Below are 144,179 nucleotides of genomic sequence, written 5' to 3' on the forward strand. Positions count from 1 at the left end.
CTTTGTTGATTCTGTTGTCTATTTCTATATTTAATTTACCATCTTCAGTAAAAATCATGCCTAAGTAGCTGAAATGTTTTACTTGTTCTACAGGTTCTCCATCCGCGCGGTTAGCCTAATGGCTATGCGCTTCGCAACCATACCTGGGGAAGGAGTGTCCTAGGTTCAATTCCCTTCGACGACGTGAGTAGCTGAAGGATCTTCCTCAGCCATAGCCAAGTTAGTCGGTCTTGGGCGTGGACACCAGAGTTTTCCAGCCCAGTTTATCGGGAGTTTTTCATCCCGCAAGCAGGCAAACCGGCCCCGTGAACACACAGGTTACAGTCATAAATACTTACGGAAAAAAAAAGGCAATGGGAAACCACCTTGCGTCATTATCTCCCTAGTAATCAGCTGCAACCCTCTCTAAGAGAGGAAGCCACAGGATCAGATCAGATAGATTCTCCATTCACCATGCAGCTGAAATTTTCTATGCTCCAGCCTATTTTCATACTTTTCGTCCTTTTATTGCTGATTTTCATACCAAATTTATTACAACAGTTATTCAATTTGGTCAGGAATCCTGCAGGCTTGTGCTGGATTAATACCACTTTCCTTCATAATGTGATCCATATAGATAATGAATAACAAAGGGCATAATGTACAGTGTACATTATGCCCTCTGTTGTATACCCTTGTCTACACCAGAATATCAAACCACCTTGTCGTAACTCCTTCAATTTCAACTGCTGACTTATAACTTATTATAGACTGTAGTGCTCTGTATAATATTTTATTCATCCTAAAACTTTTACCCTGAGCACCTTGACATATGCCTTTTACACATCTACAAAACTTAAATATAAATCCTTCTTATATTCCTGAATTCCCAACTATTTGTCTTAGAGTAAAATCTGAGCCTGACAACCGCTACTTGGCCGGACTCCATCTTGTTCTTCTCCAAGTTTTCCTTCCACAATATTTCTTAGTCTTTTTTTGAAGTACACACGCATAAATCTTACTTGAAATACTCAGTAAGATAAATTCCTTTGTAGTTCTTGAAGAACGCACTAACAAAAAGGGATAGAGGAGTTATTGTTTCTCTATATGAAGCCTTAATAAGGCCACATCTGGACTACTGCGCATAGATTTGGACTCTTGGATTCCGTGGGGGATGAAGAAGTTGTGGAGAGAATCAAAAGGCGAGTAACAAAAGATTGTGGTAGGTCCTATAGGGAGCATCCTATAAAATGCTCCCCTATACAAATAGATTCACGGTCTTAAGCTTCAAAAATTAGCTGATAGGCAAAAAAAGAGGAGACATGATTGAAGCATTTAAGTTATTAAAGGGGTTTTATAGGATTGACACTGTAGACCTTTTTTCAGCACACATGGCAAGAAGGGAGAAAAAACCAGGGGTCACCAGTGGAAGTTGTTTAAGAGTGTGATTAGCAAGGGTGTTAGGACTAGAATTTTTGCTTGGAGGGTGGTGAATGGGTTGTCAGAAGTGATTGTGGGTGCTTCATCAATGAATGAGTTTAAGGAGATGTATCGTAGGGGCGATGGCTAGTGTGTGAATAAATGGATCTCCCAAGATGAGTCTTTTAACTCCATGGAGACACCTGTATAATAATAATAATTCTCGCATTCAGTTTTATTTCCCTTTTTACGGCTAGGTGCTATGACAGATTAACTGCAATCATCTGAAATTCGACATTCTGAATTATGTGTAGCCACAGTAAAACTACTATACCTCAATACTTGAGCATTTTTGGTCGAATATTATCTGTCATTGTTTCTTACCATTATGCTGTCACTGTTTTTCTTTTAGCAATTTTTCGAAGTAATTACTCCATACATCAAGGATATCTTTTTCACCAGTTTTCATGTCACCTTTATCATCTCTACAGCACTCTTTCCTCCATTTCTGACTTTTTTAATAAAAGAAAGCAAAGAAAATGTAATAAAGCGAAGCACAGTACTAAGCTTTCTTACATTTGTCTCTGTATTCTCTAAGAGCAAAAGCTGACTTATTTGCCAGGAAGTTTTTATATGCTTTCTTCTTTTCCTTCACTGCCTCTTTAACTTCCCGAGTCCACCAGGGAGTTCTGATTTTTCTATCCTTATAGACAACCTCACCACGTGCCTCTCCTGGCTAAATAAATCAATCAATCCATGTTTTCTTCAGGATCTGCCTCTAATCTTTATAATTTGATTATTGTTTTCAAACTCTTTCATTTTTTCATAATAATGTTTGTGTACTTGATTCTAACTTCTAAAAGCTGTTCAACTTGGATTCTAAAACTTGCATTTTAAAACTTTCTTACACACTCTTCTTTTCATTATCAAATTGAATTTTATCTTGCTCAAGACTAAATGGTGATCACTTCCAATTTCAAATCCTCCGTATACTCTTGTGTCCTGAACCAGTGGGAAAGCATCGCTAGGAACTGTAACATAGTAAGTTTCTTCATCATGTCTTCATGTGAATTGTGCACATTTTTATGTTGGAACATGGTGGTAGTAATAACTAATCCATAGCCTGAACAGAAATCCAGAAGGTGCTTACCATTATCATTAGCTTTGCTGTTTTCCCAAAATGTTTCTATATGTCTGGGAATAATTTCCTAACTTGATGTTTAGATCTGTGTTAGCTGCCTTCTTTTATCAAGCAAAATTCGTCCACTTCTTCCTCAGAAGAACCTTCTGTGAGCACAAATAAGTTTCATTTTCCATGTCTCCATTTTGAAGCTTACCCACAGAACTTTACCTAGAAGTGCCTACTAACCAAAACGTTTATCTTCATGTTTGGTGTTGATTGCTGTCGCTACTCCTTTCTTTCCGTGATCATCATTGCTTGAATATAACATCCTCTCCTTATTATTTTGCAGGATCTCACCTGCTTTATTTTTGGCCTCAATCTTGCCAATGATGTCCAGGTGGTACTTATGTAGTTCTTCTGCAAGTTCGACTTCTTTTCCGTTGATATTTTTATGTCGATGGCGCATATCTTGATTTCTACTCACGTGAATTTATTCCAATGGTTGACTTTTCGCTGTTCGTCCCGGTTACCTAATGAAAGCAGCGGGAGCCTTGTTTGAATGGGCCACACCCCTGCTGGCATGAAATTTTATTACGTTGTACCAACAACATGTTTGTTTGTTTCTGGCTTAAGCCAATACAGAATGAAATTTTGTGGGCTAAGACCTTATTCGTTCCGTACCAGTGGATACTTACTAACAGGGTGCACCACGCGAAGGTGAGACGTGGCCATTACGTCAGAAACCTTAATCCTCCACATTCCTTAAAGGGTATATGGAGATCTTCTCTAGTTATCTAGCTGTGACCCATACGCGCCTCTCGCCTTGTAAACTCGGGTGTTTTGATTTTATAAAACAGACAAACCGACTCGATGAACAAGCAATTACAGGACATAACCCACGAACTTCATAGGTTCGGTTGCAATTCCGAACAACCACAATTTAATCGTTAAAATCATTCTAAATTACTCTCCGGAAAAATCATTTTCATGCTGATTTTGGAATATTACTGTGAAGTCTAAACACACCATCTAATACCCAACTAGATGGGGAAAAGGTTTGTCTTACAGTGACGATTCTTGCAGAAAGAAGTCCATCAAAAATATGGAAATGAGGTGATGAAAACCAAGAAAGTCAACAAATTTACTTATTGAATATATAATTACGTTTTGAATAACATTTCCCATGTACAGATTTTAATTAACACCTCTGGCGATTCAGGAAACGTTGCTCATGATCGGAATGTATTTGTTTTGTGGTGGTAGATCGACTTGAAAATTGGGATATCTTTGTTCCTTACGCATCAAAAAGATCGAACGTATTTCTCTGAGAAGTGTGCTGTTAATAAAATAGATTCGTTTAAAAAAGTCCCCATATCATGAGACACTTAATCTAAGGTATTTAATCTGTTTATTAGTCCCTAGAAGCACGTTTGAACTTCATTTATCCACAATGAATAATAAATAAGGGCGTTCTGGAAATTTCTCAAGACAGAAAGAAAATGACCGAGAAAAATAGATAAACAGGTAGAAAATATTAGCCACGTAATGAACTCAGAGAAACACAGTTTAAAAGCATTTTACAGGAAGACGGTGCGCTATTTAGACATTCCTTCAAGAAATCCGACTTCCGCTAAAAATTCCAATTACTTTCTTCTGTCGCCGACTCCGCGGCCGTGTTACGTAAAAAAACACTTTCCAGTGCAGTCAAATGGAGGCAGCGACATTCCTCGGTGAGCACTTTCTCGCTTCCCTGTTAAGCTGGCAAGTGTGTAAGACGGTGTATAAATAACCGTGGGTGTTGGAGGTTCGCGAGAGGGAGCGTCCTTCTCCCGTGGGCTGGGCAAGGACAGACCATCGTCGTCATTCTGGAAACACGTGATCAGCTGGTCGCAGAGAAAGCCGAAATGATCAATCCCGTGGTGTGTCATGTGACCAATATATATATACAGCGTCTGACGAGAGAGAGAGTGCGCTGTCCATTGTGTTGTCATTTGGATGTTCAAACGAAGGGCCAAATGGCAAACTGGATGACAGAAGAGCATTGACCACATAATGAATGGGTTTGTATTATGGTACATGGATGGAAGCAGTGGAATTGTTTCTTAGCTCAATTAGCACCTTCTCGTTCCCCTTCAGTGGTTACACTTTGTCCTAGTGAGCCTCGATTGAAAAATAAGATTTCATAATCCACCCTAAGGGTTGTTATTATAAGAAAGCAGAATATCATCTAGACATCTTCAAGCAAAGTAGTTAGGTCAAGTTCCACATTGCTACCCGATGAAGATTCAGATATCACCATGGCATGGATTGTCTGCAAGTCTCTAGATGATGGATGATTTTCACCACCTGATGTGATCCCATCACCTGAAGCCATGTCTGAGCACTGCACCCATCTTTGTGGAATATATTGGATGATCCAAGGAGAGTGCATCATATACCATCCGTTGTATAGGTTTTGAACTCTTGTGGATACAAATCCCATTTAAGAAAAGAAATATAATTGGAGACTGTTTATGGATCAAACCTTCCTTTAGTAATGAGCCTAGCTTTGAGCAGTTTGTGATATTATAGATTTTTTTTTTTCTTATGTTGCGCTCATACACAAGAGGTTGGTTGATCAACCTATGGTACGTTAGTACAGTGTATGAGTGATGGATGCAATTCTCAAATCGTCGGCCACCACTGCACAATGCGTTCCTTATATGAATATCATATTTTATGCGGGAGTACCTCCGAGATCCCTGTGTACTAAAGTTTTAATTTTCAAAAATTATTTGATATATTTATTTCTATTTTTCGTATCTTTAATAAGTATGGTAATGATTGAAGTTGAAGTAAATTGGATTTTTTTTTTTGTATGGACCAGATTTAAAAAAAGTATGTATTATGCAAATTAGCTTTATTTGAAGAAAAAAAATCAACATTTTTAAAAATAAAAGCAAACAAAATTTTTAAAGAGAAGTTCTTATTAAGTATCAGTGAACACTAAAAGTTGCTTGAAGAGTTAAAGACGGAATTAAAAGAAGTGTCAAAGAATTTTTTATTATTTTTTTTATCATACACAACATTAGTATTGAGTGAAATATGTCCAACGTACTAAATGCACTTTTTTAAAATCATATATATTTACAATGAATATGAAAAGGTTAACAGATGCTGTTTCAGGCAAGTGGAGTGTTGTGAATGCATTTAAAATTGCATTACACAGAAACAGCCTCCCTTGAACGTTGTCTGTCTCAAATGAGCACGTTTTTGATCTCAAAAATATTTCATTTTTCAAGTCCTAACCAATCTCCAGTCTCCACTTGAAGACATTGCAAAAAAAAACACTTATACGAGTACTAAAATGAAACGCATGTCGGATGAATTCTTGAGAGAATGAAAAGAAGAAGAAAGAGGTGTAGATGAACTTACCGTTAGTTGGTGAGAGTAGAAGCAAAAGTGTGAGACGAAACCTTCTTTGTCTTGAATATCAAGCCAGATGTAGATTGAATTCTGCAACTGGAGGTGCAGATGATGGCATCATGAGCCATGTTAGAAATTGTCAAGCATGGCATCACTTCCGGAACTCAGTCGCCAAATGCAGCGTATTCTTTTCCTCCCCTTGTTTGGAAAGACCTCGGTTCGAATTCCATTAAGAGGAACTTTTATAAGGGGATTTTCAACTGATTCCGACTTATGTGAATCTCGCAAAAGTGACAGATTTTGGCGTTGCCGTAAAACACACAAACCAGCCTGGGAACACATGCAGTCAATAGACAGCACTTTTCGTGAACTTCGTTATCTCGTCGTAACCCTAAGCAAGTCAATCATCAACGCAGTTTGATTGGACTGCAGAGCAAATTGATATTTGCAAGCAATCTACAGCATGCCGCATTTTTCGCACCTGATAGAGGTCATATTTCAAATCAATAAAGTGATCTATTTCTAGGCCTGCTTACTGATGAAACTGTAATTAATTGAGATCAGTTATATATACTGCATTTTTATAAATGCAATATATATAATTTTGAATGAATTAAAAACGCACAAAAAATTAAATCATTTTAACATCGTTTTAATGGACATATGAAGATAAATTAGAACTTGACTACAATGGATTCAGAAAAATTAGAGGTAATAGAATTAATTATTACTACTAATGATACTGGTGCATGTTTGTATTATGAGTGATATAGTGTGCATCAGTATTTTTGCTTGGTATACTTGTCCAAGTTTTGAGTACGCTTAGCAGCGATTCAGAGTCTTTTGATATCTGCTTCTTTAATTTTGCCTTTGACCTCGCATGAAGATCCTTATAAAGAGTCTTTATAGGGATTTTTCTTTCGTCTGATGATGGCATGATTCCTGAATCACCCCTTCTCGAAAACTTCGGATTTTTCATACTGCAAAACAGTCAAACCAGCCATTAAAATATACCCACTTGATAGAGGTGATCAAATGTGTCGCAGAGCATTAGGTGCATCGATCGTAATTCTGAACAATCACAACCACACGTATCCGACTTGTTTTTATTTATTTTAATTATGCCTGCTACACTTCGGTCCGCAAAAATTGTATCACTGCATACTGCTCTTCTTTAGTGCATGGAATGTTCGCGAAGAGGAATCAGTAAGATAGCTTATTAGTCAAATACCTCGCTTAAATAATATGTTTACAGTTGCGGGGGGGGGGAGGTGAAATCCAGTAGTAAAAATTATGATACTTTCTGATAACTCCTGTACTGTCAGTAGAGAAAAAAAAAAAAAAATGGCACATTTGGTAAACAGATGAACTCACTTGTACTTTAGGTGTACTTTTGAATCAGTGGAGAGTTACGTTTAGAGAAAAAAAAATTAAAATCGTATTTACTTAAGAATAACTCAAGCGCAACTGAAACAATAGATAAAAGAGGATATTATTCAGGAGGAAAAAATGCTGTTCTACTCTGATTCAATGCTTTGGTTTTCACAAAAACTCTATTTTCGGTCAGGTAAGTTCGAAGCGCCCGAATTCGGAGTTCGGGTAAATCATAAGACGCCTTGTCCATCCGGATTACAGGTCAGGAAGTAGAACCTTCTTCGCGCGCACACACATTCTACTTCCATTTCTGATTCTCATATCACATACAACTTCCTCTTTGCATTACAAACTCGCTAATATATCTGCCTAATCACTTATATCCTCTTCAATAACTAATTATCAGATACATTAAATGAATTCGCAATATGACATCATGGCAAATATATCTTACAGGATGATCAAAAAGTAAAGCATTCCTGTTTAAGGCCGTGTGGAGCGCCACCCAGGGATTCAAATGCTGCGAAACTTTACAGTGTGCGTCAATACGAAGCGATATCTAAGAAGGGGAAAAAAAAAAAAAGTGGTTCCAAAATTCACCACCAGGGGACGCAGCATGATATAGATGTAGTAATTTTCCTGTGTATGTTAGTAGGAGAAAAGCAAACACTAGCATAAATAACACATTCACTTCTATTATGCATTCAGGGGCTGCACTGTTCAACGTGCTGCCCTTCCCAGTTTGCCACAAACTGTATTCTTTGTGGTAGTCAGGACTGATGTTGCGCACATGCTGTTATGCTGTCTTTCAGTGCTGCCAAGTTATCAGGATGGTCCCGATAAACCTTGTCTTTGAGAAATCCCCAGAGCCAGAACTCACAAGGGATCAGATCAGGTGAACGAGACGGCCATGCGGTTGGAAACGCACGAATGAATACTCTGGCTTCCGTGAATGTTCTCGACCAACCTCCTGTACGGATCGACCGATGTGTGGAGGGGTCTCATCCTGCATGAAAATCTCCGAATCCATGCACAGACGCTGTTGTAGCTGTGGCACAACAAAATTGTTTATCATACCGCGATACCTCTGAGCAAGTCACAGGATCCGACTGGCGAATGACCTCGAAGAAGAATGGCTCAGTGATAAACGGAGCTGTAAACGCAAACCCACAACTGTGGGTTTTCAGAGATCCATTCAGGTGAAAGTGAGCCTCATCTTCCCATAAACTCATGCACGGCCATGTAGCGTCCAACTCCACTCGAGCAAGGAATTTTAGAACGAATGTCAGTCGACTTTCAAAGGCCTGCTGTGTCAAGGTTATTTTGAATGGGTAGAAATGCAGAATCTTCGTAGAACTTTCCAAACAATTGTGTAAGGCACATCCATGTGTCTTGATACAGCACGTGCAATTCTTTTTCCTTCAAGTTCATACAAATAGATTTTAAGGAAACAGATATCATATTACAAGACCTAAACAAACTTACTTCCATGTTCTTTTTTTTTTTTTTTTCCCTACAACCAAAGTCACAATACCCTTCATACTCACTGGCCACATCAATAGCAATTGTCATACGGAGTAACCAAGTCGTATCTTCCCACAAAATCAGACAGAAAGGCTAGAGAATACACACATGCCTAACAGACATAATACAGCCTTTTATGGGATTAGCCTCGCATAAAATATGAAATAGGATTAAATTGTCTTCCTGATTGGCAGAGATGAATTTTATAATTCCGTGTTAGAACACCATCCCACTAAATGGAGGACTGAAATAGCTTGGAGAAAGAGTACCATGTATCTAGAATAATCCAGAAATCTAGATACCAATCTAGATTTCTGGATTATGTAAACAATAAATAAAATTTGAAAAAAATCCTTAGCCACCAATGTACTATAGGTTGACACCCTTCCGTAGGTGGGAGTCACGTAAAAAAATCACCACTTCATATTGAAGGTGTCAATGGATAACGAAAAGGATCGAGTGTTCCCACAAGTCACCATCAACCTCATTCTCAAACTCCAAAAAACAGATTTCTGTTTTTTTCTCCCTAAGGGTGAGTCATGTCAAACGAAATTAGCTTCTTGTATCGCTTAAAATCTTCACCTGTTTCTTTTCTTCTCTGCTTCCAGACAACAGACTTGTGTTCCTTGAATTTAGCATTTCCTGTCGTTGATGGGCGAAAGACTTTTTTTCTTCTTTTTATATAAACGATTTCAAGGAAGGAGAAATGCCAAAATCTTGTCCCTTCTATCATGGTTCGCGAAATGCATTACTTTGTATATATTTGGAGTGATAAAAAGAGAGATAGCCCTTGACACACATGTCATCTTTTAATGGGTTTTCTTCTTAAAAATGATATTAGGTTGACAAACTAGTACTTAACTCACTTCTGTTTACTTTTTTTTACATCTAGACCACGACCTCCCCTTCCCACCCCCCAAAAAATATGTACGCGAATTATATAAATTACTTTAGGGGATAGTAGCTTTTCAAACAACGTCTGTGGTTTGTTATGACATCTATGAATGAGAACATCTTTACCCTCCAGAGGGATTCTGGTGTGTGTGTGGGGGGGGGGGGGGTTAAAAATTCCAACGAAGGCTTTCTCAAGGAGTCCCTTCAAAAAATTGCGAGATCATCACTGCTGCTGTAATGGAGCTCAGAAAAGAATTATTATCTTACTGTATTGTCTCGTTAAATTTATTTGATGCCAAGGTCAAAAATATGTTGCACCATAAAGAAATCACTTCCTATTATAAAGTATAATAAGCAGCTGTTTCCTCTACGTTCACTCAATGCATGGTGGATAATAAATACAACAATGGTGTTTGTGTTTTACAAATCATAAGACTTCTGGCAGCAAAAGACAAACTTGTCCAATGAAGATAACGTGGTCTTTTAGTAATGTTATTTGAATAATGTATAATTTGAGAGGAAAAGCTGATTTTCATTATTGTAAAATAATCAAAGTAATTTTTATGTACTTCTGTGTTCTCCACGACTTACGTTTTTTTTTTACTTTATCATAATTTTAATATTATAATATTTAAAGGCTGTGCACTGTATATTTAGAAATCCGCAAAAGAAGTTCAACTGTTTAAAATATTAAATGAAAAATTAAATGCAAAATATATAAGTTTCATCATTATTTCTAAGAGACACAAAACTTATTACGATATAAAGTAACAGAAATATATTTTAAAAGAAATAAAAACAAAATAACTGAACTACCTATATAGATCTACTATGAAACTAGAAAAAAAAAGAAAATAAAACAGCCATTTGTTAATAATGCCCACAATGCAGTTTTTAATATGCATTAATAAATAAAATAGATTTAATATTTAAAGGTGTACTTTGTATTTTCAGAGAATGTAAAAGTTTTTAATTTTCTTCCAATTTTGAAACCATAGTTAAAAGTAAAATATAAGTTCCATTATTATTTCTAAGAGATTTTTTTTTTCAATATACAATGTCATTTAAGCATTACATTTCACAGGATTCTGCAATTACAATTAGAAATTCTAAATACTATGCAAAAATAATTGTTAAAATCGTACTTCTTTCACAAAACCTTTTTTTTTTTTTAACTGTCGTAACCAGCAAATATGGTGATTGGTCATAGACAAAAGGAGGAGGAGACAGGAGTTGATTCCCCACTAAATCAAAACCCACAATGATCTTTTCTGCTGCCATGAATCTTTATAATATTTTTTTTTATAAATCTTTTATTCTCTCCGACTTTTTTATATTTAATCGTCCATAGGATAGGATACAGAGGCTGCGCATTGGAGGATATGTCTTATTAAATTAATACGTCGAGAGCTGTTTGAATATTAAATTTCTTTCACAAATATTTCCTTAGCTTCTTTTCTTAAGAATTAAAAAGAACAAATGATCTCTCGTCTCTGGTGGAAATAAAATAATAGATGAAATAATGGCTGCAAACAATGGCATCGGATTATAAGTTAGGAAATTAGGAAAACGATCCTAAATTGAATTATAAAAGTGAGAATACGAACTAGAAAGATGTCTGTGAATGAGTCCGGTGACAGATATTACTTCGTTTTTTTAATACAATTTTTCGATACGAAGTATTTAAATCTTTTTAACAATGTGAATTGTTTATAGATGATTGCAAAGGGTTAGCAAACGTAATATTGTTCTATGGGAATTATAGTTGAGTGGGTGTACCGGGGGCTGTACAAGTGACCAGAATGTTCCCCTTAAACGTGCTTAATCATATGAACACACGACGGTCGCGAATGGTGTCGCAATGACGTCAGTGGTAGGTCGCTAAAAGTTCTCTAAGAAATCCTTTGGTGCGTTAGCGTGGGGTCACCTAAACGATGGCAATCACTATCACCTGCCACGCTTTGCTTTTTCCACCCGCTTTACCCTTATGCGGCTGGTCGGGATTGGAAGAGACAGGCAAAACGTTTTCCGTCAATTAATTTTTGCGGTTCGTCACCCGTCCTTCGTTTTGAAGCGAGTCTTGTGTGCTTTTGCCTCGTCGCAAGTCTCGTGGCTGCCGTTTGACTGCTGTTGGCACTCTCCAATTGCTGATTGGTTGGCGTGTGACCGGGGGTGGGGTTGGGTGGAGGCTGGCATACATGGACGCCCGAAGTATGGCCATTCAAAACCATCTGAAACGTGCTAGCTACAGGCGCGCGCTCTTGTGTTAGGCCTACGTTTTGTTGCATCCGACGAGCAGCAGTTGTACCCAAAACACGGCCAAAGTGTGCCAATGCCTATGGACGGAACAGCCGACCGGCGTTTGGTAGCGTGCCAGGTTCTACCCCCATAACTTCGACTGTGACAGCATCACGGCAGAAAGGGGGTCTTGGCCGCACCCAGACCTGCTAAAGGTGGCTTACTTTCCCAGCGTTCAGGCTTCGAGTGTCGCTGCTTCTGGGAATCTTTCGCCGCAGTTAGGGTTAGCACCATGCATCCGCTGTACGGAGAGCACCACAGTTACTACCGGTACGGAGGCTACTCCGGCATGGGAATGAGTTCGGTAGCAGCTACGAACAGCGTCGTGCCCAGTACTTACGCCCCCCAACAACACTCCGTAAGTCACCGGTACAGCAGCAGGGGCGTGGTGCGACATTCGCCCTACGCACCACCCTACAACCCACCGCCGCCACCCCAACCTCCGCAGGCCGCCAAGGACATGGTGAAACCTCCGTACAGCTACATCGCCCTCATCACCATGGCGATTCAGAACTCCCCCGAGAAGAAGGTGACCTTAAACGGGATCTACCAGTTCATCATGGACCGCTTCCCTTTCTACCGCGAGAACAAGCAGGGGTGGCAGAACAGCATCCGACACAACCTCTCCCTGAACGACTGCTTCGTGAAGATCGCGCGAGACGACAAGAAACCCGGCAAAGGAAGTTATTGGACCCTGGATCCGGAGAGCGAGAACATGTTTGAAAACGGCAGCTACCTGCGAAGGAGGCGGAGGTTCAAGAAAAAGGACGCACTGCGTGATAAGGAAGACGCGCTAAAAAAACAACAGCACACTCCGCAGCGGGAAGACGGAAAGGAAAATACTGCGGGAGGCTGCAAAGAAGGTAGCCAGGCGGAACAGGCTGCACTCGGTAATCTCGCAATCAAAACAAACGCTGCCGCTAACAACAACAACACCAGCGATAGTACCATCGCTGTGCCAACCCGCAGTCCGCATTCGCCGGCGGCGGCTGCTGTGTCGGATGTCGGCATCTCTTGCACCACCGTGACACCCAAAGTAGAACCAGTGGATGACGAACCGACCTTCGAGTCGTGGATGCAGCGAGTCGCCGACTGCAAGTACGACAAAAAGTCGAGTCCGGCGGCAGCTTCCCTAGCACCTAGTCTCGTGACGGCAACGCCCGTGACCTCACCCACGTTATTGAGTCCCACCCTTGGCGAAAGCACTCTGGACACTGCAGCCATGACCAGCTTCTCCGTGGACATTCTCGTCAATCCGCGCCAGTCGCCGAACATGGTCATCATGTCGGAAGTGAACAACCCCTCGAACAGGAATGCGCTCGGGTCGGGCTGTTCAGAGAGTGGTCTCACTTCGGCCGCCGTCACCTATGGTCGCTCAGCTCCAGGGATGTATTCGTGTGGCGGTTTGCCACTGACCAACTGCTCCGGGTCGCCCTCCGCTATGAACTACCACTGCGACACCTCCTCGGGACTTTACTCTTCTGATCGTGGACCGGGCCTGGGTTCGACCTTGGACGAACTGAACGGATCGGCAACCGGACTGGGTGCAGGTCACTCCACCAACTCTTATCTAGGGAGCCACGGATCGTCTGTGCTCAGCTTGACGGGCTCTCCCACCCAGTCGTACATGGTCGGCCGATACACCAGTGCACCTACTGCTGTGACCTCATGGTTCACCCTTCCGGCCACCACGGACCCGACAGTGACCTTCAGCTGTGCCCTGAACTCGGACTCCTTGACCACTTCCAACGGCTACCCTGCGGTCAGGGAGATGTTCGAATCGCAGCGACTGTTGTCCACTTCTCCCGTCGTGTCGGCCACGGGGGCCAACCCGAGTTGCCAGATGAACTTTGCTGTGGGTAGTGAGACGTACCAGCATCGGACATCCTCCACCGTTCCCGTGTACGGCTACGACTGTGCGAGGTTCTGACTGCCTTGGGTAAGAGGACTCTTTCCATCTCTTCGCTGTACCATAGTGTGACTTGTAATGTTAATAATGTGACCTCGGACTGACTGCGTCGATCTGTGTGACTGTCTCCGTTTAGTTTCTATTAAAACTTACAGGAACACAAGAACTGTGCTCCTGGCGCTACAATCCTTGTGTTCGCTAGTGTAGACGCGGCAACCTTCTCTAATTTATTACTCACCCCTTAGCCCCAGTCAGTGTGAACCCGACGGTGTCTGCTGTACCGGCCATGTAGCATAATAACCATAGAAATGTATAAACTACTACTCTGAATACAGTTTGTAAACAAAAACTGAGTTAGCCTTTTTCATCTCACTTCCTTTCTCATTTTTTTAGACTTGCTCTCTCAACCACCCCCATTTACACTTGACTAGAAACAAAAACCCTCAATCGTACACCTTTCGATGCTAGCCAGTATCTCAATAGACACCCTTGAGTTAAACTGCATTCACTCTGAATGTAATCATTCACAATAATTACGGCAATAAAAACATTGAGGATAGTTTTTTTTTTTATTGTGTGTGTGTGGGGGGGGGGGGGAACATCATTAAATCTTACCTATGATATTGGTGGACGAGATACGTTATGAAGTCTGTGTCACCACTCCATCTAAAACGGATTGGACAATCCAATTCGCACATTCTTTCCTTATTTTACCATTCTTTCCCTACTCAAATTTTTAATGACCCTCTAAATTCATATAAATTCTCAGGACCCACTTGTCGTATTATCTTAGGGTGAGCATCTTTATTTTTATCCAGGCAGAATTAAAACGGAAGTTGAAACTAAAGGAAAAAGTTATTTGAAATGTAATAAAGAGACTTACCGGAACAGATCAACGCAGGAGCAAATCTATTCCCAGTAGATACAATGCTGTGGCTTGGTTAAGTTGTCTTTCATCTTGCTCATATTGCGCAGGTTAAGGATGTCTCTCGCAAGATGAGCAAGATGCAAGTTCAGACATCCTTGCTAGGATGCAAGGATGTCTGAACTTATAGGAGGCATCCTAAATTTGCACAATAACCCATTATTATCTTGGTCCAGGATAATTAATATCACTTATCCTGAGCTTGCACATCTAATTTGTTCTCTGAAAAACAGGCAAATCGCTGGTGATTTTAGAATGTTCTCTTTGCAGAATGATAGCTTTTGTATCAGTATTGTCACGCAGGAAAGATAAAATACAGGAAACGGCAATCAAAAACCATCTGTATTTTACCGGTTATTCCCATTTTAAGTTACGAAGGTAATCTCAGGTCACATTACGCTATTAATCCTGTTTATAACAGTTTTATCACACTTAAGTTCTGCAAATATTTTCGATCCAGAAACTATATAAATAAATTTCGTTAATTATTAACGCTAACTCTGAACTAAACTTAGCAAAGGGATCTACATAGATAACATGGGTTTCTCCGAAAGAAAGAAAAAAGGTATCGTCAGTTTTCGGATGTTTTAAATCATTTGACATCCTTGTACTTATGTTGGTAATAGAGTTTGTCTATTGTCACAAAAGTCATCTGCCCTTCTGCTTCAAGAATTACATAAATTATGAGTGACCACTCATTGCTTATTTCTTATAAAGGACATTTGGGTTTTCTGTACTCCGATAGGAACATCCGGGGTTTTTTTATCTTGGGATGCCATCCACAGAGATCTCCTACAATCATTGCGGTATTCCTTGCTAATTTACAGATTACAGCTGGACATCGATTTAAAATCACCTGCAATTATCAAATATGGTTGTTTCAAAGACATTTATCATTCATTAATTTCTTCCAGTAACATCCAGTGTTCCCTTTATCACCGCAGTAACTTAGTTGATAGTTTCTAAACAATATTCTAATTTTGTGCCCAATTTTTCAGACTTGTACTTAATCCTATATGATTTCTATTAATATTATACTAGTACTGGTCTTCGTTTCCATTTTTACTCATCTAGCTAAGTAATTTTAGCTAAGCACAGAAACTAGGAAAAAAAATATAAATTTAGTTCATCTTCCCAAGGGCAGAGAGGGGGGGGACATTTTGAACTTTTAGAAAATGAGACTACAAAACGTGTGTGTGATCCAAGTACTCGAACAAATTCAATTGGAACAATTGAATTCGCAAATATATTTCGAGCAAGAGTTTCTCTTTTTGCAACCCCCTCCCAATACAACCTTCCATACACACACACACAATCCATAGTTCTTTAAAAAAAAAAATAACTGAAACAGCCGAATTTTTCTTCTGTTGCTAGTTTCCCACATTATTACGTTGATGATCTATCATTGGCGAAATAGACTGAGCGAAACTTTCTTAACATTGAAAATTTATTCAAATTCCGCTTTTTAAGCAGTCTTTTATGCCTTCTTATAAATAGTTTATAGTCTCTAAGGTTATGTAGGCTAAACTAAACTTTCGTAAGGGGTGAACGAAATCAGAATTTTCCTCCCCTCCTCTATTCAGAATGATGTTTATCATATACAAATGGCCCATCCCAAATGTGTTTATATTTCTCCCTTGCTGTGTACTGCTTTTCATCCCAATGACCTCTTAAGGCGGATGGAGACAGCGGGTGTGTTGTCTATCTAGAAAACTTTGCGACGACCTTCTCAGATGCAGTTTTTCGGGAAGATTTTCACGTCGCAGTGCTAAGAAACAGCCAATAAAAAAACGATCAACGCTACATTGAACCAGATCCAAACGAGGGAATAAACGATTACCATATGCTCAACTCTAATATGGTTGTGTATTCCTTTCTGGACAAAAAGATGGTTCTTCTTCCCCCCGCCCCCCATTTGAAGCCATTATCTCAACGGGAGAAATCCCGAGGAAGAGTCTGACAGACAGATCACAGCCTACGCTCTATAAGCGGTCGTCTGCAAACATCACCACAGTTACCTCCCCCTTTTTTTTCCGACTTGTGCTACTTTGAAAGGATTAATCTTTTTAAAATGCAAATTAAATGCTGTCTGGAACAGGTTTAGGGTGGCAGTTGAAAAGCGCGCATGGCCTTCAGCGCTCGAACAAAAGAGCCCCCGGATATTATTTGTTCACGTAATGTTGTCTTCTCTAATTGGCATACATGTACAGAACATGACTGAAAACAAAGCTGGGCTATTGACCTACGTAAAGATATTAAGTGATCAATCCCTTACCATTCCATAATCGGTCATTATTTTCGTTGTAATCAACTGTATCCAAAAACCTTCAGTAATAACGATTATTCTATATCCGTACCTGAAACAAAAGTCTTGATAAGAAAGGATTAGTATGTCAGCAGATATTTGGTTAAATTTTTCTTTTAACGATATGGAAATCAAATATTTTTCTATTTCAGTTGTCTGCAGCGATGTTGATCAGTTTACGATAAGAACTCCATTGAACTAATTCGGAATAGTTGCCTGTTTTTCAATTTGAAAGCAAGCAACTATTTCCATGTTTGGTCATAGTTGCTTTAAGAATCCGACTGGGAAAATATGAATCTGAAAAACACAATTTTCAGATTTTTTTTCTTATAAAAAAACTTTCATACTACTATATGAATACTTATATGAATTCCTTTCAGCTGTCGTATTACCATTCGAAGTCCCTTGGGGAAGTTAAATTCTTTTTTTTTAGTCAAGAAAAACAACACTCGAATAAGAAGAGATGGTCAACCTTATGGACGAACAATGTGCATTGTTTTCTTCAGTACAGAAGAGACTAAAGAGAATGATTAAAAGATCTCGTTGCTTAAACGATGCATTAAGACCGAATCTCAGCGACATCTTGGGCCCATAGCAACAGTAGAAAGTCCACTAGAGCATCAATATCATTTTACCACCTCCCAAAGGAAGTAAACAATACAAATATTTTTGTTTCATTTAATAGTTGGGTAACACACGTGGACGAATAGCAAAAGCGTGTCTCCACCACCCTTTGTACGATGCTTTGATAACGCAGTTTGCCTTTCCCCGGTGTGCCTTGATGGCGGACGACCAAACGATTTCAGGCGCCATCCTTCTAACGTTTCAAAAGCAACCGATGCATATCGAATAGCATCTTTCCGGAGAATATCCCGAAATGGCTATGAGATGGCCAACAGGGTGAAGGACACGCAGACCATGGTTGGCACTGACATATACATCCAACGTCTTGTACTGTTTGTGAGTTTTGTTTGCTATACCAAAATAATTTTGATAATCGTCCCATTTGAAAATTAAATGGTCATGACTCACTTCATTGTCATACGTCTTTGTTTAAGTATATTCGACGGGTCCCCTGCCAAAAGATTCTACGTGGATTTTTCCACTATTGCATCCAATACATTGACGCAAGATCGCATTCTAATAGGTTACTGTTATTTATGTGGCCACTTTGTTTACATTTCTGTTTCCTCTATTTTGCAGTCCTAAAAACATTCGTTTTTAATTCCTGCATCGAATTGTTCATCCTTTACATTGCCTTTATTTTAGACTTTTTTTCATCACCAATTGTAAATCCATTGTTGAAGTCTTTTCCCAGATATCTCGATGTTCAATTTATATTCCTATATTGTTTATGACGACTCGTCTATTTTTCTCCGAATCCTTCTGATAACTTTACTCATAAGTTTATCTTCTGTGTTTTCCTAGCTTATACTTTCATAAAACGTAACGCATAAGGTGACGACTATATTGCAGTTCATAGCAATTTAAAAAAAAAAAAAAAAAGTTTCAAAATCATAACGTATCTTATAAATAAAACACAGAATACAATTACTAGAAAGAATTTAAATAAAATTATCTAAGCAACAAGCTTATTGTAATAGATATGTCTATAAATGCATACACACCAGCGTAACTTATTAATAATACGACTATGTAAAGACACGAATCAGAGATAGAAATGTGACGTAATCTCAACGTTTCACTTGATGGATTTATAGTCTTGAATGTATTGTATGTACTCAAAATGTTATTTATTTTCACTTAGATTTTTAATACATTTCATCAAATTTCTGAAGCCTTTTTTTCAAGTTCTTTCTCCAAAAATAGTATAGCAATGTATTTTCTGCATATTACATAAAGAGAGTTTGCTTTGTAATGTTAGGCTTGAGTATAAGATGTTCTTATGTTTACTGATGTGGTCAAAAGTTTGAAAAAATTTTTGATGGATGATTTGCATCTGTTATGTCTGGTCTCATTGACGATTTAAATGCTTCCCTTATATTACAGTATCAACTTCCCGTTAAGTTCAAATAACGCCGACACATACATACTACACTCAAAGAACTTTAAGTAAAGCTCCTGTGTTGGTTTTCCCAAAACTAAAATTGCCGATCGGTAACTACTATGGCTGATATTCTACTTTGATTTAGTCAATAAACTGTACAGGATTACAGACCACAAAGTACCGACATTTTTCTTTATTATACCGCAAGTTTGGAGACGTTATCCACTTCGTCACAGACATCTAATGAGTAAAAAAAAACAAAAAGAGAGACACCAGGTTTAGACATACGATGTTTCAGTAGACAGTACTGTATTTTCACTTAACAAGAGCTTTTTATTAATAGGCTTCAGACGCTTGGCTACATCTCTTAAAATACTTTTTTTCCCCTGCAATACCAGTAATATCTTTAAGGAATATTTTTCAAGACATAAGAACTTTCCAAGAAATTTTACCAAAACGTATTAAATATTTATCTTTGAGGACTGTTAAATAAAATCGAGTGTGATTACAGGTTCTATTTTTATCCTGTTTCTTATTTACACACATCTTCTTCACTCCCCTTGATCTTGACGTGTCTTATGATCAGTGACAGTGTTTTAGAGGTTCTCTTTTATCGACTTTGTCATCGATCTTATTGTCAACGAAGTCTCCTTCCATCTGGGTCCATAAACGATTGACGTAGTCTTTCAGTTTCTCTCTTATATCAGCCCCAAGTCCTCCTAGGTCAGCGAGATCTATGAGCACCCATCTGGCTAATCTAATTTTCTAGATAAGAACTAATGACTTAAACTTGGAGCGGGGAGGGGAAAAGGAGATTGACTCTGGTTTTGATATCTTACCACATTCCCAAATCTGATTATAAGTAAGATATCGTACTGGTTAACTTCTCGGAATATTTTGGTTGTCCGTTGGTTCACAAAAGTTGAGCTATTGTTCTTAAGGAGGACCTTGTGGTCTAATACAGAAAATTCTCTGTTTTAACTGATCTAATCATTGGTGAATTTGAGCGTAGTTTTATTGTAATATAATACTTATTTTGGATTGTTTGATGTAAACTAAGACAAAGTGTTTCTAGGAATAATAAATCTCCATTCTTAAAATCTCACGCTATATTTGAATGACTATTTTTTTAAAAATTTTTTTACAAACCTTTTACTTCTTCGAAGAAAGCGATTATTTTAATGAATATCTTTTTAAGATTCCAAGTAAGGAACTTTTATAGTTTCAAGAAACCCTTCATATAAGTTGTTCTCGTAGTATAAATCCTCTACAATCCTCATGTCTATATTTAGATAGTTAAGTACTTCGGCAGCTTTTGTAACTTGCTCAATATGAATTAACAAAAGGGATTGTATCGCATTTGTTGAGTATTAGACTGGAATTTACATTCATTGGCCTTTGGAGGGGAGGGATGGAGAGATCTGCATCATTTAATATCGGAAATTTACTGTATAACAATTATTAAGACCGAACTGCTTAGCCAAGGTAACTTGGGAAAAAAAAAAAAAAATCATTTCAGGAAATCTGTTGTCAGGTATTATAGAGGGCGTAATTGTTTCCTACATGTGAAAACAACCAGAATTGCGTACTGTTGAAATATAAAATGGGCAAATTTATATCGTTTCCTCTTCCGTTTCCATGGTAACCCATTTCCTTTTCCATTTTTACTCGCATTTTAAACAAGCTGCAGTCTATATTTAACTTACCCCTTTCCATCCCAGTATTTTCGTTAACAGATTATCCGAGTTGAACTTTCATCTCTGTAAGCAAAAAGACGTTTGTCTCATTTTCGCTTGGTTCAAAAAGAACGTGCAAGCCGTGATGCCCCCTCTTTACTCTGCAGTTCTGGTGGCGAAAGACGAGAGGCCTTCTCCGACGATTTCTACACACACGCTCGCGCAAAAAGGCAACTTTCTTGCTTACTTGGCTTGGCATCTTGCGGCAGCAGATGCCGTAGACGGAACCCTATTTATTTTCAGGCCGCTGATGCAGCCGAGGTCAAAGTGCGTCCGCAAAACGGCGTTATTTCCCGAATAGAAAATCTAAACTTAGAGATCCTGTACGCTTGTCCAGCTTTGATGGGTTTTTTTTTTTTCTTTCCTCGGTTTGTTTTACAGTTTGCAGCCAGATGGGGATGAGATGGGAGAAGCGGTGTTAGATGCGGATTATACGGAAGATGACGACACCCCTGCTAATGCACGTACACGATACAGAACTTTGTATAAGCCTCCCTCGCTGTTTCTTATCCCCCCACGCAATCGGTGAGATACTGTCAGTTACCGAAAATGAATTTGTCTCTTTCACAAGTCAATTTTGTTACGCTTCGATTTTTCAGACTGTTTAGTTTCTAATTAGAATAAGTTGAGAGTTGTTTCATAAAGAATTTGTGTTGTTCTGATCGCCAAGAACAAGAACAACTGATGAAGACTTGGAAGAAATATCGCAGCGTCCATCGGCTGCTATATTTTTCAAACAATGATTGCAAATCCAGCGAACTGTATACGAGGTTTTGACACCAGGGGAGCTTTATTTGTTTATTACAATAACCGAGTCGTTACTACACTAAAACAAATATTTTTGTGTTGTACTGAATCAGTCGGTTTTGTGAAAATTTGTCACCGATACACAAATTGTTTCTTTGTTTGTCGAAACGGTGTTGTTATTAAATTATAAAATTTCAAATTGATACGCAAGTATACCTCTACTTCATTTTCCATACTAATATGGTTTAAAGTGTATTGGGGTTCCTACATGGTTTGGGATGAAACTTCAGATAAAATGAATTGAACCTTCAAACATCGTGATGAAAGGAAACACTTCTCCTAAACATCAAACTAAGGGGGGTGAGTGAATTGGGGGAGAAGTATTATTTTAAGAGATTGCGTTTTAACTCAATATACTTCATAGAAAATATTAATTCGAAATTATTAATGATCAGTTATTAGGTTCCCCTATCATTCTCCCATTCGCTTTGTTGACATTCTCACTAGAACATCTAGAAATTCGGACTCTATAGGAAAAATGTGGATTGTATAGGATTCGAATGTTTACAATTGAGACGTATGTTGTAACGAGTATGCGATACCTCTTTTTGAAGCCTTAAGCCCTACGGAGGCTCTTTTTCGAACCCTTTTTCTCTCTCAAAAGGGGTTCGATTTCCATAAAGATGGGTTCTTCCTTCTCCCTTCATAGAAAATAGACAATTTTTTTCCTCGACACACACACTCGACAAACAAAACCCTTGTGGTTCATTACTGCCTTGACATAATATTCAAACATCCACAACCGATTATATCACAAAGACATCCTACAATCTATAACCCCGTTTACAAATCAAACGTCAGATTCTCTTTCTAGATAAAAGAGCAAGTAGAACGCTCTGGGAACTAGGACAGAGTGGGTGGTTTTAAGAATACCTCTTACGTTGATTTAAAACGAAAAGAGCCAAAAAAAGGGACATTTGTAATACGATTTTTTTTGGGGGAGAAGAATATATTCTGTTTTTTTTTAAGTATTTATCTCTATTTAACCTAAAAATATGTTACGATTTGTCTGATTTCTCGTTTTCCTCATTAAGAATTGGGCATAATTTACATTTCTATCGTAGGTCATGAGTGAAAACAAACGAAAGAATTAAAAAGTAATTACATGGCTTATCTAGGCGCCTGAAACAAGACATTGGACTACAATTAAACAGATGCATGTGACAGCAGATATGAGCTTCCAATGAGAGGTGAAACATTATACGAAATAATATCAAATAAAGAGATTTCCGTACAGTTTAGCCTTTAACAGGATGGATGGGGATCGGATTGCTCTAAAGTCATAAAAAAAGGAGGAAATTCCACAGGACGACCCACAAAAAGATGGAAGGGTGGCTTATAAGACCATCATGTCAGACTAATGTACCCAAGCAGAAGCCTAAAATGATTGACAGTTGCTATCTGCTCTGTCACCCTACAGAAGTGATTTACGATTCCGCTGGAGGAATAGTTCTATATAAATATTTCTGCTTCCTGTTCTAATTGATCTAAAAAATCTGTCTGGTCAGGCAACGTTATGTTGAGTGACGGCTGCTACATGCAAATTCAAGTTCCGCTCATTTCTGTGGTTAATTTTTAATATTTTTTTTAAAATATTGCCCCTTTTCTTTTATGTAATCTGAGTCTTATGCATTAGACGGACGGAGACAAGATCGTATAGTTAAATTCCACATATTAGTGTCGATATAAGTTTATCCTTCTGTAAATTGTATTGACTTAATTCACATACTATTTATTACCTTTAAACCTTATCTAAGATTTTTCTTATTACATTTGTGTATTCTAAAAAAAAAAGTTGTTACAAGAAGAGAAATTTTATTTTTAACCTAAATTAGCGTTTCATTAACACCACAGTTCGCGTACACCCAAAAGGAAATTAGATATATCTTAATGAATTTCAATACCAAAGACCATACTGATAGTGATAATAAAGATAGGATTTCGGAATCAGTCGACCGTGAGATGCGGTGATTGATTTATTCAATCCAATACCCTTGGAGGGTAATGGATGGCAATGCTGTAGCCAATGAAGTTGTAACTGAGGCTCGGCTATTGCTGTTACCCTCCTGCCATGATCAGAGCTTTAATAGCTCAATAACACCTTATCCCTACACTGTCCTCTACAGATAACGGGGAAGATGAAAAGCATTCTTGCTTCGCCCCTTTAAGCCAGTCCTGATAAGGATAGTTACAATATTTAATTCTCTTAGGCTTGCCTTCAAATCGGTTTTCAGAATTTCAAGATTTATTTTAATTTCCAACTTGACTTGCATACACGAGCCTAGGATAATCGTTTTTTTTTTTTTTTAAAGTATGGCACAAACACGAACTATGTTCGTGAAGAGAACGAAGGGCAAAATTAATTTATTTGCTCACATTTAAAGTATTCAGAGTTATTGCTATATATCCGTCAGATTAAATACTTCGAAAATAAACCAAAAAAAAAAAGTTATCTTATTTGCAAATGATAAAAAAAAAAAAAAAAGGCCTCAAAGATTCACGATTAAAACCGCAGATTGATATTTCAATAGTTCGGAGACAACTTATGCAATGAATCCATTTTCAAAAGTGCAACATAATATATAATTAGGATGAGAATTTTTATAGATGTTAAAAAGTCAGTATAAAGAGATTAAAATATATAAATTATGAAACTTTTTAAAAAATAAAACGTAAATAAATAAATTTTATTTAATACTGTTTCATTGAAGAGAAATTAATTATTTCTTTATCAATGTAATAATCCTTTATTTTTTGTGTTGACACCCTTAATATAATTATATATATATAAATAAATAGGATGTTGACATGAGCGAGGATTAATACCCTTGCTGTTGCCCCCTGGAACGCAGAGATTCGAGAGTTTGAGTTCGCTCTGTTAAGGTTTTTGCCTTAAGGGAGCGATTTGAGTCTCCGGGGAAAGTGTTCTGCGGCACGGCCCGCTGAGGGGCTTTGTCGGTGAATGCTTCTCTTCGGATTTTGAGCGGTTCGGCTCGGTGGTAAGGAAGGCCATCACTGAGTGGAAACAACGCTGAGATATGAACGGTCTTTCGGCCACTATGGAGTGGTCTAGGGATCGTCCGAAATTTTAGAGACGGCTTTACCTTTACATATAGCCAATGAAGTTCTAACTGAAGCTCGGCTATTGCTGTTACGCTCTTGCCATGATCAGAACTTTAATAGCTCAATAACACCGTATCTCTACACTGTCCTCTACAGTGTAGAGATACGGTGAGATGAAACGGGAAGATGAAAAGCATACTTGCTTCGCCCCTTTAAGCCAGTCCTTATAAGGATATATAAATATAGAGAATGCTCTTCTTTATTTTTGATTCAAGATCACTTGCGTTTTATCAACAATCGCTGGAAAATTAAATGTCGTCCACTTTTTTAGCTTTATTTAGTTAATAGAATTTCTATTCTACAGAGTGTGAGTTTGGGGTATTAGAATTTAGGTATTTTTCAACTAAAATGCAAAACGGTGCCATTTTAGTTGAAAAATACCTAAATTCTAATACTGGCTTGAATGCAAATAATGCGAGTTTATCACCAGTTGAACCATTCTGAATAACACCATTAACAAACAATACTCTGGCCTCATATCCAAGCCCCTTAATCGCTTTGGCAGCAATTCAAAATACAATATTTTCTCCAAGTTGCTGTTGTGTAAGTTTCTACAGTGTTTTCCGACATGTGAAAACCAATTGGGAGTCAGTATTCTTTGATATTTTGGATTTGATTAAAGAAAGTTTGATTGTAACTCTGGCTTCATGATCTTAAATCTTTCAGTCTCGTTAAAGATAAGACAAAGAAGTTAAAAACATGATTCGTTTGTTTCCTCCAGATATCGTAGAATTTGATTTCATCTTTTACTTAATCTCACAGCAAAGGTTAAATAATTAAAACTCAAGAAAAGAAAACGTGTGATGTATCCAACCTGCTTTCTAATTTCATACCTCTTGTGCCAATTTCTTTTGTGACTCGAACCAAAAATGTGTTTGTTGTTCAAATATACGTTCTTCGTTTTGTAAGTTGTATTAAGAATATAGACGGGAATTTTATTGCAACTTTGAGAGTAGTAGTTTAGAACAGTTCTTTAGTTCCTGAAATAGAGAGCCAAAAGTGAAAACACTTCGGCGATGCAAAATTATTCAAATATAAGTGGATATTGAATCCAACATTATTTCAAAGCCGAATACAGAAACTACAAGAGTTTCATGCCGAATATAGATAGAAACTATAAAAGTTTCGGATGATCCAAGCGTAAGCAAACCTTTCATGACAGGGTCAACTCGTAGTAAAGGTGGATTAAGTTCTGATCACTATATTTAGTATTTTCCCATGATGTAAAACACATCTCCTAGGAGATGTACGATGTTATACATTATGAGGGGGGCGTCACTACCCAGACCGGTTTCGACCTTTGTTGAGGTCTCATCAGTGAATAGGCAGACCCAAATTGTAAGTGTAAATACTCGGTTGTAGTGATGCAGAGGTTATACTTTACCATACGAATTGCCAAGAGGTGTCACATTACAAAATGTACCAAGAATTACTGAAATAGAGAGCCAAAAGCTTCACTTCGGCGATGCAAAATTATTCAAATATAAGTGGATATTCTTGGTACATTTTGTAATGTGACACCTCTTGGCAATTCGTATGGTAAAGTATAACCTCTGCATCACTACAACCGAGTATTTACACTTACAATTTGGGTCTGCCTATTCACTGATGAGACCTCAACAAAGGTCGAAACCGGTCTGGGTAGTGACGCCCCCCTCATAATGTATAACATCGTACATCTCCTAGGAGATGTGTTTTACATCATGGGAAAATACTAAAGATAGTGATCAGAGCTTAATCCACCTTTACTACGAGTTGCCCCTGTCATGAAAGGTTTGCTTACGCTTGGATCATCCGAAACTTTTATAGTTTCTATCTATATTCGGCATGAAACTCTTGTTTGTAGTTTCTGTATTCGGCTTTGAAATAATGTTGGATTCAATATCCACTTATATTTGAATAAGTTCTTTAGTTCATTTCTCAGACACTTCACCTTATATAACAACTTTTGCATAAATCTAAGCCTCTTGGCTATATCGCACGGTACTCAAAAGAATTAGAATAGGGCGTGGCCTATTCGAGAAAAATATCATCATTTTAATTTAATTGGATGATAATAAATAGTGGATCGTAGAGGGGGGGGGGGATGTCATACTTATAGCTAGTTATTGAGAGGCAGCGACTTAGATGGACGATTTGGTTCTTTACAAAACAATTTGTAAAGGACAGTTTATAATTCATTTAGTTCAGATATATGTGAACAATTTTGTTTATCATGTAGGGCTGCGTTAGGTTTAAGAGTTGTATTAATTGCGATTAGGTTGTCTCTATCGGCAGCAGTTACCGCGCTTTTGGTTCGGTTTTACTTAAAAATCCTTATAAAAGTTCTTATCATAATGAGAATAGGATAATCGAGCCCTTTTCAACCAAAGGGCATCCGATTGCGTCATAACTGGGAAATAGTGGACATTAGCTGCCAGAACAGTTCATTTATTTGGTTCACTTGTTTATTATTTACTTCTGGGAAAAAAACTATGAACTGTAAATGACTGATTGGTAGCTCTGTTGGCTATATGGTAACAGCCTTTATACAACTGTAGATAGTATAATTCGTTCTATTTTCTTTAAACATTAAAATAGCAAGTAATGAACAGGTTCTAGATTGGAGACTATTCGTTTCCAGATCGCATTATCAGTTGCACTGAAACTTATCTTTCTGTCCAAGTCGGCCATGTTGTTTACATGAGTGTGTGGAGAAACACAAATAGCTAAATACAATGAGATTTAGTCACAACTATTCCGAGATTCGTCTACTAATCTATTGGATATAAAGTGTTATGAGATAGTACAAGGACAGTCCGAGGTTAAAAACGAATCTTCCCTTGCGATATTTTAATTAATAGACAGTTGTTTTCTTGACATATACTAACCCACAAGTTACGACTTTGCATCCGCACCTTGTAGTCGACTGAAAGTTAACTGTAGACATATAGAACTCTATTCTTATTTTTAAGTATCTTTTAGTCAGCCAACTTTAGAGGTGTAAAAAATGAACGTGGATTTCACATTTTTGCGTTGGAAAACTTATGAGAGTTAATCGATGTATCACAAATTTTCAACTGAATGTTAATTAGTATGAAAGTAGGTGATTTATTGAGAACAAATGAAAATCGGTGGCTAAAAAAAAAAAAATCTTAAAAATTGAAAGTGAAATGGATTAAAATATTTGTTGGGGTTGTCTTAGTATACATCGTGCGAAATGTTCATATAATTCAATTATAAATTGTTGACTTTAATATTTTGTAGGTGTAACCTTTTTTTTTTTTTTTTTTACTGAATTGTATACTTTGTTTTCAACCGAAAAAGTACATCAAACTATGCATTTAATGTATCACGTTGACACACTGCAAGGTTTATGTATTTTCATTTTCTTAGACCCTATGTTTAGTTGCCAACGTCCACGAGTTTAAACTACGCTGTAGCATGAATCGTTTATGAAAGTCTTTGAATAATAGATGGTTATTACCGCCAGACGTTAGAACACCATGCACCTTATTGGAGATTTCAACTGTTACAGGAGATCATACTTATTTTGAATATATGTATTCTTCTTCTTATTATTATTATTATTACTTTCGCCCTTCTACCAGGATACTTGTGTGATCATCTGGAGTGATGACTACATGAAGTCTACCAATTATTAGTATTCATATTTATTCCTGAATACAAATATAACTTTTGGATTGACCAACATTTGATTCTGGTGGACGGGAGGGAACACGAAGGGTGGGTGAACTATATAATGAAAAGTTGGTTCCGATCATACTTCTGTATGATCGGAATTAACTTAGAAACCTCAATTAAGTATTCTCTCCTTCTGTAGTAAATAAATTCTATGTCTGTGTACAAATTCATCGGCAATCACATCTCGTGACTGTCATGACACAATCAATTTCTGTCAATTTCTGAACTGCCTCGATTTTCTTGACATCTGTTGAAAGTCTGGGGGAGGTAAAGATGTGATCCATAATCTAATATTGGCCTGACTGAAGACTGGTAAAACGGTATCATCATCTTTTATCTAAAACCGATTTTTTTAACTTTCTCCCATCTAATATTACCTTATTACCGAATCTGATATACTTACATTCGTTCACATCATATTTTAAAAGTCGTTTTCCCGTCCGTGATCAGAATAATTCACTTCTCACCTTTACATCATTAGCAAACGGAGAAATTGGTTCCCCATCTTTGAAGGTTTTGCCTCTAAGCACCACTTTTGTCATCTACCTGTTACCAGTTTCTTACCTCATCTCTCGCTACGTAATTATCAATAACTATTTGTAGATTTTGAGCAATAGGCTCTTGTGTGGAACACTATCAAAAATTTTGCGTAAGTCCAAATAAATTGTCATAGCCGTTACATTGTTCTCTATTTTCCTGGCTACCTTTTCATAAAAGCTAAGCAGATTTGTTATAACCGATGTCCTATTAACGAAATCCCCTTGTCTTACGCAACAAGTGATTCTTGTCAGTATCCCGAATGCGATTCCTAATTAATTTAATTATTTTAGCTAGATCATTCAGAATTGTTCTGTATAAACTGCTTACGCTGAATTCGATTTTACGAAGGTAGGCTGAAAAGTTGGGATTATCACCATGAAGGAATTGACATCTCACATGTCTTCTTCTATATCCTAAAAGAAAAAGAACAAATTATTACAATGTAATGAAACATGGAGTTAGCACGTTTTGAGACATGTTCTTTCTTGAGGTTATATCAGTTGCTTTAATATCATTTTGGTTCTAAGTGTTTATCAGAACTTTTCACTCCTCTCCCTCGTAATATCTTTTAATGTATACGACTGTTAAGTTGTTTTCCAATTAGTCAGAATGCACGTGCAGCTGCTATCGAAGTTGTTGAGATATTAATCAGTAATCTTGATGATTTAACTGATCATATGACTGCAGCGATGACAGACACCAAAGAAGAACCTTCGAGCAGACTCAAGGCATATTGCGATGGTGTTTATTTGAATGAATTGTCATGCTGAAAAGCGATCGAACAAGAAGACAGATCAGACAGCGTATCCACTTTTAAGAGTAAACGGAATATTGAAAAAAAAAACTTAGATAATTCTTGATAACAGAAGGGTTGACTGTCGATGAAATGGCAGACGGATTTGACGGTTATTCACAACTCTGCCTTCATATGTTTAAAAACAAACGACAGTTTAAATCAAAACATGGCAAACGCCTTCTGACTTAACCCTCGTAGGTCATCTTTTTAAGGTAGATTGCTATTAACAGTTGATTGGAAAATTAAATGCCTTCAAAATCACTGAAATATCAAAATACTTTTCATACCGTGTATCTTTACACGGATAATACATGAAATAAGCCCAGTTAGCATTGGTTGTTTTAGAAATATCACCAATGAAGTTACGTTTTGTGTTCAAAAGTTGGATTTTTGTTTTGCAATTAACTCTTTGCCTTCGTTATCTTGAGGAAAAAAATCCATTCAAAAAAACAATACCGATCTTCTGTTTTATAAAGAAAAATTAGTGTATATAATACGGCTCACTGACTTGATACGAATCCTACCCAAGTAAAGCTATAAACTTATCACACTTTTTTTTTAGTACTATAGAGATCTAGGAAGAGAATGCATCCAGTTCTTATTCTTTGAGCTCAATTAGAATTTTTGGCTGCTTAAATTTAAGTAGTTTGGTTGGTTAAAATTATGACCGAAGCGTGTAAGGTCATAAGGACATAACATCTCATCTAACTGTATTTCTCTCGGCTCTTTTCGATGAGGAGAACCCTTTCCTCCGTATAGGACCGGCTAACTCACTTTCACTTAAAAGGCCCTCTAGGATTCTTCTCAACCTAGACAGGATTCGTTAAGTCTGGCTTGGATTGTATTAGAGGCCTTATAGAGGCTTTGAGACCTCACCTCTAAATCTAAGGCTATGACGCCAGAATGTCATGCGTGTTAACGGCGTGTGTTTTAGAGCCGGTTTGCTTGTTTTTTGTACGATGAAAATCGACAAATTTTACAAGGGGAAAAGCTCTACCATTTTCTCATGAGACAGACACGGCTATCGCATCTTCAGTTGAAAAGCCCTTATAAAGATTCTTCGTGTTTCAAACGGATTTGAACCCGAGTCTTTCGTTCGAATTGCAAATATCGCGCAAGAATAGTTTAAGGCAATAATTACTTGACATAGTCGAAGTGTGACTATGGCGGGTAAAATACAAGTTTCCGGTAAGCATAGTAATTGTAGCAGTTGATCGACTGGGTTGGAAAATATATTCTATTGGACAGGAAATTTACATTTTAGTTTCCATCCATATTTTGCTTAGCCCAATGAGAGTTAAGCATGAAGTATCATCTCTGTGAAGAGATGCGTACACCAGGGTTCGCATACTGTATATAACTTTTAAAAACCTCTTATAATCAATTGTAATTCCACTCAACCCAACACTCATTTGATGTTAGTCGGCATCGACGTACTGCTCCCAAATATCCCTCTAGTTGATACTGTCTGAAAGAAAGACATTTAAAACCAAATGCATTGCATAGAAAATGATCAAGCGTTGTATGTATATACGTTTAAATAAGATGCATTTTAAGGACTATACCTGTCTTAATTATTCTGATTTAAATATAGAACTATTGTCTGATTCTATCTTAGTTAGTTTTACATTTTCTCAGGATACGCGAAGAAAAGAAAAAAAAAAAACATGAAATGAGTAACAGCTGCAAACTCTATAGTTTAAGTGTATGTACAGTGTCAAACCCTTAGAGCAACTGTGCAGTTTTTAAAATACTTTGGTGTTATCTTGGTAGTCATTATAGCCAAATCTTATGACATCGATTCTATCTTAAGTCAGTAAAAAACTATTTGTTTAAGGGTAGGAGATACAGCATATCTCCTTTACATGTATTTGCATCACATGAAGTGTGTAGATCGGGTCTAAGAGCTCCAGAAAACGTCAATTCCTGAGACTCTTCGTCGAAACCATATTTGGATTCGTTTGGTTTTGAAGCTGTGCGTCACGGTCGGGATTTCGATCATTAATTTTTCGTCAGATATCATCATTCTTTTCATCAACATCAGTTTTGTCTTGTCAATCATGGCAAGAGTGACACTAAAATTTTCACCTTTCTCATTTTTAAAATTCATAACTTTCAATAGTCGAGTACATTTTGACAATTTGTTATCCCTCTTTATACCAGCAGGTCATTTTGTAAAAACAGCAGGCATGTTCACTTCTATTGGTCTTGAAATTCCAAATCTTTGAAACAAAATTGGAGGGAAAAAATGTGAACTTTAAAAAAAATAATAATAAGGAAGATTGAAATTAAAATCTTTAACTACATCTTTTTTTTTTTTTTTGTGCTAGTCATGAAATAAGTAACTTTGACAAAGTAATTGGATTGGAAAGATCTTAATCCCGCTGTAGTGAGAAAGGAGTCGTAAACCTTTCTTTTATCGAATTTATTAATGATTCTTTCAAATTAATGGTGAGTTAACCAGTCTTACAGTGGGAAAGGGTTTCATCCCTCAAAAAATAAGTTCTGTAGACGCAATTTAGTTGTTTGATTGTAATCTAAACCAAGAACACGGCCGTAATTATTAAAACGATCATTTGCCTATTGTCATTTCAATGGAAAACTCGTAGAAATAAAAGTGGGGTGGCACAAAGAGGCATAGCGGAAAAATCGGGTTTGTATGTTGGGCTCTCCTTGTGAAAGACGTTTGAGAAAGATAGATAGTTTTTCATATTGACTAATTCGTTCAGAGAATTTTTTTTTCTTTATCTATATCGTCGCCGTCCGGCAACATCCTCTAGCAAGAGGGTTGCAACAGATGAGCAGCCCTTCTCCATCTCTCTCTCTGTCTGTCTCTTCCGTCATCCTTAAACCAGTCCATTCCACGATGTCATTGAGCCACTCTCTACTTGGTCTTCCACGTCTTCTCTTCCCCTCAACTTTCCCTTGTAATATAGTTCTTGTCAGGTGTCCCGAAGAACCTCTCAGAAGATGTCCTGCAAATCTGGTCTTTTTTATTTTGTATAATATTCTTGAGCAGTGTTCTTTCCATCCCAACTCGTCTTAAAACCTCTTGATTTGATATTCTTTCTGTATAGCTAATCTTTTCCATCTTTCTATAACACCACATTTCCAATGCATTAATTCTTTCCATATCTCTCTTTCTGAGTGTCCATGACTCACTTCCATAACTTGCAATACTCCAAACTATTGCTTTAACTATTCCAATTCTAACATGTATTTTAGTATTCTTGTTTATTAAAATTCTCTTCATTTCCATAAATGCCGATTTAGCTTTGCTTTTTCTATTTGTAATGTCCAACTCTGAAGTTCCTTTCTCTGAGATCCAGCTACCTAAATATTGAAATCTTTCCACTTCTTCTAAAATCTTTCCTCCACATCTTATGTTTACATTATCTCCTATTTTTCTACCCATTATCATTATCTTGGTCTTTTTTGTGTTAATTCTTAGTCCCTACTCTTTACAAGAGTTTTCAATTCTTTGAACAATTTGTTGTAATCCATTTTCACTTTCTGTCATCACCACTACATCATCCGCATATCTTAAGTTATTAATGATTCTTCCGTTTATTTTTATTCCTTCTTCTACATCTTCAAGTGCCTCTCTAAACATTTGTTCACTATAAAGGTTAAACAATAATGATGATAACTTGCATCCTTGTCTAACTTCTCTCTCCACCGGGAATTCTCCTGTTCCTCTCCATTTACACATACTGACGCTGTTTGTGACCAATATAATCTCTTTATCTCTCTCTCTCTCTCTCTCTCTCTATATATATATATACAGGGTGTTCGGGATAAATTTGACATATTTATAATTAATTATATTTTTCCGTAAGTTACATGTATTAACACACACTTCTCTTCATTTAAAAGTTTGGACCCTTCTTCATTCATATACAAGATGTCAGAAAGGATGGATAGCTGGAACCCACCTGAATCATGGAAGAGAATAACTTGTATCATGATGATTCGTGCCCGCCATCAAAATAAGGATATTACGACTGCTGCCCAATGCTCCCTGAATACAGTAAAAACAATCAGGCATGAACTAGAGACTTGCAATGGTGACTACGAGGATGTAGCAAGAAGAAAGATCCCTAGCAGACGATCTGATTGCGTTCGTACAGCAGAATTCCTCGCAAATCTGCAGGAACAGGTGTTGAAGAACCCTGGCATTGGAATTCGGGCTTTGTTCGTGGAGTTGCTAACTGTAGTCAAGCCCTGGATAACAAGGGTAGCCAATGGTAGGCCGTATGTATGGCAGCAGGATTCGGCCCCTTGCCACACCTCTGGGACAAGTCAAAAATGGTTGTCTGAAAATTTCTACGACTTCACCAGTCCAAATGTTTGGCCTCCAAACTCCCCAGACCTTAACCCCATGGATTATTTTGTATGGGGCGCAGTTGAAAAAGACACCAATCGCACTTCCAGTAATACAAAAGCCCAGTTAATGGATAAAATTAAAACAGTTTTTGCGGCCCTTCCCAGGGAGACTGTAGCATCAGCTTGTTCGAGGTTCCGAAGCAGAATTGAAGCTGTGATCGATGCTAATGGTGGTTATTTTGAGTAAATCTTGTTGATAGTATTGTAATTAACTCTGCCTGTAATGTTTTTTTGTCAATTCATTAAATTTAATAGATACAAAGAAGATTTTCTTTTTCCTTACGAAACTGTCAAATTTATCCCGAACACCCTGTATATATAAATAGAAAACTGATATTTCTCATTAATTAGGACAAATCCTTAAAAGGACTGGCTTAAAGGGGCGAAGCAAGAATGCTTTTCATATTCCCCGTTATCTGTAGAGGACAGTGTAGGGATAAGGTGTTATTGAGCTATAAGCTCTGATCATGGCAGGAAGATAACAGCAATAGCCGAGCCTCAATTAGACCTTCATTACAGCATTGCCATCCATTACCCTCCAAGGGTATTAATCATTGCATCTCACTATTAATTAGGACAAGTTCTTAAAAGAACTGGGCGATGGACTGAGTTGACTCTTTATCCCGTCATCTGAATGAAGATGATCTGTGTGGATGGGGTGTTATTGAGCTAAAAGCTCTAGTCATGGCTGGGTAACGGCAATAGCCGAGCCTTAGTTAAAACTTCATTGGCTTCAGCATTACCATTTGTTACCCTGGAAGTCCTAAAAAGGACTTTTTTCCAATCTCACTCTAATTAGGACAAGGACAAGTAAATTCGAAATATTTATATTTGAATTGTATGTAAAGAGAAAAAAGGTTTTTAAATAAACAATAGTATTTCAAAATGAAATATTAAACTACTAATCTTAATTTTAAATTTGGAAAGAATATATTTTATCGTTATAAAAATTTTATAGTTTTAGTTATGAAAATTAAGTTAGAAAGAATAATAAAGACTGAAGGTAAGTTAGCTGTTCTTGTGCGCAGGTGGAGGAGTATTCCTCCCTCAGAAACAGGCAAACGCAGAAGAACATGCGACATACACCGGCCTTGTGGTCTTGGAGAAATCTCAATTACTAACACGTCCCTGGTGTAATGAGCCTTACCGTTATGCCACCGGTGGTATGACAGTTTGTCAAACAGTATATTCAATTCAACTTAAAAGGTCTCGCATCGGGAGAGAAATACTTAATGAATATGTAAATCTTGAAGATTGTTATACCAAGTCTCTTAACCCTCAAATAATAATTTAAAAATGCCAATTACGGTTCTCATTTTTCCATAATACCGATTCAGAAATTTATTTCTTTAACCGATCACCACTTCGGATAAATTAACAAATGAACTAACAATATTCTACAACGCCTTATCCTTATATATATATAAGGATTGGCTTAAAGGGGCGAAGCAAGAATGCTTTTCATCTTCCCCGTTATCTGTAGAGGAAAGTGTAGGGATAAGGTGTTATTGAGCAATTAAAGCTCTGATAATGGCAGGAGAGTAACAGCAATAGCCGAGCCTCAGTTAGAACTTCATTGGCTACAGCATTGCCATCCATTACCCTCCAAGTGTATTGGATTGAATGAATCAATCACCGACTGTTTAAGTAAAGGTGATATCTCAAAAATTCGGACGATCTCTAGGCCACTCCATAGTGGGCGAAAGACCGTCCATATCTCAGCGTTGGTTCCACTTAGTGACGGGCTCCCCGACCACCGAGCAGAACCGCTCAAATTCCGAAGAAAATAATTCACCGACAAAGCCCCTCAGCGGGCCGTGCCGGAGAACACTTTCCCCGGAGACTCAAATTGCTCCTTTAAGGCAAAAACCTCAAGAGAGCAAACTCTCGAAACTCATTATCCAAGGGGGTAACAGCAACAGCCGAACCTCAGTTAAACTTCATTGGTTCAGCATTGCCATCCATTACCCTACAAGGGTATTGGATTGAATGAATCAATCACCGACTATGTAAGTAAAGGTGACATCTCAAAAAATCGGACGATCTCTAGGCCACTCCATAGTGGGCGAAAGACCGTCCTAATCTCAGCGTTGGTTCCACTCAGTGACGGGCTCCCCGACCACCGAGCGGGACCGCTCAAATTCCGAAGAAAATAATTCACTGACAAACACCCTCAGCGGGCCGTGCCGGAGAACACTTTCCCCGGAGACTCAAAGTGCTCCCTTAAGGCAAAAACCTTAAGAGAGCGAACTCAAAAACTCGTCGCCCAAGGGGGTAACAGCAACAGCCGAACCTCAGTTAAACTTCATTGGTACAGCATTGCATTGCCATCCATTACCTCCAAGGGCATTAATGAATCAATCACCGCATCTCACGGCCAATTGATTCTTTTTCAAAAACCTCTAAAACGCACTGACATGCTAAATATTTTAATTAGCGGCTATTGAATAAAAAGAAAGGTTTCGTTTCCTCTGTTGCATGTTTTGGGTATCATTATGAGATTTTTCTAGTTATTTTAATCAAACATAGATCTTTATTTATCCTTCCAATGACTTATATAGTGAAGAACTATTTTTGGAAGAAACTTTTACCTCACCTCATTCTTCTGCTTCTATCGTTGATTCTTGACTATTATTTTTGATAATAGTATCAAAAATAATAGTATGGAGTGTCATGAATATCTCCTGTATGGAGATATTCATGACAAAAGGGTAAAATCATGGGAATCGAAAGCAGGGATAGAACTTTCACTTAATACGAAGACTGTATGTGTTTCTTTGTAATACAAATGACCTAAAAAGCTGTATTTCATTTGAATACATCCTTTACCATGCTAAAGCAGGAAGAATATTTTTCCACTTCAAACCACTGGTTTCGAATCCGGTGTAGAACATGAAAAGAAACATAAGGCTATATTAACCATTAAAATAACAGAAACATGAGGCTTTTTTAAGTGACGATAAGTTAGTCGGTCTTATAAGGAGGTGGTAGAATTCTTCATTCCCAAAAAGTCGGGTTTTTCAGTGCAAATCAAAAAAAAAAAAGTTTGTTATTTCTGAGGTTTGGGGGAGAGAAGAGATCAAGACTGCCGGTCTCATACACAAATAGTGAGATTTTCCTACTCTACCAAGTGATACAAATCAGCCTTCGAACACATGCAGTTAACAAACACAATCTTTAAAGCTGTCTTAGTATTAAAAGAGCGAACTCTAAACTGATCATAATAGTTTAATTAGATTGCGTTTAATTATAATTCATATTACTGTATTGATTTATCGTTTCGTGTAACAATAACCTTCCATTATGCGAGTGGAACCTTTCCAGTGTTCATTCATTCATATATCAAGAGTAATCCAGATATTTACGCACAAGTAGTTTGCCATTGGTTAAACAGTTTTATATATATATATATATATATATATATATATATCGTAGGAGATTGGAAGTTTGGATGCTTAAAAATTACAATGACCGATTTTAAGTCTGATCCTTTTGCCGCTGACAAAGCTCATAAAGTGAACTCTGAAGAGTTTAATTTTCTATTTAATTTTCACTGTTAAATTCAAAATAACATTGTACACTTTTTTATATGATCACGTATTATCTAGAATCATATCCACAGTTAGCTGGAAGCGCAGGTGTTTCTGTGCAACAGTAGTCGATTAGGTAGAGATCCGCAACAGTCGACCTTCTGCAATAGAGATGACCCTTGATCGGACAAGATGTAGTAGGTGGGTAGGGATTTAAAAGATTGGGGATCCATTGTATGACTGTGCGAGTAGGAAAGGGTTCCGCTATAAACGTCGGTGTTAAAATCTACGATTCTATGGTCAGAATATTTTGTGTACGTTAAATCAGCCCGTTATGTTTGCCTGAAGCTAAAACGAGTTAACTCATTTGAGTCATGATTAAGGAAAATAACAAAAATGTTAGTGAGAATGAATGATTTTAAAGTAGGGATTATTAACAAGGAACTGCAAGATCAACAGTTTGAAGCTTTAATTTTAATATAATGCCCAGATTTGATACGGAGAAATCCTCAATCAAGAGCAATTTGAATTCTATGCGCTGCAGGTGGTCGTGTGTTTATTGACGTATGGAATTGGCTTGTAATGATCGGAAAAAGTTTGGTGGCATTTGCACTAGAACTAAGCGCATTTGCTCTCTCAATACTGTGAATCCATGGAATGAGTAAAGCTATAAAACTCGTTAAAAATATCAGGAGCGTAGAAACGATACCAAAATACATTTATGGCAATTGACTGCATTAGGAGTTAAAATTATTGATAGGAGAAATTCAGCCTCATATTGAATGAGGATTTCTATCTCAGACCGAATAGGGGAAGGGGAGGAGGGAGTTATCGCTTATCAGGGAAGGTTAGACCACTAGATCGATAATAACAGTGAGTTCGTGTATGAGACAGTGTGGTGCATAATAAGCATAGGGGGTGTGTACAGTCGAGGATGGGAGGACGTCGCCATAGTGGAAAAGTTGTTATAATATTATGGTGTAGTTAGAAATAAGGGGTTTTAATATGAGGAATATTAGTGGGAGAATGGAAGAGCTGATAATGCAAGAGATAGTAAATGTTTGCAGAAACTTCGGGATAGTTATCAAAGAGAACCTACAGAGGGGAATGGGATTTTGGATTTGATAATAACATCAAAGGAATTAGTGATGGACCATATTAATTACTTAAAGCTCCTGTGTAATGGCGATAATAACACACAAAAAAACTCACTTTCAGTATAATAAGAGAATTAAGAGTATTAACTCGTTCATGGAATTTCATGAAAGTTTTGCATAAATCAATGGCTGAGTTTATCCCTCGAAGTAAACCTGGAGTCAGCGATGAAAAATCAAGCTGTCAAAGAAATACAACCAATCTTGCCTTAAATGGATTTAGTGTTGATCTGGTTGTTGTCGCATGAGGTTTTCCTCAAGGACCGGTTGAGATTGTGCCTTCCAATGAGGGACTTCTAAGTATGTATTTTTGAGTGTAGATCCGTGTGTGTTCACGGGACCGATTTCCCTGTTCTGAGGGACGAAAAACTCGTGTTTCGGGGAGGAAAAAACCCTTCTATCTCCGTATGAGACCGGCTAACTCACCTTTAGTCAAAAGAGACCAGATAAAGGTTCCTCATGTCACTGACGGGAATCGAACCCAGGTCTTCCAGACCAAAGGGCTTCGTCTATACCAACTGAGCTACGGAGGCCTTGTTGATCTGATAAATCAGCCTATTACGTAACTGTAGAGAAATTTTGAATTACAAAATCCGAGATAAACAGAAATGAATTCACGTAATCATCTCCTCTGGAACAGTTCTGAATGATTCAGCTGTGGTTGCAAATGACTATGTGAATGAAAACTAGTTATTATTATCTGAAACCTCCAGGGAGTCAAGGACTCATCGAGGGAGGTTGTAAATTACCCAATCCAGCTATTATATCATACCTTCCCTTAAATTCATTTACACTAGATGCATTCACTACCCCCAAGGGCAAATTATTCCACTCACTCTCTGGGAGAAAAACCCAACTCTTACCCCTTTCTTGGCTGAGAACAACCTACCTTTCATGGATGTCCTCGTGTTATCTCCCCACCTTCCACATAACGAAAAATTTCATCATTTGAAATGCTATAACACCCAGTCAAAAGTTTATAAACTTCTATCATATCACCCCTCTTTCTCCTGTTTCCCCAGAGTCTGTAATCCACATACTCGCAATCTGTCCTCATAATCTAAATCCCATAACCCGGATATAATCTTTGCAACTCTTCTTTGCACCCTTTCCACAGCTTCTTTATCCCCTTGGAACCCGGGAGACCAAATCTGCGCACAGTAATCCAAGTGTGGTCTTATCAAAGTCTTATAAAGAGGCAAAATGACTTCCTTATCCTTACATGTCAAGGTTCGCTTCAACATTGCCATTATCCTCTGAGTTGTAATTGCAACTTTTGCTATGTGAACTTTAAATTCTTATCCACGAATACACCAAGATCCCTTGCCTATTCTTAGCATAACCCCGCTAATATAATATGCTGCTGGAACTCTAATCACGCTAAAGTGCATAACTTTACACTTACTAACATTAAACTGAAAGCCATTTTCGTTTGCCCAGATTTCCAGTCTATTCAAATCATTTTGTAATTGCTGAATATCAGTAGCATCCCTGATTGCCCTGTCTATCTTCGCATCATCAGCAAACAATTGCAAATATGATGATAGACCTGCTTGATGTCATGGAATGGAATATGTATGGAATAATGTTAACAAATTAATTAGAAACAGTACTAGAATATCCATAACAGGAACCGCTTGTAGTTGGCATGCTCTATAACTGATACCAAAACTGATTGGTTTCATTAAGGGGAGATCGCAACCAATCTTCCTTAACAATCTTATGTTTTATAAATGAAGTTACTGTATTGTTTTATGGGGAGTTCCCCCCCCCCAAAAAAAGCCTTTGATAGCATTCTACGAAATAGCCTACTCGAACTAAAATGCGTCAGTGGGCGTTGATTGATTCCTTATTGAGATGACTAAGAAAATTTGTTGAAAATTCCTCCTTTGCTAATGATGTGAGTTGGACGTGTGGGTATCCAATTTAATGTGAACAAATGCAAGTACAATTAAAGTAGTATTAGATGAATATAAATTAAATACAAAGATTTGGTTGATAGAGAATTTATGTTCACGAATCATACCTGTAAAACAACTCGCAAAGCTTAACCGATCGTGGGATCAGTTAAAAGAAACGTGTAGGAGGAAGGAAATTGGGATATCGCTATACAAGACTGTGATCAGGCCAGTATCGGATTGAGTCACGGGCTTACTCAATCGGGTTTTTAATGTCGCCAAAATCCATGCATTCAGAGAAGAATTACTAACCGCGTGGAAAGACTGCATCAGGATAGTTATGAGAATCGGTTACTTAGTTGTAAAAGGATGAAATATAAGCTAGTTGTACGTGTATATATAAAATAAGTAACGTGGTTGTATTGGTTAAACCGGGCTATACTAGAGGACACAATGAAGAAAAGAGAGAGAGAGTTAGAACAAATATAGCGAGTTGATTACCCAACCATTCTCGAAATTCTCGTGTATTTCCAAAGTTGTGTAGCATTCATATATTTTATTCCACACTATTAATGTGAAGTATATTTCTTAATGCATTCTTTCGCTGTAGTTACCTTTGTCATCATCTGTTTGACATTCTATTTCGTAGACGTTTTTTTTCAGTATGAAATAACTTATAAAATAAAAATAATGAATTAAATTATTTATTTAATCATTTATTTCATCCGAAAGTGAGTTAGTGTTCTCATATATAGCGGTGTCAGGATTTTACATCCCGTAAAGCAGACATAATACACTAGCCGGATTCGCTTACGACCGTATTTCTATATAGCAACTCAATAGAACAGCGCCTTTGAACTATATGAAGAGCGTATTATTTTTTCTTCTACGTGTTCATTTAAAATATTGTTTTATTTATTTATTTGCTACAGCAAAAATCTAGTAGATGACCGTGAAAAGATCACCTAAGATTTTATTCCTAACTTAAATGCATGCTGAAGGAAAGATCAGTTCGTGTGGGTCCACATGTGAAATTTCTTCAAGATTCTGCAACATTGTTAGTCTTTTTTACTTAAAAAATCCTCGAGGATACAAACAATGCATATAGAAGTGTACACTGCGAATGTTCAGCCACGCTTACATAACGGCTGTCTTTTTTAAGAGCCGCATACAACGTTTTATAAAAACCTGCCATATTACTGTCCATCCTTAAGGTTTACAAGTTTCTATAGTAACTCGGCAAATCCTTTTTACATTCACTAGTGCGTTGATGGCATTTGAGGTTTCAGGACCTTATCGCGCTATAAGGTTAGTAAATTTAGTCAAATATCAGAAGATAAGAATTATTTATTCTTATAAAATTATGTGTGTTCCTTAAGAAAGATATAAGATAATTCAAATATTTAAATAAAAGAAAATCATGCTTATTTTTCTTCAAAAACCAATTACCTTTTTTCATCTCATTAGTTCACATCTTACTGGACAATGTTTAAAAGCAATGAGGAATTAAAATACTGGAAGGTTGGAGATCCAGAGGGTAACATAACATATGGCGATGCTGTGTAGCCGATGAAGTTTTAGAGGCTCGGCTATTGCCGTTACCTCGCAATGATCAGAGCTTACAGCTCTATAACACCCTATCCACACATTTTCTTCTACAGATAACGGGGAATGTAAAAAGCAGTCTTGCTTCACCCATCTAGCCGAAATATAAAAACAATGAATTCGTTAAAAACTATTTCATTGTTTAAACGAAAATAATTTTATTGTCACATCACTCAGAAGGTAAAAATTTATAGAAGAGTGATGTTATTTACACAAACTATGAAATTATATCTTGAGAAAAATCTCAATGGTCAGCAGATGGCTGGAGGGGGGCGAACTAGCGATTAAAAACGAAATTTACGCCATATGTAGTAGATACGTTGTTTCCATTTCCCTATCAGGAACATCTTTGATCAACTATAAGGAAATATGCCGATCAAAACCAATATCTTCCTTGGCGTTGTCCCTCTCTCTCTTCCAGGTTTTCCCTTCTTCGTTGTGTTAAATATTTTCCCTGTTTTCTATTCATTCCAGCTGACAAGAAAAGCTGTCTTTTTTATCTATTTATTTAATTTTTTTGCTATTGGATATATCCGCTGTAGTTCAGCTGTGTGTAATATCCGCTTTTGAATAAAAATTGCATTCATCTGATAGCTGTTTCGAACTGTGCGTGTTCTTGTCAGAGAGAGAGAGAAGGCTGGAATGTAGTTTGAATTACAGCCAAATAAACTAAAGCAAGTGGAATTCCACTGTGTTTTGCAGGAGGAATACTCCACCTCCTGATGAGACTGGTTAATTCACAGCAATGAAAATCCCTTATAAAGGTTATTCGCGTGGTGGACGAATTTTGAACCCACGCGTTTCCAACCAAAGAGCACCGTCGATTCTGACTGAGCTACGGAGACTCCGAAAAAGAGAAGGCAGAAACCCCGGGAATACTCTGCAACCTCAGAGAAACATGAGATTTCTTATTCTTTTCTTTTAAAAGTTTATTACAAGACGAATCCCTTTATTTTAGGTCTTTTATTCACGAACTGCGGAATGTGGTGTTCTTTTTATTTTAATTTTCACTTCGTAAAAATTCTTCAATCTTCATTTTTTCCATCAAATATTTTCTAAATCAACACAGTCGAATAATGGAAAGTCAACTGTAACATGCAAAACATTTAATATTCGCAATTTAGTATTGAATGACTTTTTTGTATTTTGAAGTGCGACCAACTCCATGGTGGATACAGACATGCGCAGTTTAGTACATAACTTTCAAGCAGTTTTTTGATGGGAAAAACTCATTTTTCTGATTCAAAATTCCCCAGACACATATCTGTGACCCCTATGTATTAAGGGTTCTTTTCTTCCACACTGGGCATTTCTCTCTTGTTGCGAAAATTCCATTTTCAAGTCCAATTTTTTCGTAAATATCCAAATTGCCTCTGTAGTTTAGAACCGTATAAAACCGAGTTCGACTCCCTTTCGTAGTATAAAAGGAACGTTTATAAGGAGCATTTCAACAGAAACTAAGTTATTTGGTCTTGTACAGTGGAAGGGTTTTTTTTAATCACAGTGCACAATCGGCCAAGAACATATACGACACTCGCCTCATAGCATTATTATTTTATTTCATTTATTTTGCCTTTATCGAAGTATTCAATCAGCTTCTTTAGTCATTGTTCAGATGTATCTATTATTGTTTCGTTTTTAATTTTATCGAGCCTTGCTATTTCCCAATAGGCTATTTAAAAATATATTTCGTTGTGGCTGTTTCATAATTGCTTATCCAACGTTCCATAATTAATGTATTTATGTTTTCGAATCCAGTTTGAAATTCAGTGGGAACTATTCGAATTTACGAATGTAATATTTCCGCTATTGTACAGCCCTCCGAAAGACACATTTAAAGTAGATAATTGTGTCTCAGAAAAGGAAAATACACTTGATTCTTCGATAAAGAAAGGTTGTAGAAAGCCTCGAATATTTTATTATGGAACCTGCATTTAACTTTAGAAAAATACGGATACTCGATGATCTTGTAGATCTTACACAGTGTATTAGCGTATTACATGAAGAGTATGGGAGGAAAGGCTTCGTCCGTCCGTGGAATTTCTAATTAGAGGCGGAACCATTTATGACAAATAGGTTAGTAAAGTTACTTAAATATAAAGAGCCAATAGGCTTCATTTTTCGGCGATATAAACATTATTTAAATTAACGGGATATTAAATCCCACATTTGTTTTAAAACCGAATAAGAAACTCAAAAATTGGAATCAGAGAGTTGCATGCCGAATATAGTATAATAAACTACAAAAGTAGCTACTCACTGATGAAGCCTCAATAAAGGCCGAAACCGGTCTGGGTAGTGACCTCCCATCATAATGTAATAACAACAGCATACATTTCCCGGGAAATGTGTTTTTACATTATCGAAAATACCAGGAACAGCGATCAGAACTTTACCACCTTTGTTGCGAGTTGTCCGAGATTGTACTACGTACTTGGACCACTTTCATTAGCTCACGCTAGTAGTCGCCGATACTTTTATAGTTTATTGTACTATATTCGGCATGAAACTCTCTAATTCCAATCTTAGAGTTTCTTATTCGGTTTTAAAATAATGTGGGATTTAATATCCCCTTAATTTAAATAAGGTTAGTAAAGATTTTCTAAGCGGTTCCTCGAAATTATATGAATGCCACAATAAGATCAGTGGACATCCACGTTTTTCGTGAATTAAATCTGTAAATAGATGGGCTGTGGTAGTTATTACCGAAGGTTTCAATCTGTATTTAGTCTGTATCGCTTGGCAGTTTTACTGCCAAGCGATAACAGAATCTTGTGTAACCCCGAAGCATATTAATTCACAGCGGTCATCACTGGACTTTCAATACATCATGCACTGTCTTCTGCAGTTCTGAAAGGTTTTGAATAGAACATTGTAAGTTCCTGCAATTCTTAACCATGTGTAGCTCACGATTACAACGTGTAAAGTTGAAGAATGATTTTTGGAAAGGATGGCAGTAAGCTCCAACATCTGCTGCAGCCAAGAGGTCAACATTGGCTTTCTGTTGGAAGGATCAGGGTTCGAATTGATGAGAGAAATCATTATGAAAGTTGGTCACCTAAAGTCTAGTTATCCACTCTCATAATGGAGGTGGGAAGTTTATTTCAACCATCTCGCAAAACCGGCTAAATGTACACGCAATCAAGAGATAGAATACATGGGCATTGTAATAGCACAGAGTTGGTCGGAATGAGGCCGTGCAACTAAATTAGAATCGTAACGACAAAATTTACTATTTGTCGACCCGTTTGCTTACAAAATTGTTTGTACAAGGATTACATAAATAAACCTGCTCTAGGAACTTCAAGCTATTTCAGTGAGAAGCTTGAAAATAAATATAAATATAAATAAATATGGCATCCAACTATTCAACAAATGTCAGATAAATTACAAATGTCCACTAAGTTCTGAATATTAAATTCTTACGATAAATAACTTAAAAATTAGGTATAAATGTAATCAGTATCCCAACGTATAATACATTTTGTGTGTTGTATATCGCACACCTCAAAACAATCCAATAGAAAAAATATACCGTCAGATCTGGTTACGAAAGTCTGGATGTTGGGTTTACGCTTAAGCTTAAAACATGAAGAAATGAAATATCTATTCCAGCAACCTTCATATTATACATCATTAGCGTTAATTCTGATAGAGGGCGCTAACTGACAAAATGTAATATCTGTTACTGAAGTATTGATTCACAACAAAGATTGAATTGCGATATTTTATTTTATTTTATTTTTTTTTTTTAAGCGAAAAATTGGTTTTTGTGTTTCTACTATTAGCGGATGTCACGGATTCTGATGACAAATTTTTGAAGCCATGAATGATTGGTGGCATTCACCCCATCAGCAGTTTATTGGATCTTTTTTCGTTTAACGATAAATATGGAAATGAAGCCTTTGAGATACTAGTTTTTTTTCTTAATTACAAATCATTTAACGTAACTAAAAATAATATAAAAAAATTAAAAGTAAAAAGCATAGCTAAATCTTATTGTTGTATTCGGGCAGAGGCTGGAAACATCATATTGTGGAAGATATAATATAATATAATTTAAAATGAAGTGCTTATGTATAAAGGCGGGAATAAGACGGATATTCCGAAAAAAGTCCGTTTTAGGACTTCCAGGGTAACGAATAGCAATGCTATAGCCAATGAAGTTTTAACTGAGGCTCGGCTATTGCCGTTACCCAGCCATGACTAGAGCTTTTTAGCTCAATAGCTCAATAACACTCCATCCACACAGATTTTCTTCATTCAGATGACGGGATAAAGAGTCAAGGACTCAGTCCATCACCCAGTTCTTTTAAGAACTTGTCCTAATTAATGGTGAGATGCAATGATTAATACCCTTGGAGGGTAATGGATGGCAATGCTGTAGCTAATGAAGCTCTAACTGAGGCTCGGCTATTGCTGTTACCCTCCTGCCATGATCAGAGCTTTAATAGCTCAATAACACCTTATTCCTACACTGTCGTCTACAGATAACGGGGAAGATGAAAAGCATTATTGCTTCGCCCCTTTAAGTCAGTCCTTATAAGGACTATACTGTATAAGATATAAAGGCTAAGCATTTCCGATCGATGGCCATTGATTACTTTCTAACCATGTTCGCCATGTTTTATTCTACAGAGATTTTATTCTACAAAGAAAATCAATAGAATACAATTTACAGTTTGAAAAAAAAAAAAAAATACGGAGAACGCTCCGAGAAATAAAGTAAAAATGCTAAAATAAGTTTTGTTTTTTTATCTTCGGAGTTTGCAGAATTTTTTACAGTAATCCGAAAAAACAGGACTAAAATGAGAAAAAAAAATTAAACCAGCTACTTCTAAACAATAACCGGTGCTTGCATTTTATAATGTTAAATTATTATCTTAACGATCATTGAATATTTCTGAAATTTATCTATAAAAAGAACGCCAAAATAGTGCTTAAAGACTTGAAAAACAGCCCATAATTGAAATTTTAATTTTTAAAATAAATATACATATATTAATAGAATACGTATTTTAAACTGTCTTATCTATTGATTTAATATATATATAATTAGCTTATTATATTAAGGAGAACATAATAATCCCTCATTCATAAATAAATTACTTTCACATTCTCTCCCAATAGTATCGCAATAAATGAGTGAGTTAAATCCATATTGGATTAATTTTTTACTCCAAAATTCCCGAAAACAATTACCACAAAAAAGGGGGCCCATAATTCCTATTTTATGCTTTAACAGTCGCATTAAATGAAGACGAAACATCCTCCCATATTACCAGTGTGTGTGCGCGCGCCTGTATGAGAGTGCTGAAAGCAGTGGGGAAATATGCCAATGTTCGAAGCCTCCTCATCCAGCCGATTCTGTTTATTGTAATAACAACAGTTATTTATTTTGCCGCTTGAGCTAGTTGAGTCTCGCTGGCAATAGGTCGCCACCCCTCTCTAACTATTCCCCCTTTTCTCCTCTCGTCATCAGTCTGAAACGTGTTTGCCTGGGTCAGAACGTATGTAGGGTGCCGGTTTTCCTCTGGTGCTTGCTCCATATCTCCGACGATCGCCGCAGGTGGGTCAACTTAGACCAATAGGCGTTGACTGCGTTCAGTCAATCACAACTGATTGGTAGGGTGTCCGATCTGCCCACAGGACCTGCACAATGTACGGGGCTTTCTAATTTGACAAAAGACGAACAACTTAAACTGCGTAACAGAAAGAATATTTTTCCTGTTTCGTGCCAGCCGAAGTTGTGGCGGCGAGGTCATAGGCTTTCGGAAAGCAGCCTTTTGGCGACAGATGCATTTGCCATTTTTGGTAATGATTTGTGTGCCTCGGCTAGTGTTCGAAATGCAAATATGGCAGTCATAGTTAGGGAAGCTCTTCAAGGTTTCGACGCTGTAACTTGTTTGGTTGCTTGCGAATGCTAATACTTTGCGAACAGGATGACGACAGCCTTCCATTGTTGTTGTGACGCAATAATGAGATAGAACTGAGTGATCTGTTTTAATTATTATAATTGGACTCTTTCAGAGATTCCATACTTTTAACGCCTTCCGAATCCCTTTATTTTTAAGCAGCTGATATAATAAAGAATGAATGAAAAAAAATGACCACTTGCATAAGGCTACTTGTCTACTATATTATTATTCAATTAGACCTTGTGATTTCATAATTCAAATGTAACAGTTACCAGGAAAGCATGTGAAACACGTGGTCCGCCACTTAAAATTATGATGCGCGGTGAGATTTTAATGTTCGGTATAAAACGCAATTACCTCCTCAAGGGTAGAAAAAAAAAAAAACCAGCGGGCTGCGTCATTCTTCTAAGTTAATGGCGTGTCTCGCATGGTATCATGGCGTTACTTTCGTCTTAATCAACAAGAACACAAATATACTACTTTGATATTTATATACACAGTGAAACACAGCATATAAAGCCCTCCCCCTTAAAAATTAATTTCTTGGTATAAACAGGGCACAATTATATAGTACTAACATATTTACATTATTATTCAACTACCTATCAACAATTTTCTTCCAAGTAATCTGTTATTTGTCACACAACCAGTCCTCTTAGATCTTCCTCTGCATTTCTTGTGCCATCTTAGTCTCAGGCATCTGTTTTGTTAACCTTTCGTCTCCCATCCGGTTTTGACCGTACTGCTTCAGATTAGTTCTGCTAACACGTTCCTGAATGTTAACAATGTCAAGGCCTTTCTTAATATCCGTTTTTGATACGATGCTTCCATTGTGCCATCTGATGAGTCCTCTAATCTTTCTCAGAACTTTCATATCTTTGGTGTTGATCAAGTGTTTTATTTCTAATCCAACTCTCAGATCCATAATTTTTCTCTTATTCCATATGAATTTATTCAGTTGTCTTCCTACCATACCAGCTTTGTCGATTCTGTTGTCTATTTCCATATTTAATTTACCATCTTCACTAAAAATCGTGCCTAAGTAGCTGAAATATTTTACTTGTTCACCTTTCAGGATACAGTTAATATTTTCACTGTTTCTGCCTATGTTCATTGTCTTTTTATTGCTAATTTTCATACCTAATTTATTACAACAGTTATTCAATTTAGTCAGGGGACCTTGCAGACTTGTAGCGGATTTATTTAGAAGTATAACATCATCTGCATAAAGTAAAGAGCTGAGATTAACATCGCCAATTTTGATATCAGGTTTAATACCACTTTCCTTTATAATGTGATTCATATAGTTAATGAATAACAGTGGTGATAATGTGCGTATTTGTCGCACACCTGATTTAACATAAAACCATCTTCCTGTACCTCCTTTAGTTCTAAATACTGTCTTACATCTCAAATATGGACTACGTATTGCTCAGTAAGATGTCCGTTTATATGTAGCGTGTAATAGTTCATAACGCTATCATACAGCTGCGGCATATTGAACCGCTTTTCTCTAGAGAACATGTCATAAGCCATTTCCAGATCTACAAAACTTAGAGATCCTTTTGACATTCCATTATTTTTGGAACACTTTTTTAAAGTGAAAATCTGATCCCGACAAATCATCCGTCTTGTTTTTCTTCTGAAGTATTCCTACCCAAGAAAGCTTAGTAAAAAAAACTCCCACAATTCTCACTTTGTGTTTATTTCCCTTTGAAAAGTCTACTCTCCAAATCATCTCGAATTCGACCTTCTGACCAGGCCTAATGAATTATGCAGTGTGACCCCCGCAAAACTTGACTACCTCCACATCTGGTCGAATATCATCTACTCCAGCAGCATTTCCACGTTTCAAGTTTTGGATGCCTTTTCCTACCTCAAATACTGAAATGTGTACTCATTGATTTGCATTGTCCTCAACAATTTCAGACTATCGTTCTATCGCTGGGTATCTCATTTAACACTGTTTCAAAGTGATTACTCCAAACATCTAGAATATCTTTATCTGCCGTTTATATGTTACTTTTATAGCACTCTTTCTTCCATTTCTGAGCTTTTTCAATAGACTTCAGAATATTTTGTTGCCTTTCTGATATTTATTTTCTATGTTCTTACCAATGTGATATTCATTTTAATCTTAGTTAAAACTAAGTAATGGTCACTTCCACTTTCAAATCCTCTGTACACTCTTGATATCCGCTCTCCAGGCAAGAGGCGAAGGGTTCGAATCTAAGAGCATGGATGTTTGTGATCGTCCTGCTTTCCGATGACTTAGTTTTAATTGCAAATGTACTGCTGTAAACCTGTGTCTTGGCGCAGTATGACCTTTGATGTCTTTTCAAATCTTGTGCATATTGAAACATGGTGTTAGTAATAACGACTTCAGGTTCTGAACAGAAATCACTTACCATTATTATTACCTTGCTGTTTTCTCAAAACACAAATAAGTGTGACTGTCCACTTCCCGATTTTGATGTTTGTGCACATCACTCTGCTGGATATTGTTTGCCATTCACAATTATTCTCATGTTTAGTGTTGAATACTCGAGCTGCTTCTTTCTTTTTCTGGTCATCGTTGCTTGAAATAACGTAGTTTTTATTTAGGAGAATCTCGCCTGTTTTCGTCTTAGTAACACCCATGGACTTGGTATATGTGTAAATGGTACTCAAATGATTTTGATTTAAAATTTTTTCAGAAGTGCGTGGATATTTTGCGTTTTATGACCTGATTGCAATTTATTATTATTTATGTATAAAATCTTTTAATTCAGAAAGGCTGTAAAAAATTAGTGGCATAAAGTCGTAAAACTGGAAACTTCTCTCAATGCTGCCATTTTTGGAAGCAAATTTATACGAATGATTTTTAACTTAGAACCCGAGGGGGGGGGGGCATACAGAATTGCTTTTTGGTGTGTGTGTGAAAGAGAGATCATTGTTCTGTGTGTGTGTGCGTGTTTAACTATCATTAAAAAATTCAAATGTTTGTTAATTTGTTACTTACTCTTTATCGACTCTGCCTGAAATGTCCTCCAGTTTTGATTGGTGGAACGTCCTACCATTTAGTTCAACGAAGAAATATTCGTTGAGTGACTTGCGCAACATTTTTCTTTTTCTAACTTTAAACAAATACAGAAAGATGTAGAAGGGTTTTAGGATATCTTTGTTTGAAGTTCTGTAAGTGTTTTATCCGAATAATGTGTAGGGAGAAAAACAAAGCGCTGGATTTGATACTTTTAGCAGCTTTCTATTTTCTGTTTGTAGATTATTGAGTCGATAATCTACAAATAGAAAACTATAATAACGTGCATTTTAATCTTTAAAATTCACAGGGATGGGTTGTTGAATTGCAATCGAACGTATGCTCTCTCTCTCTCGTTTTTCTTTTGCAGGATGAACAGCGAAATCACCTTTACAAATGCTCTTCGCATCCTTGATTCGAACCCAGGTTGGAAAGTGCAAATATTGCTTCCGTAACTTAAATACGAAAGATACAATGAACAGCACTGAAGTTCTCTTTATAAATGCAGCAAACATGATCTTGATTGTTATTTTAATGTGAGATAAACTTATGTTGGTCCGCGCGGTTAGCCTAGTGGCTAACTCCTTCATGGGGAAGGAGTGTCCTAGGTTCGATTCCCGTCGACGAGGTGAGGAGCCTAAGGATCTTCCTCGGCCATAGCCAAGTTAGCAGGTCTTGGGCGTGGACAGCAGGGTTCCCCTCCTCCAGTTTATTTGGGGGTTTTCATCCCGCAAGCAGGCAAACTGGCCCCGTGAACACACACGGATACAATCAGGAATACCGTCCTTAGGGGATGCAGCAGAGGAGTGGCGAACCGGCTGCACTAATACGCCAGTAACCCCTCATTAGAAGGGGACTCAACCCGTCCTAGACGTATAAGAAATTTATGTTATAATTGTCTGATCCTGTTTTTGCATTTTCCCAAATGAATAAAATAAATGGATTTTTACAAAATGCATTTATTTTATTCGTTTGGCTTTTATAAATGGATTAAATGGATTTTGTAAAAATCCATTTATTTTTATTCGTTTGGAATACATCTATAGTTTTGCCACATTAGTAGAATATGAATTAATACAGATGTGCTGTGATCCCTGTTTTTTTTTTTTTTTAAACACTCATAGAAGCAGAAACTGCCTGCAAGGAGTTCCGAAAAAAATTATGCAATCACAGCACAGCTATATCAATTCATATTCTTCATGGCAATATTTAATGACTTTATTTTTGTAATGAGTTGAACTCGGTTTTCCACTTACAATTCTGGTCATTTTTTCAGTAACTAATCATTGTGATAGGTGGCGCTTCCAGCATCACTTGCATTTGATAGTTCTTGACGAGAGCTGTATAAAACATTATTGCAACTACAGTCATGTGCTCAAAACTCCACACTCTTATAACATCTATATTAAGTATGGCGATATTTCCTATATATTTTACTTTAGTAGGGTTCGTGAGATTCACAATAATCTAAAAAGAATTAAATCACTATAAAACAGCCTGTAGTGATAGTCGTAAAACATATCGTACAACAGAACCATATGCTCAATGAGAGATTTTCTAACAACGTAAAAGTAGGGATTAGGCTTAACAATCAAGCTTTTTTTTTTTTTTTAATCCTTGAAGTAAGAATGTTGGATGTGTATATATCTATATATACGTTGTCCAAAATATCTTGAGAACGCTCATATCCCCTGCAAGGACCACCATGGGTCTGTAATATTTCTGTCATTCCTTTAGTGCTAATAACAACGTAGCTGATAATTCCTACCATCCTCTTTCTGTCCTGTAGAATATTAGGCCATACTAGGTGCCACCGCTCATCACCTTCTACGACAAGCGGGGATCCCTCCCCCCCTTTTTTTTATACCGTCTAAATCTGTTCTGATGCATCAGAGCTGTTCATTAGCATCCAAGGCTGGCAGAAAGTTTGTCCGCATGTCCAGGGCACTTTGCTGATAATCCTGAAAGAAGGAAAGAAAAAAAAAATTGAAAGTAACGGTAGAGGGCTTTGCTTTACTGTTGCTCTCCAGAGTTCCATTCGGTGGTTGAATTAAGCAACACTTTGGCCATTTGCCAAAGTGTTGGAATTGGCAGAAAAACAGCTACTGGAGTCTCCGACCTTTTTGGTGTAACTCAACAATACGAAGCGGCTTATGGGGGGAAAAAAGGGGTCCCGCTGTGTTAAAAGGCACCCTTAAAACCTTTCTTGAAAGATTTTTAATGACTATCTTCAACTTCTCGTGAATATTTCGAGATCTTAGATCTTCTTCCCCCCGCCCTCTTTGGAATTCAAGCTGTTTATTTCAACTATTTATAACACTTGGATGGATGATGATGATCATATAAACGCATTGATTTATTGTGAGATATTTTGAGAAACAAGGAGATAGATCTTCTTTGTCTCAGAAATGAGATGTAAAAGAATACAGGACAGAATTAGCAGTTGAAAACCTCAGCGCTGCTTCGTAAAACATTTGAATAAAACACTTAAAAAACAATGAAGATAAACTCGATAAATATAATACAAAAATCCAGAAATACCAATTTAACTATTTTTTACGTGACTTCCACCAAGAAAGTTGCAAACATGTAGTAAATTAGTATCATTGGTGGACTAAGAAGCCTCGGTAGCTCCTTATAATATAAATAATATAAAACATAAACAATATAATATAAAAAATACATGCTACTAACATGTATTTTTTCGATAAACATTGATTGATTGAAATATATCGGGCTTGATTAGAATATAATTTGTTATGAATTTTTAAGTTTATATTTTTCAAGTTCTTATGCAGTGGATTACATTTACAAATTCCATAAACAGTCTTAGATTACGTAGTAAGTACTCTGACACCAATCAAAAATTAAGATACAAGCTGGTGAAAGAAATTTCGTTATACAATTTTTTGTGGCCAGTTTAATTATATGTGACAGAACAAAAGTACAAACATTTAGATCACGATGAGTTGGAATTTATCATCATCAAGGCTTCCCTTAAGTAACAAACCTGATTCTACTTTTCCTTCTATTTAAGATTCAGCCGTGATTTATTTATCACTCAATTTAGAACCACAATTCTATTCACTTTTTATTTAAACCTCATAGTTTGACGTCATTCGCAAGCGTTAAGTTACCGCAACATAGTGCCAAGCTGTGCATGCCAACCGTCGGCTAACGTCAATTACGGGCCACACATTCCACTGTCACTACCCTAATTACGCACACCCCGTCTATCCTCTCCAGTTTAGCTTACAAAAAATTCTTAAAGTGAATTTAACATTTGGCCATCGCGAACACAATTTTCATTGTTAAGAATATCAAACTATCGTTTGGTCCGGTTAGTTCTTTCAATAATCGTCAATGGGGAGGGGGAAGAGTTCACGAAGGGGGGGGAGGGTAAGCAAGGCCTAACAAATCGTTTCTTGTTTACGAAAATCCGCTGTCCATCTGGACTTCGTAAGAGGATAAGGTCAAGGTAGAGACGGCAACTTCAACGGTATTCATTTCCTTTTTGCAAGTCGTATATTCCAGTCTCATCATTACTTCACAGAGACACTCTTAAAACCGAGTCGGGGTGTATCACTCCTGTGCGTATTTTTATCAGCGACCAATCAAACGCCGATGAAAGAATGGCTTTGAACATTGCACCTTCTTTAACAGGGCTTCTCTAATGAGAGCGGCTGACCTCCGCAGATCTCGACGCCAAAAGAATTCTCATTACGATACTTAGTTTTAAAGTGTGTTTTATTCCTTAGATGGGGGAGGGTATCTGGAAACCCCTTACGGCGAAAAGAGACCCTTCTACAGCTTCTTTAAAAGCTATCCAAATCTCACGTTACAAGGCCGTATATTTAAGAAGTTATCTTACTAAAAGGGGAAATAGGCGGCGGGGGGGGGGAGATTTCGTCCCACACGTTCGACTGGTAGCCGTTAAAGGCTTTGTAATTCGTGTTATCATCTCACAGCCAGCTTTCCAAATCCACGATTTCACCTTTCGCTCAATCTAACGTCGAACGCGTATGGGTAGGAAGATATGGATACGGTGTTCAGTGTTAAAAGGTTTCTGAGCTAAATCTCCTGGCAGGATTTGTAGACAATGGAAAGTGATTGAAACGAGTCAAGCATCCGCAGAGAATTAACACCCAAGGATTTTTCGTATGTGCGTGTGTGCGCGCGCGCGCTTCCTAAGTCTTCCAAACGTGATCTATTTCACAATAACACATCAGCATCATTTTCTCCAAGAAAAATTGTTATTGTGTGGCATCCCCTGAATGTTCCTTGAAATAATTCTTTCATATTTGAAAAGTAATGTTAATTGATTCACCTTGTTTAACTCTTATCGGTCTTTTTTTTTTTTTTTCTGAGTAAATTCTATTGTTAGAATGTAACAATGATTGAACTCCACAACTTAAATATTTAAGTAGTTGCTCGTACAATAGATTGAAGTCTGTTTGTACAACGAGGCTAATCTTAGCAATGATTTATTGTTAAGAAATTATAACAGTCAATTAAAATATTGAACTTATACAGCTTATTTTCCCTCCTCCCCTCATTTTTTTTTGTTTGTTTGCATACTGAATAGAAAACTACGACTCTACCAATGAGATAATTGAAAGAGGATTGCAGCCAAATCTGAGCAATAGGGTCGTAATGACAATGCCTTCAAAACACAAAAGAATTACGAATGTTTTTATTTTTTTTAAAAAAAGTATTAGGAATTGTTTGTTAAATACTCAAAAATTAAACATCGAGACACAAACCATTAGCCCATTGTTGGAATGTCCGATCCGTGTTTATATTGTTGATGCTAACAATTAATCTTTATCGAAAGATTCAAAACATGAAATAATTTAATAATAGTTGTAATAATCATTTTAATTATCAATAGTAGTTTAATAGTTATAATAAAATCTTAATGGTTTTAATAAGTTGTCTTTGACTAACACTATATGTATTAGAACAAGTAACTAAAGTGAATAAAAATTTACATGTTATACAGCGGGACATTTATTTATTTATTCAATAAATTATAGTTTTCTGACCATTAGCTTACATAGTACTTATCTTACGTTGAAGACATTGTGTAGTTAATTTCACTGTAATTAGCGCAATGCACACTGGGAGGGCCAAGGAAAGCTGAACTCTGCCCCATTCATATCTTATCTGTATCACACTACTAATCCCCCAGTGGCCACTTATTAATATTGTTAATCAAACAAGCCCATCCTCCCAGTACTTCTGCAAATATTTGCCCACTAACTGAGTTGGGAGAAGTCCACCTTGTGGCTTTTCTAATGGCAACCGGCTTACTAGATCTTTATATTATCATATTGGTTTCTCTTGATTACAGAGAGAGAGAGAGACAGATTTTGTTCCTCTTACTATCTTTTCTCTGTTTACCAGAACGATTTGATTCAGTAAAAATCCAAGAAAAATCTGTGATTTTTTACATGTACACTCTTGTTTCGAAGAACCGGAATATACATAAGTATATTGATTAGCTCCGAAATGGTCTTATCTGTCAACTAAATGTTTGTTAACATGCTAAGTAGAATGCACTGATAATACGAAACAGGCATTGGCTATAAATAGGTAGTACATTATCTTCGAAAGACAATGTTGGCGTTCACTTGTTCGTGATAATGGGAAAAAAAGGTCGTGACTTCGGTGATTACAAAGGGTGACACTCGGAACCAAATAAGTTGGTAACGATATGTTGGAAACTGTTGTCCTACTAAGATGGCCACGTACAACGTCTGTTTATTACGTTGTTCTCGGCTTAATAAACAGAAAACGTCTGTCATCAGCAGAGAAATAGCTGGTTGAAAGAGTAATGAGATTGTAAAGTTCTATGGGTGTGCCACAACCGGTCAAGCAATTTGCTGTGTAACTAAGGGCAGAGAGGCAAGGGGAAATACATTTCAATAAAGTGTTATTGGAGGTATTATTAAAGTGGATGAAGAAACATCAGTATTTCGGACGCATACGGACCTGGAGAAAGGGCTCCTAAAATGATGAATTTCAATGGTTTATTTCGTGCAGATGGAAGAACAACCGATGGCGAATGCCATGGAACCATTATTCGTGGTTACAAAAATGCAAGCAGCGTGATGGCATAATAGACTTTGATAGTTTTCTAGCACTCCTTAGGCTGCTGGGACTCATCATTCAGCAACTGATGGCTCTAACCAAGACCACCTACTGGTGACGATAAGCGACTTTTTTTCTTAAAGAATCAGTTTATTCGGCACCCCGATCTAATCCCATCCACTAGCACACTTGAAGGGAACTGCAGGCATTCATGTCCGCTTGGGATATAAATCATGTTCACACGAACTGTCCATGTTTAGTAGGCATCTTAAAGATTCTCCCTTCACTCGCTGATGCGGTTATTCTTATTGGTGGGACAGAAACAAACTTCGTCCGAATAGATCATTCATTGATTATTCCAAGTGTAGTCTGAAGAGTGATAAATATGAACAGATCAAACACAATCGTAAATAGGAAATTTTAACAACGTAGGACCACTTTTCAAAAATAATATAGCTCTTCACTAAAACAAAATAATGAATCCATTATATCCTCCATTTTTTTTTTAAACTCAACTATGTCATATTCCAAAATGTGGCTCTATGTTTGAGTAATCTGATTATACACCTATCGATATTTCATTTACGATTACTTTAACTATCTCACATAGGCCTGTACAAGTATTAAGGATGATCAATCGACCGTGAGATGCGGTGATTGATTCATTCAATCCAATACCCTTGGAGAGTAATGGATGGCAATGCTGTAGCCAATGAAGTTCTAACTGAGGCTCGACTATTACTGTTACCCTCCTGCCATGATCAGAGCTTTAATAGCTCAATCAATAACACCTTATCCCTACACTGTCCTCTACAGATAACGGGGAATAAGAAAAGCATTCTTGCTTCGCCCCTTGAAGCAAGTAAGTCCTTATAAGGACTATAAGGTACAAGTATTAAGGGAATATGATGGAAGCATAATCGACCGTGAGATGCGGTGATTAATACCCTTGGAGGGTAATGGATGGCAATGCTGTAGCCAATGAAGTTCTTACTGAGGCTCGGCTATTGCTGTTACCCTCCTACCATGATCAGAGCTTTAATTGCTCAATAACACCTTATCCCTACACTGTCCTCTACAGATAACGGGGAAGATGAAAAGCATTCTTGCTTCGCTCCTTTAAGCCAGTCCTTATAAGGACTACAAGTATTAAGTTTTGGGGTAGGAAAATCGACAGTGAGATGCGGTGATTAATACCCTTCAGTTCGCTCTCTTAAGAGAGCAATTTGAGTCTCCGGGGAAAGTGTTCTGCGGCACGGCCCGCTGAGGGGCTTTGTCGGTGAATGCTTCTCTTCGGATTTTGAGCAGTTCGGCTCGGTGGTAGGGAAGGCCGTCACTGAATGGAAACAACGCTGAGATATGGACGGTCTTTAGGCCACTATGGAGTGGCCTAGGGATCGTCCGAATTTTTAGAGTTCACTTTTACTTAAACATCGGTGATTAATACCCTTGGCGGGTAATGGATGGCAATGCTGTACCAATGAAGTTTAACTGAGGTTCGGATGTTGCTATACCCCCCCCCCCCTGGAGCGCTGAGATTCTAGAGTTTGAGTTCGCTCTCTTAAGGTTTTTGCCTTAAGGGAGCAATTTGAGTCTCCGAGGAAAGTGTTCTCCGGCACGGCCCGCTGAGGGGCTTTGTCGGTGAATGCATTTCTTTGGAATATGAGCGGTTCTGCTCGGTGGAAGGCCATCATTGAGTGGAGCCACCGCTGAGATGGACGGTCTTTCGCCCACGATTGAGTGGCCTAGGGATCGTCCGAATTTTTAGAGACGGCTTTACCTTTATGGCAATGCTGTAGCCAATGAAGTTTTAACTGAGGCTCGGCTATTGCTATTACCCTCTTGCCATGATCAGAGCATTAATAGCTCATATAACACCTTATCCCTACACTGTCCTCTACAGATAACGGGGAAGATGAAAAGCATTCTTGCTGTGCCTCGTTAAGCCAGTCCTTATAAGGACTACAAGCATTAAGCTCAGATACCTGGTGTACTGCTAGACAAAAGACTAACCTTCAACTACCACATCAAGGACTCGTGTGCAAAGGCATCAAAAGCCATCGCCCAGCTCTATCCCTTAATAAAAAGTAAATTACACACCAGGATCAAAGTGCTCCTCTACAAACTGATGATTCGTCCTATAATCACAGATGCTTCGCCAGCATGGAGCCATACCTCTGATACTAATATCCTTAAACTGCAGCGAGTACAAAACAAGTGCCTTCAGATGATTCTGAACGCTCCATGGTTTGCCAGAGATGTTCGACTTAATCGGAACACCGACATCCCTTATATCTACTCTTTCCTAAAAGTATTTCCTAAAAACGTCTACACATCCCAGTCCACTGGTGCAACAAGCTGCTGACTATGATGAAACGAATCTCTACAAACACAAAAGACCTAAAGCCATCCTGATTTCAAGAAATGATCTATAATCCCCTTGCCCTCTCAGGGCGAGCATATTGCTCATAAACTTTTTCTTGCACTGTATCTATTCAGACAGCGGGGAATATGAAAAGCGTCTTGCTTCACCATTGGAGTCAGTAAAATTGAAGGTTTCTGTTTAGTATTTGTTTTTAGCATTAGTAAAAGGCAAACATACCGGATTCTGGGGCACAGCTTGTGTCTTTTAAGTAGTACAAACGAGGCACCAAATTTTCGAGTTTCTTTCTATATTTGGCTATAAAATATGATTGGGTCCATAGTTATCCTCCATTTTAATAGGTTTTTATCTCTAGAAAAGAGAAACACCAGTCTGAGAACAGGAGTACTTAGCAGATAACACACACTCGCATTGTAGGCTTTGCTTTCACCTTGATTTTTCCAAACCAGTCAAGGGTTACTCATGATTGCGATTACCAAGTTCTGACATACACAGTGTTGCTCTTTCCTCTCCGAATGAAAAACCAGAGAGATAATTAATTACGAAATCATAAGGCAAAGCTCAAGAAATCAAAATAGGATACTTATAATAATCCTGATGCTATTTATGCCTACAGTCATTTCCACTGTCATTTATATTTTCTCCCACACGAACCTGGGAGATGTGAACACAGAAAAAGAAAGTCACACATGACGGAATCATAACTCGTTATAGAAAATTATTTCTTATACTTCTTTGTCAAAAAAAAATGTCTGTTTGCCAAAATTAGATATTTTTCTATACATAATCAGAAAATATGAACAACAAAAAAATTCTATTATCAAGTTATCCGCTAGAGGTCGCCATATGTGGCCTGCATGTTGTTGGTCAGCAAGCCCACATTTTACATTACCAAGTCTGTCAGCAACAGGCATGTTTAGGCGAAGGTCCCATGTACACCAGCATGAGATGGGACAAATGCCAGATGTCAACCTACTACAGGAACAACTGTATTCAATTATTTATTCGCCTCTTACATTAATTGTTTCGGGATGTGCCTTCTATCTATTGCATTGTTATAATTCCAATAGACTGATGGTATCTTTCTCTTGGATGATTTTAACAGAGAAAAATCACCCATTTCCCCCTAGCCTTTATTTCGGAAGTCATTGAATAGACGAGCCATGATGAGAGATGTAATGTCTGGCTATTTCCCTTGTGTGCGCCGTTGACAGTTTTACAGAGAGGGAGTAAACTGATCACAACTGTCATGTCTCTTGTTCGCAGATCCTTTCAATTCATTTGCTCCTGTGATAATCTGGAAGTTTATAAAAATTATCACCAGGTCGGATATTATTTTGTAGCAAACCATCTATATTGTTGGAAGCTCAACAGATGAAATTGACAGTATTATTGGAATAGCATTGTCTTCCAATAATACTTTGGAAAACGTGCAAGTCACATGACAACCAACTGTTGAAATCAACTACTATTTCATAAACCTAACACATTTTTTAAGTATTAAATGTCTTCTTTTTAAGCTGCTTGACATACTTAAAATACTCATAACTTAGCAAGTTTATTTAAACTGAACCAGTGAGTTGCTCATGCCGTCATTTAAAGAAACATTCCTTACACGTTTGTGCTAAAGAAAATAATGGTCATTAATCACATCCGTTGAAGCTCAAAGCCACCGGCAAGCCACACCTCCTGGTGGCAAGAAGGTTTGGTCCGGAAATAAATCATTTTACGTCCGGTTAGCATACAGACACCGAAAAAAAAAAAAAAAAAAAAAAAAAAGGGGGAAAAAAAAGTGGTTGAGTTACGATAGAACTGAAATATTAATATCAACTACAATACTAACGGTTAGAGAATTTAAAATGTCCCTTTCAAAAGAGAAGAAAAAGCCCAATATCCCAGAAATATCGTCTTTTGGAAGGGCACATTTAATAGTGCTTCCAACCTGCCCGAACTAAACCAATGTTTGTTATTATTCCCGACAACTTCACACCACATTCCCGCCTCACACTCGGTGTGGTCTTCAACTTCATTGATCGGCACACGGAGAAACGTAACAATAAAAGAAAAAAACCCTCGGAATAATAATAATAAAAAAAAAAAAGCAAGCAAAGGTTTTTGAAAAGCCACAACTATGTCACAACCATAGTACATAAGTAAGCGAAACGGTGGCTGTCCATTCTGTTATCCCTGGCCATCCCCTCCCCGCCCGGATGACCGAGCCAGCTGCTTTTAACAGGACCACTACGAGCCCGCAGATTACCGGAACCGCTGCCTCTCTCGTCGTCGGTCAAGTGGGGGGATTGGTCGACGCTCGAGCCGTCGTGTTGTTTGCATTTTCCTTACAGTCGCTCATAATCGACACAGAAAGATCCATTCTGTGTCCAACAAAACCGTCTCTAACCCCTCCTAAAAAAGAAGAGGGGGGGATAGCGAAAGAGGGTTAGAAAGGTACTCCACGAAAAATAAAACGTTATATTCTCCGTGAGTTGCCCTTTACCGCCAGTAGCGCTTGGTATGCCGCGTTAGCGGCACACAAAAGAGCAAAAGGCGCAGAAAATTGAGCTACTCATTGTAGAGCACGTGTGTGTGCCGATCGAGGGGAATGGAGAAGCCGCACTAGACTGCTTGGCGCTCCCACGGATTATATACTTCGACGGCCCCTACCCAGGCCGGTGGGTTTTAAGTATTTTGAATTGTATTTTCTTTTCAGATCACCAGAGATAACAAACCTAAAACACCCCCCCCCCTTCTTTCGTCTTCGATCAGGTGCTCTAAATGTTCGGGGTTGGGAGCGCTTCGCCTGTCGTTCGATTCTACCGCATTTGGTATAGACACTATTTTATTGCTTTTCAGTTCTTTACTGTGTAATGAAAGACAAATAATCTGAAAAAGAGAACTCACTCCACTGGTTGAATCTACAGCATTCGATTTGCCTTAACGAGGTGTGAAATAGTCCGAAAGATTTTTTTTTTTTTAGTTATCCCCCCCCCCTTAGTTGCGTGCTAACTGTTAGCTGTATTCACGGTTGATTTATCATACAATGCGGATAATGTACAGTATAATATCCAAACTTAGTTTGTTTTAAATAATGGCTGGGCATGCTTTTAAACTACACAATCTAACTATATTGGTATGATTGCGTTTTCAACCCAATTAACGTTAATTTTGAAACATTTGTGGAATATTTTTAAGAGAAAATGACAGAAAAGAAACAATAATAAATGGTGAAAACGACTTCTGATCATCAACAGACAGTATTCTTTACGACAACAATGAAAGTCGGTTTCCCATCTGAATCCATTGTTGCTTTTCAACAATTCAATTGTACCAAACGCTATACAAAATAAAAATCACTCTCCCGTATTAATAATAGACCATTTTACATTCTTCATCTCTTGGTCTGTTTATATTACAGCAACAGAGAGGCTGTGCTAATAATGTTTATTGTTTCAGGCACTGTATAATATTGCAAATCGGAACTCACAGTACCGAGTCCATCCGCTCAAGATGGTTCTTTGGTGGGCTGCGCAGAATAATGCGAGTCTCACTTCGCGTGGACATGGAATTTGATGTGTCTATGTGTAGTAAATGAGAATGAGAGTAAAGAACGTAGTAATCAGGTTTAAAAGGAAATGGGATATGATAATCTAAATGTAAAAATCAACTGATATAAAATAGTATTCAAAAATTGTAGTTGTAGATTAGTAAAAAAAAAATATTAACAAAAAATTGGCAGAGGGGGGTGGTCTTGGGCGAGGAGGGTTTTGCATATTTTCTCGAACCCTGCTTATAACTTTTCGTGGGTAAATTCTTCACTACAATATGGTATCGCACGTCGGTGTGGGGATTACCACAACAATTGACTTCCTTCGATAAAAATACAAAAAGAGCTATAATCATATGGTTTCTTCACGATTTCAACTAGTGATCTCTTTGCATTTATAGAAACTCTAGACTACACCTCCGAATCAAAAAATTAGAATAATCAAAGAAAATGTGTTGAATGATTTTTGCAATTCTAATTTATTGCATAGATGATAATGATTGCCAAATATGAATTAGCATCATCTAGATCTCCGTACTTTGTAGATTATATAACCATGTGAACACATAAAAAGATAATATAAATTAAAAGAAAACTGTTATTTGAAAACACTCACAAAATTAGAATAATTTTAATGTGGTTCGAAATATTAGAATAATGCGAAAATAAATGCACAAAAATTACAGTCAAAGGGAAACAACATGATAATTAGTACTTTGTTGTATCCCCCCTTAGCTTTTATGACCGTTCGTAAACGGTTGGGCATATTATTTACTGGCGGTTCACAGTCTCTCTTCTTTCTTTCTTTTTTTTTTTTTAAATCAAAACATGTCGATATGGTCTGCAGATTAGAAACAAGTTCATTTTTGCCTCTGGGGTTTCCATAATTTTCCACAAATTCTCAATGGGATTTAAATCGGGTGGGTGTGCCACCTAAGGAATTACATTGATCTGTCTTTCTTTGAGCCATCTAGTAGTGGTCTTGGAAGTGTGACAGGAAGCTGAATCTTGATGAAAAGGAAATCACCATCACATAAATCTTTTGATGCCAGTAACATAAATGCTCAAGAATTTCTTGGTACACTTGGCAATCGACTCTTTCTTACACAATACACAGCCTATCTGGACCCTCTGCAGTCATACAAGCCCATACGATGACAGAGGTTGCAAATTTCACTGAATGTTTCATGCATTATTTATCAAATGCTTCTTGCTTAAGACGTCAAACACTTTCATTGCTGAAAAGTACCTCTTTCCAGTCCTTTTGATTCCACAACAGTCTTTGCTTACACCAGAGCTATCCAACATTAGGTAATCCGAGGGCCGCATTAGAAAAAAAAAATTATCCGAGGGCCGCATCACAATGCGTAGCTGGTAATTTGGTGAGCAGCAGCGACACAACCTCGAAAGATGAACAAACGAACAACACTAATTGTGCACTAATCGCGCGCTCACGTTCCTCGTGAGCGCCCGGAGCATGCGCGTTAGAACAAAAAAACAGTGTAAGAACGCTTCTTTACGCATCTAATATTTGAAAAACACGTCGGTATATAGTGATGTAAAAACACCAAATAAAATTATCAACATCGAGATTATCGATAGCATTAAAATATCTAATACGCATTCGATTCAAATTGTTATTTTATTTTTTCGCTCGTGAAAATCAAAACCCACAGGCGGGCCGCACAAAATCGCACCGCGGGTCGCATGCGGCCCACAGGCAGTGCTTTGGACAGCCCTGGCTTACACCATCGCACTGTAGCTGCCTTTTGCTTGGATGTCATAAAGCGGCTTCATCTTAGGCACACGTGACTTAAAACCAAGTTTATGAAGTCGTCTCAACGTCGTAGATGTTGAGACACATTCACACCTGGTTCTTTCCATCTCCTCTCATCTCTTGATGTAGTTATTACCTTTCGATGCAGCGATTATTTTGAAAACTCTGGTTATTAGAAGACTGTATCAATACTCTACTCCCGTTTTCTTGAATACATTTCAATTCCTTAGCTATGAACTGTCGAGTTTGGCCTTCTTTGTGTAGACTTCATACGAAACTTCCCTGCTTCCAATATGTCACTCGTTCGACCGATGTTTAGTAAATGATTAACTGAAATCCACGCCGTACAAACGATTCCTCACACACGAGTCAGTCCCGCAGCTACTGAAATTTGTGCTATTTGTATGCTCTCCTTAAAACCAACCGGAAAAATTTGGAATATTCTGATATTTCGAACCATGTTAAAAATTATTCTAATTTTGTGAATGTTTTCAAATAACAGTGTTCTTATAATTTATATTACATTTTTATGTGTTTACATGGTTATAGAATCTACAGAGTACGTAGATTTAGATGCTAATTTATAATCGGTAATAATTTTCTACGCAATAAATTGGAATTGCAAATCATTCAACTCATTTTCTTTGATTATTGTAATTTTTGGATTCGGAGATTGTGGTTTGCGCCATGGCCGAAACGTGCTAGCAATTCCCAAGGCAAACGTGGAATTTTTTTTAAATAAATTTTTTGAACACCTAGCAAGCAGCTACAATAATTTGTCAAACAAATAAAGTCAATTATCTCAGCGTGTACTTTTAGCAAAAGACCCAGAGATTACCCTCATGAGACTGAATATTTATTTTTATTTCAAACGTATAACTGTTATATATTACGTCTCAAATACATGCTGTATGTTACGTGTGCCTTCAGAGATACGCTCATTTGATTTTGTAGTGATTGCATCGTCTACATTTATATTTTCCTAGCAACCAGTATATTGGAATCGCCCTTGATTCACACACACTGCACAGTTTCTCCCATTCTTTCTTTTAATCCATCAGTTTCTATATCAGCAGTAATTGTAGGTAGAATTAATTTTTACTGACTTCTGTTATTATTATGGTGTTATATTATCATTTATATTACTTTCGTCTTAATTGCAAATATTAAGATAACTGTGTTGGGAGGAGGTGGCCGATATTTGCTACCAGTGACACGAATCATTTGGGATAATTTTCTTTTCCCTTAGTCCCTGATGAAGTTTAATACAAACTATACTAATGCTGAGACTTTTCTCTAATAACAGTTTCTCTAAAATACACTATCCTACCAAATATTATAGAACGACCCTATGACTGCAGAGAAATTGATAAGGCTACCAATATGCAAATTTTGGAACCTATAGAGAAAATTGGAGAAAAATGAGAGTCACGTATTATTAGGGGGGGGGGTATGTTCGTTTTACTAACAATTAAGCATTCCAAACTGTATATATATTTAACAACGTGTGCTAAAGAAATAGAAGTTCACGTGACAATGAATCAAAGACACAACTAGGTAGAAATAAATTATTGTGACAGGAGGACAGACGATGCTTCAGAAGGCTGGTAACCTCATCGCTCTGTCATACCATAAAAGGATCCGAGTTTGAAAATCCCGTGAATGTCCATGACACCTAGAAGTTGCTTCTGACAGCAAATACACGCTGCTAATTGAAAAATAGGCTGAGGAATCCCGAATTTGAACCATACAGTAATGGGCATTGGTCCTGTGGAGCGAAGAGTCACGATGCACCTTCTTTCAGGAGGATCGGAGAACTCTTTTTAACTCTTTGCTGTCTCAATGATTAAATATGGGAGTGGTAGCGGAAATGTTTCTTGGAACACGAACTTGAGAAGTTCGTATTCCTCCATCAATCACCTTAATAAAGGCCAAATTATTTAACCCTTAATACACATCGGAATGATGTACGATAACTTTGCCTCTTTTTTTTTTTTTTTTTTGGTGGGATTAAAAATTTCTACATTCCAACTCTTTATTAATTTATATTAATAAAGCAGTCCATGCATGAAAGATTGTAAATCCATAGTACATTAATAATGTAGATAAACTGAGTTAAGTAATCCAAAAACTCTAAACGAGAGATCAAACGTGGAACTTTTTGAAGCCACTTCAATCCTTTACTAAGCAGGGCGGTTGTCACACCGAGCGATGAAACTCATCTTCCATCTAAAGACACAAACGTCCATATCCACGGCTTGTTCGAAACCTCTTGGTTAGAGAGCAGGTTAACACCAACTCGACAACATAAAAGTGGATATAATAGAAACTATATGTAAAAATTCTTTAATATTCCTACCTTTTGAGATTCGGAAGGAGCGTTCATAATTTTCTTTTCTTTTTTTTTTCTTTCATATAATAGTTTTAAACAAATTTTTTCGAATTCTGTGAAAGAAAACACACAGCTCTGCACTCCACTGCACATGCCAAAGCTTACGAATTTCCACTAACTAATTATCAGTCAATTGACATTTATGTCTTTAGAGGTGAAGCAAGATGCTTTTCATAATCCCTGCTATCTGTTGCGGTTACAATGAGGGTAGAATTTATGAGCAGTTTGCTCGCCCTGGATGGTTATGGAGATTATGCGTCGCCGCAGGAAGTTAGAATGGCTTTTAGTCTTTTATATTTGAACTTATCCGTAGCCTTGTATGCTACAGCTTGCTGAACCAAATCGTTGGGGTGTATGGACGTCTTTAGGAAGAACTCAGTTACTAAAGATTGTAGGAAGGAGAAAATATAAGGAATATTTGTATCTCTATGAATTTGATTGTTTCTAAGATACCACGGGCCGTTCAGAATCATTCTCAAGCACTTGTTCTGCACTCGCTGTATTTTGATAATGTTAGCATTAGAGGTGTGGCTCCAGGCCGGAGAGGCGTAGGTGATTATAGGACGAACTGTCATCTGGTATAGCTGCAATTTGATTCTGTTACTTAGCTTGCTATTTTTATTAATTAGCGGATAGATCTGAGCGATAGCTTTAGATGCCTTTGCGCACATAGACTTGATGTGTTGGTTGAAAGTTAGCTTTTTGTCGAGCATCACACCCAGATATTTTGTTTCTGTCTGCTAGGGAATTTTAGTATTGAATAGTAACACATCTCCTGCAGGAGACATTGGCCTTTTCGAGAAAAGAATGGCTGAGCTTTTTTTGGGAGTTGACTTCCAGTCTCCATTTGGAGAACCAACCCTACAACATTAGAAGGTTTTCGTGAAGCTTTCTGGTAATGAAATGGGGTCGGAGAGATCTGGTTAGTATTGCGGTATCGTTCGCATACAGGGCCAGAATGGAAGACATCGGATTGTGCGGGATGTCCGACATGTATATAGAAAACAACAATGGAGCAGGGCTGTGGATTCCCTGCGGCACTCCAGCCCAAGATATGGCGCCGGAATGAGGTAGACACAATGATTTTGACTTGTATTGATCTATTCTGAAGATATGATCGGCTTAGATGAACCATTTTTAGTGAGTAACGGCTGAGATAAGTTTGTGTAGCAGTCCGAAATGCCATATTTTGTCAAATGCTTTGGATAGGTCTAGAAAAACAGCTCCTGGTACTAGCGCCAGTTATAGCTAGTGGTGATGTATTCCACAATTCTGTGGATTTGCTGGGTAGTACTATGGTGCTCTTTAGGAATGATGTCTGATTCGTTTACAGAGGCTTGAAGTCGAGAGGAGAAGACCTTCTCCGCAACCTTACACAGATTGGAGATGAGACCGATTAGACGATAATTGTGGGGGAGGTGTGGGTCCTTACCTGGTTTATGAATTGGGATTACATCGGCCTGTTTACAGATGGAAGTAAAATAGTGAAACCTTAAGATGGCATTAATGATTATATTCAACTGCTACAGCTTTACGGGGCAGTAGTTTGATCACCCTATTTGAGATACCGTCTGGTCCAGGAGCTTTATTGCTCTTTAATTTTTTTTAATAATGTCATATATTTCAACAGGTGATGTTGGTGCAATATGGTCAGCACTGGTATCTGAGAGTTTTAATACGTGTCTGACCTGTCTGTGGATTTTATATAAGTGATTGAAATCTAAGTTGTCATATGAAGGTTTGCACTGCTCCTCTAGATTCTTTATTATGGCTTCTGCCTTGTCTACATCTGTGTGAACTAGGCCCTGGTTAGAGATTATGAGGTGAGGAATCTGTTTTTATTTTTGATGTTTCTCAGTAATCCCCAGATAGAGTGATCAATAGGTGAGATAGAGGCTAACTTTTCATCCCAAACTTGGTTTCTATGAGTTTTAAGTGCATCTCTCACTGCCCCGTTCAATCTGTTAAGAACTGTTTTGTCCTGAGGTGCGCGAGTGTTACGAAATCTCTTCCTAGCTCTGTTCTTCTCTCTGATCAGGTCCATAATATCCTCGGGCAAACGACCAGGCTTGGGGACAGATTTCTAGAAGGTGGCAATCGTTATAGCAGAGTTAATTTGTTGGGTGAGACTAGTCACTGCAGATTCCACATCTTCTTCTGTGCATATGTGAGGGACAGGTCCAATTTGATTCCTAAGTGCTTTAGACAAATCTGTCTCACGATATGCATGAGTGAGAGGGAGGAAACAGGTATTCTTGTTCTCCCAGTTATGGTAGAATTGGGTTGTGATCCGATGACAGCTCGTTTAGTGATTTAAGGCTGTACTGAAGTTTAATGTCTTGCAGGACAGCTATATCCAGGATGTCAGCAGTGCCAAACGTACTGAGATGAGTTGGTTCGGTAGGTCTAGCCACAACGGCATAGTTTGATCCTATGTAGTTGGAAAGGATACAACCATTCTTGTTGGTTCTACAATTCCAAGCAGGGTGTTTGGAGTTTAAATCCCCAGCAATAACGATGGGTACTCTAAAACGGCATTTAGATCAGTGTGCAGTAGAGTTTTTAAGAGTGGATTGTAAGCTGAATAGATTTTCAATCTGCCGGCAGAGCTGGTGAAAACTTCCACACCTGTAATTTCAAGGTTAGTGGTTAATATAATTTTTAATGAAGATGGCAGTGGCACCGCCTCTGTAGTTGGATCTGTCATTTCTGTACATGAGATAACCCCGTATTTTGGGGCTGTCTGAGGGGCTAAGATGAGTTTCACTGATTAGTATAATATCTGGTTGGTATCTGTAAGTGAAATCTTATAGCTCCAGAATTTTGTTCCTTAATCCGTTTGCATTCCATGCAACGATCTGAAGGGAGGCTGAAATTAGTTTGTTTTTATTCATTTATGATTGCTGTGAGGATGGCCTGAGTTTCCCATGGGAATCTTTTAGTGGAGGTTGCTGAAGGGTTAGACACGCTAAAATCTTGTAGCATGTTAGCTAGAGAGACCGTAATAACTGCTGTCAGATCAGTAGGTGCTGTTGGCTGATTTTGTTCTGATGTTGGTTTGTTTGTGCAGGCCACATCAGCATACCTTCTTGTTTGACTTTGGCTTCCACTGTCAATGAAGGTCACCGACTGTTGCTGCCGAGTCTCAGGCTGTGGAGCAGGGGCCTCAGGTGTTCTTTTACTAGAGGAAGAGGGCGGTTTAGCCGTCTCCATCCGTCTGTTCTTTGGGTGCTGAGTACATCCCTTGTAGTTCGCTGAATGAGGGCCACCACAGTTGACACATTTAGCCGAGGTAGTTTTTGGCTTTGTGCAGGTGTTCGTGGGGTGGTTCTTAGCACATTTCAGGCATTTGTACTCTGCCTTGCAGAGCCTTTGAGCATGGCCAAATTTTTGGCATCTGTGGCATTGACCAGTAGATGCCCTTTTACGGAGTGGTTCTGGGGTGATCCGGAGTCCATAGACTGATGTTAAATCATAGATATTCTTATAGGCTTTGTGGATTTCAACTAAGATAAGAGGCATAGGGGTTTTGTCCGCTGTAGTCATTCTGCTGATCTTAGCAGGTGGTAGGTTCTGGTGGCGGAGGTCCGCCTCAATTTCATCTGTAGTTATGTCCTCCGTGACACCCCGCAGTGCCACCTTCAGGTTTTTCTCCGAACCAAGAGAATAGGTGTGGTATTGAATATTGCTAGAGTCTAACACGTTGGTTGGTTTCCTGTAGTCTGTCAAAGTAGCCGGCTGAATTTTTATACCATCATCCGTATTCTTGGCTGAGAGATACTGTATCTGTGAGTTTATTATGGTGGACCTTAAGTGTGGGAGTAATGAGCTCCTCACTTGTATCGTCCGAGTTATCTTCTGTGACTGCAGAGGGTGGGAATGAGTCAAAAAGTTTAACTTTTCCCGGCCAGCCATCACTCAGCAGTTTTCCCAATCTGAGGAATTCATTATAAATCTCCTCGAAAATGGTCTCGTTTAGAGGTTTTGCCATGGTAATGAAGCCTTCGAGCAAATTACAATAATCCTGTGGAATGGATCCACTAGCAAGTACGGTATACAATTTAGTATGCCCTGTGATTAGGCTTGGAAGATGGCTTCCGGTGGAACTAAAGATTTGGAAATTAAAGTATTTACTCACCTGCAACTACAAAAACCTTTCGTGATCAAAATGCTTGATCAACACATGTGAACATAATACTCGTCACTAAAGCATAAATCGCTAAAAACATTATCAGTCATCAGTCAGATTCGCAATTCACCATCAATAATACATGAAACTAACACGCGATCTTCACAATTCAATTCGGTAACAAATCGAATTATCAGTCATCATCTGATTACAGCATCTGTTACTTATACAAGCCAACAATTTATATAATACTTACGCCTATAAGAAAAAGGTGTATAAAGAACTTTATATTTCTTTAAGCTATAGTAAAGTGATTTAACCCCTTGTTAACAGAATTTTTTTATGTAAACAAGAGAAGCAACATTCTTAAAATAAAACCTTTTGGAGATTTGTATAAGAGAAGGGTGGACTGACATCGCGTGCCATCATAAGGCGGTTTCATTAATTGTAGTCTAAGCAGGCCCGTTTGTCGTACACGTACATTGAGTAAGTCTTCACAAACGCTGTCATGAAACTTACCGCGTTATTGTCCCTACGGATAGCAAGACTCCTCCTACTTGCAGGCAATGCGACATCCATCCTAACAACTCCTCTTCCTGCCGCACTTAAATAGAATGCCCTTGTTGTAACGCCCTAAGTTGCTCAGGTGTGACCGCTTGCAGAGTTAATTACCTCGTTTCCAGGAAACTACTACGCCTTGATGTCAACTACTGCTTTGTCACGTGGTCGCCCGCTACTTGTAGTCTAGCCAAAAAATATCTTTTTTTTTTTTTTTTTTTGAAAAAAAAAGAGAAAAATCACATTTTTAGCGCCTAATAGTAGTCGCCCATAGAGGGCGCTCGTTTGTATCTGATACTTGGCTTGAATGGATGACAATTGCATAGATGGTACGATGATTGGAAGTTGGAGGTTATGCACACGTATTTGTAATAGGGAAGGATTTAATTTTCCCTTTTGAAGTTATAAATTATTCAATTGCGACAGCAAACCGTTCAAAGCAATTCCGATTTTATTTTATGCATAACGCACAAAGAACTATAACCACATAATACATTGAATTACTGGTTTTCGATTGCGAGTATGATTGGCTTTTCATTCACCCATTTGGTTATATTTCTATGGTTCTACTTCTACACATCCAACGATGGACACGATATGTTTCGTTGAAATTTTATCAGAGAAAGATTCCCTTTTATGATGGTCTCTTGCCATTCTTGACACATTTCTATGTAAGGAGATCTTTTCATACATAGAAATAAATGAAATGGGCATAACAAAAAAATTACAGCATTACATATGTCGAATATCAACCTTCAGTTTCGTCATAACGAAGTCTGTGTTTGATGAAGTGGAAGAGTTGCTTATCAAAAGACCAAATTGTCATGATGATGAATTAAAGCATTGAGAAACACGGCTAATGTTGCATCATCTGCTGTCAGTATAAGAAGTGCTGGATAATCTTTGATTAAAATGACGTCCTGTCCTAGTGACAAGAGATTAAAAATGTCATTCTAGGTCCCACCCATTCCAATATTTGTCTTTTAGGGTTCGTTTCGCTTCTAGGAGAGTGACGAGTTAGCTTGTTTGGGGGAGAACTACCAATCAGAAAACAGATCGAATCCGTTTAAATACACGCATGGTGGTAGCCTTAGTAGCCTCGTTTTCAATAATCATTTATAAAAAGGAGAATTGTGTTGCAATAATTTTTGATCTTATATGTATGGTTTATTTAGGGAAGAGCCTCCATAGCTCAGTCAGTATAGACGAAGCCCTTTGGTCGGAAAGGGCTCGATTGGACGGGAATCGAACCCAGGTTCGATTCCCGTCCAAGACGTGAGAAACCTTTATCTGGTCTCTTTCGACTAAAGGTGAATTTACGGAACTTATACGGTTTTTTTTTGTCCCCTCGAGTCCGAATAAAATAGGGGAGAGGAAGCAATGGTGAACTACCCTGTAAAAATCTCGCCAGGAATACTTTCTGGGTAAAAGCCTACAAAGTCACCTACGATCGGAAACAACTGAAAGGGAAAATCAGTATTTAGGGATACAGTACTGTATTTAAAGATACATTGCAATTATATCATTGTGCTTTTACATAATTCCCCGCTTTGCACCATTTCTTTAACGCAACATTTATCGCGTTAAGCGAGGAGTTACTCTTTCCACTTTTTTTTTAAAAATTCGTTTTCTTATCTTCTTGTGGCAATGGTTTCCACTTCAACCGTAACAAATCACACTCAAAAAAAGAGTAATTGGGATTATTTATCAGGAGGGTCAGCGGTATTTTTAGAATAGTAACGAGCATCGCTATAATTCCTCTTTACGCAGAACTGGGACTTTACATAAATAACACGAAATTCATGGCCTTGTAAAATCCCTTTGGAAAGGGGGAGGGATGATCAAAAGTGTGATATATTCTTTAAAAAGAAAAGAAAAAAAAAACTGACTTTTAAGATGCAGTAAAGTCTTAGCGATATTTCCATACGTGTAACTGCTAGAGTGACACTGGCAATTAAAAGCTGAAATTATTTAAAAGGATTAACTGGATAATTAATTAAAATGTAAGCTTGGTTTTCTCTGCATCTACCGCATCCACGAATTGTTTTGTTTTAAATGCAACTTTATATTAAAAACTAACCGTAAAGAGATTTCTTCTTCTCTTAGAGATGCGGGGTAATGTAGTTAGTTAAACAGAACCATTCCGTAGCCATCAGTCCTAAGATGATTTTCTAGGCTTAGTTTAATCTTCTGTTTTCTAAGGGAGGAAATAAAAGTCTTGGGAATGTCCGTAAGATTATCACTGATATCAAAGATCCACATACTCGATTGTGACAGAGAATTTCTGAGCGGGAGAGATTCAACCTTTCTCTCAGTGCTTTAAGTGATGAGCTTTAAGTTATCGTGCGGGGTTTTCGGTCAATTCTAAATGGAAATTGTTTCCCATCGGTACTGTCTCAGAACAATGCTAGACTCATAGCTTCTCTCAAAGAATGTTGACAGTAAAGCTGCTGACATATCTTAAGGGAATGACTTATTTTCCATTAAGAATGTAGTAAAACTAGAAGGCAAAAATGTAAAAAAAAAAAAAATAATAATAATAATAAAAAAATCTAAACGAAATCCCCATTCTGCCGACTTTAATGACTAATCAGAAAAAGTTATCTGTTTACATTATATAATGTCATAATGACAATTAATTTCAGTATCCTTTAAAAGAAATGCTTTTCACTTGGCGGTCTTAGTTACGTTTAGTTTATAAGGATAACATTTCGTAAAATCTCGGTTTCTGTTCATCGCTTAAACCAAATTTGCTATTGCGAAGAGCAAAATAACATCCTTTGAACCAACTTAGTTTCCAGGTATTACGTTTTCTCCACAAGCAAACGAGGAGACAAGTGTGTAATGTTTTAATAGGAGATTAATAATCTCTACCATCCTCTTTTGCAGTATTTGAAGTTGTACTTCTCTGACCTTAAAATATTCCCATCTTTGCTAACTAAACAGTTTTTTCTTTCGTGTCTGTGTAGCTGTGGAAACAAGTCCCGACACCATCAAGGATGCAAGAAAAATAACTCGGCATAACACTAATATATATTACTGAGCCTTTGAAAGAAATACTTGTGCCGTCCTAAAGCCGATCCCAACTTTGTGGTCTGAAAGAATTGAATGATATACTTCTGTTCTAAATCTGAAAATAGCCTCTTAGATATCCAGTTCAAATGTATCTGAATCACCTATTTATTATACAGTGAAAAAATAGTTCGTGCGCTTTTTTTTTTTAAGTGGCGATGTTACAGTTCTGTATAAAACGTGTGAATGGATGAAAAAAGGAGGCTTTATTACAGATTTTTTTTTCTATAAGTCAGGGGCCACACAAGGGAAAACTCGGTTGTACTGCAACGCAATAGCTCATAATATGAGATACTTGTATATGGTGCTTAATCACAATTTTGTATTTAGTTTTGAGTAGTTTTCAAACTTCTCGTATTTAAGTGCCTAAAATGAACACTATACAACACACTTTACACCTAATAGCAAATCATTTCTAAACTCTGGCTAGAATGCAAACGTGTCGAAAGTACATAGTGCAAGAATATTCAGGGCTGGCGTGGAGGGGGGGGGGGGCGACGTCACAATATAAGAATGCGCTTGAAAAATATATATATAATTTCATGATTGTCTACGATTTTTCATGGTTTTCCTTGCTTGTAAAGTAATGTAACTGAGCCACGTATTTTAGTTAGTGGTGACTTTTTTTGGATGCAATATCTTAAGACGTCTTTGATTCGTCTTATGATATCCTGTACACCCGTTGATGATTCACATGATAGTACTACATAAAAGGTTACATCATTGCTAAACCTATTATCAACAATTTCCCTCCAAATTAATTTATCTGTCAAGACTCCAATATTATCAGATCTTATATAGATCTGATAATATTGGAGTCTGATAATCTGATAATATTCGTAAATGATGTCTTCTAAGACATCATTTACGAATGCATCAACCAACCTACATTTTTCTTCTTATCGGTCTTTTCTCTGCCATAACCTTCATAACAGCAAACAAAATACCTGTTTTGTTAACCTTTCGTCTCCCATTCTGTTTCACCGTACTGCTTCCCATTAGCTCTGTTAACACATTCCTGATGCCAACAATGTCAAGTTCTTTCCTAATATCCTCATTTTAAATATGATCTTGCCATTGATGCCATCTGTTCACACCCCTAGTCTTTTTCAGAACTCTCTATCTGTGGTCTCTGGTCAAGTGTTTTTTTTTCTAACTCAACTCTCAGATCCATCACTTAAAACACTGTCTTGTATACTGCTAGTTTAGTAATTTGACTGATTTTTCTTTTATTTCAGATAAATTTATTCAACTGGCAGTCCATACACCAGCTTTGCTTATTCTGTTGTCTATTTCCACATTTAATTTACCATCTTCACTAAAAATCGTGCGTAAGTAGATGAAATGTTTCACTTGTTCTACAGTTTCTCCAATGCAGTTGATGTTTTCAATGCTTCTGCTTATTTTCATCGTCTTTGTCTTGGTATTGCTGACCTTCATACCAAATCTATTACAACAGTTATTCAATTGAGTCAGGGAATCTTGCAGACTTGTAGCGGATTTATTTAGAAGTATAACATCATCAGCATAAAGTAAAGAGTTGACATTCACATCTCCAATTTTGATATCAAGTTTAATACCACTTTCCTTCAAAATGTGACCCATATAAATGATGAATAACAGTGGAGATAATGGGCACCCTTGTCGCACATCTGATTTTACATCAAACCATCTTTCCGAACCTCCATTAATTGTAAATGGTGACTGACAACTTAAATATAGACTACGTGTTGCTCTGTTGAATGTCCCGTTCACACCATATGATTATCGTGTTTTGAACAGCTTTTCTCTTGGCTTCTTGCCATTTGGTTTTTTTGCAGATCTGGAAAACTTGAACAGAGATTGGTCTGAAATAACGGGAATAAAATATAGATCCTTGTTAAAGTGAAAATCTGATCCTGACAACCCCCTATTTGTCCTGAGAACCAATTATTGTTCTATAATTTTTCTTAGTCTCTTTTCAAAAAGACATTTTGAAAGACTATTAAATAAACCATTTCTGCAAAAGATGGTACAACAGGGACCTATGGTCAGCATGCTCAAATAATCTGTATTTCCTTCCTAACCTATCAAAACATGAAATATTTTTATGAAAAACCACTTCCAATTGCAGCTGAAATTGCAGTGATTTATTTATTTTTAATATTTATCCCGAAATTTCATATTTCTCTTGTTCGAACAATACAATGCTATATCACATTAGTCATCGCGTATATTAAAATTATTATATAACTAAAGAATAGAAGATGTACGGGAACCTTTTAGTAACGGATGAAAAGAGTACTGTTTAAGATGCAGTTTGCTATCAGCCCAAGTATCGAGCTTTTGTATTCATGCGCATATCCATTAGAAGCGGACGTTTCTTAACGGTTATAATATATTGGCTTTATAGTCTGAGTGAATTGGGCTTTAATTACATGTCTGTTTTGAGAGATAACTACTCCATTGGCACTTCTATAAGACCGGCAAACTTGTCCAATTTCAAAAGTCCTTTTATCGAGTGCGTTCTAGGCAAGATTCGAACGTATCATCTTAGCACACTCCGTGAACTGTTGAACGGATATAACCACTGACTGTTGGCGCAAAATCCTACAATTTTGAAATGGGCGATAGCTTAGAGCTAAAGGAATGCTATGACAAGTTCTTACGGGGTCCAATTAAAAACTGTGGAAGAGAAAAATAAAATCATAGTTACGCCACTATATCGAGTCTCAAGTAATTCGTGTTCTATTTTCAGTCGTATAGTTTTAGCTGCGTAAGTCATGTTCCACAGGAACTATAAACTAGAACTTGCAATTTCTACTGGATTCAACTCACCGCTGACTGGCATCTACTCAGAACAGTTCTAGCAAATGGCAAAGTTTGGTGAAGGAAAGCCTCAGTTTAAAAGTGAACACAAAGAACAGCGGAGGTCTTTCCTGAAGAAATTCAAGTAACTGATTCGAGTAAAGGTTGACATTTGAAGATTAAAAAGAAAAATTAATTTGGAATATACGAATTCTTCTGAAAAAATGACTAATAATTAAATAATAATAATATAAACTTTGTTATCCTTGCTTGTAGAAGAAAATGTGTCTTGCACAAAAAGTCCATGCTCTAATATTTAAAGTCATACAGCCCCGTTTAATAAAACAGCAATACAAAACATTACCTTTTAAGTTCTTACACCTCTGAAAGGAAAAGAAAAAAAAAACGAACTAATAAGAGTAATACGTCCAGTTTTAAAAATAACAAAGATGCATCTATTCAATGACAATGTTCATATACACCACTTACTTTTACAGGCGTCCATAAACAGTGATATGACAGTACCTGTTAGCACTATAAAAATAATAAACTACTGAAAGAATAAATCTAGTTCATACTTTAAAGCTTTTTATCAACTTAAGAAGCTATACAAGCAGCTTGTTCCCCCCCCCCTATGATATGAGATTTTCTAGACCCAAGGACCTGCCGGCAATCTAATTGAAAACATCCGTGGCAAGCAATGAACTATCTCCGAATAGAGATTGTTTTTTGAAGAATCCAACACATCGACATAACCGGTGCAGAAGTGTCCTATGGCTGGTTTGTAAGGAGAAACTGGATTTCTCTGAGAAAAGCATCACGTTCACGGCCCGAGACCAACACTAACCCTACACAGAGTGAAGAAAGCAGAATAAAATACTTGAATGCCTTTCAAAGGGAATCTAATGCTTTCACTCTGTCGACCACGCACACACACACGAGCATTCTCTAGTAGTAGCAAGATAAGTTATGCTTTGTTGCAGCAATAATATTGTGATTATAGGGACGGTAGTTAAGAATTCGTTTCCGTTTTTGGATCGTCATTTTTGGATTTTCCGTTTCTTCCATTTTCCGTCAAACTTTTCAGAATTTTTGCCGAGATTTCCCTTAACATCCTTACTTTTCTACTAAATATATGAGACGTCGTACATAAGCGGAGTGAGAGAAGGGCTAAGACAAATTGGCTATTTTAAGATTTTCTATTTCTAAACGGGTCACTGCTTCGTCCCAGGGACTGTCTCATCTCTGCTTTAGCTAAAACACACTCCTTTCTAAGAAGAAACGCATTTCGTCATGCAAAATCTCGTTAGGAAGATTGGTTTCTTTTCATTTAAGAAGCGAAACAAGTATATTCATACAGAAATAAGTATATTTCTGCATGACGATGAGGTTTTATTATCGGACATACGCAGTTGTTTTTCAATTTCATTATAATATAATCACGTGTCGGTATTTTAATTGAACGATTTGTGATGCATCGTTACACACACACACTTCGTGTTCTTTGTTGCAGTGTTCTATTTTGTCGCTTCTGCTAGTAAGGAAGTAAAAAGTACCAATTTTCGAACTACTCGGGTCCTCCGAATTACTGTTTCTGGTTATTTATACTCCTGAATCATTTGCATGACGCAAATCTTCGTATTCTAGAAATATATGTTATTCCATGTAAGTCATAACATACTCCAACTGTTTCAGGAAGCAAAACAGTTGCATTTTCACTTTTTCGATCAGCTACACTGTGCTCCTTTCCTTTTTTTAATGTAATTTATGATTTGTTTATATCAAGGATATATTATATTATATACATACATACACAAGTTACTATTTTCTAAAATGTTACATATTATATACATACATACACAAGTTACTATTTTCTAAAATGTTACATAGCCCTAGCAAATTTCAATAGTGACAGCTTAAACTTACACGCAACTCCTTTTTTCTATAAACAGAAGGATATGTTTAGGTATGCCAGATACAAAATGGTGTATTATCATATTGTTATTAAAATCTAAAATTAATGTAGGCCATAGAATATATTTTACGTATAATGTTGTTAAGAATGTTGTACATTTTATTCCATACAATTTTTTTAAAAATTCAGAACTATCTTCATAAGTAAGGATTTTATTGGCAAGGGTGAGTCCAAACACATAAGGAGTCAATACACTATCAGTTACATATGAAGATATTAAACATCCCTTATCATTTTAAATCGAAAAGAATGAAACAAGTTTCGAATTTTGATAGAGTGTTTCTCATTTACCTTCAGCAAACTTGGCTTCCTATCCCATCCTATCCTTCTAGGACGGGTTGAGTCCCCTCATAATGAGGGGTTACTGGCGTATTAATGCAGCCGGTTCGCCACTCCTTTGCTGCATCCCCTAATTCATGATTGTATCCGTGTGTTCACAGGGCCCGGTTTGCCTGCTTGCGGGATGAAAAACCCCAGATAAACTATGGGAAAAACCCTGCTGCCGATGCCCAAGACCGGCTAACTTGGCTATGGCTGAGAAAGATCCTTAAGCTCCTCGCGTCGTCGACGGGAATCGAACCTAGGACATTCCTTCTTCAGGCACATGGTGCGAAGCGCATAGCCACTCGGCTAACCCTACCATAAATGACACGCAGTATGTTTAATATCCTTATTATACGTATTGAGTAATTTTCTAAAAGTAAAGATGAAATAAACGTTGAAATAAAAAAGTCATCTTGACCTTGTTAAGCTATAAAAAAAGAAAGTATAATTTATTATAAAACTTCATCTTAATTTTAATTTCAAGTTCTATTATCTTTTGTACAACGTTTATAATTTAGACACCAATCAAGATTCCACTTATATGTTAAATATATAATAAAGAGCCAAAAGGCTTTTTTTTTCGGCCACGTAAATTATTTAATTAAGGGGATAATAAATCCCTCATTATTTCAAAGCCGAATAAGAAACTCTAAGATCGAAGAAACTCTAGGCTTTGAAATAATGAGGGATTTATTATCCCCTTAATTAAATGTTAAATATATTTTACATTTAATCATAGTAATTATTATGAGAATATCCCGTGTGGTGGCCGGGATAAGAATAGCGCCGCTGTAGCCCATGCATGTCGTAAGAGGCGACTTAAATGGGACGCAGAATTTCGCTCTCTTAGGTTTCTTCCGGAATTTTGCTCCCGGTGAGGGGGGGGGGGAGGGCTTGCCCTGAGAGAGCATTTTGAGTCTCTGGGGAGGGTGTTCTCCAGCGTGGCCAATGAGGGGCCTTGTCGTTGGATGCCTTTCACTGGAATTTGAGAGGTTCTCTTCAGTGGGGGGGGGGGGGGAACGTCACTGAGTGGACCAACGCTGAGTTGGACGATCTTTCGGCCACTCGTAGGGAGTGGTTCCGGGGGATCATCTTGATTTTTAGAGAGGGCTTTACTTAAAAATCGCCCCACTGTAGCCCATGCATGCCATACGAGGCGATTAAAATGGGTACTCAGGGAGGGTAATGGATGACACTGCTGTAGCCAATGAAGTTCTAACTGAGTCTCGGTTAGATCTTCATAGTCATGATCAGAGTTTATAGCTCTATATTACCCTATCCATACATTTTCTTCTACAGATAACGGGGAATATGAAAAGCATTCTTGCTTCACCCATCTAGCCACAAAAAAAAAAGTCATTATTATGATGTCGCACTTGCTAATTCAAAAATTAACTTAAAATTTAGTCTAAATTGTTTAATTCTATGGTTCACCTGAATAAGGCCAACCTTCGAAGGACGGGTTTTATTCAGGTTTATTCAGCCTCGCCCCTTTTTTGGGATAGATAGCCCCAATTGGTTCGATTGTTTTTATCCCTTTTTAGTGTATTCTTTTTTTCTTTAATGAGTGAAAATCCAAACGATCGATTTGGAATTACGCGATGGGTTAACAGTTAAAACTGTTCAATCGAGGCAACTTTCTCTCCTCTTTTACTATCTCACTGTTTTTCTCTTCCCCTTCTCTCTCTTGCTGAATCTCAGCCATACTTTTATACTCAAAAGGCCAACTATGAGAGACTTGAATTTACACAATATACACCTTTCAAAGAAAATGCATTGAATGAGTTGCAATTCTAATTTGTTGCATAGAAAATAATTATTACCAAATATGAATTAGCATCATCTAGATCTCCGTACTTTGTAGATTATATAACCACGTAAACACATAAAAAGATAATATAAATGATAAGAAAACTGTTATTTGAAAACATTAAAAATAACTCACAAAATTAGAATTATTTTTAATGTGGTTCAAAATATTTCAATAATGCGAAAATAAATGCACAAAAATTACAGTCAAAGGGAAACAACATGATAATTAGTATTTTGTAGCATCCCCTTTAGTTTTTACGACCTTACGTAAACGGTTGGGCATATTATTTACTAGCGGTGCACACTTTTTTTTTTTTTTTATCAAAAGATGCCCATGTGGTCTGCAGAATAGAAACAAGTTCATTTTTGCCACTTGGGGAAACCTCTTGAAGATGTTTCTTCATAATTCTTCACAAATTCTCAATGGAATTTAAATACTGATGAGTTTGCCGGCCAAGGAATTACAGTGATTTGACTTTCTTTGAGCCATCTAGTAGTGGTCTTGGAAGTGTGACAAGAAGCTAATCTTGCTGAAAAAAGAAATCACCATCACATAAATCTTCCGATGCCAGTAACATAAAGTGCTCAAAAATTTCTTGGTACTTTGGAATTGACTCTTTCTTACACAATACACAACCTACCTGGACCCTCTGGGGTCAAAGAAGCTCATACCATGACGGAGGTTACAAATTTCAGCGAACGTTTCATGCATTCTTTATCAAATGCTTCTTGCTTAAGACGCCAAACACGTATCTTTTGATGACCATGGGACACACAAAACATACATTCATCACTAAAAAGTACCTTTATTCGGCCCTCTTGATTACACAATAGTTTCTGCTTAAACCATCGCACTGTGATTGCCTTTTGCTTGGAAGTCATAAGCGGCTTCGTCTTTGGCACACGTGATTTAAAACCCAATTTGTGAACATATTTGCTCAACTTCGTAGCAAATAATATCTCCCTCTCGATGTAGTTATTACCTTTCGATGCAGCGCTTATTTTGAAAAATTCGTTCTTGCTTGAAAACATTTCAATTCCTTAGCTATAAACTGTTGAATTTGGCCTTCTTTGTGTAGACTTCATACAAAACTTCTTAGTTCCGATGTGTCTCTCATTCGACCCATGTTTAGCAAATGGTGAACTGAAAATCCACGCGCAAACGATTTCTCACACACGAGTCAGTCCCGTAGCTACTGAAAAATATGCTATTTCTATGCTCTCCTCAAAACCAACCAGTGTTCAAATAACAGTGTTCTTATAATTTATATTACATTTTTATATCTTTACATGGTTATATAATCTAAAAAGTATGTAGATTTAGATGATGCTAATTCTTATTCGGTAATAATTATTTTCTATGCAATAAATTAGAATTGCAAATCGTTCAACATATTTTCTAATTTTTTGATTCGGAGGTGTAGTACTTCAGCTAACTCCCAAAGAACTGTGTTGGAATCTTTTTTGATTTCTTCGGTTTAGAAAAGCGTCATCTGGACACAAATGAAGGGGTGCTCTTTATAAATATCAAAAACTGGGGCAGCATTTTCATTGGGATGTGGCTTGGAGGATCGCATAATCCGACTTCCGGTGAAATCAGCGAAATCATAATATATCCTCCACGACTTTGTTTCTTTGTTTATATTCCTTTTTTTTTTTTTTTTTTTTTTGATGTATGCCAGAGAATTGAAACTATAGCGCACCAGTGTGGTGATATCAGTGTTCACAAATACAGCGGGGGGGTGAAGGTATTCAGAATTCTAGTGCCAACTTTTTCTTAATGATCCGACTACATTCCCCCACTCTCCACCCCGGTGAGGGAAAAACTCAAAGTATCCGATTTTTCTTATAAATGTCTTAAAATATCACATCGGGAGACTGCGTAAAAACATTTCCTCACTTAGGATAACAATTTATGATCGAATTAAGAACTTCTTCGTCCATTTCTCTCTAGATTCCTGGAAGAAAAAACGGTTCCTAAGGAGCTGGTGTAGGCTACCAGCAATTGGTCACATGACACAGGGAAAATTAAAGTTTGCATCGATCTCTAACACCATTGGTTTTATGACTTTTTAAAATTCAGATTTTATTATCATTATTACTTTTGAATTTAGCCTAACTTGATTTTATTCCAAGATAAGGGTAGAAGGCTGTCCTGAACAATCTCGTGTTGTGTGACGACCACGAGATGGCCCTCAGCTGTTTTTAGGGCGGGACCTAGCCTTTCTGGCTAAGTCTCCTCCAATTTGTTTCTTCGTGTTATTATTTTTATCTGTTCTTTAATTTTCATTTACTCCTGTTAAGTTTTTCCAGTGCATTCATTTTCTTTTAAGCAGCTTTTACAATCAAAAGGGCTAATTTATGAGAAACTTGAACTTACAATATATAATGTGATACAAAAGTATATTTAATAGGACATAACCTTTGTTAAAACGTCAACTTAAAAATCGTCCTGGCAGAACTAGAAAAGTAATAATGGACATATTGGGGTGTCACTGAGATCCTGATAAATAATAACAAACATAAGGAAAAGTTGGGTCTATGTTCTCGTGAAAAACAGAAAACAAATATCACGAAGTGGCAAAATGTTTTGAGAGGCTTGAAAAAAGCTTAGAAACGGAAGAAAGAATACCGTAAAAGGAATCATAGATGATTAAGTTGACCCGAAAACTTTAATAGATGTCCGCAGTAATGAATGTGAAATGTTTGTCACATGACACAGGAGGAGAGGAGTTCGTGAATACTTGAGATAGAAAAAAAAAAAGCTACAACAAGGCAGATGGAGCCGATAATATTCGACCAGAAATGCTCAAATATGGAGGTATTTTTACACGGCATAATTCAGAAGATAGGTCGAATTCCTGATGCTCAGAGTAGAGCTATCGTATCATTCACTTAATTATAGAAGAGAAATTCTTCTGCACGTCATCTCCAGTCTTATTCCTCATCTATACGGATCGCATTAGGAAAGAAAGTGGAATTAGGCCTGGTATTAGAATTGGAGGAGTCAAACTTAGCTCATTGCTTTATGCAGATGAGGCTGCACTCCTAAACAAATCCAGTACAAATTTCAGATTATTAATAGGTAGGACATGAAGTTTTTCATTTTCAGTTCTCAACGGAGAACCTAGAGAATAAGTAGAATATTTCAGTTGTACAATTGAAGTGAAAATGGCAAAGTAAGTATGAAAACAGACGCCAGAATAAGTGAAGTTGGTGTAGTGGGGAGTTGGTTGAATAAATTTATATGGAATAAGAAGGAAAAAAAAAACACGGAACCAGCAGCATGCAAGAGATGTTCAAACCAGTTTTTAAGTTATAGATCTGAGAGTTAGAATTAAAACACTTGAGACGGTGAGAATTCTGAGAAAGATTAGGGGATAAACAAATGGTAGAATCATATTAAAAATAAAGATATTACAAAGGAACTCGACATTATTAGCATTTCGGAATGTATGAACAGAGCTAAGCTGAGCTGAGGCAGTGTGTGTGTGTGTGTGTGTGTGGTCACTTCAATGGGAGAGGAAAGATTGACAAAACAGGCATTTGACGCCAAGATGGCAGGAAGGCGACCAAGATGTAGACAACCTAATTTGGAAGAAAACTATGGCATTAGTAATAACGTAGACTTTATCGTATAATATCCTTGTGGATACATATCAAGAAATGGATGAATTTTTTAAATTAATATATCGAATTTCTTTTGCATATGTAAGTATGAATGGTTCAAGTGGAACCATTTTTATACCGTCTCCGATGAAGAAACTAAAAATCCAGTTTATCTTTTTCCGTACAGCAAGAAAACCATATTTGATTCACACATAAGGGTTAAATTAGTGCCCTTTAATCCTTGATAAATCTGCAGAAGTATTTCTTGTGTTTCAAGATATATATATATAAACGAAGTATCGTTGGAATACGACATATTTTGGCAGAAAATTTCACGAGACATTTTATTGCTTTAATCTATTTTCTGTTTTAGCTATTTATTTACGACGTAGCTCAGACGCCAGCATTATCATGTTTTCTGATTTCGCCCATAGCAAAGTACTATCGCTAGTGATCTGAATCATGTGTTTTTAACTACAACTATCCTTGTATTTTCTGTAAAATCTACCTTCTGAAGAAAATAAATACAACTTACTTCGACCTTACCCGTAAACATCGAAGAAAGAGCATTGTCTTCAAGCTACAAACCATTAGAAGAATTCCTTAATGGGGTTCGTGTTACCAATTAGCATAATGCATTATGCAGATAAACAATAATGATCTTACAGGTATACAAAACGAATTAACGATTAGCTCTACGTCAAAAGGTTCTTTTGAAATATGTTTAAGGCGGACAAAACTTTTTCTCTTGAGGTATGCTAACATGGATGAGACTAGTTACGCATCGCTTTAATCCCTAGAATAAATTACAAAGCTGGCAGTCAAAACAAGAAATAAATTAGTAGTTTGAACATCCTAATATGGAAATTAAGATAAAATGGTATTTCTGGTATTCAGAAAAAAGTCACGACCTCTTTATTTTAGGACACTGAAAGAAAAATAATGATTGATTAGTCAAAATAGGGTCAACGAATAACAGGTAGTCAGTATTACAAACTCCATAAAAAGACAAGTTTCGTAATTACATTTCTCCATTGTGACGTCACAATCGAATCTAAAGTTGTTTTTCACTAATATTACTGATAAATAAAACAATACGAAATTATTTATAGCTACAAATAATTTGATTTAAACCAAAATCCAGATCGCTTGATTTTATATGCGTACAGAAGGACAAAATTAATCTAATATATGTTGTTTTTACACGCTCCGCTAAGTACTTAAGAAGGAAGGTTTAGATTATGGTGTTTCAAAACGAGGATTACACGATCTCACTAATAAAATAGCATAGCTTGTTTGGGCATTTTTTTTTTTTATTAAATGGGAATTTATCACTGAACAGCAAACATGTTTCCATAAAAATTTCTCTTTCAGTTATTACACACGTTTTTATTGGGCTTTAGCTGAAAATATTGCTAATGTATTGCATGTATGTAAATAATGAAACCTCAACAGTGTGCTATAAATTCAACAGAGCTTAAGCACGAAATCAGATAAGCCGTTCAGCTATCAGTGACGTCATCATCGTATTCGTTTGCGACTTTTTAAGAATGCTAACTCAGGAAATTTTTTTTTTTGGGGGGGGGGAGGAATGACTGAGTCCTTGACTCTTTATCCCTTCATCTGATTGAAGAAAATCCGTATGGATGGGGTGTTATTGAGCTAAAAGCTCTAGTCATGGCTGGGTAGCCTCAGTTAAAACTTCATTGGCTACAGCATTGCATTCTCTTACCCTAGTTAGCATCACCTCAGGAAATTTATTATAATTGATTATGGAATAAATAACATAGATGTACGCGATTGTTTTGTTTTTATTTATACTTCATCTTTCACGAAATTTATTATAACAATGTTTTTCAGAAAAAACCAAATCTAATAATATATCCAATACGTTTATATAACAAATAGCATAGCAAGTTATATATATAGTCCTTATAAGGACTGGCTTAAAGTGGCGAAGCAAGAATGATTTTCATCTTCCCCGTTATCTGTAAAGGACAGTGTAGGGATAAGGTGTTATTGGGCTATTAAAGCTCTGATCATGGCAAGAGGGTATAGCTTGCTTTGATCAATGATAGTTAGCAGGCATATTTTATTAGATTATTAGATTTCGTGTTTTCTGAAAAATACTGTTATAATAAATTTCATGAAAAATGAAGTCGTAAATGAAGTATAAATAAAAACAAAACAATTACGTACATCTATGTTATATATTCTATAATCAATTATAATAAATTTAATGCATTTTATAGCGTCATGAGAGAAGTACAGTATAACGTATTTATATTTCTATTTTAACAAAGAAATAAAACTTGTGCTAACAAATGAACGATTTAAAACTTTTTATTCAAGTAATTTAGTACTTTATTGTTACTAGCGAAAGATTTTTCCAACTTGAAGCAGTATCGGCTTGGGGTTTGTGGACAATTCAGCCAAACCTGCAGCGATAATGAAGCTAGTTTGTATTATACGCATGCGCATATTTGCTGTAACGCAAAGAATAAAATAAAATAAATAAATAATAAATAATAAATATATATATATATATATAATACAATTGTTTCCCTTCTGGTTTTCTAGCTTTGGTCCCTTATTGAACATGACAAGTGTATATTATAATGGAGAATATTATGGATCCAATCATATTTTATAGACAAATATAGAAATTTAACTACTGTTATTAAGTTAATGGTAGCTGTATTATTAATAATAATAATATTTTTAGGTAAACTATTTATCTGATTTCTATCGGTATTGTTCTATATTCTGATAGAATATTACGTTTTTCACTGTTTATTAATGTAATACTTTTGTATGTGTGTTATAGTTACAAGTTGCCTTCAACAGGACTTGATCCTGTCCAATACGAAATCTCCTGTTTAAACGCAATGAGCAGCTCTTATAAACCCGAAAGAAAATAAGCACTTCAATAGTAAAAGCCTTTTCTGTGTTAATGGCTTCTTCATTAATGTGAAAATAAGTGTTTGAGTAAGTTTATATAAAATAATTAACTATTATTGCGTAGGAATTAGTTAAGCAGGAGAACGAGTTCTTTAGCAGTGTTGATGGCCGAAGAATTAGTGATAAAAATGGCATAAAATCCGCAGAATGATAAATAAAAAAGACGAAAAACTGGTGGAACCACAAGAGAGAAGGGGAATGACAAAGAACTTTAATTGTTTTCCGTAAGGTCATAAATTCCCGTCACCTCCGGGAGATGTGTGTGTGATTTAACTCAGAAAAGCCCTCAACGAAGTTAGAAACACAAAGACGGCCTTTATAATTACCAAGCAACGCATCACGTGCTTTTTTCTCCCTTTTATTTTTGTTTCTCGCTCTTGAGTCTCATCCGGAATTAGGCTGCCATTTATTACATCTTCCGGTTGACACTTATGGACATTCAGGTGAAAATTTAGGAGCGCCATAAATCCAAGCCAGCCATAATTTATAGCCGCCTTTCCCACACGAGAGTGGCGGAGACCTCAATATTATCGTCAGGAAAAACCCCAAAATAGCCCTTCCGCTGTGTTCCTTGCAACGCTTCCTGATGTTCCAATCGTTAAGTCTTGGATGCAGAACGGTCTCCATCTGTGACGAACTCTCTTCGGAAAAAGTTGCATAAACTGTAAGAAACAAGGGACCGAAGCCATTCTTGGCTGCCCTTGTCAACGAGGCTACATCGCCAATAAACACGTGATTGATTTTAAAAAAATAGCATTTCCTGCTCCTGTGGCCTCAGCGACAAATCTATCCTTCGTTTCTCCCCAACCAAGCTGTCGTGGGTACCACTCGGAACACATACGACCCGTGCGAAATGAACGAGGCAGTAGAAAGATAGATTTCAGAGCTGCCTCGGGACTCTCCCTCTCCTTCCAGACACCATTTTTCATAGCTCCAGACTTCTGTTGCTTCGATAGGTTACAGAACATTTAAGATTATAATTTTTTGTAGGCCAACTTTTTTTGCAACTTACAGTACAGCCGAGAGTCTGGCAATATACCAACCGCACCACACACACGCCATTGTTGAAGTCTTTACAGTGAAACAGATAAAGGGGTGTTTGATCATTTTAATTACCCTAGAAAACATAATACGCAGTTCAGTAAACGAAAGAACGCTGATTTTTTTTCAACTAGCGCCCTCTAACAAATTTGTTTATCTTTTCCAATTAAACAAAGACATTGTAAACTTACTGCAATTCTACAAAACTAGTCTATAAAAGTTACAGTTTTCATGAAATCAAATCCGTTAATCAACTGCCAGTTTATTCCTACTTGAACATATTAAGAAAAGTTTGCGATTCAAACCCACACATTCTTTAAAAGTAATGAAATTCCGCTAAATATTCTGCTTCTAATACTATCTATAAAAGCATCCTCCCCGTAAGCTGAGACAGAATTGTGTAGACACAGCCCAACTAACATCGTCGGCCAACAGTGTTTATTTAAAAGAAGATCGACATGGTATCCCCTAGAGACTAACAATAAACACTCGCAAGCTGAGCTCTATTTCTTTGGCTGTGCGCGGTTAACAGCTATCGCCAGCTTAGCAAACAAAATTTTCCAATGGCATTTTTATGTAATGAGTTAGGAAAAGGAAATATTTCGTGGCATTCGCATTTGATTTGCTCGAGATAACGGGAGCATGCGATCTACCGCTGCACAAGGAAGAAATCAAATCGAAAGAGGGAAAAAATTCTTGGTTTTTGACTGCTTTTATATTTTTTCTCTGATCCATTCTTTTGTCGTTTGCGATCTGCTGAATTATTTTTTTGCAGTTTAAAGAGAGAGAGAGAGAGAATTTCTATTTATGCAGTTTGGGATTGTTATGGAGATATTTGGTATTGTCAATAGAGAATAAAATTTGCTTGATTCAGAGGCAGACGGATACATAACAATACTATAGAAACGAAAGTAGAAGATAAATAATGTGTTTTTTTTTTCTTTACTGTAGTTTCAATCAGTTATATTAAAATTAGTATAACTAACCAATTCTATCAAATAAAATGCAAACTTTAATTTACAAAAACGCTACGGTGCTGTATAATACTTAAATTATTATAATTTAATATTTTTCATTCATTACAAAATACGATATGAATAATTTGATTCTACATTAAGTACTATATATATATTTGGCTAGATGGGTGAAGCAAGAACGCTTTTCATATTCCCCATTATCTGTAGAAGAAAATGTATGGATAGGGTGTTATTGAGATATAAGCTTTGGCCATGGCGGGGTGACGGCAATGGCCGAGCCTCAGTTAAAACTTCATTGGCGTTCTCCATTCCCAATGCAGTTGATATTTTCAATGTTTCTTCTTATTTTCATTGTCTCTGTCTTGTTATTGCTGACCTTCATACCATATCTATTACAACAGCTATTCAATTTAGTCAGAGAATCTTGCAGACTTGTAGCGGATTTATTTAGAAGTATAACATCATCCGCATAAAGCAAAGAGCTATGACTAACATCTCCAATTTTGATATCATGTTTAATACCACTTTCCTTCATAATGATTGGAGGTGTTAATCTCAGCTCTTTGCGGATGATGTTATACTTCTAAATAAATCCGGTACAATTCTGCAAGATTCCCTGACTAAATTGAATACCTGTTGTAATGGATATGATATGAAAGTCAACATTAAAAAGACAAAGACAATGCAAATAGGCAGAAACATTGAAAATATTAACTACATTGTGAATGGAGAACCAGTGGAACAAGTAAAACATTGCAGCTACTTAGGCACAAAGCACTATAGTCCTTATAAGGACTGGCTTAAAGGGGCGAAGCAAGAATGCTTCTCATCTTCCCCGTTATCTGTAGAGGACAGTGTATGGATAAGGTGTTATTGAGCAATTAAAGCTCTGATCATGGCAGGAAGGTAACAGCAATAACCGAGCTTCAGTTAGAACTTCTTTAGCTACAGCATTGCCATCCATTACCCTCCAAGGGTATTGGATTGAATGAATCAATCACGACATCTCACGGTTGATTGATTCATCCATACAAAGCACTATAATTGCATTTGGCTCTATTTTATTCTATAATAATATAAAAATAAAATGGTTTGTTTGTGTTGTAAAGTAACACCTATTGGTAAGAAAATTCTCGATATTAGAGGATAAATGTTTAAATATATATTTAATATCCAATCTAATTTTAAATAAATATTCAAATAGCAATATTTGTCGTCAAAATAATTACAAAAATATAAGTTTTCATATTAAGTCTCGGCAAGTAAAAAGGGCAACTTCTGTGTAAATATCCAGTGCATAGCGGTGAAGAATTGTGTCGTATGTCTACTCAGGGAAAGGGAGGGGGGGTGTAACAGTCTTATTTGAGTGTTATTTCATGTTTTTATTTCTTTCCAAGTATAATTTTCTGTGGACCATCTCTTCACCATAACGTTAGGTATCGAACACATCATATATACGATAATCTGTGCTAATAATTCAAATGTGAAACTACAGCAGTATCAATACACTGCGGTAGCCTTCGTAGTGGAAGGAGAAACGTGTTTCCTGACAAAATTGAACGTTTAAAATTTAACTTTTTTTTTTTAAAACTTCTCCACAGGCGTTGTAATGAGCCATTTTTTTTTTTTTTTTGGTCTTTATGTGAGCGTGTTGTGATTGGATGCCCGACCGCAGACACTCCGCCATAAGTCTTGAAATATGGCGTCTCTCGTAGCAACAGACAATAATTAATTTCTGCCTTGTCCAGATTGGGTTTCAAAGCGCTTCCATTTCTCAACTTTGTAAGGGATACTCTTTCATTATGTCGCCTGAATGATCATGGGAAGCTATACGACCCTTCTATGTTTCCTTAAAAAAAGTGAAGGGAAAGAAAAAATGGTGTCTTATCAGTTATGTCTGTTTTTTTATAGCCACAGGTAATCATTGATTTCTTAAATAAAAATTTTAAAAAATAAAAAAGAATGCATTCATATTTTATAGAAAACTTCAATGTATCTAGGATTTCTTATAAAAATTTCGTACATTTATTGCACTGTGACGTCATCATTGCCTGGTTTTGTCATTATAAAGGGTCTGAATGCAACAAAAACAGAGAATATAGTTTTAAAAAATGTTCTAGATTCCAAATACCGAATCGGAAAAGAAATTTCAGTCACTGTTGAAGAATATATTGAAATAAACAAAATAAAAAATCCATTACTCCTAAGCAAGGAGCGTAAACATATCCCCCACCCCACCCATACAAAGAAATCCCGTGGAGTATGATAGGAAGGCCAAACCCCTCTGTTATGATGTTTGATTGTTAACACTTTTAAAGTAGTACAGTAATACCCCGAAGTTACGCGGTAAGTGGGACCAACAAAAAGCGCGTAAGTCGAATTCGCGTAACTCGGGGTATAATTTTGCATGTAATTTATATATACAAACATACAAAATATTAGTTAATTGGGACCAAAGGTTTACAAAAACACATATTTTTTAAGAAATATAATCGTAATTGTAGTTTTTCTTATATAAAAAAAAGAAAGTTATTTTGATGTCGATCGTTTCATAAAATCTAATAGATTCGTCTGATGGCATAATGTCTTTTTCTTGTCACGCAAAATTTCTTCAGAGCAAGCTAATGATTTTTTTTTATTCCTTGCCTTGTGGCTACAATTCGTTCCTCGTTAGAGTCTATGTACTCCAAAATCTATAAACCTTTCTTAATTGAGCTGAGACCTTCTGTTAATTTTGCAATTGTCATGTGCTTTTCTGGTAAAACTGGATCTGAGATTTCGGTCTCTTCAGTAGCGCTTTGCTCACTCATCTCTACGAGCTCGTCGATTGTAAGTTCCTTCTTATGTGTGTCTAACAGCTCTCTGACATCTTCACTGTCGACTTCTAAATCTAATTGCCTTGCAAGGTTGACAACTTCTTCTATTGCCTCAGCAACTTGATCAGTTTCTGGCAACATTTCCGTTTCGCATTTAAAAAAGGATGGACAAAGTTTTTTCCAGATGCCATTCAAGGCTTTTTGGAAAATTTCACCCCAAGAATCTCCGATAATCCTTACAGCATCTAAAACATTAAACTGTTTCAAAACTCTTTAACAGACAGTTGCTCATTTTGCCTCATAGCTTCATTCAGACTTTGCAAACGAACACCGTGTGTAGTACCCTTTGAATGTTTTGATAACTGGTTGGTCCATCGGTATAAGTAAGCTGGTTGTATTTGGTTGTAATCACTAAAGTTGCAGGAGGGTGACCAGATGCATTATCAATAATGAGCATAACTTTAAACGGATTTTTTTTTAAACTGGCAATAACGTTCAACTTCAGGTATGAAGTGGTGACCCAACCAGTCTTCAAAAATAGAAGCTGTCACCCAAGCTTTAGAATTAGCTTTAGATTTATTTTTTTAGAGCTCTTGGATTACTGGCGAATGCGGCCGGCGCCGGAAAGATACGACTAGTGATGAGCCTTGAAGCGGGACGGGAATACATATAAGAAACCGCGTAACTCCGGATTCACGTAAGTCGGGGTATGACTGTATTTGTAATTAGTGTTGCTCTTTCGCCCATCAACGAGTAAACAGATGTTGGCCAGCATTGTTCAAGTTTCAAGATAACTGCGATTCTAAAGATTTTATTTATATAAAAATTTGTTCCCACAACATGAGTTTTCACACAATGTAAGATGTATAAAATCTATTGTCCTGAAATAAATATTTAGTCTGAGTATTTTGACACCTCAAATCATCATAGAATATTATCTTAAGAGTCTATTGAAGAAGGGAGATTGATTTCCGAATGTCGATAACAACAACGTTCATTCCTTAAATGATCTACAGTCAAAGTACTGAAGGAGTATATTCAATAAAGATGGAATTACAGTTTTTGTTTAACACATGCGTTTAGTCTTACACAAAGTAACAGTCATAGCTCTGCTGAAAACACATCATTATCATAACATAGCAAATACAGAAGAAAGTGACGTGAGGGACCAAATGAAGCCCTATACACAAAAGTTGAATTCTTGTAAATTCTTGTGTTGTCCAAAATGCCAATTTATTATGGAACAATAGTAAAATGTAAACATATAGTGAAGCGTGATTTGTCACTCCGGAGAATGCGTTACCATTGCTCCAGAGTCCAATGGTGGCGAGCATTACACCACTTTACCCGACGTTTGGCGATGCCCTTGTGAATTTAATTATTTGCGGCTGCGCGGTCATGGAAACCCATAATTATTCTGTCTCTGATGAACCGTTCCAGTGCTGGCGTTGCTTGCAAAGGCATTTCGGAACTCGGTAGAGATTGTTTCAAGCAACGACAGGCGTTTTTTTTTCTTTTTTTTTTTTTTCCACCACGAACTCGACGTCCCTGTGATTGTGATGTTGCTCCTAGGCGTTTCCAATTAACGATAACATCATTTAAAGTTGATCAAGGGAGAAATTTCCAGATCTGAGTTGTTGCAAAGGTGGCAACCTATGATAGTGCCACGTCCCAAGTCACCCAGCTCTTTGGTGCCCATTTTATTTGCTCAGTATCTGTGAAGACTACGCTTTCTTTTACACTTCTTTGAACCATGATTGTAATGTATGTAGCCATAGTCACTATTACGAAGGGAACGTCTGGATATTTTGACTACACTAGCTTGATATATTCACTTATAAGGCAAGAAAAGTTCATCGGGAAGCATTTTACTCTTAATTACGATAAATAATTCTTTAAAAAAAAAAACTACGCCTTTATGCAACCTTGCAAACCTTCCTAAGGAAAACAAACATCTAAATGTAGCGACAATGAGAACTCAATTCGGATTCATTTTCTACGCTTTGTAACGGGGTGGATACGAAAGATGACCGCTAACTCTTACAGGCCAGTGATAAGATCAGTGGTAAGCCCCCCCCCCACACACACACACACTTATCTGCAATACATGCTGCAAAGAAAGATTATTCTACACCACACAGACCACGACATAATACCAAATTGCATATGCTAAGAAAGATTTTATCGATAATGATGTCTTGAGAGAATAGCTGCGGCTTTCTCTTCCCTTTAATATGTTAATTAAAATCTCATTAGCAGCCGGTCTGGACAGATGCCATGACCTCTGTTGACTCCACTGCGCATCTCCTCCCTCTGGAAGGAAAACGAATTAGGCCTAACACGGCATTTCCATTTCATGTTATTTGGGAGAATAAAATGAAAGAAAAATATTTTCCAATCTAATCTTCCCATTTTAGTACGGAAATAGCATCTTTGGTGAAGAATCTTTGGGTGTGTATTATCCACCCTTGAACTTCATCCTTCGTACGTCATAAACATGCCACTTTCCCAAAAATAACTTTCTCTGTGTTCCACGTGTTACCTTGATAGCCAAAGGAAGGTAGTTTACAGCGATGGTGGTTGTGGATTTATTCCAGCTGGTCTGCTCTTATGAATGAAGACTGTGAGCATAGGGATGTGAACAAGAAGACAATCAGACTATTGCGATTGTTCTCTGATCGTTTTTGTATTCTAAACACAGCCAAAGAGACACACATTGTGCAATTTTTGGTGACTGAATCTTTCTCCAGGTGCGCTGTTATCTGTCATTATAGCTAAGCTTTTTTTTTTTCTTCAGACGATTACCAAAGGCCACGCTTACCCTGGATTTTATGCATCTAAATACAACGAGATTATGAAACTTGAATTACCTTATGTGTCCCAAATTGTATTAACACAGATCGATTAAACCGGCTCAACAATGTCCTAACGTGAATAATGAAGAAATTCAATGCACTATTATCCAGAAACTCGGCCTAAACTTACAATAAAATCTAACAGGTGGCAGCAGTACTTAGTCCATTTGATGGACTAAGTACTGCTGCTTTTTTTCTATCTATAGCGAATGCTAGCAGCACGAAGAACGTCTGTGTGAACAAAAATGGAACACCGATCATTAATAAACTGTTCTGTGTTATTGTCGGAATCTCTTAGGGGGAACTACCTCAAATGTGAGAACAGTATTCAAAAGTTCGATACTCTCTACAAATGTTCAGAAGTGAAGTAACGTCTTGAATGCGAAAAACAAAACCTAATGTCTTGGATTCTTAAGATGGAGGGATGGAAATGTGCCAAGGTACTGGCACCTTGCCATCCTGTGTACATGTCCAAACCACCTAAGCTAATAGTTTTAAGTGCTTTAACTCCTAAACTTTTTCCTGCTGATCTGATCATCAATCTTCCTGGGAAATCTCATTTCGTTGGCTTGTAAGTGGATGAATTGTTTGGTCCTGAAATGTCATAACTATGACTAGTACCCGATATACGTGACAGTTGAGATAGTACGAAAACTGATTTAGTGTTCTTTCTATAGCCAACGTCCTTATGAGATTTTTTCCCCCGTTTCATGTCAGTTGTTCTGCCTAAGCTACGATCATGGCGTTCATTTATCATAAACTCTTATACAGAGGATAACGATCTTTAAGTCGTTTCTTCTGGTTCATTTGAGTATTTCTTATCTCTTATGGTCTTGATCCTTTCCTGGAATATTTCTTAGTTCGTCTATTCTGGTCAATGCCCAGCATACTCATTACACAGTCTATTGTCTTTTTATTTATTTGTATATAAATCTGTTTGAGGTAATCGTCTGAAAGCTTTTTCCATACATCCCTCATCCCCCCCCTTGCATCATCATTATCATCAAAAAGCGTTCTATATTTCTTGAAAGAATTTTTAGAATAAAATCCTTATTACTTCTGCTTTCATATGTTTAAACATTCAGTGAGCACTTAATCACAATATTCCCAATTTACTCATTTTTGTTATTGATACGATGCTAAACAACAACATGAATACGTCATTTCCAAACAGCTCAACAACATGTTTTGTCTATTAGTCAATTGCCGATACAATTGATAATAATCCAAAACAACCCAACACTCAGTTGTTGTGTAATAGATGATGCAAAATCAAAAGGTACTGTTATGAAATACACCAGTTTTTATTATATTAGGTTAGCACCTCAGTTGAGGGATAGCAACGGATTTGGTAACACAATACACAAATATGTTGGGTTCTAGAATACAAATAAGCTGTATTAAAGTTGAAAAATATCCAAATATCACCTCTTCTATATTGTAACGATGTTTTTGAGTGTATTTTAGAAACCTTTGAACTTAAATCATGTTTTTTTTTTCTTTCTTTCTTTTACAGTTGATTTCATCTGCCCAACCCGAATCGGGAAATCCAGTCTGCGTGCTGACAGATTCAATTGAGGACAATCCCAGCTTTGTTGTCCAAAGTGCGGGAGTGTGTTTGGGGTGGAGAATAGTGTACATTATGAAGAGAACGGTGAGTTGACAGATGGACCACGTGCAGGCTACGGTACAAGAAGGAGATCAACGCGAAAAAGTGCAAGCAAGTCCTGACATATCCGATATAGGAAGTGTCATCCCAGTCTGAGCTGTCCCGTCGTGAAGACGAAAAAAAAAAAAAAAAACGCAAGGGGACGGGAGGGAGGGGGGGTGGGAAGCCGTGAAAGATTGTCACTAGAAGCGTCTAGGGATAAATTAGCCCACAGAGAGCAAGTGTGTGGAATGGGCCTCGTTCTAAATCACACAGCACATGTTCAAGATTACCTGCACCACTTCTTCGAGGCGGGGTTGTCGGCGTGATGAAGTGCCGCGAGAGATAGTCCGGCCGTGTGTGATGTTCAGAAGGCTATTTTAGCTCGGGGACATAATCTCTTGCTGCTCAAAAATAAGTTATGGCGAGTGCCAGAGCGGTCCTTTTGCTCCCATAATGCATGGAGGAATTAATGGCGACAATAGCTAACAGAGGGGATCCACGTTAGTTACTAGCCTCGTCCTCAAGATATTTCAAAAAAAAAAGTGCTAAAATACGGACAGCCTGCAATGAGTGGGTGGTCCTTTAGGTTGGTACCATCACAATTAGTAAGGGAAAAACGAAGTTTAGGGGAATGGAGAGAGAGGATGGTAGTGTCAATTTTTTTCCACTTTAAATTTAGACTTACAACGCCCTCTATTTATTACACTTCATCGAATTGTAGAATACGAAGTCGTCAGGGTTCGTTTTACTAATTTTAACTTCTCTACCCCTACCCCTCACACACACAGTGTGGGTCATTTCCGCATGTATTTATTTGAGGGATTCAAGAAAACTGTTGTGGAGTCACCTCACTTGTTTAGAATTTTTAGTGCAGCCAATGTGGGTTGCTATATCCAAGAGCTCTCTCACATAGACAACTACAGCATTTAACGTAATAAATAAAGGTAGCAAAGAAAAAAAATGGTTGCCTAATTTGTAAAACTGTGATCTTTTATGTGCGTGTCAATGTGATGGTGCAGTCAGCAAAATAAAAGAAATAAACTTGTTAGCACAAACGTTCGTGTTTTAATTTTAATAATGGTACACCCCAACTTTGAATAGCACCACATTAAACAACAGATAAACATTCAAATCATCCAACAATGTATGATAATTGTTGCTTTCAACAATGCAAATCGTTCCCATTTTTTTGCTAATTGATGTGGAGACTGGAATATTTCTAGTAAGTAGCTTCCGCCATTTTTTTAAACTGCCATAAATATCTCATTAAATCCTACAGAGGATTACCGAGCCGAAATTCGAAACCAGAGCGTCAAATGAAGCACAGTATCATCATAGACGTCTAGCCAAGAAACTTTTTTTTCTCCCCTCCTCCTTTTCAAGAAAGATCCATCATAGGATCCGACATTACGGGTGTCGTCTTACACTGAACTTCTAATGATCCTCGACTTTTTCTTAGCACCATTGCACCTTGTAGTGCATTCGGAAATTGCGCTGTTGAAGACAGCAGCGAGTGTAGGATGCGAGCCACACTCAAAATAACCCTCATTTCTCATCTTTCTCTCCCCATCCACCGTTACATTTCATTCTGAATAGTTTCCTACTCATCCCTTCCCATTAAATACTGCTAAGAGAACGCTTAATTGAAAGTGCTCGACATTTTTAGAAGGCCTTAATCTGCAAAGAAGCACGCTTGTATTACAATCGGGATGACACATACCACTCAAGAACATTTTCGTTTCATTAGAGGTTAAAATTATTCTTCAGGATGTCCTAATTATGGTAAGAGAACTACTTGATTCAAATCAGGAGTTAAAAGTGACTAAATACCGAGTTAAGACTATAAAGGGAAAACGCCACCTGGTGAGAAAGTTTGCAATGTTTGCTTTCAATTAAACTGCTTAGATGCATGTGCATTTTTTTAATTATTAAAGAAGTCCTCTTTTTTCTCATTATTTTAAGAAATTCGATGTAGAAAAAAAGGCCAAGACATAGCATCGAAATACTTTATGATAGTTCGTCCCTGAGGATGTTATACCTATCAAGAGGTGATCCGGAGGCCTGGACCTGGATCACAATCAAATCCAAAAGAAATCACGCTTTGCTTCAGAAGACAGAGATAGTGCTTATACAAGCCTCACGGACTAGGAATCATTAAACTAGTTGATCACTACAATTGGAGAACTCTTAATCATCCCTTTGTCTACACCTAAACACTGTATTTTCTCGTATAGTGAGAAAACGCGCCATCTATTGTCGATATCACGTACCATTTAGCAGAAACCCAATTGCTATATATAAAATAGACACTGTGGAAACCACCAAATTAAGTTTTATAGGCTGTTACGACTACGAGTGACCTCACGCCATCGCACCCCTGACTGAAAAGAGGAAAAAAAAAAACTAAAGGGGTATCTTCATTAATATGGAGACTTTCTGGGAAATGGGGGCCTTCTACAAACTCATTAAAACAGTGTTCGCGAAGATTCATCTATTCGCACGTGTGTTGCCTCTAAATCGTACCCGTTCTCTTCCGAATCTCTTATTTCACTGCAGTGACAAGATCATTTCCTTCCTCCCACGCGACCGCGAGGTGTCCCTATCAGTCATCGGAAGACGTTCAACGGCATTCACCTTCTCCACTGCATCGCATACTTCATTAGGCACGAACTGCTGAATGGACTTCTTGTTTGCGATCGGTTCTAATCTTGTACGCTAGCACGAACATCGACGACCTTTGACCTAACAGAGAAAGACATAACGAAGTTTGTCTCTTCTCGTGTTAGTTAGAAAAAATGGAGGGGGGGGGGGGAATGGGAGAAAGAGTGAAGAAGCTACGAGAAAGATAGTCGAAGTTGAAACAGAATGACTGCTGACGCTCGACATATTTCAACAACCCTAAGGGTGAGTGCCCTTTGGTGTTTATAGGGTTTTTTCCAGTGGGTTTATTCCTTCATAATTCCACACAATAATTCTCTTATGAAAGGGAATTATTAAACCATAATATGAACACTAGTACCACCTGGTGGAGTTTTTAGGAATTATTTTCAAAATTCAAAATTTTTTTTTTTTATCTTTCCTTTAACTCACTTTTCGGCGTTCAAACCTAGTCCCATTACAGCAGCACTTTCTCTTAATTTGGAAATTTAATTCTGCGCACGATCTCTGTTTAACACCCATCTTGTAGCAGCCCACCCTTAATATGTTACCGAGAGGTCCTCCCTCTAGTTCGTCGCTCCCGTCATCTCTTGACCTCAGTTTTGAGGGACTTCGACCTGTTTCCATTCATTAAACTACAACCTTTTTCCAAGAAGATGTCCATATTTAATGAACGCACACACTCTCGTGACCCGAACCTGTCAACAAACAAGGCTTAGTGGAAGGTCACATGCACCGAATGAAGAAGGTAAATAACCCTGACTCGTATCATAAATCGATCAGTTCATCGCAGAACGTTGCAATCAACTCACCACCATCCGTAGGTCATAATACATGTCACTGTGCTCATAACACACGTCTTGTATGATTACACTGGCGTCCCAAAAATTAGGGAAACTACTTAATAATGTGGTAGTCCAAATCAAGGTAGACTGAGACAAGACGTGTGAAAGTTAGTCTATAAAAACGAATGCGGGGAAATGATCCGAGGATCGGAGAGATGACTGAGATCCTTATCGTATTCTCTGAAAGGTTATTTGTTCCTCCTGACAGAATCCTCGATCCAACAATGTATTAACCGACACATTCAACTACTAATACGCCATCTTTTGTACTGTTGCACATGCGCAACCTTATTGTTGACGGTTATTTTTTTTTCTCTCTACTTAATTGACTACAAAGCAATAATTGGTTAATTCATGAGCAATGCTAGAACGAACTATTGAAGCTATAATACTGGTTTTTAAAACCAGTAGCGAAGGAGATGGGGAGGGAACGGATGTAGGGACGAGTGATTTAATTTATCGAGTTGTTTGAAGAGCGTGAAGACATGTACTATAAACACGTGATAAGCGAACGGTGTTTATCTTAGAAAGATGGTCACGGTTCGATCGTTAAAGGATCGTATAACACCCAATAGACGGAGTAGTATTCACATTGGACACGAGTGCGGATTTTTGAGGATGAATGAACATTTTCAATTCTGTATGACATTGAATTCACCTAAAGAATGAAACAACCTCAGTAACAATTAAAAAAAGAAAAGCGAAGAACTACAAAGGTGCCCGTCAAACTACGCATTTATAATCCCTTAGCGAAGGGGCTAAATAAAGCCCTTTTCGCTTTATTCCCGAACCAGCGGAACTTTTCTCCATTACAGGTGCCGTTACACAGATGCGAACGTCGGTGTCGACTTTGCCCGCTCGGCTTCCAAAGCAAGAAAGCCGGAAGGCATCGGTCAGCGGCCGAGCTTTTAAGATAAATCTTGTTTATTATAACCATTTCTCGCGCGCCAACACATGCCTTGACGATGCAGCCAACTCATTAACGCTACCCAAGGCAGGCAAAAGGGTTGCCCCTAAGGAAGGATGAGATATAAATATTTAGTCCCATCTGTTTATATCGGTAGCTTGCACTTCCTGTCCATCGCGGTGGCCAGCTGGGCCAGCATCTTCCTGTTCTGCTCATTTGCATCAGCGCCTCTTAATCAGATCACGCTTACCCGCTGAGGGCACGCTCAAGAGATGACAGAAACGGGAAGAGCAGAAGAGCAAATATCAGGCCGAGTGGGCGGATGAGAGAATTGCTTGTTCTGTCAATCATCTTGCCCATCGTATCTCTCTTTCTCCCCTCCTGTCCCCCCCCCCCACTCCTGTATCCTCACGTGCCTGAAGCAGATAGAAAACCGCTATGGAAGCAGGAATTCTATAAACAGGAGAGATGAGTTTGGACGCTTAGTTAATGGAGATGACAGACCTGCAAATACCCCACAGTGATGGATAGAGAGAGAAAGTTTCAGACTTTAAATCCTTTTGTCACTAATGAGAAAGCATCGGCAATAGATCTAAGGATGATTAAAAATCGGATCTCATATGACGGAAGTATATCATCCTCAATTCGTATTTCAATCCAACTCTACCGATCTATCAGCAATTTTAAAGACTACATAAGATAAACACACAAAAAATTTCAGACATAAAGGAATTGAAATTATGTAAAGAATTATTGATGCTAGCAAAACATAATTTCAATTGCTTGTCAAACTTTCCTCCCCCCCCCCCTTGTTACGATGTTTTCGTAACCTAAAATTGCATAACATATTGTAATTGGATAACAGTCTGCGCGGTTAGCGTGTATGGTTGCGAAGCGTAAAGAGTGTCCTGGGTTCGATTCTCGTCGACGACGTGAGGAGCTTAAGGATCTTCTTCAGCCATAGCCAAGTTAGCCGGGCGTGGACAGCAGGGTTTTTCCACCAGTTTATTCCGGGGTTTTTCATCCCGTAAGCAGGCAAACCGGATCAGTGAACACACACACGGACCTACAGTCATAAATACCTCATAGGGGGAGGGCTCAACTCGCCCCAATAGGGGTGGGGAAGAAAAGGGAAGAAACTCCATATAAATAAATAAATTGGATAACACATTCTCTTTTCTCATCTAAAAATACTGAAACAGCTTTTTTTTTTTTTTAGCATATTCAGACACTTTATTGTTTTTTTCTTTTTATCTGTTCTCTTTTAATTATTATTTCTAGGAAATAACTGTATATTCATTACCAAAACAATAAATAAATATTGTAGCATTTGAACAATTGTGGATTGATATAGAAATGCGGAAGTTTTTTCTTTCATTGCTGTACACTATCTGTATAGGCAGTTCCGAGGCAAGACACGCTCGATTTATGACGCCAGGTGACGTCGAGTTCGATGCATCCAGTCAATTTATTTGCGACTTAGGTGATAATTGAAGCACTACAGCGTAAAGTCTTACGAAAATGCAAATCACATTTGTCCTCTCTCTATCCGCAGCACAAATTCAGTGCATTTTTACGCCTTAGGACACTTGTTTTTTTCCCTGCAATCCAAGTAGAATGCATTTTGAAAACAACTAAAGAATAAAAGTATAAACAAAACCGCTTTCGCGAAAGTATTGCCACCTGACGGATGAAAGATGAAACTGATAAGGAAATTCACATAGGTACACATATCTTCTTAACATTCAAGACGCCATAAAAATAAATGGATTAGTTGAAAAACAAAACATAATTAAAATGAGGAAGAAAACAAGCTACCACGTGAACACTGAAGATCTCTGAGTTCGACTCGACGCAAGTTTCCTATCCGAATGAGTAACAAGAGGAGAATCCTGGTCTAAATTTGTGCCAATGCCCGGCTAACTTGTGTCGCTGTTGCTAAGGCCTCAGTGATGCTTGGGTCTCTATTTCGGGGTTCAGAGACGCCTCCATCTTCCCCTCGACGATCCACTTTGTTTGGGCGTCTCTGCATGTAGTAATTAGGAAGAAATAAAGCCCACAAGACGAACTCATGCGTCACGTTTAGAATGATGGGAGGGGGAAGAGGATGGGGGGGGGGATAAGGGCGACACAGTTCGCGCAGCTCAGATGTTAGACCTTAGTAGGGTTGCTCGGTAAAGCGCAATTAATGGCGACCACGTTTAATAACCTCGGAGAGTCGGAAGATACGGAAATAAACGTGCAAGGATTTATGAAGTAATGGACCCCTAAAAAGTTCTCCTTCTTAAAGGGCTGCTTACTGAGACTATCGGGAGTAGAGTAGTGTTCTTTTAAGACGTGCCAGGAGACGTCTTGGACTACATTTTCAGGTGAGTGACAGCTGGTGTCAGAGGAAGATGGCAGCTCCAAGTTGGCAACTGCACAATCAGCCGGTAACAAGCAGACATTCCCATAAATTGTACATTTTGAGGGACTTTTCTTGATTTGTTGGCCCTCTTAAATTTCGCCCGTCTGCGCTACATTTGCCTTACTGGGATTTGCCATTTGGCAAAGTCCACCATCTTCATTCACGTATGTAGCTGATTTAGAGGAGTCGTAAATTCAAGTACCATCAAGCCTTTCGGGATAATGAGCACTGGGTGTCCGTGAAAGATGTGGTGCAATTTTGAATAATATAAAAAAAAATTTAAAAAAGTAGCGAAAAGATTTTTAGACACGTGATCAGATGACGTTAATTCCTTGACTTACATTTCTGGGAAATCCAAAAAAACGCATTTCACACCTCTCTTCAAAATTCTAATACGAATCCACCTTTCGTCGCAAAGAGCTTTCGCCAAGAAAAGTAGGCCCCTAATACCCCCCCCCCTCCTCAACATGCACATACACTTTCTTTTCGTACATAGCGGGAGTTTATTTCCGATTCGCGCCAGACTGAACGATGTCGTACCCAACCAGGAATCGGAGAGTGATGATTAGACCGGGTGAAAAATGAGCTGATTCTGTCAGACTAGCTGTAGAACAAGGCGGCAGACTGCATAGCGGTAATTTGTCAGTGGAACTCAACACCCCGAGAATCCCTGCTGCCAAGCTCCGTTCGTGTAGGAGAAGGGACTCGGCAGGGCTCTTCTGAATGGCTGTGCCTGCACTCCCTCAGTTCCTTTTCCTTGTCTGGTGTAAAATCCACTGATTTGTCCATTGTTAGTAATTTGTGAACATTTTAAGGCAAAACAGACAAATCGGTGATGCGCTGGTGACGTGGAAAATTGCATTTGAGGCAAAAAACAGAACAAAAAACTTCATTTGTACATTTTTCATTCATCAAAACTAGTCAGCTGCTAACTAACTTTTAAATCTCGTTTTCCATTTAATGTGGAGTTGGAAATCCCCTTCATCCGGAAGTGGCACTCAACGCCTGTCTTGATTTCTCTGCTAATTAGCAAGGGCTCACAGTAATGTCGACACGAAGGGGGTGAGGTAACAGCAAACCGGATGGAAGAGGTGGGGGGAAAAAAAATCACCGACAGCATAAGCCAGTTACAATTTATCCAGTATGTGGTGTTTGCCCTTCAACACATGACCAAATCCCTTTCTTGACACTTGAGAGTGTAGAATGTGACATCCATAAAATGCTTCTTTCACGCCAAGGAAATCTTAAAGCAACATTCGCCAGTTAGATTAAAGATTTCTTTTTTTTAAAGATGTGTTTATCGATCTTAAAAATACTCAAGGTCTGTACACTACGCCGAACAGAAGATAGAAGGGATGAGATTAGATCTCCATCCTTCTTATTATCAGATAGACTCGCTTTAAAGGATGCATGCTAAAACTTACCAATCAACACGATATGAAAGACAAACATACAGCTACAAATGGAGAAGATCGTAGTAACCAGCAATCTCGTTGGTGATGTTTGTGTAATGTCCGGATATACAAGGTGTTGGCACTATGTTTTGAACTTTCTGTCATGTCAAAGTACATGCCAAGAGAAACACACACTGTTGGAGAAAATTGTAGAAAGAGACAACCCATCATCGCCCTTACAGAAACAACACCGGCCATTCACCATCAGTAACCTATGTTAACAATTAGTGTTATGCGAAAAATAAAAAGGTGTTCGCTATAAAGAGAGTTATTCTTTAAAATTCTTTCAATATAGGATTTCTAATTAAGTGTTTTGCATGTAATTTTTAATATAACATCATATTTTATACTAATCTATAATGAAGATCCATTGACAATAAAAAATATATACTGTATATACTTTCACATAAAAACTCTTCCCATTAAAATTCATCTGTACAAATGGCACTCATCTATGTACCGAAAACTGGGACATCATTTATTTTTCAGTTGGCAGAATTCACTAAAAACACTTATACGAAAATGAACCACGAACATGGATAGTTTTTCTCTGGCCTGTTATCAATCTTGTGTTCCTACGAGTGTGAACGTGCTGGTTACAGTGGCTTTATTTACACCGCTATTAACCAAATAGCATGTGCGATTCCGAGTGGTGTTCTTTGGCTCAGACGGACACTAAACTCACGGAGGACGACATTCTAGCCGTAAGGGTCGTGTTACCAGCTAGTTTAACGTAAGTGACAAGATCGGAACTAACGAGCCACCTGTACACTCCACCCGGCCCCTTTTTCTCAGACTGACGGTGACAAATGACAGTCCCACAAAGCAGGCAAAAAGGGTGATTCACTAGCTGAAATGGATAAATGCGAAATAATAAAATCTTTATTTAGCAATTTCAGATCAACTTCATCCGGTAGATGGCGTTACTACACCCTCTGAAGTGACAACAATTACGTGTTGTATTGCGAAGTGCGCAATATTAGTTGTATTAACTGCAAACCGCAGATCTGTGGGAAAAAAAAAAGAAAAAAGGTTTTTAAAAAGCCCAACCGCAATCATGACACCTCCCTGAAGAAGTACACATTCCTCCTGTCGGCGCACACAAACCCTACTCATGTCGGATTCACCAGCTGCATCACAGAGTCAGGTGTCTGCGTCACCATCATGCCGTGACTGTGGGGTCTATTAGCGCGTGTTGGACGTGTCCAAACAAAACACATCAGAGCTAGTAAAAAGGAGCAGGAATTGAAGGAGGGACGTCCAGAGAAATAACGCGATAAATCTTTTTATATTTACATTTGGGAATTCCCAGTAAGTCAACGCTTAAGATGTCTGAAAGACGAAGATTTTGTTTTCTTTGACATATGTGACAAGTTTTCTTCACTTTACTGGCGACTGCTGCTATTTTCGCCTCATTAGCAACCTACGGAGTTGACGTGCAAGTTCATGCTTTTCTCAAATGCAAGCGCTTATGTCAACTCGATAGGCCCGACACAGTAGGTAGTATATCTGTTGTGAATACGACTCTACAGGTAAAAGACCCCTACAAGGGGGGGGGTGCAAAGATCGATTTTGGTGTCATCTTTCGACGTGATTGGTGGCAAAGGGGAAGGGGGGGGGGCCGAACAGTTACGTCTTGTTTTCTTTTCGTCAAGTATTTATGAAGATCTATTAGATCTGTCGTTGTTCTCGAAGTCTTCTGCCAACTGACTTCATTACTGCGTGACACCGCAGTTAAACACTATCCTCGGATGATAAAAGTTGCTGTAAACACGTTTGAAAGGTGGTGACGTGGATAAATTAAATATTGATAGCATAAAATCCACGTGTGTCACTTTTTATTATTACGGTATTCACTATGCGGGTTTAAGATTGCGAAAGAGGATTGATGGTAGGTGTCATTCCACTTAATATATGGGAACAGATCAAAAATATAGATTCTTTGCATCCTAGATGGGACTAGAGCCCAGATTTTTCTTAACCAAAGGGTGTCGTCAATACATATTGAACTACAGCGGCTCCCGTCTAACGACAAAAGTGATAGCTAACTCAATTGTAAGTGAACTGATCTATACGGAGCATGTTTTTCTCTCCATTATGAAACAGAACTTGTTTAGAAAATAGGATCCGCGAGCATCAGAAATTTCTCCTCCAAAGCTAAATCATAAATTTACAACGCCTCGGAGATTATTTGTCTACAAAAAAAAAAAAGTTTCCTGCATAGTTTTCCAACACGCCTTATTCACCAGTTTGGGTCTGATGCGATGCTTTCTTCAGGCTGACAAACGTTCTGAAGGATATAGGACTTCTACCCTTAAAGAGATGCATTGAACAACTGGAGGATCACTGTATACCATTAGGAAAATTGTGTCGAGTTCTCTTTCAAAGTAGCTTCAATGTGTTAGAATTTCTTTTGTACAGAAATTAAATTTCAAATGTTTCTGATAAGAATTCCCAAAACTTGTGTTCCCAATACTTTTGGTAAACACACAGTTCAAAGAACGTGTTTTCGATGTTCAAAGGGTTGTCCGTGAAACACTTTAGCGCATTTTTTCCCGTCTTCTTGAGGCGCCATCTGACTGGAATGTTCATTTTACATCCCAATAAGTATTTTCAGGATTAACCACAAAACTCCAACTAAGTTCCATTGTTTAAATAAATAACATTTTAGAAAACCAATAAAACGTGTGCTTAAAAAATAATTCAAATGATTATTCACAAATATGGTACTAAAAAAAAAAAAATTATGGATGAAGATGCGATAGAAACACAGAAAAATGAATACAATAACGGGAAGATACGAAATATAACAAGTAGACAAATGTCCAGCAATGCATTGTCTTTTCAAACGGACAAACTCGCTGTGGGTGGTAGCTACAAGGATTGGAGAGTGTTCAAATACTTCAGGAATGCGAGCCGTCACTTGCTTGTCGCTTACAGTTTCACGACTGCCAAAAATGCAGCCCACTCTGACAGAACACATTTTTCCCCGCATGAACTAAGGAGGCGTAAGGCAGGTGAGTCGTTTTCTTTTCGTGTTGAACTGTAAAGGACAAATTGCCCCTCACATTTCATGCTGTACTGGAAGAATTCAAGATGAATATCAAGTTAGCATCAATTACAGTAACAACAACAAACAGATAAAAAAAAAAAGAGAGAGAGATGATTTCAGTAGACAATTGCATGCTGATAGACACTGACCCATATTTTCACAGGTTAATATGAATGTAACTTTTGGTAAACACACAGTTCAAAGAACGTGTTTTCGATGTTCAAAGGGTTGTCCGTGAAACACTTTAGCGCATTTTTCCCGTCTTCTTGAGGCGCCATCTGACTGGAAACGGAAACAATTTGTTAAGAGAACTAAAAATACTAATTGGGCTAAATTCAGCTTCACGCTGGTCGATGGAGGAAAAGAAGCATTGTCTTAAATCATAAGAAGCAAACATCTGTTACGAATATATTTAAACCAGTATGAAATTCGATATCTTTTGATGGACGACACGTGCCCCAAATGTACTTTGTTCGAAATACAACATAAGGAAACAAATAAGGAGCTCCTACAATGCTGGATTTAGCATCGTACTTCCTGTTGCCACTCCCCCCCTCGATGCAAGCACGTATTACTTCATCTCTCTGTCTCTCTCTTTATTTATTTCTACTATGAAAGGAAAAATCCCATCTAACGCCACTAAGTATAAACGTTTCGTTGCACTTTAAGGTAACCTTCATCAAGGAAACGAGACGCAATTCTTAATTGATGTAGACAACACTTTGAAGAATATGTAGAAATTCTTCAAACATAGATGACTTTCCTGGACTGTATTGTAACCCCAAACCTGCATAATATACAGATGCATCTGGAAAAAAAAATCATCTACAAGTCTACATCGCAAACGACACAACACAGAAGTCGCATATGAAAACTAACATTGATATTCCATCTTTGGGGGAAGGGGCGCACCTGCCATATGTGCAATGTGTGCGACGCACACAGGCGCCAGGATAGTAAAGGCGCCAAAGAGGAAGAAATACTTTTAAAAAAATTGTTTTTTAAAGTGATTTTTTTATTGGAGGGGGAAGATAGGGGTGCCAACTAAAGTTTTGCACACAGGCGCCGGACAATACTGGCGCGCCCCTTGGGGGGGGAGGGGAGCGCAAAAGATCTTCGATGTAAGTTGTCTCAATACTGCATCACTACTTTATTACTATCCCTTAAGGCAGTGTTTCTCAAAGTGTGGTACGCGGACCCCAGGAGATCCGCGGCAATTTTCGGCTATGCATCATTAACGAATGGAATAAAATTTAAGTTTGAGATCGTAAAACGTTCCTATTGTATCACTGAATAAGTTACGGAGACATCTGCAGGCTGTGTAATATGTTTCTCAACAAATAGTGCAATTAGAGATAGAGACAACTGGGTAAAAACTAACTAATGAATCGCATGACACCTCCCACATAAAATGCTGTATAGTAGACAATCAAAACCATATGGGGCACCGGCAACATATGGCTTTGTTTAAGTGAACGTGTTAAAACTAAGAAATATATAGTGAATGTGTTTCAGATATTATATAAGGAATTCGGTTGAAGAGAATTAGCATTTCAACTGAACTGTGGGCTTGCCTTTGTCAATTAGTAGCGCGATCTTTTGTTAATATCGCACCAATCATATGAACGTCTTCATAGCTGCTTTATCTCTACTGGCCTACCCTTGCTGTCTGTTTCGAGTTCTGCTTTCACTAGCCATTTGTTGAAGGACTGTTCGTTAAATACGGTAATTTTTTTTTAGCTTTAAAATTAAAATGCGCAAAAGAGAGGAACATAGTAGATACAAGTAGCTGTCAGCAACAAGAAAATGTTGATATTGCATCTGGATCAAGTGAAATTGATAAGTGTGTGTCGTCTGACATCTCTAAAGAACCAACTAGGAAGAATATGAGAAAACTTCGTAAGTACGATATAAATTACTTGAAATGTGGATTTTCATGGACGGGAAATGAAGAGGAGCCTATTCCATTATGTGTAGTTTGCGGTGAAACTTTAAAAAATGAAAGCATGAAACCATGTAATTTAAATCGCCATTTTGAATCGAAACATAATGAATGCAAGGACAAACCTGTCGAATTTTTTCAAAATAAACTAAAAAATTTAAAAGAATATCAAAAAGTGATGTCGATCGTGTCAGGAGGTGAGAGACAACATGAAGGCTTTAGAAGCTTCATATCGCGTGTCGCTATTAATAGCAAAAAGTGGTGGAGCGGAAACAATTGGTGAAACTTTGGTCAAGCCTGCAGCAAAAATAACAGCGGAAATTATGATCGGAGATAATGCAAGAAGATCTTTTGATCGGATTTGCCTTTCAGAATCACTGAAATGGCTGAAAATATAAAACAAACATTGTTATCCGATATACGTAAGAGTCGTAATTATGCGTTGCAGGTAGATCAATCCACAGACATTACAAATTTTGCAAATCTTCTAGTGTTCGTTAGGAACGAAAAAAATCAAAAAATTCATGACGACCTTTGATATTGCCAACCCTTGCCAGAACATACAACAGGAGAAGAAATATTCAACAGCATAAATACCTTTATGCATCAAAACAAGCTTGATTGGAAAAGTTGTGTTGGAATAAGCACAGACGGAGCGAAATCCATGGTCGGATCTAAAAAAGGGCTTGTTTCAAGGATTCAAGTTGTTGCACCAAATGCAAAGTCGACACACTGCTGCATACACAGGGAGGCTTTGGCTACACGTATGATGTCTACAGACCTAAGAAAAGTTCTTGATGAAGCTGTGAAAATCATAAATTATATTAAAGGCCGTCCTCTAAACGCCAGACTTTTCTCTCAACTTTGCAAAGAAATGGGAAGCAACTATACACAACTTCTTTTCCCTACCGATGTTCGTTGGCTTTCTCGTGGAAAAGTTCTTACTCGTTTATTTGAACTTCGGAATGAACTACAAGTTTTTCTTGATGAAAAGTTTGAATTGAAAAAGCATTTACATAATTGGAAATTGCTCAGTCAATTAAGTATACCTCGCAGATATATTTATTGTATTAAATAGTCTTAATTTATCTTTACAAGGCAAGGAAATTTCTATATTTCATGTTCAAGGTAAAGTGAACGCCACGTTGGCAAAAATGAAGTTATGGCAAAAGCGGGTTAGTAATGGAGAATTTGGCGCGTTTCTATCGCTTCATGAATTGCTCGCAAGTTCAAATGAACACATTGATGATGATGTGAAAATTACTATCATGCAGCATTTAAAAAGCTTACAAATGAATCTAGAAAAGTATTTCCCTGAATTGGACATTAATATTAAGTGGATAAGATATCCTTTCAATAAAAACAAATTTATGCCAAAGGGTCTATCGTCAATAGAAGAACAACAACTTTTAGAACTAGCTTCTGACGGTTTCCTAAAAAATAAATACAGCGAGAATACGTTATCATCATTTTGGCTACAAATACAGAATGAATTTCCTGAATTAACAGATAAAGCTCTAAGGTTCATTTTTCTATTTCCAAGTTCATATCTGTGCGAAGTTAGATTTTCGGCCCTTGTAGATATTAAGACGAAGAAGAGGAATCGCATTATAGATGTTGAACCGCATCTGAGATTGAAATGAACAACTATAGAGTCAAATTTTGCTGAAATTTTATCTCATCATAAGCAATTTCACTCCTCTCATTGATGATAAATTATTTCAAGTAAGTAAAACTTTATAGTATCTTTATAAAGTTTGTTCTATTAAAAATAAATCATATTTTTTGTTTACATGAACATATAAATTCAAATAAAATAGATATTTAATTTTTTGATATTTTAAATTAATTTATTAATTTTAATCAATTTATTCGTTTTAATTAATTTATTTTTAATTTATTAGGGGTACTTGGAAATAATGAAAATTTAAGAAGGGGTCCGCGGATATCTGAAGTTTGAGAAACACTGCCTTGAGGGATTGTATTTTCGTCTTTTAATTATAATTCATTGACCTGACAGAATCTTTTGAATATGTATGAAATTCGATATCTTTTGATGGACGACACGTGCCCCAAATGTACTTTGTTCGAAATACAACATAAGGAAACAAATAAGGAGCTCCTACAATGCTGGATTTAGCATCCTACTTCCTGTTGCCACTTCCCCTCGATGTAAGCACGTATCACAAAAGATCTTCGATGTAAGTTGTCTCGATACTGCGTCACTACTTTATTACTTTATTAGAATATCGGCAGTACTTCAAGTTCGTGGAGATTCAATTAGTGTTGTTAGACCAGCTAAAATATGGTTCTGTTAAAAATAGTGCTTTGCACCTAAACAAAACACTCGAATATAAAGTTATTTTCATGAGTTATGAGAAGTTTTTAACACCATTTCTTTCTAAAGTTATAAAAATTAAATAGTTATATTCCGGTGGAAAACAGGAATATATAACTTTACACATCGATCATTATACTTCTCTCCTTCGCTTTAATTTTAAACAAATATGCCACATCTGAAATATTATTTATTTCAAAATAAGAATCTCTGCATAACGCAAAAACTATGAAGCGCTCTCTATTGGTGAAGACTCGAACCAGCAAACATTATTTTTTATATCGGCAGAAAAAGAATACTCATCAAGGCTATTTGTAAGTAGAAATAATAGCATAATAAAAATAATAAAATAGCATAAAAAATGACTAAAGTTGGGAAATAACCTAAAAATTCTAATAATCATAATAGTCTTTGTTCATTTTTAAACAATGGAAAAATAAAGAAAGATTGTAAACTATGGCAATTCAGAGGGCTTGAGAATAAGATTATTTGGAAACATTAATCTAGAGATCAAATCTGTCAGCAACTTTATTAAAAATTATCTCAGTCCTCTAATAATGAAGATAGTGCTCTCACACCAGTTAATGAAAGTCATCTCTGTTAGTTAAATAACTTATCAGTAAGATATGACGAAGTAGGATCTTGGAGATGCGGTGATTGATTCATTTAATCCAATACCCTTGGAGGGTAACGGATGGCAATGCTGTAGCCAATGAAGTTCTAACTGAGGCTCGGCTATTGCTGTTACCCTCCTGCCATGATCAGAGCTTTAATTGCTCAATAACACCTTATCCCTACACTGTCCTCTACAGATAACGGGGAAGATGAAAAGCATTCTTGCTTCGCCCCTTTAAGCCAGTCCTTATAAGGACTATTATGACGAAATAGTTAGATAGAAATGTAATGTAATCTGGACATTTCATTTGATTTCACAAAAGAACCATTCTGAAACAAAATTTGTGGTCTTGAATGTATTTATGTGATAATAGTTGTCGTTAGGTTGGGAATTATGTACATAAAAGATATTAAACTATCATAATTACGCATCTCAATTTACTAACGGTAAAATTCTCTATAAACAGTTTCTTTACCATAATATTGTATCCCTTAATTATAGAGTACAGTAAGGACTGCTTGCTTACGAGCAGCCCAAATGATTATAAATCTCTGAATTTGGCTATAACAGACTTTGCGAGGATAGCTGCATGTGATAAAAACGATTTAGTAGGGCAAAATGAAAATTCTAATATCACCTAATCAACAATTGTGCATGACGTCATAGTTGACCAGGTATCACAAGGTTCGCATATCTATTCAGAGCGATTTGTATATGTGGAGCGTCAAGCTATGTTAAAGAAAGTGTGTAATACAAAGCCTTGCCTTATATTCTTAACGATCTTCATGCACTACAAAAGCATGAAAGATATATTTAGGCATTCCAAGCTCCATTTTCTTGTGGTCTTCTAAATCCTTCGGTAATGCCACTCAAGTTGACGAGGCACAGAGACCTCTTGAACATCAAGAATTTTTTGAAAGAAGCGCTCAGCGCAGTTCCTATTTCCTTCACCCCCCCCTTAACACTCTGGTGAATCAAAAAAAAAAAAAAAAAAAACAATAAAAAGAACCAAGCCGTAGCAAGCGTCTTTTGTCCGCTTTAAGCCTAAACTGCCGAAACCTTAGAGGGGAGACCATGATTGACGAGACCAAGGCGACTGTTTTTACCATCAGCTCGTGGCTACTGACGACACACTAAATGTCTCTAGGAAAGCACGTCTTGAAGTCGCAGCTGGGAACAGAGAGAGAGAGTTAGGAACACTTCGGGTGGCCAGGGCGGGATTCAACACCTGCAGATATTCGATCCGCCGAGGTTCTGCACTGAAACTGTCATCGGGGTGGGTTTTGCAAGCGCGATTTGCACACTTTAGTATACTGCCGTTCGTTGAGGACTTTTGTATATAAAATTATTTATAAACATTGAATTAACAGTTTTTTATTGCACAGAATCTAAACATTGCCAAATTCACAACTTCTAATTAAAATATCAAGAACCAATTAGCATACATAAAATATACAAAAATCAAGAACTTAACATTTCTTAAAAGAACTGGGAGATGGACTGAGTCCGTGACTCTTTATTCCGTCATCTGAATGAAGAAAATCTGTGTGGATGGGGTGTTATTGAGCTAAAAGCTCTCGTCATGGCTGGGCCTGGAAGTTCTAAAAAGGACTCTCTAGCTCTTTCCTCTAAAATTAAGAACTTAACATCAGTTTGTTATGATTTAATTATGATATGAAACAATTAAAGGTGTGTATACATAGAATATTTTAAAATGATTTTTCTATTTTAATTTATTTAAAAAAAAAATTAAAACTGGAGGCAAAATATGAGTTACATTATTATTTCTTAGAGAAATAAATTATTAAATCATCTATAAATTCGCGTCATTTTCTTCGATGTTTTTATAAAATCGTTTACTTTTTCCGAAAAGTAATTAAACAGATCAAAATTTGGGTTCTACGTATAAAATCATATTATTGAACGAAATATACACAGAATTACTCAGGAAGTGAACATGGAAAGAATGTTCGGTTTTACACACACACGTTAATACAATGAATCATGTTCTCACTAGGGGGGGGGGAGAAAAAAAGTGATTCTATGAATCACAGATGTAGCAGCCTTGGACCTATTTATAGACAACCGTCCAGAGATGGGTGAATGAGAGTTAATCCTTCATTTTCTCTAGGGGGAAAGAAGAGATTGCGTTTACAGCTAACTCATTTACGGCTAAGAAGACAACCATCGTTCTTAGTACTAAAAACAGAATCTTTCTCCCCCTTACAGGTCTCCCAACCAAAGTTGTTTCTTGGCAGTTCTTCCTGTGGACTTTTTTTTCCCAACTTCCGACAACTCACTTCAGTTAAGCCGATGCAAATTATTCTGAAATCGAAATTGAGTCAAGATAAACCGTAACTTCTAAAGTCCTTAATGATAATTGCTTGTCGGATTTTTTTTTTTATATTTTTTATATTTTTTTTTTTTTACGGTTGCATTTGTGCTTTTCAATCTCTTTTTCTTTCCGAGGAGATGTCCTTGCTTGTTATGGAGTAATGTACGACTCGCAAATGGCTACCTCAGTAACGTTCCCTGTTCCGGTAGCTGGAATTTTACAGTGGAAGACTGGTAGATAACGAAGATAATAGATCTCAAGTGAAGACAACTCTAAAGATAGCAGTTCGGCTTAGATGCAAGTGTGCAGACCTCTGGAGTGGAGAAGAGGCGAAAAAAAAGAGAAAAAAAAACGGAAGAAATCTTATTACTCCACCAGATGGCGTTATCACTTGAGCATGTTTATAATTAATTACTACCCTATGGTTAAAAAAATTAAATTTTAAATTATATAGTTTCGCTGCTAACAAGCGTAGTGACATCATCAAATTTTTTTTTTTAGTGAAATTATTAAAACACTCGACAGATGGCTGCACCTGTCATTTATTGCAATATGTATAGGGGCAGATCATAGTGTAATTATTTTCTCTCATTATTACCAAAATATTATGCAATTTATCGCTTCGGAAAACAGAACACGTGCGACCTAGCCACCTCTATCAGAACCTTTCACGGATATGCCAGGGACATATGTTTCTGATTAACGGAAGCTAGCCTGTCAGCTGCGCGCTGATATTGTGCACTTAGCTACGACCAGTATTCGAACTTTTATGATCGAAAGTCATCTACTGCAACGAAATAGCTTCGAATTGCACATGCGCTAGTAATATTTAAATACCGAAACCCTGATTTAAAAAAAAAAAAAAAAAACATGTTACAAACAAACCAAAAGGTTATAGAATTCCAGTTACCAAGATCTTTAAACAGAACTCTGTTATAATACCGAACCTTTCAAGGAAGCAAAGTTTGTGCATTCATTTTCTTTTAACAAGAATGTGCTGATTACAGTGAAGAGAACTTCAAGCAATAGTTTAATACCAGTTGTAATCCAATCACTACCCATTGTGGTGACGTCAGCCAAATTCCACACTGTTGCCAAGCAACTATAAACAATGCCTCGTCCTGAGCAAGGTGAAATTAGCAGAAGCCTCGGGTGTGCAGCCTTAATTGACATTATCTAAACAAGTATCCAGAGCTTAATTATGTGCGAAGTGATGTTAGCAGTATAACCACAGAATCACTCTGCCATCAACGGTATCCTAGCAGGGAAGTGTGTGTCAACAACTAAAGGCCACCAGGAGATACTTTGGCAACTTTGAAATCAGCTCATACAAAGAGGGGAAGACAGAGGGAGAAAAAAAATAACGAAGTTGTAAAATACTAATTATTGAAGAAGATAATATAATATATATTCGTGAAAACAACAGAAAAAACAAAAACTACATTTATATCCAACTTGGTATGATTTAACATCAATATTAATAATTAACCATGCCAGTCTATGCATAATCCATACTTTAAAACCCTACAATTAACTTTTTAATGGCTAATAATTATTAGTTATCAATCTACTCGATAGATGGCTGCACATATCATCTTCTGATTTTTTTTAATTAATTTTCGGTATATTGTAACTTTCTGGAACTAAAAATATTCTCACAAGATTAAGTTTTTTAATTGTCGACTAGAGCGCCATCAATAGACAATTTTTTTTCTTCCAACCTTGGAAAGGTTTAATTATAAGGTTAAAAACTTATAAGTAGTAAAAAAAATATTTAAACGAAATTTAGAACAAGCGTAATCTCTTCATACACCACTCGGATACTGGCCTACCAATGAGTAAGTGATTGCTATGATGTATCATCTTACTAGTAAAGATATCGCACAGCGAAGGGAATGTAAACAAAGGCGTATACCTTATCCAACAAAAGAAGGCTATCTTCTTACTGTTAATCCACTAGGTGTCCCTGTCGGGTTGTATGATAATATTGACACTGGATTCTTTTGTTTTTAAATCAACTCGGAGTACAAGCCATACTGTGTGGGGGTCAAGAGGAGAATGCACTTTAGAACAGCAAAGATAATCACAAATAAACAGAAACATGTGATCAGTGGGCTGTGCGTCATTGATGGCAGCAGGTGTAATGAGAGCAATAATATTGAGTGTTTACATGGAAGAAATAGGGGTTAAGTGTGTGGCATACCCAGCATCAGATAACTACCCTGGTAACAAGCTTAATGCTAATGGACTCGAAATTCTTGATCGTTTAACGTCTATTTATGGATGAGTTCTAGAGTATTATGTCCTTCATTCATTGCAGCTTTTATTCCGTGTAAGAGTTAGGTTAGATTTGATGTAACTTGATTGGGTGCAAATGCTACATCAGAACCAACTTTAAAGGATATTCTTCTAAGTACATGTCAATAAATTTTCATGTTACAGAATTAGTAGTATTAAAAAAGTATTCATAATCAAGTATACGATCTAAAAACGGGTATTATTTATAACAATCAGGGTGACTACCAAACAAAAATATTTAGTAACAACTTATGCAGGAAAACGGTACTAAATCTGAAAAAAAAAAAAAGAGTACTAAATTTTTATTTGCTTTCGTTTCACTCTATGTAGGGCATTTTATGATATTACTACCTTATTATCATAGATGAACTCAATGTAAAACCGCTAAATTAACACATGTACGACAAATATGAAAAGGAAAAAAAATCAAAACTGACCTCACTGTAGTCATCTATGAGTCCAAGAACTGCAGTTGTCATTCATCATAATAGAAGTCCCAGTTGTAACTCTAGCACTTCACATGCGTATTAATTTACCATGTAATTTTTAGTCTCGTTTTAATGTTTAAAATAATGTAATTAAATTTTCAGCTATTTAATATGCTATTTACATATATACAGGGGTTCCCACCCACAATAAAAACACTGGAAGTATATATTCATTATTTTTAGCAGATTTTGCTAAATGAATTAACTCTTCAGAAACAGTAAAATCTGCAGCTGATGAATGTTTCCATTTTTCTTTTGTCAAAAGGAGTCCATTCATCAGGGAAGTTTGACGAATGAGGGAGGCACAGTACAGCTTTAACTAATGTTGTTAAATTAGGAAACATTTGTTCTCCTACAGCATTTTTCATTTCAAAAACTTTATTCCAAAAAACCACGAATTCTTGACCTTTTTTCAATGCTTTTACAGTCTTTAATAGTTGCCTTTCTCTATCAAGCTCTTCATACCGCCCCTAGATATACATTTTCTATGTCTAAAAACTGACCATTGTCGGCTGGATTTATCTTTTCAATGGGATCCAAATTACGCTGCGCATCAATAAAAGGTGGATCAATAAACGACAACGCTGTGCATCAATAAACAAGATCATTACAATAATGAAAACACTTATTTTCATTATTGTAATGATCTTATAACGTGCGAGAAGTGTTTGAATAGCGAAGAATATATTTTCATTGGCTAATACCAGTCGGATTGCGTGAGTATGGGATCAGGGGAGGGGAAGAGAAGGTTAGCGAACAGGGAGAAGGGAAGGAAAAAAAAGAGGAATCATGCTTGGGTCAGTGAATGTGACATATGGGGAGGTGGGAGAAGAGAAAAATGTTAAACTCATATGTCTAACTTCCATATTGTTATTTTAATTATTATTCGGAAGAAAGAAAGTATACATCTGTTGGTGAACGTACTAGAATACTAAAAATTTATAGAAAGTACTAGTGGTGGCACTCTGATGACAATCAGTTACATTGAACAACCATTTACTGACTTGACTTTAAAAAAAAAAATTGGCTAGATGGGTAAAGCAAAAACGCTTTTCATATTCCCCGTTATCTGTAAAGAAAATGTATGGATAGGGTAATATAGGGCTATAATAATAATAATCGTATGATGATACACGGCCGTGAGTCCCCTTTACGGGGAGGTACGGCACCATCTCGGTCCCCCCCCAAATGTTATCCGGGCTCCGGAACAGGCTCACGAATCAGACCTATGGCTGGATCAGTATTCCTGACTGTAATCCGTGTGTGTTCACTGGACCGGTTTGCCTGCTTGCAGGATGAAAAACCCCAGATAAACTGGTGGAAAAACCCTGCTGTCCACGCCCAAAACCGGCTAACTTAGCTATGGAAGATCCTTAAGCTCCTTATCCTAATCCTCGCGTCGTCGACGGGAATCGAACCTAGGACACTCCTTCCCCAGGCATATGGTTGCGAAGCGCAAAACCACTAGGCTGACCGCGCGGATACGGCTATAAGCTCTGATCATGGCAGGAGGGTAACAGCAATAGCTGAGCCTCAGTTAAAACTTCATTGGCTACAGCATTGCCATCCATTACCCTCCCTGGGTACCCACTTTAGTCGCCTCATACGACATGCATGGGCTGATATGTAAGTAAAGCCCTCTCTAAAAATTAAGACGAGCCCCGGACCACTCCCTACGAGTGGCCGAAAGATCGTCCAACTCGGCGTTGGTTCTGCTCAGTGAAGGACCCCCCCTACCACTGAGCAGAACCGCTCATATTCCAGTGAAAAGCATCCACTGACAAGACCCCTCACGGGCCACGGAGAACACCCTCCCCAGAGACTCAAAATGCTCTCCCAGGGCAAATCCCTCGAAATCTAAGCCCCCTCCCTCTTCACCGAGAGCAAAATTCCGGAAGAAACCTAAGAGAGCGAAACTCTCAAAGCTCTGCGTCCTGTTTTAGTCGCCTCTTACGACATGCATGGGCCACAGTGGCGCTATTCTTATCCCGGCCACCACACGGGGTGACTTGACTCTAAAATGTAATAATTATAATATTATGATGTGAAAAGTTTAAGCGTGTACTATAATTTTAGAAAATTTGAAATAATATTAATTATTTTTAAAATAGAATAAAATGTTGTTTAAATAATTAGTTTCATTATTATTTTTAAGAAAAAAAAGTCATACATCAAATTCTCTTCGATATATGTATCGTCTTCTTGTATATCATCTTCAGTAAGCCGAACTATAGCTTCTTTCCAACATTTACAACTCTTAACTTGTTTTCTTTTCCCCCCCAATAATTTGTGTGTTAAATATCGAATATTTCTTCTTCTATAAAGAATGAATATGTCACTAAATGCATGCTGATTTATTTGTATAGTTCAGTATTCCAACTCGTAGGCCAGATGTTTCAAACTCTGTGTAATGACGTAATAATGTCATCATTTCTCCAGTTGTTTATGAATTCAAATGCATTATGTTGTAGAACATCCAAATAAACGGTTTCCTATTTCAAACCATTCACTCAACGCTGTGTTTGAATTTTGCTCTTCTATCACTTTTCTCGGAATTCGTTTCAATCACATGACTGGCCAGTAGGTTCGTTGTGGACACGATAGAGGGCAGCAGCTGTCAGTCGCTGATTTCACTGTCCAAGGTCAGCATTTCGATAAATGACAAAATTCTATTTGCTTGTGAAAAGCAACCATCATTTTTCGGAATTATTATTTTTTTTTTACCATTTATAAAATCCATAATTATTATAATATAATAAAGTATATGAATAGGACATAAGGAAGCGAAGATAACTCCATAAATAAGTATATAAATTTTCACAATTGTTACCCTATTTTCACTCGGGAAAGGATAAAAAAATAAGCGAAAAAAAGTATATTATGAAGAGAGAAGGAAAGATAGAGAGAATGCCGAAGCATCCAAGCAAGACGTAACGGTTTGAGAGGGGGATGGAAGTCACATTAATCTTTCATTGTTCTTTTGGCATATCGCCAGACATTCCGGAATGCAGTGACACCACATAAGCCTAAAAAAAAAAAAAGGGGGGGGGGTTGTTGGGAGGGACGGGGGGGTAGGAAAGATCACATAAATTGAACACATAAGAAAGTATCGCGTTAATGACCGGAATGAATGAAATGTTTCTCGACAAGGCCATAAATCATGGCGGTATTAAAGCTAACTTCGTTGTTCTCACTCCCTCTTGAAGTCCCCGTCCACGGACACGAAGTTGCCCGTAGATGTTAAACGGCTAATTACCAAACCTTCTGCATGTAGCTTTTTTTTTTTATCCCTAATAGTCTGGAGCGTTTAAAAAAGACCGCGTACTTACAAGGGTGATGCATCTTGAAAGCAAACTCCTCAGGTATATAGTACATACGCAAGTGTGTTGACTCCCCTGTCTCTTGCACTCTTCACTTGTCCGGACATCAGGCCGTAATTTTTCACTATCTATAATGAGGGGAAATTAGTCTTAAAATAAATGACAATGAAAGACCTATGAAAGCCAAAAAAAAAAAAAAAGTCAGTTTAATGAACTGAGTTCACGTATCCAATGTTGGGAATGTACAGCACATTAGGCTTACGTTGGTAGCAGTTTTGCGTACGGTCCTAACTCCGAATTTCATTGGAATTCAAGTGGGAAAGAAATGAAAAAAATACTCCCGTTACGTTGTTTGAAAAGTAGCGGTGAGATGACGTCAGAGCGCGTATTAGAGTAGCAATGCATGCTTGGTCACAAATAGGACACCGTTCCTCGAAAAACTCGGCATGAAGTTCTTCGCGTTCTTCAGTCAGCCTGCAGTATTTAAACACGGGAGTCGGCAGGTTACAATGTAAGATGAGTTGTTCTGACGATCCACCGAAAAAAAAAATAGAAAGTAAAGCCTTTTACCGCCAAAGGGAGAGAGAGAGCGCGCGCAGTCTATTACGTCGATTGCTTGTTCAAATAAGATGCATAACTAGCATACGATAAGGTAAGAACTCTCCTCGCATACGTACGCATAATTAACTTCTTGATAGACAGTATATACTCAAAGGATGTAATATAACTTCTGATCGCCAATTTTCTTCGAAATTAGTCTGTTAATTATCAGGATTCCAATATTGTTAGATCTTACATATTTTAGGTCTTGAAACTGCATCGATATACCTTGGTCTTCTTCAGTTTTGCTGACTTGTTCTTTCCCATTCTGTTTAAATGACCATACCACATGACATTAGCTCTGTTTATGCCATCCGGATATCACTGTTAAAATGATGTTGCGATTAATGCAATCTGCCCATACCACTAATTTTTCTCAGAACTCTTACGTCTGTGGTCTCTTTTGATTGCATATCCAAATTTCTCTGTTATTGTAGATAAATTTATGCTGTTGATTCCCCTCTACACACACACCAGCTTTGCTTATCCGAGCCAAGAATGGAAATGCTAATTTGGATATCAGGTTTAATTTCACATTTCTTCATAATGTGATATATACAGATGATTAATAACAGTGGAAAATGTGCGCACCCTAATCACTTTGCATCAACCCAGGCAAGTAATCTTTACTTGCTTTCTTCAAATGTAACTCACAACGCAAACGACTACGTATGGGAGCACATAATTTTAAGGTTTTGAACACACATTCAAACTTTCCTCCTGGAGCTTTGTCATATGCCTTTTCCTAATAAAATTAAAGGGAAATCCAAGAATATATTTTTTTATATTTATTTTTATGTTTGAAACATGGTGTTGGTGTTGACTAGTCAATGTGCTGAACAGAAATCCAGCAAGTACTCCATTATTAATTGGCTTTGCCCTTCTCCAAAACATTTCTATATGCCTCAGATTAATTTTCTATTCTGCTGTTTAGATCTTCAAAACAGAACTTTTTTTTTTTTTGTCAATTATTTTCTGTAATATCTGTAAAAATTCCCCATCTTCTTCCTTAGTAGGTCTGTAGGTAAAAACAAGTCTCGTTGTCCAATATTTCTATTTTGAAATGCGTCCCTCACCAGTTTTTCTTTCATGTCGACGTGGCACTTCTCTACTTTAGCCAATTTCACTTCTCCATTGATCGTCAGTTGGAGTTTTGCCCTAGTTCCATGACAAAAACAACGGGGGTCTTGTTTACCAGGCGAGGCCCCCAACCCATAATAAAGCAACTGATATAACCACATACTAGTAGCAGAGTTATGAAGGTAACTTATGTTCTTATATCCTCGTATGTTCTTTCTTGTGGTTATATCAGTTGCTTTAATATTATTTCTGTTCTAGGTGTTTACCAGAACTTCCCACGCACACACCCCTCGTGTATACAGGGTGTTTTAAATTAAAGTTATCCCTCTTCAGGACAGTATGTAGAACCAGTACATAAAATACCCTCAAACTTGGCAGGTACCTTAACCTGCCATGGTGTAGAGATTTTGATAATAAAGAAAAAAAAAATTAGTTCATAAATGACCGACAGGGGAATGAATGACCCGGATTGTGAAATGATTCAGTCAATGAAAAAAGAATTATTCGAGGTCATTTATTCCGCTCATTTCATAAAATATAAAAAACATGAACTTGACATCCTTTGTGGGAGGTGCTCCATTGGGCATCAACAGGGTTGTGTTCAGTCATCCTCTTTGTTGCAAACTGCTCGATATGTCCCGATAACGCGCAGTCGTGACCGTGGGGATCACAGGTCCGGTTTATACTGCCTTACGGCTCACGTGGTATGGAAAATTCAATATCTTTTCTCGCTCACAACGCCACATTTCCCCTGTCGGTCATTCGAAAATGACTGCCAGGAGAAATGTAGTCGGTGTTTCGAATAAATTTCAAAATAATATATACAAACAAAATCATGGACTGGCTATCGGTAATCCTTTATCCCCTGTACTCGCAAATATTTACTTAGAGGATTTTAAACCAAGGCTATCTCTTCTTTTATTTTAACACCTAAAGTTTGGAAACGTTATGTGGATGATGTCTTCATTGTTTGGAGCCATGGACATGAATCCCTTATGGTTTTCCTCGAACATCTCAATAGCCGACATCAAAGTATTAAGTTTACTGCCGAGCTTGAAACGGATAATTCCTTGCCTTTTCTTGATGTCAAACTGACTCGCTCTTCTGCTGGTAAACTAAAAATATCGATATATAGAAAGCCCACACATACCAACAGATATCTGCACAGTCAGTCCCATTATTTATTCCTCATAAGCTTGGAATAATTTCCACCTTGGGACATACAGCCCGTTCTCTTCTTGATGACCCAAATGAACTTCTTACATAAATAAACCATCTGAAAACTTCTTTCGAAGTTAATGGATATGCCAAGAAAATCATTGACAAATTCCTTCTTAATCCTCCTAGACATCACTCAGAAGAAACAAATATATTCAAAAGCAATATATCTATTCCTTACATAAGTACTGTTTCACACAAATTAGCAAAAGTTCTAAGAAAATACAATACCAGAACCTTGTTCACTCCACTTCCAAAGATCCGTTTCTTAATAAGCCACCCAAAACCTTGTCATCATCAACTCAAATACCCTGGTGTATATAAAATATTATGTGACTGCGATATTCCTTATTTCGGGCAGACAGACAAATCCGTCGAAATGCGTATGGAAGAACACATGAGCGACATTACTTACAAGAGACAGCGAGCGAGTGCATTATCAAGTCATATCCTTTTCTCGGCTAATCCTAATGATGATAACCAAAGTCACAAAGTCTGCTGGGAAAAATCTACTAACATCTTCCGTTGCAGTGACGAAATAGAGAGAAAAATCGTGGAATCTAGAGAAATCATCTTCAATCCTATTCATCTAAATAACAACTTAAGCTACAACCTCCCAGATAGTCATTCAGCTGTAATCATGTACTGGCGTTCACGTGATGCAGCAAACACGCACTCTCCCAACAATGCAACAAACGAAAGAACATCTTCAAATACAACTACAACGTTTTCATGCTAATTAAGTATAACGACTGTCTGTGTTGTTCATAGTCTTTTAACCCTCAACGTTTAGTGTTTTTTCTTTTATAATGTCACCCGAAGAAGGCTGTTCCAGGCCGAAACTAGTAGTGTGTTTATATTAAAAACCTTTTTACTTAAATCTCGGTTCTAGTCATTCAATTTTTTCATAAAATTATGTATGTTAACCGAGTCAATGATCATTCTGTCATATATATATATATATGAGGGTGGTCTGAAAGGTTCTCGGCCTATCAATGAAAAAACGAATTTATAATTTCTAAATTATTTTTATTTTTCAACATAATCTCCCTTAAGACTAATACATTTATACCAGCGATGCTCCAGCACTATTATCCCGTCCCTGTAGTGGTTCTCAGTAAGATCTGCAAAATACCCCTCTACAGCTGCAATCACCTCTTGATTCGAAGAAAAGCGCTGACCAGCGAGGAAGAGTTTTAGTTTTGGGAAGAGATAGAAGTCAGAGTGAGCCAAATCTGGGGAATGTGGATGTTCAACAATGCATAATGCAAATCCCTTAATTTTCCCATTGCCAAAACACTTTTGTGGGCAGGTGCATTGTCCTGATGAAAGATGAGTCTGCAAACCGGGTCTTTTCTCACGAATTGTTCCGTCTAGTCTGGTTAACCGATCGGAATAATATTCCCTGGTTATTGTTTTACCCTTTTCAAGATAATTAATAAACAAAATGCCTTTAACATACCAAAACACCGATGTCATAAGCTTTCCTGATGATGGAACCGCCTTTGTCTTCTTTGGCGCTGAACAACCGGCTTCTGTTTTGATTCTGGTGTGTAATGATGAATCCAAGTCTCATCCATAGTAATACGATGCACAAAATCAGAAAAAAATCAGAGTGCTTTTTGATCTGCTGTGAGCAAGCGCGGCACTCATCTTGCGCAAAGTTTTTTCATTTGCAATTCTTCATGCAAAATGTATCCTACACGTTCCTTTTAGATGCCTATGGTCTCAGCACTTTCACGCACTTAGACTCGCCGGCCATCCAATACCATATCGTGCACTTGATCAATGATTTCTGATATTGTTATACTTTTTTGAACGTCCTTCAAGTGGATCATCTTCAAGGTTGGTACGGTCACGTTTAAACTCGGCAGCCTACTTCTTAATTGTCGAAAACGAAGAAGAACAGTGTCCATAAACTTTTATGAACTCGAATGAATTTCTTTTGGCGTTAAACCTTCTTTTATAAGGAATTTTATAACCCACGATACTCAATTTTATCCATTTCAAGGGATGCAGACAACACGTTTGCTTCAGACAGCTGTATAAAACAAACTACTTGATAGGATGAGATGTACCAATTTAGAAAAAAAAAAAACATCTTGCCGATAGTGTTGCCATCTACGGTCGAGGCGAGAACTTTTCAGACCACTCTAGTGTGTGTGTGTGTGTGTGTGTGTGTGTGTGTGTATACACACACACACACACATACAGTATATATACAGGGCCCCATAAGTTCCTAGATATTTCAATAAATCATAAAAATTAGAAAAAAATGGTATATTAGAGTGAAGTTTGCACGAAAGTGAATCGCAAGTTTTTTTTTTTTGGCGGGGAGAAAAAATTTACTTGAATTTTTCACCGATAGAGGGCGCTGTACCCTATGCATCTTTTACGAATACGTGCAAATGAGAGTTCTATAAAACGCAGGGTGTACTGCTGACAGCTTGTAATGAATGCGTGCAAATTCCCAGGGCGAGCAGAATTGTTTTTGTGAAAAGAAAATTTGTCGCTGTGATGCTTACCGTGGTGGTGTGATGATTACGCACCATGAAGGATGCGGAATAGTGACATTTTCGCCATGCCTGTGATTTTTCCAGCTTCCCATGCACTGCCTACAACACCTGTTGATTGTGCCGCCAGGGCATTCATTTGCGATACCACAACGTTGGTACTTTGGATAACACTAATCTGCCTGTTCGAGGCGATCTGACAAACTTCCAGTTTTCTCAAAACGTCGTATTAGAGACTGTAATCTGGCAGCAGTGATAGGACCACTACCTTTCTTCATTCTTTTCTGCTTTCGAAACTTCTGCTACCGATTCTTCCCCTTACGTAAGACAACTTCACTAACAATATCTTATCCATCAAAATCATCATCAGAGCAACAAATTTTTCTTTTCACAAAAACAGTTCTGTGGAATTCGCACACATTCATCACGGGAATTCGGCAGTACACTCTGCGTTTTATAGAACTCCCATTTTCAAATGATGTATGTGATACAGCGTCCTCTATCGGTAAAACTTCGAAGTAATTTTTCTCTCCAAAAAAAAAATAATTTTTCTAATTATTTATGAATTATTGAAATATCTAGGAACTTATGGGACACCCTTCACACACACACACACACACACATATATATGTGTATATATGTGTGTGTGTGTGTATATATATATATATATATATATATATAAGCAAGCAGCGTTTTAATGAAAGATGACTTCCGTGCCTTCTTTTCAAACTTTATTTTTTGTTAAGCAGGAGATACGCAACGAGGTACGGATGATTACTCTGTAAAGCACGTGATATTGTTTAGCATTTCGAAGTAGCTAGCAGCTCGAATATAAGGCAGTGTTATTCTGTAGAGTTAAACGTAATTATAATGCTCAGTAACTGAGACACTGGTTAATTCACCTTCAGTTGAAAAGTCTCTAGAAATGCTCTTCATCTCTCGGGCAACATTGAAAACCGGGTTTCCATGCAATCACTCGTTCCCATGATTCCAAAAGAGTTCCAAGATTAGCTGAGAAACAAAGAGTGCATTCAGCAATAGCGTGCGATTTGGTCTGGATTTTTAAGATGTGATTTCATCTTGATAAACCAACGAAATCACAGCGACCAGGTCGTCTGCGAAGTATAACGAAGGCTCGCCCAAAATCATGTACTTATTTGTCTCAGAAACAACGCGATGTCCTGAGGAATTTTTCGCGATGAAGCAACGTATAAAAGCTTTGCAAGCTTTGGTATCTTTGTGGGAGAAAAAAAAAAAAGAACTTTAGAAAGGCTGTTGAAATAATCTTAATTTTGTGTGGCTACTTAAAAACTCCAAGTAATTCAATCACAAGTTGAATCAGACCCAAGGATATCCTTGCTTGCTGGGTGCGAGCAGCATGCTCTCATTAAAATTTTCAAAATACGTAACTGTTTCTACAAGATCATTTCAGAGTTCTGCGCATGCGTAGCAAGTGGGATGCTTAGAACAGTTTCTATCTTCACGTCAGTTGCAAGCCAGACTGAGCAAAAATGTCGGGTACTCATTTTCTCTTTACGGTTTTCAAATAGAGGAAGAATCAAGGTTTCAGTTTCGATGACCACCGTATGTATACATCGAAACTGAAACCTTGCTTGGAAAAATTTTGAAATGCATAATACTAATGTTAATTTAATTTGTTAATTTGGTGTAAGATCGCAGCACAGCGATGCGATGTAACATCTCGCTATGGCCGCGGTCCACTATGTCATCCACTGATGGCCATTTCTTGGTCAGACAAGCATTAACAAAGATCCACAGAGTCGCCATCCACAGCTACAGAAGAGATTGATGGTCATGATTGACAGCCTGCTGGAAGAAGATCAGTACTAAACACTATAAGGATTAAAATTTTGAAGAGAAAAGTTTCAATCAAGCGGGTCCAACACCACCTGAAAGAAGACCATCAAGCAGTTTGCAAAAGAACTACTACATTATTAGGAAACTGAAAACAAAGATTTCCTGAAACATAATTATCTTAGCCAACGTGTTGTTTAACAGGAATATAAGACTTATCCTAGCTTTGTATAGCAGCAATAAGATAGAACAGCATTGAGAACTAGTGAAATGACCCCTTCGCATTACGTATATTACTGTGTAATCAACAGAATGAAAGAAAAATCAAGAAGAAATAAGAAAAAAAACTTTAATATTTTTCATAAATTCGAGATGTTTCTAACATATCTGTCTGTGATTTGGTAGAGTGTAAGAGTGATCCTCAGAGAACAGAAGTAGACGGAACGAAGGAGAGTTGGACAGTGAGAGGTTTTTCACCAGCAAACTTAGTTTATGAGCGGGGGGGGGATTTATTAAATGGAAAGCAACAGGAGTTTGAGCGCAGAAATGTATGAACAGTTTCTAAAGCTACGCGGCTTGAGATTTGTACCGAATTAGCAAGTGGACAAGTGAGAAATGTCTGCAGCAGATAAAGGCACCACTTTGTGTGTGTGTCTCTCTCCTTTGGACTCAAGTGGCAATCGTGTTTTTGTCTCTAGAAAAATATTAACATGCCAACTAAACCGTTGACTGATTTAAGATTTGATAATGAATATGAATTTCATTTGCGTTACTATTAATTTACATTGAACAAAACATATAAAATTATGATGATAATAACCGTCTATGGAATACTCAGTTTTGAAATTGAATTAGTGAAGTAATGTGCTAGTAGAGGGCGTCTCAAACCAACGTACGGTGGATTTTAATCTCACTGTGGCATGTAGATGAACTTCATCAGCCGGTAAGAGACCAACATTCCGCTTCTTGAAGATTTAATGTAACTTGAACTGAATGTCTTGAGAGGTTCTCAACTTTTTTGTGGCTAAGACTCACATTAAAGTTAAAAACTATCTACGAGTATAACATTGGTATTTATCATTATTTTTTGTTTTTAATTTGAAGAGAACAAGAATTTAATGAGCTCTGTTTACATTTATACTCTTTTCAGAGACAAATTTCAATGACAATGAATACCCCTAAGGACGGTATTCGTGACTGTAATCCGTGTGTTCACGGGGCCGATTTGCTTGCTTGCGGGATGAAAAACCCCAGATAAACTGGAGGGAAACCCTGCTGTCCAAGCCCAAGACAGGCTAACTTAGTTATGACTGAGAGAGATCCTTCAGCATCTCACGTCGTCGACGGGAATCGAACCCAGGACACTCCTTTCCCAGGCATATAGTTGCGAAGCGCAAAGCCCCTAGGCAAATCCACCCACCCGCACTGCACATCGTTTCAAACACAAAACTTAAATTTTAGTTTCTTTTTCAGTCGTTTTAGATTATACTGCATAGAATACAAGGTTTGTCTTTCACCGTATCAGTCTATCTTCGTTTGAAAGGTTCTTTTCAAAGGTTCTTCTTATAATACGAAGAAAAGCGAACTTCTATGATCATTCCGACTGAACAGTAGCCGCTATCGATTTCGCTAAGAAAGATGGATCCTATTTGCTACCTATGAGGCCTTAAATACAATATGCATTAACAAAATCAAGACTGCCCTTTGGAATGAGGAGAAAAACGTTAGCAGCCATAATGTTGAAGTCGCAAATAGCAGAAAGCATTGCAAAATAAAATATCTCAAAAATGGTTGGAAGGCCACTTCAAATGTGTGCTGCAGGGGACGGGGAGGGGTTTACTGTAGCAGAAACGAAATATTTAAGCAAAAATGAACCAATAAAGAACACCAGATTCTTTTACCTTACTTGTTCGTGTAAAAACTTTTACCTTACTTGTTCGTGTCGTGCCAGAGATTGGCTAACTCTGGTGGAAACGGGCACAGTTTTTTTTTTTTTTTTTTTTGAAACGAAGAGTTAAAAAAAATCGATTGTAGAATAGTATTTCAGACCACAATACGAGTACTAGAGTTTGAAATCATGAGATAACGGTAGTTGTCTGCGCATGTCATCCCCCCCCCCCCCCCAGATGCCTTGAAAAATCATTGAAGCCACGAGCTCGACTAAAGGGTGGCGAGTTACTATTTTGAAATCGATGTACAATATTTAGGACTGAAAATATGTGGGGGAAAAAAAAGGTAGGTAGTAGAGGATTTATCTATAAACTTAGGATGCCTCTCAATGGCTTAAAAAAACTAAGTCAATAAAATAGAAATATTAACATGCCAATGCAGAAGTTAAAAAAAAAAAAAGACATTATAACGTCGACAATAAATATATTTAATTTGTTTATTTGCGAAGAAACAATACCTGTTACACTTATACAGCGGTGAATATGTGGGACATGATGATGGCATTAAACAACCCATTGAAATAGGTGCTTTTTTATGCATAAAATATTAACATATCGGTTTTGTCAACTGGTTTTAGCATGGTTAGTATCTAATTGCTCACATTTTTTTCGAAAACACTCACAAGATAGCTGTAACGTCAACATTATTACAACAAAACAACCATTTTCTCCAATTTCTAAAATTTCTACTAGGGAATTGTGGCGCCACACTGGAAACCATTTCGCTTATCTTTCTCAATATCATAGTATTTCAAGTTTCTGTGTTTTTTTTTTTTTTTTTTTAATGAAATCCTGATGACGATGGTATACACCCAATGCTTCTTCTCCTGAATCCTTTTGTTTATCACAAGATATCTTGCGATAAAAAAAACCCAACAAGACTATTCTCTAGAGCTGCTTAAACACTGATCTTAAAACCACTTTTCAATGAGAAGAAAAATAATTTTATGTATTTTAATTCTCCTGAAACGCAGATTTATTTTGCGCAAAAGAAGAATCCTGCAAATGTGATCAATGTTCGATATCATCTTCTCGGTTAAGAAATTCCTTTTCTTGTATGACAGTGGCTGCAAATTGGCTCTTGGAATAAACATATTGTATTCCAAAATGCAGGACATCCGCTTCTACTCAAGACAATGCTTCTGCCGTGAGCAACTGGATGGAGGGCTACTCCCAAGTTTGAGGAAGTATTTCAAAATCCTCATTAAAATTATCGACAGAGTTTGGGAGTAAAAATTCTTCAATTTAGGCAAAATATTAATCTTTGTAAAACTCATTAGTATTCTCAATAATACTAGAATTTGATCTACAGAAGATTTTTTACTTTCATACTCTCCAATTCCACATGGGCTCCTTAAGGCCCATAAAGAACAACCCCCTGCATCAAATCATACGCCATTGTTTACCTAGAACTGTCAATTAGAGGGTGCTTCGTTAGCTTCGATGTGCCATCCTTTTAACAAATACACCACCAAATGAACACACTAGAATTTCTTTCTAAAACCATTTTCTTTGACGTTTGTGAGCATTTTAAGCATTACCTTAAATCTATAGTTTGTTATCCCACCTGGAATCGCTCTACCGAAAAGTGTGTTTGAGCTATACAGACGCCATTTAGCCCTATGCGCCCCTACACACACAACACACAGTCTGTAATTTAATATCCTCGAATTGATCTTATCCTTCAAACAGAAAAAAAAAGGACTGTAGGCTCTTAGAAGCTCATGTTACAAGCCGGTCAGTAGGTTCGATCTACCTTAAATCCGCAGATACATACATGCAATTTAACACAGCCATCCTGTCCAGAAACTTGGAATTTTCAAAACTTTAGCCTCCAAGTCCATCAGTGCATTTAGTAACATTCGAACAAAACGGACACAATAAATAAATAATTTGTCAAACCTTAAGAAGAACAAGTGTCCAGCCCTAAACCGGATTCACCATATCCCTACATCTCAATCACACAATTGATAAAGGAACGTTTTCAAAGACCTGAGGTAGAGTAACACCCTCTCCCCTTTCCAGTTGTGAGGGACACAGTATTTTAGACAATAAAAAAAAGAGTATGGGGAGTCCAAAAGTGGATCATTCTTTGGATAAAAATTACCATGGAAGAAAAGAACTTACCGCAAAGACTGTTCTAAGCCGTTTTCGTTCCGAGCGTCTTTCTGTTGCCTAAACAAGGCTTGCACAGGGTTGGCGTGTAAACATATTAGTTTACTTTAACAGCGAACTGTTTATTTCATTCGTTTCCACGCAGTGATTCCAATAACCATGGAAATAGATCCCAGTGAATAATAATTCCCTTCGAGTAACATACTTGCAAATGACCTTAACACAAAATGACTCGTGCAAAGCAGACGGAGACAAACTTCATTCCTACGTTCACAGTAAGTGTTTGAACTTTCGTAATCGTTGAGAGCAATACAACATTGCGATCAATGGTTGACTTAATTCGAAATAAGTGTTCTATCATAAAGTGAGTACTTTAAAGTATCAATAAATATGCCGGTGATACCCTCCCAGCGTAAGAAGAGTTTAGTGGTAGACATTACAAGAAAACAACAGGGTTGAAATTTGCAAACACCAAAATACAATCATAGTGTATGTATGTCGTTGTTTTTGAGTTCAAATACTCCATTTAAATGAATTATTTCCCAAATGAGGAAAGCTTATGTTTCAATCAAAATTAAAAGAATTACATGAACATCAATGAATATTTATTTGCGTCACGTTCCGCTTTTACTACGAAGCCAGTCTTCAATTCTGAGACTGAACCCTCTATCAATGTCTCAACTAGGTTTACGACACAGAATAAAGAAAGAAAACTAGAAAAATAAATTAGTTTCTAAGACATCCAGTAAGAGAATGACTCAAATGACCATAAGAGACTGACCCTTTCTTGATTAGGTCCCCTTGAGTTTCCCCACCAAAGTACCCCCCCCCCCCGTATGTTCACCATAATTTGGTGTTCACCAAAGTTTTCCACCGTCGACTACCGATCTAAATATAATGAGCTACTAAGTGTGACCCCAACACTTTTCGGGGGGGTGGGGGTCTATTTCCGTAGCACACTTCACTGAATGGAAGTCTGTGGTTCTTTATTAAAAGCCTCGTTAGAGCCAACTTCCCGCTTCGGTGCAGAAAGGCAGAAATCTGGGGCGTTGCAGTCAGTGAAAGAGGAAGGTGATAAAAACGTAGGGTTCCGTCACAGACGACAGATTTAAAGTGACAACCCTCGTACGACACGGAATAATACACCACTGGCTCGCTACAGGGAACAACAGGGCTTTGTTTGACCGGTAGAAGGGAGGGCCTGAACAGCAGGGTGAACGTTTTACATCACAGTTGACACTTTTACATGCGTTCCATCTATTTATACTCTCGTGCCCACCGCCACTTCATGATCCTATCCCTTACCGTGGCTCGCGGAAATTTCAGGTTACAGGAAGGCATATATTAGAGGGTATGGACATGTTTACAACACATTAACCCTCTGAACCACACGTGCTTCGTAGTCGTGCTGAGCGCTAGTTGAAAGCCGTCGGAATGCCAAAGATCTTTTTCTTAAAGCATAAAACGGTTCACTTTTTTTTTTGTGCTACGAAATTTACTTTCTTACATCTTAAAACTACAAAAGATACTATCTTTATAATTAAAACCTCCCCTATAATTCAGAATGCTGTTTGTCATTATTAATAGAATTTCTCGTACTTTTTTTACACTTGTCAGCACTTAAACAAAGCATGCAAGTGTAGAAAAAGGAGAAAATATTTAAAATGAAAATATGCACTCATAATCTATTAGTCACAAATTTCAATAGATGTATTCTGTTCATGACACTAGAGCAAAGTATAGAGACTTTACAGGTTCGAATCCAGTAGTCGATTAGAGGATTTTTTTATTCTTCCCAATTGTCAATCTTCTTTGGCATAACTAGGGATTTGTAACACCTCAATTAAAAAAAACATGGTACGCAATAATACAATTTATGATTAGGAACACAAGATGGCGGAAGTTGTCTGCTTTATCACCTGTACGCTGGCAAGAGGTTCACTAACCTTCCAGCGATTGCAAAGATGGTGATTAACTCTGTTCGACTTGAAAAAAGTTAGGAAGAGAATAGACATTTATAAAATACCGTTTAATCCCAGAAAATATTTTTTTTAAAAATGTAGAGAATTTACATATTGTATCCCGCATATTCAAGTACTGTGACTTGATTAAGACAAAATACTACTTACGAAACTCTTCCATTTGAAAACTGCTTTTTAATTCTCAATTCTTATTTACAGATCTTCGAAAATAATATATTAATATGCACACACAACAATTACTATACAGTAATTGTATAAATTGCTTAGTTAGTGCCTATCTAAAGATGCTATGTATCATTTACACAGTTTTGTTACAGTACCAGTTATAATCTATTATTATTATTTTTTTCTTTTTTTTTTATTAAGGATTATTTTATAATACAACTCAGAGAAAATCCCGAGTTATAAAGCAGCACGAAAATTTAAAATCTTACTTATCATGTACCGCCATCTACTGGTAACTGTGTTCACTATGCATTGACCGTGCGTTTATTACGTTAATCAGCTTCGCAAAAATAATTATAAATATCTATTAATTGCTATTCTATTGAATAACATTATTGATTTAATAAATTATAAATTATTTAATAAAATTAATTATGAGTACGAAGTTACTATTAAGTTCAGAATTTGTACAAGTAAATTGGCCAATCTTAATCGTCAAAAATTAGTATTTTGGCGCCATCTCGTGACAGGAATAGTAATTGTTTTTAGTGACTAAAATTAACTAATCAAAGAATAATTAGAGCTTTCTTTTTATGATAATTTTAAATATTGATTAATTAGATAATATTCAATAAGTGAATTGTTAAATTAAATTGCTTGGATAGTCTCTTGCAAATGTTTAAAACTGATAAAAACTTTTCCACGTTTTTATGTTCCCAGAGAGTAGCATGATATCGTATTGTTTATAATCAGCTAATCTCAAAATATGGGTTCGACACGATAATTTGGTATCAGTATATCCACCGTCGTGAAAAATAAATAACTTCGTTCCGGAATAATTTCCAATCGATAAGGCGCAAAACATGGAATAGTTTTTTTAACTTGCAAAAGAGTAAATAATAAAAATTTGTTAAACACCACTAAATTTATTTTATAAAAATAAATGAAATTGATTACGTACATGCAAAACTCAAATTAAGGGGGAATCAATCGACTGTGAGATGCGGTGATTGATTCATTCAATCCAATACCCTTGGATAATGAATGGCAATGCTGTAGCCAATGAAGTTCTAACTGGGGCTCGACTATTGCTGTCACCCTCCTGCCATGATCAGAGCTTTAATAGCTCAATAACACCTTATCCCTACACTGTCCTCTACAGATAACGGGGAAGATGAAAAGCATTCTTGCTTCGCCCCTTTAAGCCAGTCCTTATAAGGAACCTCAACTTTAGTAAAATATACAAGAAATTATTCGAATTTGTAATTTTAAAGCGACCTCTGACGCCAGAATTAAAACAACACTTCCAATACATCAGAACCTTTTACGGCGCACAGTAAATGCGTCACAAGATATTTAAACAGCTTTCGAAATGTAATCAAAATCCATAAGCAAACATTGCACAACAAACTCGTTGTATTTTAACTGAGACAACTTAACAGTTGCTTGTTTTGAAATGTGCTTGAGACACGACTTGATCCAACAGTGTCTTAATCTTTCGTAACTTAATTTAACGAACTGTTAATTAGACTTGATGGAGAGTTGGCTGGACGGGCTATGGAAGGCGGAAGAGGCTTGGAAAATACCTTAGCTGTGTACCTGCCATTTAAGAAAAATATATATAGCAGTTGTTAAAATAATTACACTTTCAGTAATGATATAATTTTTCATACAAGACCATAAACAGTTTTGGACTTCACAGAATGACAAAATTTTCTTCAAAATGTGAAAACAGGAAAGATTTCACTGCTTTACGAGTTAAGGGCAATTAATTCAAAGAATAAAGAAATTAAAAATTGTAGAATCTTTAAAAAATGCAAATTGCGTTGATTTTAACAAAACAGGTTATGATTTTTATTTTATACCGCCATAATTCTTCTTTTTTGAAGTTATTAAGAGAAAATAAATATTGTAACGGCTTGTTACGATATAGTACTACCTTTTTTTTAAGGATCAAGTCGCATCGATATCAATGAATCAAGTCTTATAGGGCAGACATTACAGCAAACACGTTTTCACTTTGATGTCTATCCTGAAAACAAATAGAATTTTATTCCACAGGACTGCACAGGCACCACGTATTGTATGTGAGATCAACACCCAGTGCCATCTACTGGTCAAGTGCAGAACCACCATACATTTTTCTACCATCGTTTTCGTATAACGCCTACAAAATAATAATAAGTTTTATCCATGAATTCAGAAACTGAAATCATAACTTTTCTAGTCGTAAGTAAAGGAAGATACCAGTTCATATATGTACATAAAGACTTGCAGAAAAATAATATTGCTGAGAAATATGTTTTACTTTTTAATGAATACCAAATTTGGTCAGAGAATGAATCTCTGTTTAAATGCAAAAAGGACAGGCTAAAGTGACTCTAATATTGCCCCACAGTCTGAAAAAATTCTCCTATTGCCGTGTTTTCAAGAAAAATTTTATTTGTTACTGTTAACAGAACTGACTCAGGACGGAATTTTTATAACTAATTGGACTAATATTTTAGCATTTTCACATTCTTTGAGGTCTACTCTAGTTCAACTAGCAAATCTAGTTTTTTCAATGCCATACATTCATGGTGTTTTTTATATTAATTTAAATGGCTGAAAAAAATTTAATTACATGTTTCCCTAATATGTCAAAAATGGATTCTCATCCCCTCCACACACACACACACAAAAGTTGGGAAAACTAAATCATTGCCGGTCCAAGAATTCTTACTATTATTTAGTAATACGCTAATGACGTTTTCCACTAACTACATCATACAAAATGAGAAAGAATCTTAAGAAATAAATATCAGTGACTTATTCTTGTGGACAGTCAACGATGAATTTAATGATGAAAAGCCAGCGTTGCGCGCCATATCTACACAAATAGAGAACTTATCAGTATATACGTCAGAAGGCATAATAAATAAAAAAATAAGATAACAAACGAGGTGAATATCTCTTTTAAATTGAACAAATTGTGTTATAGTAATACACCAATCAACAAACTAGTTGTGAAGACAGTCGTTCACAACTAGTGTGGTGCATCTCAGAAACAACACCGCTCGCGCAGATTCTTACTGATACCAGTAATCAATGAGTCAAATAGAGTAATTATTAGTTACATTATATTGAATAACTAGTCGGACATCATTTTTGGAATGAAACATACGGATGCATATTCCTCTCGTGCATATATATATGTGCGGTTCTGAGATTACTGCAAACAGATTTAGCTCCAGAGTCGATTGTACAATTGCATAGTTACAGTACACGTGGAAAAGAGCTTCGAAAGGAGGGTTGGCCTTTCCATTTGCACCGCTACTAGACGACCGTAGGCAACATTTCCATTGGGTGATAATGGGAAGGTATCAGATCAGAAAAAAATAAATAAATAAAATTCTAGGAACAGGTGAAAACTATACAGCCTCTCGTAGTTAACTGTCAATAATTCGCCTTTTTTTGTGGTGTGTGTCCTTATTTTCACCAAAGAGGTTCTGGCGAACTGAAGTATTTCAGGTGAAAAGGAAATATTCCTAAATGGAGGAAATGTCAACCAGGTGAAGATCAATCACCAACAAGGTGGTGATTGATCTTCATCGTTGGTGAAATCATTCCCTCCCCCCACCACTTTGTTTATTGAAGACCGGAAGTAGCAGATGCTATGTGGGGTCTGCTATTACACAGGTCCTGGGTTCTATTTCCCCTGTCATTTTAAGTATATATGCCATGGAGACCCTCTCTCTCTCCACAACTTAGACCATAACCATGTGCAAGTGTCTACTTTATAGAACGCGCCCTTTGATATCACAACGGCGAAAAGGGAAATGACCTCAAGGAACTCTACTTCACCGTTCCATGGTCATACTACTTTTTCAATCTTCGATTCAAAACCTGCACTGGTCGAATTATAGAAATTCTTGTTGGAATGACTTGCCCACGCAATTCAGAATTCGCTCACACTGTCTCAGAGATGGTTTAACAGTTATGCCAAGGCAGTCCAAGGGAAAAAAAACATACCATAAGCGGTCGAAAATCAACACTTCATTTATGAATGAAAAACGACAACAATCATAAATAACCCCAAATCTGACTTTGAAAGGGCCAAATACACAAAAACGTCTACTGTATAAATGCCATTTGTGCCTTTGGTCTTTATGTGTAACTTCTACTGACCTGTGCTTTCAACTTTTTCTCTAATCCAGAACATACTATTTTAACAACTAAAGACAAGCTAATATCATTCTTCTCCTTCAAATCCTTCACAAAGAGTTGAATTAAGTTGATGGTTTGATTCCATCAAACCATCAACTTAATGTGTTTATCTCAGTTCTATTTAAAATGACGAAGGAAATCACCGGTCAACTTCACTAATATCAATTCCACTACACCGGATTCGAAGTATATATACATTTCTACAGACCTTCGACGGATTGGTTTGGAGAAACCTGTGCTTTTACTGTTGCCATTCCCATCATTATTCAATTGGATCGAATAATGATGGGATCGAACCAGACTGCTGCTTATCCAACTACCATCACATGGTATATACTCGCTGTAAACTCGTATTGACCAGAAAGGAAAGCATCCTGTCTTCCGATTTCCCTCCAATGCAAAAATGCCGTTAATCTATTAATGACCTTACCTCAGTCCTGCCATATTTTAATGACAGGTGCATTCAATTTCTTCTATCCATTTAACAAACCTGACAATTGTAAAATATCTCAAATTGAGTGCACTGCCGTTAACGAAAACTACTGACACGATTTGATGGGTTCCTTGGACGCTGATCTTGAGATCATTATTCAAGGTGAGGTCAACCATGTCGCCTGCAAGGCTACCAAAACATAACATTGTTTACTTTCCTACAAAACACTTCACCTTGCTTTGGGTAATATCGAATGCTAGGAAACACCAGATATCTCTTCTAAAAGTAAGTTTAATGGGTGCTGTTCCAGTGAAATGGCATTCATCATATCTCTGGTTCTTAGAGTTTTGGAAGTCAGTCTGATACACTGCGATAAAATTAAATCCTCTTTTCTGACAGTTGGGCTGAAAGTGGACTTGGCAGATGATTATAGAACTTATTAAATGACTCGCAACGGCGGTGTAGTGCGTGCAATGTTCACGGCATTCATCCTTCCAGGCACTTTTCATTATAATGCCTGGAAGGATGAATGCTAATTTATATGAAACTCTTAGGAATAATGTAGTACATCTTAGCAGTTTAAGAAAAAGATCCACGTCTCTTTGTACGACAATGCCATGTCAAAGCGTGCTAAATGCAATGTAGTTTACGAAGAATGACGGAGAAAAACCCGACACTCACATACACACAGTCTACATCTCAATCCAACAGAACACCTTTGGAAAGAATTCCAAGTTCGAGTGCAGGTGAGATCAATGCATTCACAACAGCAGTACATGGGTTGATAGTCATGTTCCCGACAGGGAAGTCCAGAATACTTGATATATATCTTCACAAAGTGGCGAAGAATATGTCTAAACAAGGGCGAAAAGTGTGATCATGGCTCACATGGTATTGACGTGTGCAATTAAGTTTTCGCTCAAGTGTCCGAGTGCTTATTTCAATTTAATCAGTTAAGAGAAAGAGTTCACACTTAAGTACAGGGTGTTTCGAAATGAATGTCCCGATTTGACAATTGTATATCTCTGCAACCACGAACTACAAATGAATGTGACTTGTACCATGTGAACGGTACAAGTTCACATTGGCCCAGATTTTGATATGACGACCGCTAGATGCATTTTCATTATTAAATTTTGAAATAAGGTCATTCTTTTTGAAACACCCTGTATTTCGATCGAAAAAAAAAAAAACAAGATAAAATTTTTGTCATTTCTATTCATATTCGAGTGCTCCCAATGGAGTGGTTTATAAGGATGAACTGCGCCACAGAAACGATGCACTTTCTATCACATGGAAAATGGCTATGAAATTCATTAAGACACGAGACTGTAGACCTGTTTTAAGAACCATTGATCAATCCAGATATTTCGGCTATAAAAAAGTATTTGTTGAGGTTTTACAGGAAGACAGTTTGGAAATAAAACAACCTAGAATGCGACAAATTTACTAACATATCGATCACTTCATTCTTTTATCAAACAAACTCCAGAGTTATATTTAATAGGACGCTTTGTATCTTTTTATCGTTTTTCCTAGACTAAGAATTTCCAACGGGTATGCCATGCAATTTTCGACTACAAATATCTAAGTAGACAAAATAAAGAAGCATTGGGAACGAGGACATTGCGACAATAAGGAAATATGAGGAATATACGTTGCGCTAGCTTTCAGTAGATGAAGCACAAGTTTTTTTTTTGGACAATCTCCACAAAAGGATTTAAAACATAAAAAAAAAAATCGTTTTTTTCTATTTTGCAAATCTTCGATTTACTATTGTGTTTAACGAGGATACCACTTTAGATTCTTAATATTTAATAATTTTCAGACTAACGTGTATATTGAACTTCGTTTCTTCTTAAAAATGACCAATGCTTGTCCCAGTCGAGCGCCAATCTGTTCAACACACGACTGGACGAAGCGATTCTTAACGTGGCAAATTTTATTTTGTTTCAGTATTAGTTGTTTATATCTACATCGGATTGCTATTCATTTATTTCTCATATGGTGAGCGGGAATTTTCCCCCCGTCATCTAGGAAAGAAGGCTACTTCTCTCACTTGGATTCTATTTGTCAAACAAATCAAGAAGAAGAAAAAAAAGTGAGCGAAATTACTGAAATCTCAAGTGAAGTATTCTACATCTTTGTCCATTTGGAGCTGTCAGATTTCATTGGCACTTAGACAAGTTTGTTTTAGGTTTTGTTGTGTGGGAATATTATTTACGTTTGTTTAATCTATTTACACTTTATAATATTTAAGTTTTAGCACTACTTACTTTTGTTTTTACTCGAGTATTCTCGTTTTGTTATGCATCCCCCCCACATGAGAGGTCGCAAAAATCTATAATAAATAAAAAACAGAAATAGGCTAACTCCTTTTATTCCCTTATAAGGAGTAGGTGAGGCCTTTATTCCCTATCTAGCTTTTGGAGACTGAGTGGGCAGTTCAATCCCCACTGGTACCCAATCAGAGATAGCTGGCCCAAGACCATCACTAATCATAAGGTCAATTTTCTTGCGTTTAAGAGACGAAAAACCCAAGTTTCTGGGAGGGAGGGGGAGAGAGAGAGAGAGAGAGAGAAAGAGAGGAAAAAAAAAAAAAAAAAACGCTTGTCAGTACCAGAAATCGACTAACTCGGAAACCAAACCAAAGAAAGGCTTAGAAAAAGTTCCTCGTCGGCAACTAGAATCGAACTTCAGTCTTTCTTTGGGCGGCCTAGTGATCTGGATACAAACGTCATTTTCACTGAGCTTCGCAGGCCTCTATGAAAAATAGGATGTTTATAAACATTATTTACATATTTTGAAGGAGGTTCTTCATTTTGAATATTATTTTTCACTCTACGTGAACGAATTCTTATTATGAATCTGTCATCTTCTGTTTTCCCCGTCTACTAAGTGCTCCCACGCATTTAGCACTTTGTCGGTCTTTCTGCTCTCATCCAATACTCTATTCTTCCCATACTTTTAGACTGCCACTGGTAGAATGGAGTGGTTTTATTTTCTTCAATTCTCAGTTAAAATTTAAACAAATATCACATCAAATCATTTGATGCTGAACTGTTATATTATAGCAAGTAAATATTACGATAACAGCTAATACAATTAAATAAATTGAATAATTAATGAGTTACCTGGTCTCATTCGAAGCTAAGTTTTTTTCTTCTTCGTTGCAACTGTAGCTTTACAAAAACCGGCACAAAATATATGCAGAATGGAATAAGAGTAACCAACTTTTCCTGTGGAACTGACCAGAGATATTTTAGTCAGTCATGATTTTATTATCATTATCATCATTATCGTAATACATTAAAAGATTTAAAATATT

General features: G+C 37.2%; 1 protein-coding gene across 1 annotated transcript; it reads left to right on the top strand.

Annotated features, from left to right (window-relative positions):
* The first annotated feature begins 11,995 nt into the window (after positions 1 to 11,995).
* On the top strand, positions 11,996 to 99,170 carry LOC150096639 (forkhead box protein C2-like). Its single transcript, XM_090407934.1, has 2 exons — positions 11,996 to 13,955; positions 97,981 to 99,170. Exon 1 carries the CDS (start codon positions 12,249 to 12,251, stop codon positions 13,944 to 13,946), a length of 1,698 nt encoding a protein of 565 aa, XP_090264060.1. The 5' UTR covers positions 11,996 to 12,248; the 3' UTR covers positions 13,947 to 13,955; positions 97,981 to 99,170.
* The last annotated feature ends 45,009 nt before the right edge of the window (positions 99,171 to 144,179 follow it).

The sequence above is a fragment of the Typopeltis vanoorti genome, chromosome 18 (assembly GCF_054136105.1).
Source record: "Typopeltis vanoorti isolate ZY-2024b chromosome 18, IOZ_Tvanoo_1.0, whole genome shotgun sequence".
Lineage (NCBI taxonomy): Eukaryota > Metazoa > Arthropoda > Arachnida > Uropygi > Thelyphonidae > Typopeltis > Typopeltis vanoorti.

What these genes read in the sequence shown, in the direction of transcription:
- LOC150096639 (XM_090407934.1), top strand. Translation starts at nt 12,249, where the DNA reads ATGCATCCGCTGTACGGAGAGCACCACAGTTACTACCGGTACGGAGGC.